Below are 144,179 nucleotides of genomic sequence, written 5' to 3' on the forward strand. Positions count from 1 at the left end.
CTGGAGTACAGAACATAGCCATGCAGTACCAGATAGCTACCCTATGAAGCTGTGAGATAATGAAGAGGCATTGTGTTAAACTCCTAAGTATGATGGACTTTTTTTTTTAGCAATAGAAAATCAATACAAGATACAAAGGTGGAAATAGTTTGAACTGCAGATTTACAATCACATATGAATTCATCCTGAACATTTCTTATATGCTGGTTGATTTGGGGCTTAATTATAGATGTTTATTTCCTCATCTGTAAAGGGATAGAATAATACCCATTTAACTCCTAGGATTATTATCACAATTAAATGAGACACAACTTACACAATACCTGGCACAAAATAAACATTATTTCCTACTCCCTAGTATGACTGTCCAGGTCAACCTATTTAAAGAAGATAGAAAAAGCCTGTACTAGATACTGTGATTTGCAGGAATTGTAGCTATATATGTCTTTGAAAGGGGAGGAGAATGGAGCTCGGAAGAGTAACATTTAAGTACAAGGTAGGGAAGCAGATCAGGCTTCTGATCCTTGGAAGCAGAATAGAACCCAAGAGTAGGGTGACTCAAAGCCAGAATCTATAGAGTCCCACACATTCTAGACAGGATGGAAAAATCTAAAGTCTGGAAGTGGTGTCAACCCATATACCTAGGAAAAAAATATTTCCAGTCATTTTTTATTTATTCATTCACCAAATTTTAATTGAACACTTGTAAGCATGGTATGGGAAATAGATGGGGAAACAGTGGAAACAGTGTCAGACTTAATTTTTTGGGGTTCCAAAATCACTGCAGATGGTGATTGCAGCCATGAAATTAAAAGATGCTTACTCCTTAGAAGAAAAGTTATGACCAACCTAGATAGCATATTCAAAAGCAGAGACATTACTTTGCCAACAAAGGTCTGTCTAGTCAAGGCTATGGTTTTTCCAGTGGTCATATATGGATGTGAGAGTTGGACTGTGAAGAAAGCTGAGTGCCAAAGAATTGATGCTTTTGAAGTGTGGTGTTGAAGCAGACTCTTGAGAGTCCCTTGGACTGCAAGGAGATGGAACCAGTCCAGTCTAAAGGAGATCACTCCTTGGTGTTCATTGGAAGGACTGATACTCATGGGGAGGGAGGTGGGGTGGTTCAGGATGGGAAGCACATGTGCACCCATGGCAGATTCATGTTGATGTATGGCAAAACCAATACAATATTATAAAGTAGCCTCCAATTAAATAAATTTATATTAAAAAATAAAAATTAAAAAAATTAAAGTGGAAACTCCAATACTATGGCCACCTCATGTGAAGAGTTGACTCATTGGAAAAGACCCTGATGCTGGGAGGGATTGGGGGCAGGAGGAGAAGGGGACGACCGAGGATGAGATGGCTGGATGGCATCACAGACTCGATGGACATGAGTTTGAGTGAACTCCAGGAGTTGGTGATGGACAGAGAGGCCTGGCGTGCTGCGATTCATGGGGTCGCAAAGAGTTGGACACGCCTGAGCGACTGAACTGAACTGAACTGAACTGATGCATGGTAATTGTGCAGGATACTATTATAGCAGTGAATGAAATATGAAAATTTCTGCCCTCCTGGACTTACATTTTAGTAGGGAGATGCAGGCAATAAATAAGATGATTTTTCAGGTGGTGATAAGCATTGAGGAGAAAAATAAGTCCAAAAAAGAAGATAAAACATGCAAGTAAAGTGGCCCTCCAGATCGCAGTTTGAAGTAGGGTAGTTAATGTATGTCTCTTGAAGGAGAGACCATGAAGCAAAGATCCAGGGAGTGAGGAAGATGAATATCTGGGGAAAGGACACTCCAAGAAGAGGTGGTGTGGCTGAAAAAGTTCTCCATTATCTGCTCCAACTAAACAAAACAATGGCATTGGATTCCATTTATGCAAGATACCTAGAACAGTCAAATTCATAGAGTCAGAAGTACACTAGCAGATGCTGAGGGATGGTGGGAGGGGAGGGAGAATGGAGAGCTAGTGTTTAATAGGGACAGAGTTTCAGTTTAGGAAGGTGAAAAGGGAGATGGATGATGGTGTGAGTTGCACAACAATGTAAATTCACTTAGTGCCACCGAATTGTACTGCTAAACATGGTTAAAATAGTATGTTTTATATTATGTGACTTTTATCACAGTAAGAAAACGTTAAAAAACTAATAGCTATTCTCACAATGCCCAGACAATATTTACTAATCCAGTCAAGAAGGTGTTTAAACAACAATATTTGATTTCCAGTGTTTAAATGCTGCTGCTGCTGCTAAGTCACATCAGTTGTGTCTGACTCTGTGTGACCCCATGGACAGCAGCCTGCTAGGCTCCTCTGTCCACAGGATTCTTCAGGCAAGAATACTGCAGTGGGTTGCCATTTCCTTCTCCAAGTATTTAAATAATGCCCAGTAAAATGTCTGATAACTTCTCAAAAACTCATTTAGCTAAATATCTTTATTCAGTTCAGTTCAATTCAGTTCTGTCACTCAATTGTGTCCGACTCTTTGAGACCCCATGAATTGGAGCACTCCAGGCCTCCCTGTCTATCACCAACTCCTGGAGTTCACTCAGACTCATGTCCATCGAGTCAATGATGCCATCCAGCCATCTCATCCTCTGTCATCCCTTTTCCTCCTGCCCCCAATCCCTCCCAGCATCAGAGTCTTTTCCAATGAGTCAGCTCTTTGCATGAGGTGGCCAAAGTACTGGAGTTCAGCTTTAGCATCATTCCTTCCAAAGAAATCCCAGGGCTGATCTCCTTCAGAATGGACTGGTTGTATCTCCTTGTAGTCCAAGGGACTCTCAAGAGTCTTCTCCAGCACCACAGTTCAAAAGCATCAATTCTTCGGTGCTCAGCTTTCTTCACAGTCCAACTCTCACATCCATACATGACCACAGGAAAAACTATAGCCTTGACTAGACGTACCTTTGTTGGCAAAGTAATGTCTCTGCTTTTGAATATGCTATCTAGATTGGTCATAACTTTTCTTCTAAGGAGTAAGCATCTTTTAATTTCATGGCTGCAATCACCATCTGCAGTGACTAGGTGTTATTTAAACCCGTGCTATGTGGCAGACAGTGCCATTAGTGCTGAGAACAACTCCTTGGTAAATAAGTAGATAGGGTCTCTTATCCATAAGGAGTTGACTTTCCTTAGAGAGTAGAGGAGACAGATATTAAACACAGTTGACAACCACATCATAAATTGTGATAAATATGAGGAAAGAAGGAGACAAGCAAGAGCCTGAGATGGAGGCTGGCAAGGTGAGTAGCTGGCTTATATTGGGTAAAAGAAGAGGGACTGGGAGAAGATGAAACTGAAATGACAGCCGTGTGGCAATGGAGATGGCAGCCTGTGCAAAGGAGCGGGCTCTAGAGCACTTGGGAAACAAGTGGAGTTACTGCTGCTTTCTTCAATATTTGCCAAATAGAGTTGGATGCATCTAAAATGATTTCCTATCAGCACTGTTCAGCAATAGCCAAAAGGTAGAAACAGTCCAAATGTTCATCAGCTGGCGAATGGACAGATGAAATGTAGACTGTCCATACAATGGAGTATTATTCAGCCATATAAAGGAATGAAGTACTGACTCATGATATAATGTATGTGAATGTTAAAAACACGAAGCTTAGCGAAAGAAGATGCCAAGTATTGAAAGAACACAAATTGTATGATTCTGTTTACATAAAATCTTCAGAATAGGCAAATCCGTAGGGACAGAGAGGGATTAGTAGTTGCAAAGAGGTGCAAGTGGGAAATTGGAAGTGATTACTAACAGATATAGGGTTTCCATTTATGGTGAAGAAAAAGTTGTGGAACTAGATAGTGGTAATGGTCACACAACATTGTGAATATACTTAATGCCACCAGACTGTATGCTGCTGATGCTGCTAAATCACTTCAGTCGTGTCCGACTCTGTGCAACCCCATAGATGGCAGCCCACCAGGCTCCCCCGTCCCTGGGATTCTCCAGGCAAGAACACTGGAGTGGGTTGCAATTTCCTTCTCCAATGCATGAAAATGAAACATGAAAGTGAAGTCGCTCAGTCGTGTCCGACTCTTAGCAATCCCATGGACTGCAGCCCACCAGGCTCCTCTGTCCGTGGGATTTTCCAGGCAAGATGTACAATTTGTACAAATTGTTAAAATGGTACATTTTAGGTTGTTTATATATTTCCTCAATAAAAAATTATAGTAAAGAAATGATATCAAAAGCAGATCTGTCTGTAGCAACTGTTTAACTTTCCAGTTTACCAGACTTTTTACATGCTTGGGGGAAGTATGGGAGCAGGTGTCATGGTTTGGGGAAAGAGAAAAAGGTGTAGAAGAGTCACATAAGAGAGTAGGAACATGAATGAAATTAGCATGATTATCAAGCAGTCCTAAAGTTCTGCTTGAGTTTAATGATCACGAATTTAAAATAAAACCAATCAGCAGGGTTTTGTTTTTTCTCCACTCAGTTCTGTTGTGAGGATGATGAAGAGTAGGTAGAGAATTTTATTTAACCAGGGTTGATATTAAAAGTAAATTTGAAGCATTCTTATTTTATATTTAATTATATTTTTGCGAGTTATTTTTACTGCATTAGTTACATTACAGTCAGAGAATATGGTTTGTATGATGACGATTCTTTGAAAGTAGTTAAGATTGCTTTATGGCCTGGGACAGTTTTTCGTAAAGAGTCTACATGTGTTTAAATAAGATGTGTATTCTCTGACATTGATGCAAGACAGGTAGATAGATATTCATTAGATCAACTTTGGAAATTGTGTTGTTCCAGTTTTCTAGATCTTTATTGACCTCAGTGCTTAATTTTTCACAGATAATTGTGTTATGTAATATTCTAACAGATCATAGGTTTACCTGTTTCCATCTGAAATTTCACCTTATTTTATGCTTTATATTATTCTGAGGTTATCTTAAACACATATAGATATAGAATCACTAAAATTACCAGAGAATTAAAACTTTCACTATTTTGTAGTAACCTTTTTCTTTTTAATCTTTTAATTTTGTATTGGGGTATATCCTATTAACAATATTGTGATAGTTTCATGTGAACAGCAAAGGGACTCAGCCATACATATACATGTATCCATTCTCTTCCAAACTCTCCTCCCATCCAGGCCACCACAAAACATTGAGCAGAGTTCCATGTGTTATGCTGTAGGTCTTTGTTGGTTATCCTTTTTAAATAGAGCAGTGTGTACATGTCCACCCCAAAGCTCCTAACTATCCATTCCTCCGTTCTTCCCCTTTGGCAACCATAAGTTTGTTCTTTAAGTCTGTGAGCCTCTTTCTGTTTTGTAAGTTCATTTGTATCATTCTTTTTTTTTTTTTTTTCAGGTCAGTTCAGTGTCTGACTCTCTGTGACCCCATGAATCGCAGCACACCAGGCCTCCCTGTCCATCACCAACTCCCGGAGTTCAATCAAACTCACGTCCGTTGAGTCCGTGTTGCCATCCAGCCATCTCTCTGTCGTCCCCTTTTCCTCCTGCCCCCAATGCCTCCCAGCATCAGGGTCTTTTCCAATGAGTCAGCTCTTCGCATGAGGTGGCCAAAGTACTGGAGTTTTAGCTTTAGCATCATTCCTTCCAAAGAACATCCAGGGCTGATCTCCTTTAGAATGGACTGGTTGGATCTCCTTGCAGTCCAAGGGACTCTCAAGAGTTTTTTTTTTTTTTTTTTAAGAATCCATATATAAGGGGATGCTATTTGATATTGCTATTTCTCCTCTGACTTACTTCACTCAGTATGACACTCTCTCAGCCCATCCATGTTGCTGAAAATGGCATTATTTCATTCTTTTTAATGGCTGACTAATATTCCATTGTATATAAATACCGCATCTTTATCCTTTCCTCTGTCAATGGACATTTAGATTGCTTCCATGTCTGGGCTATTGTAAATAGTGTTTCAATGAACATTGGGATGTGCATATCCTTTTGAATCATGTTTTCCTCCAGATACATGCCCAGGAGTGAGATTGTAGGGTCATCTTGTAGCTCTGTTTTTAGTTTTGTAAGGAACATCCGTGCTGTTCTCCATAGTGGCTGAACTAATTTATATTGCCACCAACAGTGTAGGAGGGTTTCTTTCTCTATATACCCTCTCCAGCATTTATTGTTTGTGGATTTTTTGATGATAGCCATTCTGACTGGTGTGAGGTGGTATCTCATTGTAGGTTTGATTTGCATTTCTCCAATAATTAGTGATGTTGAACTTCTTTTCATGTGCCTCTTGGCTATCTTTATGTCTTTGAAAAAATGTATGTTTAGGTCTGCCCATTTTTTGATTGGGTTGTTTACTTTATGCTATTAAGCCTCATGAGTTATTTGTCAGTTTTGGAGACTAATCCCTTGTCAGTCACATCATTTGCAAATATTTTCTCCCAATCTGTGGGTTGTCTTTTAGTTTTATTTATTGCTTCCTTTGCTATGCAAAGGCTTTTGAGTTTAAGTAGGTCCTGTTTATTTATTTTTGCTTTTGTTTCCATTATTCTGGGAGATGAGTTGAAAAAGATATTGCTGTGATTTATGTAGGAGAGTGTTCTGCTTATATTTTCCTTGTTTTAAAGGTCTCACATTTAGGTCTTTCTCTGTAATGAGGTTATTTTTGTATATGATGTCAAAGAATGATCTAACTTCATTTTTTTTTCACATGTAGCTGTCCAGTTTTCCCAGCACCATTTGTTGAAGAGACTATCTTTCCAACATTGCATAGTAACATTTTCTATTTTAAAGAATGCTTTGGATTTTCACAGTTTTATTTAACTTTGACATAATTGATATGAATTTCTTTTGGATAGTGTTTTCCTAAGAAATCTCATTCTTTCCATTTCAACTTATCAGTGGCCGTATGTTTCTACCACTCATAAATAACAAGTATGGGTATTTTAAAAAATCCAATCAGACAAATTTTGCTTTTACTTAGAGATTTTAATTCATTTATAGTTATTGTAATTATTGATGTATTTGCATATTTATCATTTTGTGCTTCTTATTTTACTTCTGTGTAATTTCATTCTTTTTCCTTCTTTCTTTTGGACAGACTTCTAAAAAAAATCTCATACCATTTTTCTCCTGATTTTGAAGTGATATACTTAGTTTATATTATTTTTGTGGTCAACCTTGAAGTTTAAATGTTTATGCTTAAGGAAGTTTGAATTATATTAATGCCTCTATCCTGCTCCTGAATAATATAGATATCTTAAAATATACTCACAGTTTACTTCTTGGCTTGCATGGTGTCTTTTATAATGTTTTAGTTTCAACTAGTCTTACTTCTGAGAATGGCACCCCACTCCAGTACTCTTGCCTGGAAAATCCCATGGATGGAGGAGCCTGGTAGGCTGCAGTCCATGGGGTTGCTAAGAGCTGGACATGACTGAGCGACTTCACTTTTCACTTTCATGCATTGGAGAAGGAAATGGCAACCCACTCCAGTGTTCTTGCCTGGAGAATTCCAGGGATAGGGAAGCCTGGTAGGCTGCCATCTATGGGGTCACACAGAGTCGAACACAACTGAAGTGACTTAGCAGCAGCAGCAGTCTTATTTTAAATCTACAAGTTGAAAATGATTATTTATGCTCTTTAGAGGCTATATGTGCTTTTATTTCCCACATGTTAGCCTTGTTATTTGCTCACTGTCCCTTCTATCTACAACTTTTTTTTTGTGAAACTGGTCTTTTATTTTTCTTCCCTGAAATACATCTTTATAGGACTCTTTATTAAGTATTTGTTGGTAGTAACCTACTCAGTTTTATTTACCTGAAAGCTATTTACCATTGATCTTGTAAAATAGTTTCACTGGGCATACTAATCTTTAAGTTTTCAGTTATTTTCTCTTAGCCTTTGATACTACATTTTATTGTCATGATTTTTAGCTTCTGTTATGGTTTTTGAGAAGCTAATTGTCAGTCTAATCACTGTTCCCTTGAAGGTAAGTTAATTCTTTATTTGCTTTTAAGACTTATTCACTTTGCTATATAGCAGAAACTAACACAAGATTGTAAATCAACTATACTCTAATAAAGATTAAAAAAATAATTTGTCTTCCTCTTTGGTAATTTTTTTGTTTTACTATGAGATGCATAGGTGTAAATTTATTTATCCAGCATGGGATTCATTGGTCTGCTATCATAGGTTGAAAAGAATTCTTAGTGATTATCTCTTCAAATATTTTCTCTCCTCCAATTTTTAAATAATATTTTGGGAGAACTATAATTTGAAATACATTTGACCTCTTTATTTTATTCTCCAGATTTCATAAACTCTTTTACTTTGTCTATATCTCAGTATGTATTGCATTGTGGGTAATTTCATTAGGTGCTTCTTTCATCCATTCAGTTATTCTTGTGTTATCTTACCTGATTCCTAATGTACTGTTTACATTTTAAATTTCAATTATTACTTACCAAACATTTAGAAACCCACTCCAATATTCTTGCCTGGAGAATCCCATGGACAGAGGAGCCTGGTAGGCTACAGTCTATGAGGTCACAAGAGTCAGACTTGACTTAGCGACTAAACTGCCGCAACATCTAGAATTTCTTTTTGACTTTTTCAGCCTTCTGATTCATTCTTAATAGTTAGGTTGTGGCTGTGGAAAGAAAAGAAAGTTAGTCGCTTAGTCCTGTCTGACTCTTTGTGACCCCATGGACAGTAGCCACCCAGGCTCCTGTCCATTTAGTAGGACAGTATATATATATACCATGTATCTCGTGGACTCAGATTTTCCACTTTTAGCACAGGCATTTTGGCATCCGATAGATATAAAGTATCAGCTCAGTCATTTCCGACTCTTTGCAGTCCTATGGACTGTAGCCCACCAGGCTCCTCTGTCCTTGGAGTTCTCTAGGAAAGAATACTGGAGTGGGTTGCCATTCCCCTTTCCAGGGGCTCTTCCTAACCCAAGGATCGATCCCGGTTTTCCTGCCTTGTAGGCAGATTCTTTACCATCTGAGCCACCAGGGAAACTGGTTGTGGCTTCAGAACTGATGATACTGTTGATACGGGCAACAATTCATATGGGAAATATTTTTTTCTCCAATGCTAAAATAATTGATTTTCCATGTGGGATGTTTTCTTTTCTCCCTTTTTTAAATTTCACCATTTATTAATAACATAATGATCTAGGAATCTCAGCTATTTGCAGTGTCTTTCTTTTTATTTTCCACTTTTTACTGGCCCTGCTGCTGCTGCTGTTAAGTCGCGTCAGTCGTCTCTGACTCTGTGCAACCCCACAGACGGCAGCCCACCAGGCTCCTCTGTGCCTGGTCTTCTCCAGGCAAGAACCCTGGAGTGGGTTGCCATTTCCTTCTCCAAGCATGAAAGTGAAAAGTTTGTGTTGTTAATTAGTTGCTGAGTTGTGCCTGACTCTTTGTGACTCCAAGGACTGTAGCCTGCAGGCTCCTCTGTCCATGAGATTTCCCAAGAATCCAGAAATGAGCGCCATTTCCTTCCTCAGGAGTTCTTCCTGACCCACTGATCAAAATCCGAGTCTCTTGATCTGCATTGGCAGGCAGATTCTTTACCACTGAACCACTTGGGAAGCCCATGGACAGATAGTAGGTTGCAATAAATATTTGGGTCTATAAATATACAAAGGAGAATTACTGTTTAAACTGTTTGCTTTCCTCTCTAAATTCATGCTTACTTTCATATCTCATCATTAAGAATTTTGCTTATGGTCTTGTAATCTCAATTCTACATTTACAAATACCTTTGAAAAATTTTGTTCTTATTTGTAGGTATTTCACAGTGAGATGATTGGATTTCCAGTGTGCTATATTTGCAGAACAGAATCACACATTTTGGTTCTTGAATCTACTTATAAACATAGAAAACAATCACTTTCATCCAGAATTTCAAAACTTATTGCAGTAGATTATACAAACATTATTTATAGTAATTTTCCCTGTAACTTTTAGACATTCATCTCTGTTTCATTTCTAAATTTATATGTTTTGTTTTCCCCCATTTATATTTTTTTACAACAACTGATGGCTGATTTATTTCATTTATTTCTTCAAGAGAACTCCTCTTGGATTTATTTAGGAATTATACTGTTTATTTTAAAAGTCTTATTTAGGTATATATTTAATATATTTTAATTAAATTTTGTGAATTTTCTTCTTAGTACATCTTTGGCAAAATTAATATATTTTGATATTAGTGTTCTCATTTTGTGATTATGACAGATAATTCTAAGTATTGATACTTTCTAGATATCTTCCTTTATGGCATACAAGTTAAGAGACCATGTCTGCATTTATAAATGAATTTTACATGTCTTTCTGTTATTAATTTTTAGTATTATTGCACCTCTGCCGGAAAATATCAGTTCAGTTCAGTTGCTCAGTCGTGTCCAACTCTTTGCTACCCCATGAACTGCAGCACGCCAGGCCTCCCTGTCCATCACCAACTCCTGGAGTGCACCCAAACCCATGTCCATTGAGTTGGTGATGCCATCCATCCATCTCATACTCTGTCATCCCCTTCTCTTCCTGCCCCCAGCATCAGGTCTTTTCAAATGAGTCAGCTCTTCACATCAGATGGCCAAAGTATTGAAGTTTCAGCTTCAGCATCAGGCCTGCCAGTGAATATTCAGGAGACTGATTTCCATTAGGGTGGACTGGCTGGATCTCCTTGCAGTCCAAGGGATTCTCAAAAGTCTTCTCCCACACCACAGTTCAAAAGCATCAATTCTTCAGTGCTCACCTTTCTTTATAGTCCAACTCTCACATCCATACATGACTACTGGAAAAACCATAGCCTTGACTAGACAGACCTTTGTTGACAAAATAATGTCTCTGCTTTTTAATATGCTATCTAGGCTGGTCATAACTGTCCTTCCAAGGAGTAAGTGTCTTTTAATTTCATGGCTGCAATCACCATCTGCAGTAATCTTGGAGGCCAGAAAACTAAAGTCAGCCACTGCTTCCACTGTTTCCCCCTCTATTTGCCAAGAAGTGATGGGACCGGATGCCATGATCTTAGTTTTCTGAATGTTGAGCTTTAAGCCCACTTTTTCACTCTCCTCTTTCACTTTCTTTAAGAGGCTCTTTAGTTCCTCTTCACTTTCTACCATAAGGGTGGTGTCATCTGCATGTCTGAGGTTATTGATATTTCTCCCAGCAATCTTGATTCCAGCTTGTGTTTCTTCCAGCCCAGTGTTTCTCATGATGTACTCTACATATAAGTTAAATAAGCAAGATGACAATATACAGCCTTGACGTACTCCTTTTCATATTTGGAACCAGTCTGTTGTTCCATGTCCAGTTCTAACTGTTGCTTCCTGACCTGCATGCAGATTTCTCAAGAGGCAGGTCAGGTGGTCTGGTATTCCCATCTCTTTCAGAATTTTCCACAGTTGATTGTGATCCACACAGTCAAAGGCTTTGGCATAGTCAAAAAAGCAGAAATAGATGTTTTTCTGGAACTCTCTTGCTTTTTCGATGATCCAGTGGATGTTAGCACTTTGATCTCCTTTTCCTCTGTTTTTTCTAAAACCAGCTTGAACATCTGGAATTTCACAGTTCATGTATTGCTGAAGCCTGGCTTGGAGAATTTTAAGCATTACTTTACTAGCATGTGAGATAAATGCCAGAAAATATAGTATGTGATAATTTTATTTTCTAAATTTCACTGAGTTTAAAAAAATTTTCTAATGTATGATGATTATTAAAACTATTCTATGGGTCCTCTATGATCATTTTCAGATGATAAGGTTTGATTTAGCACAGGCATTCTCTCTTTATATAGAAATATATATATACATATATATATATATAGAGAGAGAGAGAGAGAGAGCTTTGCTAATATCAACTTATTATTTCAAATTACTTACTGCATTGAGTGCTCTATACCTGACAAACTTTTCACTATTTAGCTTGCAATTGCATGAATCTTTCTTCAGACACTTTGGTTCTATTTATGTCAATACTTTAAAAGTTATTACAGTCATCATCTCATTACATGTTGTATTTTTAGTAAGCTTCAGTTGATTTGAAGTCTATCTGATAATAATAATAAGAATCTATTTCTTTTTTTTAATTGTCTGGCTTCTCTGCATCATCCTTTTTTTTTTAATCAGTTTTTTGAGGATGTTTTGTTTCATGCATATCAGTTCTTATTTTGATTTATCTAAACATTTAAAAAGGATTTTAATGATCAGTCTTATTGTAATTATTAATTATTGCTTTAACAGTGCTACTATGATCTTATATCTGACTTTTACATTTTCTGCTATTTTTAAAAGTATATCTTTGCTTTTTCTTTCTCTTTTGTAGTATCTTTAGCTATAGTTTGAGAATTTTGTCTTTGTTCTTTCTATCAAATCTAGAGATTTGAAAAGTGTCTGGTTTACTTTTATCTACGTTCTTAGCTGTGTTTAGTTTTAAGTAACTTGGTCAGACTTACATTTAATAATATAGCATCCTTGACAACAGAATTCTCTTTGTTGTCTCCACTGCAAAAAAATAAAATAGTTTCATTTTCATCAACTGCTCTTTTACTATATATATATATATATATATATATATATATATATATATATATATACACACACACACATACACATATAATTTTATTTTTATAACCTGGACATTTTATACCTTTCTATTATGGTTTATTTCTTGTCATTTGCATATTTATATATTTGTAATTTTCAAGATACAATTTTGCAATTGTAAATGTAATTACTTAGATTTAATTGTAGGTTGCATGGGTTAGTATTCATGGCCAGTCTCTTCATATTGAACTTTACTCTCAACTATTGACTTCTTACATCTTTCCCCTTTGGATGAAGTATATCCTTACGTGAGTTTTTAAGGAAACGTATGTAAGAAATATATCTCCAAAGACTTTATTAATGGAGATGTTAAGCTTCTTTCGATTATGATAAAAAAATTCACAAAATAACAGTGGCTTGAATAAGATAGAAGTTTATTTATCTTTTGTGTAAATCATTAACAGTCATATAATATAATATACTAAAATAAACTAGCATATTTTAAGGACTGCCTGCAGCCATGCTTTGCACTTATTATCTCATTAAATCTTCAGAAAAGCTCCTGAGGTGAAATTGAGCATTCTCTCTTCTGCAGCAGGAAAACTGTGGCTCAAAGGGCAAAAGCATCTGTCTTAATGCTAGTAAGTGACAGACCTGGGAGTTGAAGTCAGCATTTTCTAGTTCTCATGTTATCCTCACTTCAGCTTACTGTCTCTGAGGAATCAAGTGACGAAGCAGAGCTAAGGATAAAGTGCTGTAGGGACAGAGCTGAGCAATTGGCAACTGATAAATTCTTCTTGGGAAGAATCTTCAAGGAAGCATCAGACAGCAGGTGATACTGGAGAACAGACTTGAATAATTAAAACAAGTTTTCCAGGTGAGTAAGGAAGGAAAAAGCATTTTAGGCTAAGAAGGCAAGGGTTTTGTGTATGTGAGGTATGTAAGCTTTTGTTCCTTAAAGGAATTAATCTTTCTATTTCATTTCCACACATGAAATAGGTGCTTAGTAAGAGCTTATTGACTCAATTTTATTTAGTCATTCTTTTTGTTCTATGTAGCAAACATGCTACTTGCCTCCGTAATATTGTCCTACCCTATCTTAGTAAGATAACCCTAGATACTATGGAGAGAGCAATGTGCCCAGATGAAAACTATGTGTAATTCCCAGTCTTCCTTACAGCTTGAGGATATAAATGGAATCTCCTGGGAGGGCTTCTGGGAAACTCCCCAAAGTGCCCTTTACTATATGTTTGATTCCTGATTAGAATCATATATTTACAGTCATGAGTCTAGTGGCTTAGACCATGGGCATGGAAGCGACATGGTAGTGACAATAAAGGACCCTGGGTCCCTGAGGACATTGTGAGGTCACCATACCAATTCTAAATGCCTGTTTTAAAAATATATTTTATGTGAAAAAAAATTCTTCTTGTTTATGCTACTATTATCTCTATTATCTGCTACGAGCAACCAAGTACAATTTTCAACTGATATATCCCCAATTCAGCATCCTTTCTAGGAATGTAAGTGACTGGAACACTTAAAAATAATTGTGGCTAGAAATTACTATTTGGAAAATGCACAGAAATACCAAGAGAATTTCCCAGCTGGACCCCATTCCCAAGGTGGATCTCAAAGACAGTTTTATGCCAACCGTGTAACCTGGAGGAATTCCAGAAGACTTTCAGCAAGAGAAAGTGGATGCTGATACTGCTATACTTTAGTGGAAGCTGAAAGGCTGGAATGATGACCTTTCAAGAAGAACAAATGTTATTAAATAATGGATTTTGTCCCACCTCCTACAACAGTCAAAAGCAAAAGGATGAAAAGGGAATCCTACTCTTCTATTAATAACTCCTCATTCAGGCTCATGCTGATGAAGCAGAAAGCATCTGTAAAATTAGCAGTTTTGCCTGCAAATTAGCCCCTTGCAAAGCCATAAAAAGAATTAAGGAAAATTCTATTAATGGAGTCAAGGATGAAAAATCAAGAGTGATAGAGCATAAATACCCAGACAACTGATACTTTTTTTTTAGAAGAAGATATTACCCAGGTTTTAAATAGCTGCTTAGAGTTGTGTATGAAGAAAATGTTAATTTATAGCCCTTGATCAGTGTCTTTTCTTAATGGCTCCTTGGAGCAAATCAATCAGAACTTGAAGAACACAAGGTTTAGGTTGATGTTAATAAAAACCACCCCATCTACCCTAGTTGAGATATTACTGTTCCACTTTAGAAAGGCAATGCAATAAGTGAAAAGAGATTTAACTTCAGAGGCAAAGTTGGGTTTGAATCTGGCTCTGTTCCTTCACTAGCCTGGGGAAAGTCTTCTACCACTCTGTGCCTCTATTTTACCTTCTATCAAAGAAGCTGATGATTATGCTTCATTGTGTTAAGAGCATTAAATTAAGTACCATATAAAGAATTTGGTCCCTAGTAGGTTGTTAACAAATGTTAGTCCTTTTCTATTTTTCCTTCCTCATCAGAGGGCCAGGGACATCAAACCTCCCTGCAAACCTATGCAAAGCAGTTAAATTTAGTTCTGGGAAATTCTCCCCATAAGATCAGTCCCTATTGAGGAGCTGAACACATTTTCATAATTTATGACTGGTCTTGAGCAATGGGCTCCCATTTGCAATTTTATGAAAATGATAAATCACTATCCAATAGTGGGGGATAATCTCAAGAAAGATTCTGAGACTCTCTTTAACAATAAAAGGGGAGGGATTCCTGTCTCCAGCAAGGAGCATAGATAGGAGATCTTTGAAACTGATACAATTTATTTTTAGGCTTAGTAGTTTTCACGGTCATAGGTATCTATACTGAAATTCTAAGAGAAAGTAAAGAGTTTGAGGGCTCTGTTGAGGGGCTTGGGTGTCTTAAATCACTCCTGCTTTCTTAGTTCAAGGCAGTATTTCACATCTGAAACACACATTTTCACTCCAAGATCTGAAAAATGGCAAGATATAGACAAAGCAATTAAATCCACAATGCACCTGGAGGACGAACACAGTTTGAAAGTGGATGAATCATTAAGAAAGACCTGAACAGCACTTTAAAGTCTTTGTCTCTAATTGATGGCTGTAGCTTATAAGATTGGGCAAACAAATATAGAAAAATCTAACTGTACTAGCAACACTCATCAGGGTAAACCTTCAAAGGTTATAATGTAATCCCTGAATCATTCCCCTCCAAGCTCCAATATCATCCTCTAAGCGAAGAGGATTTAAAGAGCCTCTTGATGAAAGTGAAGAGGAGAGTGAAAAAGCTGGCTTAAAACATCAACATTCAGAAAACAAAGATCATGGCATCTGGTCCCATCATTTCATGGCAAATAGATGGGGAAACAAAGGAAACAGTGACAGACTTTATTTTCTTGGTCTCCATAATCACTGCAGTGGTGATTGCAGCCATGAAATTAAAAGACTCCTGCTCTTTGGAAGAAAAGCTATGACCAAACTAGACAGCATACTAAAGAGCAGAGACATTATTTTGCCAACAAAGGTCTGTATAGTCGAAGCCATGGTTTTTCCAGTAGTCATATATGGATGTGAGAATTGGACCATAAAGAAAGCTGAGTGCCAAAGAATTGATGCTTTTGAAGTGTGGTGTTGGAGAAGACTCTTGACAATCCCTTGGACTGCCAAAGATCCAACCAGTCCATCCTAAAGGAAATCAGTCCTGAATATTCATTGGAAGGACTGATGCTGAAGCTGAAACTTCAATACTTTGGCCACCTGATGTGAAGAACTGACTCATTGGAAAAGACCCTGATCCTGAGAAGGATTGAAGGCAGGAGGAGAAGGGGATGACAGAAGATGAGATGGTTGGATGGCATCACCAACTTGATGGACATGAGTTTGAGCAAGCTCTGGGAGTTGGTGATGGACAGGGAAGCTTGGTGTGCTGCAGTCCACGGGGTCACAAAGAGTCAGACATGACTGACTGATTGAATTGAACTGAAGCTCTTCATGTCTTAAGATCATAGAATCTGGGCTAGGTGGGGCTCTTAAAGTGGTAATTTAAATTCCTCAACATCACCACTGAGTAGTCTTCCTACTTGTATTTGAGCACCTCCAACAACAGAGAGGAACATCCTTTTGAGATAAGCTATAGCATACTAGGCAATCATTTGTGTAGAGAATATATATTCATTTCCAGTGCTGCCATCACAAAGTACCACAAATTAGGTGGCTTAAAACCACTTAAGTTTATTGTGTCACAGTTCTGAAGGCCAGAAGCTTGAAATCCAGTCACTTGGCAGAGCCATGATCCTTCTGAAACTTGTAGGGCAGAATTTTTCCTTGCCCCTAACTTCTTATTTCTGCATTGATACAACCCCCTACAAGTTTTCTTTGTATATGTAATATTTCATACATATATTTGTGTACCATACATATGTTTGTGTTGACTTTATCCTTAGGAGAATTTTTCATTCTAAGTAAAGCAAGTCTCCTCGAAAATAAATAAAAGGAGGACTGAATTGCAGCTGAGGGCGCTGGCAGCAGGGTCATGTTTATGACTCTGAAGTGAATTCCTTCCAAGATTGGCCAGTAGTGGAGAGAGACTTTGAAACAATGTATGGAAAATTCCAGCAACTGGAAGAGCAGACCAGGAGGCTGCAAAAGGACATGAAGAGAAGCCCCCGTGCTGACTTGGCTATCAAATCAGCTGTGAAGGTGTCCTTAGACTTACTCTCTAATCCCCTCTCCAGTCGGACCAGGGCTTTCTGAATGTGGTGGCCATCCTGGACATAGTCATGGAGTGGATGGATCCCTTTAGCCAGGGAAAGTTGAATCAGATCCAAAAGACCATGGTTGACTCCTGAAAAAGTTTGACAGCGTCTCCCAGAACCTCAACATGGTGGTGAGAAGAAGACTTCCTATAGAGTAGGACTATAGGTGATTGTAGGACAAGGTGGGGAAGGAGAAGACAAGACCAGTGCTCCCCAAACTCCACCAGGCCCCAGAAGAGCTGCAGCCTGTATGGGATGACCTTGAAACCAAGATCAAACAGCTCCTGGATGAGCTACTGAGGTTCTACAACAGCTGATTCCACTCCTTCTAGCCCAGCTTTGAGTCCCTGATCCAAGAGCAGACCAGGAAATGCATAAGACCTTTGGAGACTTGACCTAACATCTTGACCAGCCTGGCCACCTGGATGAAGTTTGGGCAGCAGGAGTGGGAGACTGAGACCAAACTGAGGGAACCCAGTTGCACTCTGTCTCTGTTGTGGCTGATAACTAAATCCCTGTTTCCTTCAGAAGAGTCCTGAGACACAAGTCAGTCTCTTGAGCTTTTTACCTTTTCAAGTTTAGCCTCAGATGTCAGCATAGCGGAAGGCTCTGCCCTTGGCCCTCTAACCCATATGCCAGGTTGGAGATAGAGGCGGCTTCCACTCTGCCTCACCAGCCCTTTGGAACAAAAACTTGGCACCAGGAAACTCAAGCAGACTGCTGTCTCCCCACCCAATAGCAAGATCCAGGAGACGTGGGTAAGCAGTGTAGCAAACCTCCAGAGGCTTTCTTATTTCCAAACTGTTCAGAGTACATCCTGGCCTAGAGCCAGAGCAAGCTTCCAGCTTTCGGAGAGCGTAGGCATTGTCATCTCACTTGAGTGGTTGAGATCACATTTGCCTCCAAAAGAACCATCCTGGAAGTCCACCTATCCTTGCCTCCTTTCCACTTCAGATTCTTTTTCTCCACTGGGGGAGTTCTATTCTCCAAGAATGTATGTATCTGGGAATTCAGCCTTCCTTCTCAGAGCTGTGGTCCTCCAGCTTTAACAAGCGCCTCCCTCCAACCTCCTAACATGACAAAGCCTGGCTTAGCTCACTCCCATGCCTTAAGTCAAGTGTTAGAAAGTGCCCCAAGTCTTGTAGTTTCCCTGGGTAACCGGGATTCACCTCATGAAAGTATCCTACCATGCAAAATATCTTGGATGGATTCACAGCCTCAGAGTAAGAAGAGTAGGTTTTGAGCTGCCTTTACACTGGGCCAGAAAGAGAAGGCAGGGTCCTGAGGCTGATCTTCAGGGGAAAGGCACAAGGAACAGGCAGCCACAATCTTTTGGGATAAAGTCTAGACACCTCACAGCTGCCAGGAAGAAAAACTGTCTGAGGATGTTCAAGGAAAGATGAATTTGGTTAGTGCAGCTGAGGACCACAGCAGACATGGAACCGGGTCCCCAGGGTTCCTGCCAGAAGCTAATGTATCTGCTCTGGAGCACTGTGTTCTGTGTGGAGTTGGCTGAAGACAACAAAGGAGGGGTTCAGTTCAGAAAGACAAACTACACCTTTGCAGCAGTTGGCTCCAAGTAGTCAGAACTGAAATGAAAGCATGCCATTTTTGCCCACAACTCCCACTTAGGACTAATGGGGAAAAACCAAATATACTCCTGCTCAGCAATTCATAGGATGCCCATATCCTCATCAATTTGCCTCCAGCTTCCCTACTCCCATAACCTCCCATCAGGATGGACCTTCCCCCTTTGCCACCATAAAGCTTTTTAACTTCTTTGCCTACCTTTGGTTTTGGTCTCTGCCAAATACAAGCTATGGCAGTGGCAGCCTCTCTTGCTGTCAATAAGCAGTGTTTTTTCTCCTAACAGGCAAATTTGGCCTTGGAATACAGAATGAAGCATGGCAAAAGCTAATAGAGTTTTGCCAGGAGAACTCATTGGTCATAGCAAACACCCTCTTCCAACAACACAAGAGAAGACTCTACACATGGACATCACCAGATGGTCAATACCAGAATCAGATTGATTATATTTGCAGCTAAAGATAGAGAAGCTCTATACAGTCAGCAAAAACAAGACCAGGAGCTGACTGTGGCCTCAGGTCACAAACTCCTTATTGCCAAATTCAGACTTTAATTGAATAAAGTAGGGAAAGCCACTAGACCATTCAGGTATGACCTAAGTCAAATCCCTTACAATTATACAATGGAAGTGAGAATAGATTCAAGGGATTAGATCTCATAGACAGAGTGTCTGATAAACTATGGATGGAGGTTTGTGACATTGTACAGGAGAAAGGGATCAAGACCATCCCCAAGAAAAATAAATGCAAAAAAGCAAAATGGTTGTCTGAGGAGGCCTTACAAATAGCTGTGAAAGTAAGAGAAGCAAAAGGTAAGGGAGAAAAGAAAGATATACCCATTTGATTGCAGAGTTCCAAAGAACAGCAAGGAGAGATAAAGCTTTCCTCAGTGATAAGTGCAAAGAAGTAGAGGGAAAAAATAGAGTGGGAAAGACTAGAGATCACTTCAAGAAAATTAGCAATATCAAGGAACATTTCATGCAAAGATGGGCACAATAAAGGACAGAAATGGTATGGACATAATAGAAGCAGAAGATATTATAAGAGGTGGCAAGAATACACAAAAGAACTCTACAAAAAATATTTTTATGACCCAGATAATCATGCTGGTATGATTACTCACCTAGAGCCAGACATCCTGGAATGCGAAGTCAAGTAGGCCTTAGGAAGCTTCACTATGAACAACGCTAGTGGAGGTGATGGAATTCTGGCTGAGCTATTTCAAATCCTGAAAGATAATGCTGTGAAAGTGCTGCACTCAATATGACAGCAAATTTGGAAAACTCAGCAGTGGCCACAGGACTGAAAAAGGTCAGTTTTCACTCCAATCCCAAAGAAAGGCAATACCAAAGAATGCTCAAACTATCGCACAATTACAGTCATCTCACATGCTAGTGAAGTAATGCTCAAAATTCTCTAAGCCAGGCTTCAACAGTACATGAACGGCGAACTTCCAGATATTCAAATTGGCTTCAGAAAGGACAGAGGAACTGGAGACCAAATTGCCAACATCCATTGGATCATTGAAAAAGCAAGAGTGTCACAGAAAAACATCTATTTCTGCTTTATTTACTATGCCAAAGCCTTTGACTGCATGGATCACCAAAAACTGTGAAAAGTTCTGAAAGAGATGGGAATACCAGACCACCGACCTGCCTCTTGAGAAATCTGTGTGCACATCAGGAAGCAACAGTTAGAACCGGCATTGGAACAACAGACTGGTTCCAAATAGGGAAAGGAGTACATCAAGGCTGTATATTGTCACCCTGCTTATTTAACTTCTATGCAGAGTACATCATGAGAAACGCTGGGCTGGAAGAAGCACAAGCTGGAATCAAGATTGCTGAGAGAAATATCAATAACCTCAGATATGCAGATGATACCACCCTTACGGCAGAAAGCAAAGAAGAACTAAAGAGCCTCTTGATGAAAGTGAAAGAGGAGAGTGAAAAAGTTGGCTTAAAGCTCAACATTCAGAAAATGAAGATCATGGCATCCGGTCCCATCATTTCATGGCAAATAGATGGGGAAACAGTGGAAACAGCAAGAGACTTGATTTTTTTGGCTCCAAAATCACTGCAGATGGTGACTGCAGCCATGAAATTAAAAGATGCTTACTCCTTGGCAGGAAAGATATGACCAACCTAGATAGCAGAGACTTTACTTTGCCAGCAAAGGTCATTCTAGTCAAGTCTATGGTTTTTCCAGTAGTCATGTATGGATGTGAGAGTTGGACTATAAAGAAAGCTGAGCACTGAAGAATAGATGCTTTTGAACTGTGGTGTTGGAGAAGACTCTTGAGTGTCCCTTGGACTGCAAAAAGATCCAACCAGTCCATCATAAAGAAAATCAATCTTGAATATTCATTGGCAGGACTGATGCTGAAGCTGGAACTCCAATACTTTGGCCCCTTGATGCGAAGAACTGACACATTTGAAAAGACCCTGATTTGGGGAAAGATTGAAGGCAGGAGGAGAAGGGGATGACAGAGAATGAGATGGTTGGATGGCATCACCGACTCAGTAGACATGAGTTTGAGTAAACTCTGGGAGTTAGTGATGGACAGGGAGGCCTGGATGTGCTGCAGTCCATGGGGTCACAAAGAGTGGGACACTACTGAGCGACTGAACTGAACTGAACTGTTCTCATTTGGGTGGTCTACCTCTACAGAGACTGTTAATTTGAGGATCAAATAAAACACTCAGGATAACATGTACCCCCTAAAAATATCTAGACAGGTTTTCAATATACTTTGCCTATTGATGGACTAGTTCCATTTAAGAAGTTTTATGCATCAAAAAGCTTTGAATTTGATCAGGTTGTTGATTGATTCACCTCTGAGAAAGTGGCATTCAATTTTAGCTACTCAGGTGGTGCTAGTGGTAAAGAACCTGCCTGCCAGTGCAGGATACGCAGGAGACTTGGGTTTGATCCCTTGGTTAGGAAGATCCCCTGAAGGAGGGCACAGCAACACACTCCAGTATTCTTGCCTGGAGAATCCCATGGACAGAGGAGCCTGGTGGGCATAGTGCCGGGAGCCAGCGTGAGGAATCCCACCCACGACAAGGTCATGTGGCAGAGGCCTGATGGGTAAGGCGAGTCAAGCCTCAGGCATTTCCCCCTGGCATTTCCTGAGCATGTACCCCAAAAATAAGAATCTGCCTGCCTTGTACTTTTCCACTCTTCTGACACACTCTGGAAAAAGTTAACTCAGGGCTTTAGTCTTTTGCATTTGAAAGGTTGTTTCAATCCAAAAACCCCTCTGATGACTTTTTAGCCTGCCTGCAGGACTCGTACAGCTGCACATGTGATTGTTTGCGGCCTCCTGACCGCAGGAGGCACAGGAAGCTTAAAACATCCTAGGAATGTAGGGGCCTCTGAGGAGTCAAAATCATTAGAATAGGACTGATTAAAGGTTTCATTTGTTGAGCCAATACTTGCTGCCAAATTTTCATATCTTTTATTTGTAGATATAGTTGGTATATAGAAAAACAGGTAGCAGACCAGGTATTAGCAACATTAGATCTTTGAGTTAAGTACTTTCTTTGTTATAACCCACTGAACCTTTGTTCTACAGGAATGTAACTTTATTTAGTACTTTGAGGGTGATGCAGAGTAAAGAAAAAACACTTCTAGGGAAAAGGAGTTTTCTAGTTGATAGACAATTATCCAGGAAGAGAGCCATAAAAATGTTAACAGGCCTCTTGGCCAGAAGATAATGTAAACCACCTGAGAACTTTTGTATACGGGAAGATATGCAAAAAGAAAGCCTGGTCTCAATGAGGGTCAGGACTGCTGCCCCTGCATAACTCTGCATATTCCATTATTTCTTTATGTACAACTTGGGGTATATAAGCTCATTTTGAAAATAAAGTCTTGAGTCTTGCACCGATGCTGGGCTCCCCATGTCGTTCTTTTCTCCCCTTTTTCCGGCTGAATTCCCATCTGGAGCGGGGAGGCTCACCACATCTACTTACTTGCCCTGGCTTCTAAGACCCAAGCGAATGGGAGCCTAAGGCGGGGTACCCTTCGATATTCAAGTGGGCGCTGTTGGCCTAACGTAGATGGTGCAAACCTCTTGTCTCGAGGTTTTATTGGTTTTCCCCGTAAACCAAGTTATTCAGCATCTTTTTCTCCACCTAAATTTCCTACTATACTATTTCTTCCTAATCTAATCTTATATTTCTAAATAAATAAGTTTTCCTTGCCTATCCGTCTCCACTTCGAATCACCCTGGATCCTCTGGGGCTGGACCTTGGCAGCACAGTACATAGGGTCTCAATGAGTTGGACATGACAGAAGCGACTTAGCATGCACACATACTACATTTTGCAACATTTAATAGCGTATGCAATAGGTGGCTTATCCAGAGATTATTCTCTCAATGGCATTTAGCAGATAAAACAAAGTGTATCATCTTGCCCAAAAAACACAGACAAGTCTCACTGGAGAGCTGTATGCTAAATAACTGGTACTGATGACAAAAGTACTCCCAACCCCAATTTCCTGTCACTAACATGGATTTCTTACTCTGAGAGCCTGTCTTCTTGGCCACATTTTATGATGCCAATGAAGACATGCCAGAGATTACCTCCTGTGTAACTTGGCATTGAGCAACATGTGTGTCCAATGATGGTGGCAGGCACTATTACTATATCAAGGTAAATAAAAGTCCACTTTTTAAAAATGCCAATTCAAGATACAAATCATGTGTACAGCATACTCAGAACAGAGTTTTGAGCAGTCTAGTATCCTGAAGACTTTCAAGCTTCAGTTCCAAGGGTTTGCCAGCCATCCTTGGCAATCCTGGGATCATAGAGATTCCGGTCTCTGCATTTATCATCACATGGCCATATTCTTCCTGCATGAATTTCCTCTCTTCTTATAAGGACATCAGTCACATTGGCTTAAGGTCCCACCCTACTGCTGTGTGACCTTATCTAAACTAATTAAATCTACAATGACTCTATTTCCAAATAAGTTCACATTCTGTACTAGGGGTTAAGACTCTGAAGTTCAGCCAAACCCACTTAGTAATAAAGTGACCTTAGCCAAGTTACTTAAGCCATGGTTTCATCTTCCAAAAATAGGACTAAAATTTGAGAAAATGAAATGAATGGCTAGAGAGTGTATATCAAAAGATGATTAGCACAGGGTAGGTGCTAAAGAATGCTACTTTTTTCTTTCTTAATAATTAAACTTTACTGTCTGATCAATTAATTTTTTTATATGTTCTAGTCCTCCAGCAAAGATTTATTGAACACTTAATATATGCCATGTACTAAGGTATCATTCATATAGCATAAAAAGAGATGTGTTCCTTTTCCTTATGGAGGTTAATCCAACTCTATCCTGGATTTTAACTGAAGAGTTTATTTAGCAAAATGACCTTCAAGAGAAGAATGTTTGCTAGCCCACAGTCTGACTATTGAAGAGTAATAAAGGGAAACAGAATCAACATTTATTGTTTATCATGTAGTAGATGCTATGCAAGATGAGTTGCATAATATCTTGTTAAATTCCCCCAGATCTGAGAATGTATATTCAATTAATTAAACTGTGACTCAGAGAAGTGAAGAAAGCTGCCTGTAAGCTCTCAGCTAGTAACTACTGGAGCCACTTTCCTCTCTGCTACACTTAAGAGTCTGTGTTATTGGTCAGGCATTTAAGTCATCAAACTAAAGACACAGGATGAAGAGATGCATGAGGAAGAGTAATGGCTCAATCCTCCTTTGGTAAAACCCTTGACTGTATGCATTGGGTGGTGGTTTATTTTGAAAACTGCTAGGCCACTTTTCTACCCAGTTATGGCTTTTTTTTAATACTCATATGACACCAATTCAAGTGAAACTTACCTTATGCCAAATTCTGCTTACTTTATGATGAATGAGTGGAGAGATCTAGTAGCACCCTGTAGCCATGGTCTTTGGAAATCAGAATGGTAAGGGATGCAATCAGTGGCCACATATGTAGACTTGTTACAATATTTTGACCCCCTTAATTCTCTGATCTAAGAAACTAGATAACTATGCATTAGCTGAAAGGTATTCCTTTACCATGTTTCTTATTGACTGCCAGGTCTTCCCAAGATCCTGTATGACTACCCAAGGACTCAAAAACACAGTGCCAGGTAACAAGCTCTCTATATGGTTTGTTTCTTCAGAGAACTCCTAGGAGATTAGCAGCTTGGAAGTCCTTATAGCTATGGAGTTGATGTCTGTTTCCATGTTCTTTCCCTTCATTTTATGGTCTGTGTGGATCATATATTCTGTTGGACACCAGCAGGAATCCTAAAAGCCTCTCAGAATGATATATTTCTTCTTTTTGGGGTGGAGGGATAACTACTTCAGAACTCTTTAAGTATCTTATCATGAATTTGCTGAGGCTTACTAAGTAGGTTACACTTGATTCATCTGTCCACGTATAGTTGTGAATCAAAGTCCATTCAATACTGAAAAGGTTCTTCTTCCTGTCACTGTTGTCAGTGAGGATCTTAGGGTAGCGGTTCTCAACTGAGAGCAATTTTGCCAGCCCCTTCCCAGGAACATTTGTCTGCAGATAGTTTTGCTTTTTGTAGCTGGTATATACGTGGAAGTGTCATTGGCATTTATCTGGTAGAGACAAAGTGAAAGTGAAAGAAAGAAGTGAAGACGCTCAGTCGTGTCCGACTCTTTGCTACCCCATGGACGGTAACCTACCAGGCTCCACGGTCCATGGGATTTTCCAGGCAAGAATACTGGAGTGGGCTGCCCTTTCTTTCTCCAGGGGATCTTCCCAACCCAGGGATCAAACCTGGGTCTCCTGCATTGCAGACAGATGCTTTACCATCTGAGCCGGTAGAGACAAAGGATGCTGTTAAACTTCCTACAATCACAGGAAGCTCTTCCACAAGAAAGAATTATCTGGCCCAAATATTGATAGTATCATCAATAGGTTGAAAAACCCTAACCTAGAAGAATATTTTTCTCTTACAGCCTTCAGGCATCTCTTCGGAAACCATATGAACCTGTGTTCCAGGGTCAGATCAACTACTTATTAATTATTTTAACATAGTCAAACAGTTCAATGCTTTTGGACATGGGCTTCACTGCTTGTACGTAAAAATGAGGGAAGTGGTTTTGGGGAAATTGAAACATATTGAGCCACTAGTTAAATTTTATGGTCAAAGGAAAAGGGGGAAAACCTTTAATATTCAAAGAATTTTTTGAAGAGATATTTATAATAGAGAATAGTATAAGACAATTTTATATAAATCTCCCCATTCTGGCTCCTGTGGTAAGGAATGTTCCTGCAAGGCAGCAGACCTAGATTTGATCCTCTGGCTCAGGAAGATCCCCTGGGGAAGGGAATGGCTACCCATTCCAATATTCTTGCCTGGAGAATTCCATGGAGAGAGGATCATGGCAGGCTACAACCCACAGGGTTGCAAAGAGTTGGACACAACTGAGCAACTAATACTACTTTCTGTTTAAATAAATGATAGTTTATTTCATAAAACATTATGAGGATCTAGTTTAAAAATCAGTTCTTATACATGGAAAATGCCTTTATTCTAATGCTAGGAATGAGAGTAATGGGATTCAAATTTGAATCTAAAGTCAGCAAGAGGGAAACTGGTTACTTTGTTTTCTGAGCAGCCTCTATCCTTATTTCTTACTGTTACACTCATTACAGTGCCCAAGCCTCACTTGTTTATGTTTATATCTTTATGACCAAACTGTGTACTCCGAGTGGATATTAGTGGGTTTTAGTCACCTCTGTATCCCCAGTGTCTTGTGCATGACTAACTGCATGTCTCTCAGGAGATAGGTTAGTGCTACCTGCTTTGGCTTCCTCATCTGAAAAATGCAGGCAAAACTGTGAAGTTGTTGAGAGCAATAAATAAAGCAATGCTTGTAAGTATCATAACACTCTATCTGACAGATAATAACCATTCAGTAAACTGAGTTATTGTTATTACTTACATTCCAACTCTGTCAGTAACAAGGGGTGTAATATTGAGAAAGTAAATCAGGTCTTCTTTTCTTTTCTTTTTTCTGCTTTTCCTTCTTTAAATGAAAGCTTGTATTAGACTATCTAAATTCTACTTCCCAGATTCTAGATTTTATATCCTTTGATTCTGAGGATTAAAGTCTTCAGGAGCCTTGCTGGAGGTCTAATCCTGTGCAAGCTCTTAGAGTTGAAAAGGGGTCCATTGATTGTGGTCTAATGTGACTTTGAGGCTGAGGACAGTCATCAGGCAGGAGAAGAAGAATTTAGTGGGTAGGCAAGAGATGATGTAGTGTCAGGGAAAGAGCAGATAAGGCATCAAAGAACTGGGAGACCTCACTCATGTGTTGTATGGCTGCACATATTATTCCTCCATGACAGCTTCCAGCTTCTCACCAGTAATGTAAGAAAGAAATAGCTAGCAAGTTGAAGGGCTCTACTGCTCCTACCTTGTACGATTTTGGCCCTTTCTCGTCCTGTCGGGCATGCTCTGCTGAATTCACTGTTATGTGCAGTGGTTGTTCGCCTACTCACCATGTGGGTACTCTCCTCCCTCTGTCTTTCTGTGACTCTAGATTTTGAAGACAACTCATGTCATCTTCCCATTTAGATACTACTTTGTTAAGCACTCTTGTTTGCTAGATAGAAATCCCAAAATAATACAAGTAGTTTGGATTAGGGTTCTTTTTGCATCAGAATAACCATAATGAGTCTCCTGGGACTAACTGAAGGTTACAGAAAAGCTATCTAGTACTGAGAACCCAAAGGCAATGGAAAAATCCTTCCCAGGAAACAGAGAGGTTCAAGAAATAACAAGATTAGAAGCCACCTGGAAACAGATGCATAATGATGAATAATTCATTAAATCTTAGTTTTATCCTGTCTTGCTCCAGAAAGGACAACAGATTAAATGAAGGCAGATTTAAATTCAGTATTTGAGTCAAGTTTGTAACTAAGAACTGTAACCTATCAAACAATGAAACTAACTTCCTTTCAAGGAAGGGAGCCTTCAGCTGGAGAGTGGGAAGTTTTAAAGCTGGAGAAGATTCTTGTTTCTGAAGAAAGAGAGAGAAAGAACTTAATAACCTTCAAATTTCTTTTCAGCTCTGACATGATTATTCTATCCAGGAAGGTAACACTTAGTGAGAAATAATACTGTGGATTGGCCAATATATCAGGTACCAGACACTAAGCACTACCTGCTCACAATGACCCTGAAAAGAAGGCCTTAATAATCTCATCTTGCAGATAAGAAAATTGTGTCCCAGAAAGGGAAACTAGGTGTTTTTCACATGCTTGAAAGAGGAGCAGTGGGGTCTGACTTTCTATCTGGTGAAGGAGCTTTAAGAAGTCAGAAATCACCTGGTTCTTGCTGCTTTGACGACACCAGCTTGGGTCCATGAGCTCCTCCATAGGGGAAACAATGAAAAGGCAGATTGTTGACTGCTTTGCACATAGAAGGGGAGAGGAGAAACAAATGACTCTACTCCTTGACCAAGAAGAGGAAGGAGGATGCCTGTGAGGAGAGCTTGTCTGGGAGTTCCTGCCACCTGGCGTTTCCACCTCCTAGAAGCCAGATAGACACCCCCATGGCAGCCTGTCAGTAGAGAAACTGGCAAGGAGAGAACTCACTCACAGGCTGTTGGGCACAAGAGCCTGCCCACAGGGTATTCTGTGAAAGGGAGGACCCTAGGAGCAGGGAGTAGTGGCCAATCCCTGTGGTCAGCAGGGAAAGGAAAGGAAGAGAGGGCTGAAATGTATTGTATGTCTTAAGCACTGTGTTGTACTCAGTACTTCAAAAATATTTATTCTTTTAATTCCTCTCAACAGTCCTATTAAGAAGGTATTATTTTCTTCATTTTTCTAAACAAAGACACTAAGGCTTTTAGTGAAATTGTGTTACATTATTCAGTGTGCATTGGATATTAAGCCAATCTTGTCTGACTCTGAATTCCACATTTTTCTATCTAATTATGGCTTTCTAACTTCTATTCACTGGTGTCCCTTCTTGCATTTTCACCATAACTGCATAGCCCTATACTTTTATATGACATTTTTCTATAAATCAACTGCCTTCCTTCTTAAATTTTAGTTAGATCAATGCATTTTAAAAGGGAGATGCATAATACCAACATAAATGGAAAGCAATTTCACTCACCCTAAATAGATGGTAATAACAAAAATGAATAAATGAAAACAAAACAGTGTTATTAAATTCCTGCTGTAAAGTCTTAGGTCTAGAAGGCTCTGCACCTAAGGCATACTTTCTTTGTAAAAATGAAGATTAGTGAAGTGTTAGATTCTAAAGGTGCAGAGCAACAAAGTGATGCTTTCCTCATCAGTATCACTGAATGGATTGAAAGAGAATTGAAATTCTTGTCATGTGTTTCAAGGCTATTTAATGCCATTTCTCTGACCCACCACATACCATTTCCTGGGCCATCAGTATCCCATGTCTGTACTTTGGCAAGTTCATCATGATCATGGCAATCTTATAAGGTCCTGTCCTGAAATCAAGCAAGTGCTCACTTTGAATATCATTTCCCCAAATGAAACAACACAAGTTACTAGATAAGAAACAGAGAAGGATGCAGAAAATATCTAGATCCTCCCAAGCAGTTTTCCTACCTTGAGTTAGTCATCTAATATGTCATGAAGACCATGACAATTTTCTGCTAAGGAAAATGAAGAGATTTCTGGTTTCAGATATAAGTAATTCTCAATTTCTTATCTTGGAATTCAAGATCTTTAAAAATCTGTTAGGCCCCACCACTAGCATTGTACTCAGCCCAAAGTAAGTCAAAATGAAGCACTCATCATATCTGTTATATGTCTTCAAAATGTCCTGCCACCATACTATTGCTAATCTGTTCTTCTCTCAGTTCTCATAGTGTATCTACATGGGTAATTGTAGGGGTGGGGGCAGGCAGAGAGAGACAGCCCTGGAAAGATAAGAGTAAGAGAAGGTCATTTTTAATTTGGTTGTTTGCTTTTTTGTTATTGTTGTTCAATTGTTGGATAGAATCCTTAGTATTAATGAATTCATCCCAAGCTGTTCTGTTATTTCACCTAAATCTGATGAAAAAGAAAAAGTTGTGCTAAATGGGATCAGAAGTGCTCATTGGGAGGAAAAGAAAAAATAGCTGCCACTTTCAGGAACAGAAAATGGACACGGTTGAAGACCAATTATCAGTGATTTAAAAAAAAATATGTATTTATTTTTGGCTCTGCTGGGCTTTCATTGCTGCATGTGGGCATTTTTTAGTTGCAGCAAGTGGGGGCTACCCTCTAGTTGTGGTGCACTGGCTTCTCACTGTGGTGGCTTTTCTAGTTGCAGAGCATGGGCTCCAGGGGAACATGGGCTCAGTGGTTGCAGCTCATGGGCTCTAGAGTGTGGGCTCACTAGTTGTGGCGCACAGGCTTAGTTGCTCCGGGGCATCCCTGGAATCTTTCCAGACCAGGGATGAACTCACGTTCCCTGCATTGACAGGTGGATTCATATATATATACATATATATATATATGTATATATATATATATGTGTGTGTGTGTGTATATGTATATTTATTTGTTTTATTTTTGGCTTCATGGTCTTCGTTGTTGCACATGGGCTTTCTCTAGTTGTGGCAAGCAGGGGCTACTCTCCGGTTTTGCTGCATGAGTTTTGCATGACAGTCACGTCTCTTTTTGCAGAGGACAGGCTCTAGAGCAGAGGCGTTAGTAGTTGTACTGCACGGGCTTTGTTGCCCCATGGCATGTGGAATCTTTCCAGATGAGGTATCAAACCAGTGTTTTCCCTTGCATTGGAAGATGGATTCTTAACCACTGAACCACCTGGGAAGTCCAGTGATTTTGTGTGCAATAACCCAAACATCAAAGGAACATGTGGCTATGAAGAAAGTTTTAATATTCAGAACCTCAGGACTACTCCAGCTATAAGCTCCTGGAACGCTCATGGAAATTTTGAGGTTAACTAAAGAAATCATGTGACTGTCACATGATAAGTTTATAACTGTCTTATGAGGAGGACAAAATGATACATTTTGAAAAAGAAAAAAACACAGTTGAATATTACAGAGATTTCCAAATATACACCATTATATACTTTTTTCCTTTTCTGTTTGATTTATTTGAAAACATAATTGCAAAAGATTGTGAATATAAATAAACTTTGGAAGGATTTTTAAAAAGTAAGAGGAGAGTATGCAAAGGTTTGAAAGATGTCTGTTGGGGTTGGTGATAGAAAAGCTCTGAAAAAACTGCTGGAATTGTTTCAGTTCTGGGTAGGGGGTGTTGATTGAGGAGTAAGTGGGGGTTGAGTACCCAGAGACAGCAAGAACACCTTATCAACTGAGATAAAAGGTGAAAAATGAAGTGTTAGATAGAGAGGAACATAGAAAATCTCAGAGCATATTTTCAGGTTGAGATTTGGCTCCTTTTTGCAGGACACAAAAGATTTGAGAGGAAGAGGCTTAAGAGCTACACTGAGAGCCTATGGGGGAGAACAGAATCAAGAAGAAATGTGAAGGGCTTGGCCTTGTACCTGAGGAAGGACGCAGTAAAGTGATGACTTTCTATAAATGGAATGGAATTAGCAGAATGAATTTGTAGCACACATTTACCACTGAATAGCTGGAGAGACAAGATCTCTCTGGATTTTTGCCATTCCATATATAATATTAGAAGAGTCAGCATGCTAATCATCACGTAGAGTCACAGAACTTTTAAGGTGGAAGGAGGTCCTGTTCTCTGCCTTATATTCAGATCCATGTCAGACCAAGGGTAGGTCTACTTGTTTAACTGGATTGGCAGATTAATTTCTTCATGAAAGAGAAAATTCTACTTTCAGAAGTCCTTGAATATCAGGAGGTGATAGTTTGAATAGAAGTGGTATCAACCTCCCCACCAGATGGTTCTAGTTTTGCTCTTAAAAATCCCTCAGGACTTGAATCCCTCTTCAAATATGTGGACAGTAATGGACTCTTCCCCCTTAAACCAAGATAATAGGCTATTCAACCATTTTTCATATGAAATGGTTTTAAAACCTTTCATTGCCTCAGGGATCATTTTTTTGTATATACAAATATCCGTTTAAAGTGTGATGTACTAAAACAAAAATATCACCTGAGCAATGGTTTTACAGGGAAAAGTTTTGAAGAGTCCCTTCTAGGTACTCAGTTTCATTAAGTCCAGCCAAATTGCTGATTGAGATTTATGGAGTACTTATTATATGCAGGAAATTTCTTAAGAGTTTTAATGCATCAACTTATTTAATCTTTTCAATAACCCTATGAGGTAGGAACTATTAATATTCCATTTTACAAACTGATGTTTGGAAGCCAAGGTGGGCTAAGTAATTTTCCCAAAGTACCACCCTTATGGCAGAAACTGAAGAGGAACTAAAAAGCCTCTTGATGAAAGTGAAAGAGGAGAGTGAAAAAGTTGGCTTAAAGCTCAACATTCAGAAAATGAAGATCATGGCATCTGGTTCCATCACTTCATGGGAAATAGATGGGGAAACAGTGGAAACAGTGTCAGACTTTATTTTGGGGGGCTCCAAAATCACTGCAGATGGTGATTGCAGCCATGAAGTTAAAAGACGCTTACTCCTTGGAAGGAAAGTTATGAGCAACCTAGATAGCATATTCAAAAGCAGAGACATTACTTTGCCGACTAAGGTCTGTCTAGTCAAGGCTATGGTTTTTCCAGTAGTCATGTATGGATGTGAGAGTTGGACTGTGAAGAAGGCTGAGCGCTGAAGAATTGATGCTTTTGAACTGTGGTGTTGGAGAAGACTCTTGAGAGTCCCTTGGACTGCAAGGAGATCCAACCAGTCCATTCTGAAGGAGATCAACCCTGGGATTTCTTTGGAAGGAATGATGCTAAAGCTGAAACTCCAGTACTTTGGCCACCTCATGAGAAGAGTTGACTCATTGGAAAAGACTCTGATGCTGGTAGGGATTGGGGGCAGGAGGAAAAGGGACAACAGAGGATGAGATGGCTGGATGGCATCACCGAGTCGATGGATGTGAGTCTGAGTGAACTCCAGGAGATGGTGATGGACAGGGAGGCCTGGCATGCTGTGATTCATGGGGTCACAAAGAGTTGGACATGTCTGAGTGACTGAACTGAACTGAACTGAACTGAACTAAGCTAGCAGGTGGCTGAGTTGGGATTTGAATGCAGATTTGTTTGATTTTGTTATGTTATGACCTTCTTACATGGTGGTGTGTTTTTTATTCATTTCCTTTCCATCCTGTTCTTGTACAAGTAGGTTTCTTTAACCAAATGCTGAGCAAAGAATATGGCATACAGAAGCTCTTGTTAAATATGGGGTGAATCCTTGTGGTATAGATATTGCTAGTTCCCATTTTGCAGGTGGGAAAATTGAGGCTCAGGTAAACAATAAATATTTATTAAGAGCTCACAAAGCACCAGACACAGCACTGTAGCCAATAGTGGGACAAAAGTAAGCACAGAGTTATACAAAAAGAATATATATATTACACACACACAAAAAGAATCCTATATCTGGACTCAAAGATGAATTCTATTTCCATAACATCACAGCTTTTTATTTCAGCAAACTCCTGAGAATCAATCTAGAAGAACAGAGCTTGCCCACTCTGACAAAACAAAAAAAACAATCAACCAACAAACAGAAAAACTTGTTCAGAAAAGCAAAGATGTCCTTAGAGACAAAGAAAGGATTCTGGAGAGGAAAAACAATACTGTACGTGTCAAGGAATAGAGGGTCTCTCCCCATCTTCCCACAAATCTAAAACAGTTTTTATGAATACCCCCCACCAGCAAATATGGCATTTTTAAAAATTTCCCTTAAAAGTGTAAATCAGAGCAAAGACTATATTTCATGCCAAGAGGCTTGTATATCCATCAGGTATTTATGGTGCTGCTGTTAGCCAACTCTCCCATCTGGGATGTCTTTAGTCATCTTTCATCTGGTACACCTATTAGAGAAACTCCAGAGCCATCCATAACAAAAGGACTCATCTTTTAGAACTCCTTTGGCAGGGGGGAGAAATCCAAAGCTTTCCCATAAAGCCTGTATTCCGCATTGCGTTTAAAGTGGTTGTTTGATATGATAATGTCTTTGGGGGGAAACTTGGCCCTGCCTCCCAGGGATAATAGAGGATGATTATTTTATTCTGTTGTGCCCTCTAACGAGGAACTATTTATTAAAAAGCAGAAGGGTGTGTGTAATCTACAAATTATGAAGGGAAGAGATTGAAGATCCTCTCTGCATCCCCCCTCCCCAAAACTAAAAGCTTCAGCCAAAAAAAGTTTTTTATCCTTTCTAAACTGGGTAGTGAGTACCTGCAATAATATAAAACCAATTTAAAAAAACACAGAAGAGGAAAGATTTAATAGACTCTTCCATTAATATGATCAAATATTCCTGGAACCAAGTTGTTTCCTATATACTTTCCAGTTTGACTCTGTTCAAGCAGAGGTGAAATCTAAAATCTAAACATGAGCTATTTTTTGTTAATAATCATTTTGAAAGAGATGAATGCATCGCTGAGAAAAAACAACGGCTTTAATTGTCACTTTGAACACTGCAAAGCTATCTCATTAATCCCTCAGCAGAATGCCTCATTATTAAAATAATATGTGGGGAGGTTGCAGTCCAAAAAAGCCAGGAAACAAATTCATTGGTAAAATGTTCCAGAATGTCTCAGAAAGAAATAAAACTACCAGAACTTTCATCCTATTCCAATCATAGACACCATGTTCATGAGGAATTGTAATTTGTCTTGACGTGACTGCTTAAATGGTTCCAAACACACAAACCCATGCTGGAGACCACGCTGACTGCTTCTATCCTTGGCCTGGATGCAGAGACACAGGCCTGCAAGTGTCTCCTATCCATTAGATGGTCAGATCAGAGAGGGGCTGGCTAAATGCATGGGGGTGAGGAAGCTGCAGGGTTTTACGCCTTATTAATTGGACATCGCTATTTAAACTCTCCAGGACTCCAAATGGCTTTGGCATATGGTCAGACCCATAAAATAAATGGACTCAAGAAGTGAAAAGGAATACTCTGAGTTAGGCCATTTCCTGTTCCTCCCTAGAATCCCAAACTGTATCAGGTACCAGAAATTCAAGCTCAAATCTCAGCTGAATACTCAGCCAGTCTCTAAATACTACTATAACAATAATCAAGGCCTTTGTTTTTCTCCTTGTTGATGTAACCTCTTCAAGAGGTGATGGCATAAATAAATAACCACCTTTATTTTTAATTGGCCAATAGGTATCAGTCGAAATAATTCGCTCAGCAAAATAAAAAGTCACTGGAGTTTTTTTTTTTGTTGTTGTTGTTGTTGTTTTTTGGTAGCTGGTATTTTGTCAAGCAGTAGTGCCTCTTCGGCGTTTCATATCAGTCTTTCTGAGTGAATTGTCCTGAAAAGGTTACCTCTGGCACTAAACCTAGGAAAGCTTCTACTTCTAGGAGAGAAGGTAGTGGGAAAGATCAGTACAGGTTTCTTTCTGTCTTTGCTTCCTTGAAAAGCAAGTTTTCTGAGACCTGCTGCTAAGTCACTTCAGTCGTGTCCGACTCTGTGTGACCCCATAGACAGCAGCCCACCAGGCGACCCCACAGACGGCAGCCCACCAGGCTCCCCTGTCCCTGGGATTCTCCAGGCAAGAACACTAGAGTGGGTTGCCATTTCCTTCTCCAATGCATGAAAGTGAAAAGTGAAAGTGAAAAGTCAAAGTGAAGTCGTTCAGTCGTGTCCAACCCTCAGCGACCCCATGGACTACAGCCTACCAGGCTCCTCCGTCCATGGGACTTTCCAGGCAGGAGTACTGGAGCGGGGTGCCATTGCCCTCTCCTTTTCTGAGACCAGATGGCTTTATCTCTTGAAAATAAGCAGAGTCAGGCAACAAACTGGACACCTCTGTCATAAGGATCACTCCATCACCAGCCCTACTCATTCTTGTGAGGATTGTTTGCAGATTAGCCTTCCATAACACGGTCACTGAGTCATGGGCAAAGGGTAGTAGGCTTCCTTGAGGGTAGAGGGGTGAAGCCAGATTACAGGTTGATGGCATGATATAAAAAAAAAAATGTATTTGGCGGCACCAGGGCTTAGCCTACAGGATCTAGTTCCCTGTTGTTCAGTCTCTCTGTCTTGTCCAACTCTTCACGACCCTGAGGTCTGCAGCACTCCAGGCTTCCCAGCACACCAGTCCTTCACCATCTCCCAGAGCTTGCTCAAAGTAATGTCCATTGAGTTGATGATGCCATCCAACCATCTTGTCCTCTGTCATTTCCTTTTCCTCCTGCCTTCTATCTTTCCCAGCAATGAGTCGTTTCTCACATAAGGTGGCTGCACCATTGTAGCTTCAGCTTCAGCATCAGTCCTTGCAATGAATATTCAGGACTGATTTCCTTTAGGATTGTCTGGTTTGATCTTGCAGCCGAGGGACTCTCAAGAGTCTTCTCCAACACCACAGTTTAAAAGCATCAGTTGTTCAGCACTCAGCCTTCTTTATGGTCCAACTCTTACATCCATACATGACTACTGGAAAAACCATAGCTTTGACTAGATGGACCTTCGTAGACAAACTAATGTCTCTGCTTTTTAATACACTGTATAGGTTTGTCATAGTTTCCACCACCATCCCCCGCCCGCCCCGACCATAGAGCAAGCGTTTTTTAATTTCATGGCTGCAGTCACCATCTGCAATGATTTTGGAGCCCCAAAAATAAAGCCTGTCACTGTTTCCATTGTTTCCCCATCTATTTGCCATGAAGTGATGTGATCAGATGCCATGATCTTTACTTTTTGAATGCTGAGTTTTAAGCCACTTTTCCATTCTCCTCTTTCAGTTTCATCAAGAGGCTCTTTAGTTCTTCTTCACTTTCTGCCATAAGGGTGGTGTCTGCATATCTGAGGTTATTGATATTTCTCCCAGAAATCTTGATTCCAGCTTGTGCTTCATCCAGCCTGGCATTTCGCATGATGTCCTCTGCATATAAGTTAAATAAGCAGGGTGACAATATACAGCCTTGATGTACTCCTTCCCCAATTTGGAACCAGTCCATTGTTCCATGTCTTGTTCTAACTGTTGCTTCTTGACCTGAACACAGGTTTTGCAGGAAGCAGGTAAGATGGTCTGGTATTCCCATCTCTTTCAGAATTTTCCACAGTTTGTTGTGATCCACACAGTCAAAGGCTTTAGTGTAGTCAATGAAGCAGAAGTAGATGTTTTTCTAGAATTCTCTTGCTTTGCCTATGATCCAGCAGATGTTGGCAATTTGATCTCTGGTCCCTCTGTCTTTTCTAAATCCAGCTTGTACATCTGGAAGTTCTCAGTTCACATATTGTTTAAGCCTAGCTTAGAGGATTTTGAGTATTACCTTGCTAGTATGTGAAATGAATGCCTACTATTATGTGGTAGTTTCAACATTCTTTGGCATTGCCTTTCTTTGGGATTGGAATAAAAATGACTTTTTCTAATCCTGTGGCCACGGCTGAGTTCTCCAAATTTGCTGGCCTATTGAGTGCAGCACTTTCACAACATCATCTTTTAGGATTTGAAATAGCTCAGCTGGAATTCCATCACCTCCACTGTGTTCCTAGTGATGCTTCCTAAGGCCCACTTGACTTTGCACCCCAAGATGTCTGACTCTGTGAGTGATCACAGCATTGTGGTTATCCAGGTCATTAAAATCTTTTTTTTTTGTTTAGTTCTTCTGTATATTCTTGCCAACTCTTCTTAATATCCTCTGATTCTCTTAGGTCCATTCCATTTCTGTCCTTTATTGTGTCCATCTTTGCATGAAATGTTCTCTTGGTATCTCTAGTTTTGTTGGAGAGATCTCTAATCTTTCTCATTCTATTGTTTTCCTCTATTTCTTTGCATTGATCTCACAGGAAAACTCTCTTATCTCCCCTTGCTGTTCTTTGGAACTCTGTATTCAGATGGGTATATCTTTCCTTTTCTCCTTTGCCTTTAGCTTCTCTTCCTTTCTCAGCTGTGTAAGGCCTCCTCAGACAACCATTTTACCTTTTGCATTTCTTTTTCTTAGGGATATTTTTGATCACTGCTTCCTGTACAATGTCATGAACCTGTCCGTAGTTCTTCAGGCACTTGTCTATCAGATATAATCCTTTGAAACTATCTGTCACTTCCACTGTGTAATCATAAGAGATTTGATTCAGGTCATACCCAAATGGCCTAGTGGTTCCTACTTTCTTCAATTTAAGTCTGAATTTTGCAATAATGAGTTCATGATCTTAGCCATAGTCAGCTCCTGGTCTTGTTTTTGCTGACTGTATAGAACTTCTCCATCTTCAGCTACAAAGAATATAATCAATCTGATATTGGTGTTGACCATCTGGTGATGTCCACTCGTGCAGTCATCTCTTGGGTTGCTGGGAGAGGGTGTTTGCTATAACTAGTGTATTCTCTTGGCAAAACTCTGTTAGCTTTGCCCTGCTTCAGTTTGTACTCCAAGGCCAAATTTGCCTGTTAACCCAGGTATCCCTTGACTTCCTACTTTTGCATTCTAATCCCCTATGATGAAAAGGACATCTTTTTTTTTTTTTTTTTTTAGTGTTAGTTCTATAATATCTTGTAGGTCATAGAATTGCTCAACTTCAGCTTTTTTTTGCATTAGTGGTTGGGGCATAGACTTAGATCACTGTGATTTTGAATGGTTTGCCTTGGAAATGAACTGAGATCATTCTGTCATTTTTGAGAGTGTATCCAAGTCTGCATTTTGGACTCTTTTGTTGACTACGAAGGCTAGTCAGTTTCTTCTAATGGAAGTAGATACAGTAGTAGATATGATGGTCACAATATTAGATAAAATGGTCAATAGTAGATGTAGTAGATATAACTGTCCTCTGAATTAAATTCATCCATTTCTGTCCATTTTACTTCACTGATTGCTAAAATGTCAATATTCACTCTTGCCATCTCCTGTTTGACCAGTTCCTGTTTGACTTCCAATTTACCTTGATTCACGGACCTAACATTCCAGGATCCTATTATTGTTCTTTATAGCATCGGACTTTACTTTCACCATCAGTCACTAGATCCCTGAGCAGGCATCAGAGGCCCCCTGCATTGGGAGCATGTAGTCTTAGCCACTGGACCACCAGGGCCGTCCCTACTACTTAGAGCATAAAGAGATAAAATGACTAAAACTATTGGAAGGGGCTGGGAGAAAAGCACTGTGCTGCTAAATCCAGTCCATAGGTTCCTTATAGAGGCTAGGCTGCGGGAGGTTAAGGGAAGGGGGATAGTGGAATCCTTTTCTACCCACTTATTTGCTACCAGGTGGACTCTTTAGGACTTCACAGATACATCACATTTAAACCTCATGACAATGCTTATGATGGAAGTCTGACTGTTCCATTTTATAGCTGAGGAAACTGAGGCTTAGAGATTTCAAGGTGCATGCTCGTGGTGCATGATGTAAACTTAAAGGTTGGAAACGATGTCTGTATACTCCGCCCCACGTCTCCCCACCCCCAGTCATGGTGGTAACTGCCCAAGGCTCTTTGTAGCACTCTGAGTGGACAGCTGTGCCCTGCCCTCCTGCAGCACCTCCTCCCTTCCCTGGTGGTTGTCTCTAGCAGCTTTCATCCTGGTGCGCCACACTGGGGTCTGCTGGGTACCTCAATACTTCACCTGGACCTCTGCTCATAGTCTTGCCATTGGTAACCAATACTATTTCCTCCAAATAAAACCTGCCTTGGCACCAACATTCCATCTCCCCATACCTTTGTTGATACACTCTCAGGCAGACAAGGAGCCCAAGCAATATGTAGAAAAATATGGTGTAGCTTCCATCCTGCCTTGATATTCTTTGTTAAGTTAAGTTGTGATTGAGTGCCAAGAGCACAGACTTTGGGTTTACTTAGAACTGGGTTCAAATCCTGGTGTCGCTTCTCATTAAGTGGGTCACTTGGAGCAAGGATCTGTGTCTATTAGCCTCAGTTTTCATGTCCACAAATGGAGGATAGGAATGCCTTTCTCACATTTACTTAGGATTGTGTGACATAATGCAGACAAGCCTTCAGCGTAGTGTGGAGTGCCTAGTGAGTCCTTAATAAATGGAAGCTATTATTTAGGGTAGACGTTTGAGATGAAATGGTTTCCACATTCATTTTAGAGTTGATAAATGAAGCTACGATCCCAAGGAAGGAATGAGGCAGGACTATCAGAGTACTGACCCACCTTCCCCTAGGATGCCGAAGTCTCTTCCTACCCCTCGGTGGAAACATTCCTTGCACTGCAATTTTTCATGTCTTGCAACGTCCAATCAATACCATTGATTTAATGATTAATTTATTGTGTTCTCAGTAAAAGCCCTGCATTGACTTCTTAAAATGGAATCTTATTGCATTTTAGACAAACAAAGCTAATTGGCAGCAATCATTTAAAGGGGAAGCACAAAGCATTCTAAACACACATACACGATCAAACCCAATAATGAAAAACAAAAGTCTTATGCTATTTTAAGGATGCAAAAGTGGAGGGATGAGTGAGAGAGTCAGTGTTTTCTGAGTTGCTGAGCCACAGAAAAGATCATGTGGCCCAGTAATGCTCATCTGTGGACCGACCTTTTTCATGCCCTTTGCTTATTGCCCTCTCTGTAAGGATATCAGGAGAGTTGTCTTTTTTTTCCCTTGCAGTCTGTTTTAGGAATAAATAGTTGTGTCTTTGACTTATGGTCTGTTTTTATCTCATAGACTATAACCAGTGAGGCCTTCATCCTTCCACTGATTTTCAGAAGACCCTGATGATATGGTCAATTCATACCCCACAACTGCATTTTTTTTTTTAACGCATGTTGTATAGCTTTCATTTCTAGACCTGCATTTTTGTTTTTCTCATTGTTTACCTTTGCTTCATCTATGCTCACCGAATTATAAAATGGATTACCTAAGTAAATGTGAATGCATCTTTTTAAGTTGCCTCTATTTGGAACACAGGTAAGGGATATATAAACAGTTAAATGGTGAAATACAGAAAGTAGGTGGGAAAAGTCCAATTTTCTATTCTCCCATGCCACAAACTAGCTTCGCAGTTGGTTACCTGCAGCAGTTTATGCCTTCTGATGAGAGCAAAAACGGGCTCTACTGGCAGCTGTCCTAACCCAGAGGTTGGTTCTTGCTCCACCATTCTGTTCTCCATGGCACCCCCTTCCAGAGTTGTGAGAGAGCTAGCGGACCTCCCCCCAGGGGCAGAGGGAGGGGATTCAGGGAGGGCCTGGGCAGGGCTGACTTGGCCACTGGGTGTCAGTGTTGCTGCACTGGAGGGAGGCCTCTGGACCTTGTCTTTGGCAGCAAGAAATGCCTCCTGTTTTCCTCACATAACTCAGGTGGACAGGAAAGAAGTGACATTCGTTAGATCTTTTTCTTCTGCTCCAAACAGAAGGAATGAGAACTCTCTTTGCTATAAACTTTCCCAACTGCCGGGAGTGTGAAGTTTAAGGCAATGGAGGATCCCTGGTGTTTCTGATGGTAAAGAATCCACCTGCAATGCAGGAGACCTGGTTTTGATCCTTGGGCTGGGAAGATCCCTGGAGAAGGGAATGGCAACCCACTCCAGTATTCATGCCTGGAAAATTCCACGGATAGAGGAGCCTGGCGGGCCAGAGTCCATGGGGTCATGAAGAGTCAGACATGACTGAACAACTAATACTTTAATGAGCCATCAGTAATTTTTTAAAATTACCTTTCTTCACCAGAAAGCTGTCTTGATAGAATTGCCTACCCAGCACCACACCAGCAGAGCCCACAGAGACAGCCAATCACCTTGACCAGATCCTAGGCTTTGCAGCCCGAAGACCTGGACTTGCATCTGGGAGTACTCTTCCCTCCAGCCCTTTATCCTAACTAGCTGTGCGACCACCAACAATTTTGAAACTTGCTGTGCTGCAGTTTCCTCATCTCCAAAATGCAATTTATAAACATGTTTCAGAGGAGGTTTGTGACAGTTACATTTGATTGGGCGTGCAGAGCAGAAAATCATGATAGGTGTTCAATAAATGAGAGCAAATGTGGATAAAATGTAAGCTAAGCTGAGCTGTGTGGTTGCTCAAAATATATTTAGCAAAGATTTTCCAGTGTCCCCAGAAAGCAAGCAGAAGGTGTGTGTTTCAGTGCATGCATGAGAGATATAGACAGAGAGGGAGGGAGAGAGAAGGGAGGGAGAAAGAAGGGAGGGGGAGAGTGAGACAGGGCAGGAGGTGGGATGAGCTGTGTGTGTGAGAGAGAGATAAATAGAGAGGCTCTCGCGTGACATGCATAGGAAGCACAGTGTTCACAATATATCTCATGAAAGAGTTGAGAAACCCATATCCTAACATCGTTTTCCTGCCTGACAGTTTATAACTTCCTTCCAATAGTAGTCAGCACTTCTGAGATGCTCACTTGTGACAGAGAGCACAACGCAGAACAAGGAGCAGCCTCTCACCAGGACCAGAGCTTAACATCCTGGGCTCTAGTGTCATCTGTAGCAGCTCTCTGATGTCCTCGGACTGGAGACATCTTAGTCAAAGGAACATGGCTTTGGAGTCAAGTATAGGCAAGAAGTCCAACTCCTGGACTCATGATGTCTGTGACCTCGCGTAATTATTGACCCCTTCAGAGTTTCACATTTTCATCATTTGTAAGAATGGAGATGTGGGTGCATGCATGCATGCTAAGTCACTTCAGTTATGTCCTACCCTTTGCAACCCTATGGACTGTAGCCCACCAGGCTCCTCTGTCCATGGGATTCTCCAGGCAAGAATACTGGAGTGGGCTGCCATGCCCTCCTTCAGGAGACCTTCCCAACCCAGGGAGTGAACCCACATCTTATATCTCCTGCACTGACCTGCTAGGTCTGTACCACTAGTGCCACCTGGGAAGCCTTTGCTTTCTGTCAAGAAGCCTTCACCTAGACCGAATCCTATTCTCTTTTCTCTTGGCACATTCATTCTTTCTGGGAACCATTATGTTACTGACCAGGTATCATTGAGTGTGGAATCTACCTGGAAGTATGGAATTCTGTTCAATAAGCCATGGCTTTCTTCCTTACCAAGTTTAGCAGTTTGGGACTGAGTATTCTCTAGGTTGATATAAGATATGATACCATTGTAGAATCTCAGGGAAGGACTGCTATCATATGTTATATCAACCTAGAGAATACTCAGTCTGGTCAGTAAGATAACATTTTGTTTTCCAGCATTGGAAATGGGCCCAGAGAATCAAAGTGATCTTCCTCATCACTGTAGAGCTCAGAATTACCATATCAGGCTGCCTTCTTGTTATAAAGAAATAGGCTATCATTCAGATGGTAGTTCAAATACTTAAGAGACCAAAGATTAAAGTCCAGCTCTTCTCACAAACCAGCTGTACTCAGGCTGAAACTCTTCAATGCCTTTACTCACACAGAACCCCTCATTACTATGGGTCATTGTGACACAGACTTTGGCTTGTCATAGGATTAAAAGATTCTGGCTTTCAAATAAAGTGATGAACTAATGAAACACAGTTTCCCTAAAGGTAGGATGAATTGAAGCAGTGCAGGGCATCCTGTGTGTTCTGCAAGTCTTGGCCAGTATTTCCCAGTGTGATTATGATAAAAAAAAAAAAAAAAACTTTTGGAAAAGCTTTTGGAGTGTATTTTCCCATTTTCTTAAAGGTTCACAATGAAAACTAGCATATTAAAGCCTCCAGTTCTAAAGAAATCTTCTGTAAGTTTGTACTTAGTCCACTCTGTGTTTCCAAATCATAACTGACTATGGAACTTAACAGAAAACTATTAACATCCCATAGAAGAATTGTTTTATGAATTATCTTTCTTTGAATTTCTGACATGAACAGTGTTCTGAGTACTTTATTGGTTTTCATTTTAATCTTTGCAACCAGCTAGAGACAGAGACTGGAGAGGGAAATGGCAACCCGCTCCAGTATTCTTGCCTAGAGATTCCTGCGGACAGAGGAGCCTGGTGGGCTGCTGTCCATAGGGTCGCACAGTCAGACATGACTGAAGCGACATAGCATGCATGCCTGCATTGGAGAAGGAAATGGCAGTCCACTCCAGTATTATTGCCTGGAGAATCCCAGGGACAGAGGAGCCTGGTGGGCCGTCATCTATGGGATCGCATAGAGTCGGACACAACTGAAGCAACTTAGCAGCAGCAGCAGTGACAGAGACATTGTTAATAATCTTTTTTATGATGAGAAAACTGGAGCTCAGAAAGGTGAAGGAATTTGCCAGTTTTGCACAGTCAATATGCCCTGCTTTTCACTTTATTTTGTTTATAATTTTTAATACACGTTGCCTTCCTGTGTCTTCACTCATAATGTAATCAATGCCTAGATTTGGACTCTCACCATTTCTGGCTGGGATATCTTCTTTATCTTTTAAGACCTAGGTTAGGCATCATTTCAGCTGTGCTAAGTGTTTCTCCCTTGTGTTCTTCCCACAGTTTTCTCTTTCCCTTGATCTTAATATTGTCCACTTTATTTTGAAAGTGTCCGCTTATGTGACTCTTCTTCCCAGTAACTTGTAAGCTTCTTAAGGGCAGGTGCTATGTCTTCCCTCTTTATTGTATACCTACTGCCAAGCTCAGTGCTTAAAGTCATACACATTTATGAAAACTATGGTAGAGATTCAGCATCTCTCTATTGCACTGAATTGAACTGAGCTGAACCAAAGCCAGTTCTCTCTAACTTCAAAGCCCCAAACATTTCCCATTATACTTCACTGCCTCCCATTCCAACTATAAAAGTTCTATTGCATTTTGGACCAAATAAGCAATGGACCTATTTTTGTTCCCATAGTATTTGGTAATGCTGTGGAGAATTATAGGGAGCAAATTTGGAAGGAGAATAGGTACCTTAAATGAAATTTATGTTACATCACAGGTCACATTAGCATTCTGTGTATAAATCCCTTCGTACAGAGCAAAGAACACAGAAAGCTCTAAGCAAATATAAGCTATGATTTAAACTATTACAGTTTCAGAGAATAGGTTCAGTCATTATCAATAATACTTTTATTTCATGCTTTGAGTTACAAATTATATTTCTGCATTTTTCTTGATAACTGTCTTGGCTGTATAGATTCAGTCTGAAAGTTAAGATTCTGGTGTTCAGAGCAGTGATATATATAAGTCAAAAGCCTCTAGTGGGAAATTCTGTGTAGATCAGTTCAGTTCAGTTGCTCAGTCATGTCCGACTCTTTGCGACCCCATGAACCGCAGCATGCCAGGCCTCCCTGTCCATCGCCAACTCCCAGAATCCACCCAAACCCATGTCCATTGAGCGGGTGATGCCATCCAACCATCTCATCCTCTGTTGTCCCCTTCTCCTCCTGCCCTCTATCTTTCCCAGCATCAGGGTCTTTTCAAATGAGTCAGCTCTTCATATCAGGTGACCAATGTATTGGAGTTTCGGCTGTGTAGATAGGTGGGTTGCAAACCAATAATGAACACTATACCTGCAGTGGGGGCTATCATTAGGACTCGGACAGAGAGCTATGCCTGGAAGTCAAGTTAAATTTCCCTATTTTCCAGCCTTACTACCTGTGACTATCACTATCTACCCATCAGGAGAACAGGAGAATGAAGCTTAAGGTTACTCATTTATTTGGCAAGTTTGCGACCACAATGCTTTAAAAATAGAGTTATGGAGTTTTAGTGTTTGTGTCTCTGTGTCTCTTTCCCTTGTGTTAAAGGCTTTGAGGCGTGCTCTTCAACCCCCACATCCTCTCTCCCTATATCTGACATAAGCCTTGAATGTTACTATTTGAATAGCCCCCACACTCATCTCTGGCTTCTTCATAAACCCACAATTTCTGAAAAATTGAAATAGGCTCTTGACTTGTCTTTCTAACCCTGGTCTTATTAAAGAAATCACACCAGTTCCATGTTTCAAGATCTCCCATGAGACATGAGACCTACTTGACTCAGTAGGCTAAATTCCTTATCTATTCCAGTGACTTCTCAAGTCATCTCTCTTATCATTTGCCTCCTTCTCCCTGTTCAGGTGCCCAGTTGCACATTGGATTTCTTAACCATTCCCATCCTGAGCCTCCATGCATTTCTACTCTTAGGAATTCTCTTTTATCCCATGTGTCTGGCATGTGTCCTAGTGTCCATGTGTCCTAGTCATGCCCCAAACATACCCTCCTCTCTGAAGCTGCTCTTTCTCCTCAAACAAGTGTGCGTACTGTTCCTCTGAGATTCTACTGCACTTTGCCAGCAGTCTGTTGTGTGTTTTTTTAAAAAAATTTATTTATTTTTGGCTGTGCTGGGTCTTTGCTGCACAGGCTTTCTCTAGTAGAGGCGAGTGGGGGCTATTCTCTCATTGTGGTGTGCGGGCTTCTAATTACTATGGATTCTCTTGTTGGAGAGCGTAAGCTCTAGGCACACAGTCTTCGGTAGCTACGCTGCATAGACTCGGTAGTTGTGATTCCTGGTCTCGAGAGCACAGGCTCAATAATTGCGGCATATGGGCTTAGTTGCTCTGTGGCATGTGGGATCTTCCAGGACCAGAGGCTGAACTCATGTCTCCTCCTTTGGCAGGCAGATTCTTTACCACCGAGCTACCAGGGAACCCCTTCTATGTTGTATTGACACCGAGTTTTCGTCCTTTCTAAAGCCAGAAGGAGAGTTTGGTCATGTGCGAAGGACCTTCTGTTGGAGGAACAAAGGGATCAAAATAATTACTTGCCTGGTGACACTCTCTCCTGCTCTGTGAAAGTAGCTCAGTCATGTCTGAGTCTTTGCAATTCCATGCGCTTAAACAGTCCATGGAATTCTCCAGGCCAGAATACTGGAGTGGGTAGCCTTTCCCTTCTCCAGGGGATCTTCCCAACCAAGGGATTGAATCTCCCACACTGAAACTCCCATTCTTTACCAGCTGAGCCACAAGGGAAGCCTCCTCTGTGGCTGGAATGTAAAATTTAGGCTGGATAGACCTTTTCCTAGGGAGTTTCCAAGAGGTCTAGGAGGGACCAGGTGACTACCGTGAGAGACTGAAAATGGGAAGCTGAATTCTAATTACTTGGCTTTATCTGGGCTCTGTCTTAGAGTTCCTCCCTGAAATTTACATTTGATTCCCTTATCCCATATGGAACCTATTCCAGCTCTCTAGAGTAGGTGGGGATTCAGATGAAAGCCATGGCAAGGAATAACCAGGATGCATATGGTTGGCATCTTTTATGTTGTATTTTCTCAGGAGCTTGAAGTGACTAAGCAGGCATTTGGGATCCTGGCTCCATCACAAGCACACAGTATAACACCTAGTACATTGAATGGTATTTTTTTCTGTCTTTCTTCAGTGTTAGACTGTGAGCTTTTCATGTGCAGGGTCTAAGCACATGCCCTTGTTCCAGTCCTGTACTGGGCCTTGTAGCTATCTCAGCAAAACAAGAGTGGAGCTGGCCTGGAGGCTATTGGGGTGGACTTCGGAGAGTCAGCTTTGCTTCAGATCTCACTTGTACCGCTTAATGGCGCGTGACTTCAGGCAGGTTATACAGGCATTCTATGCCTTCGTTTCTTCCTGCATCTAGTGAGGATAAGAAGTATCTTTCCTACAGTTTTGTCAAGACGATCCAATGAGCTGTGTATGGAAAATGTGTGCCTGCCGTCTAGCAGGCAATGACTAGAGGCTAGTTATTCATAATTTTCTTTCTCAGGACATGACATTTTATCAGCATGTAGTAGGCATTTAATAAATGTAAGTAAACAGTGAAGCACTGGATAAAAGTTTTTCAAGGCACCGTACATTTTGACTTGAGACAGGGTGGAGTTCTACAAAGAGCATGGGTTAGGAGTCAGAATGATGAGTGTGATCTACGGTGCTGCTACTTCCTACTTTCATTAACATGGACAAGCCATTAATCTGTCTCAGCCTCAGTAATATTTAACCCCAGAAGTAGGTGGTATTTTCACCTTCTATTTTATCTGTGTCTCTGCATGTTCTGAGGCCCTGTTCTCCAGATAGAGAGCCACTTTCTTATGAATTGAAGCTTTGAGACAGGGAATTCTAAAGCAGGGAACAGAAGTGAGGGCTCTGAGAAGTCTCAAATAACCAGGACCCCACCCCTGAGGACCCCTGAATTCTACCTTCTAAGTGGATATGCTTTGTGTGATTATGACTCATGTTTTTGATTTGGTCATTGGTTTTTACTAAAATAGTAAATAAGACTTGTGTTTCTTACTTGTCTCTATCATTTCAGGTATTTGGGATGCCATTTACAAAAATTAATTGCAATATATTTTGATAAAGGCATTTTGATTTAGTGAATAATCTGAATTTTGAGAATTAAAGAAATTAATGTAGCTATTTTAATTTTCACCATATTCACAATCCCAGGTAGAGGCTATTATGGGATCTATTTTGATGAAGGCTTGAAATAGTTAACACTAACTGGGGCCTGGTCGTAAGAGGTGGGCCATGGTTGGATGTTAAAATTTATTGAGTGCTTATTTTATGCCAGTCCTTTTCATTATCTGTCATGCTAATAACCACCCTATTAAGCATTATTGACCCATTTTATAGATCAGGAAAGCGGCACAATATCACAGCCATGAAGAATAACAGTTCCTGAATTTGAAACCTGATTCATACTCTTTGGGCTATCACGCTGCTTCTGAAGCAGTAACAATGACCCCCAGACAAGACCTAATACATAGGGCAGGCTCAGTAAGCATTTCTGGAATGTTGGATGGATGGGCTTATAGACGGATGCATCATGCATGAATGGATGGAGGAGCTGATGGATGGCTGAATGAACTAATGGATGGATAGATGACTGGACTGATGGATGGATATGCCCAAAATGAACAGCAAGGGAAAATGTGTTAAAATCACTGGAAGTCTGAAAAGGTTTAGGTAGGTTAGGGAGGCGAAAATTGTTTCAGTCACTATGCTAACTGTCAAGTGACTGAGAGGAGGATGGTATCAAATTCAACAAGTGCTGAATGAACCCGCACACATCTGTAGGAAAAGGAACAAGTGTTTCAGATGCCTCCAGCCCCATTTGCTGAGTTGACAAGTTAATTACTCAGCGATCAGGAGATAACTTGGTAGCAGTAACACATGTAACTGTAATTATCAGGGGTTCCAGTAGTCGCTGTGTAATTATCAAGTAGTTTTCATGAAACAACATGTGTTTGCTTGTAAATATACAATTAAGCGGTGTTGCCACTGTTAACTATAAAACAAAACCAGCATCTGGTACTTAAGGTACCAGCTGCGGGTCGCCACAATTAAACTTTTCTTTAAATAGGATTAACTTTTTAAAAGGCATCAAATAGCAAAAACTCACAGTAGCACATCTGATCATTCTCTTCTGCTTAAAATGAGGCTTGCCTCTTTTCTCATCACACCTTTAAATTTTTGATCTGTTTTTTAAGGTCACGCTCAATGCCAGTTCTTTTCCTTGTATTATGCAGATTCCTTTAAACAAGATATAAATTATTTTTCCTTAAATTCTCTAAACCTCTTTGTATCTCTTATGCCTTTTAATACATCCTACTTAGCTGGGAATTTGAGGCCTATCCATCTCTCAATAGTGCCACAAATATTTATTGGGGCCCTAATTATGTAGCAGGCCCTGGGCTAGGTAATGAGAATAGATTTCAGTGAAATAGATAAGGCCTCTGCCACCACAAACTTTATAGAATAGGAAGCTGCTGCTGCTGCTAAGTCGCTTCAGTCTTGTCTGACTCTGTGCAATCCCATAGACAGCAGCCCACCAGGCTCCTCTGTCCCTGGGATTCTCCAGGCAAGAATACTGGAGTGGGTTGCCATTTTCTTCTCCAATGCATGAAAGTGAATATTGAAAGTGAAGTCGCTCAGTTATATCCGACTCTTGGCGACCCCATGGACTGTAGCCTACCAGGCTCCTCCATCCATGGGATTTTCCAGGCAAGCGTAGTGGAGTGGGTTGTCATTTCCTTCTCCATAGAATAGGAAGAAAGGCATGCATAAACAAGTAATTGTCAGTGTGATATATTTTGTAAAAAAGAAACAAAGTTTGGTGGTATGCATTTTAATTCTCATTTAATCTAAATTAAGGGTCCCCAAACTCCAGGATCTAATGCCTCATGGTCTGAGGTAGAGCTGATATAATAATAATCAAAATAAAGAACACAATAAACATATTGTGCTTGAATCATCCCCAAACCATCCTCACCCCCAATCTGTGAAAAAATTGTCTTCCATGAAGCTAGTCCCTGGTGCTAAAAAGATTGAGGACTGCTGGTCTAAGTTACTTGAAGGTGGTAGCCCCAAGTCCTTTTTCCTCGTGTATTCAATAATTATCTATTTAGCACACACTTTGTGCAACTTGCTGTGTGTCTTCTAGATGTTTCACAGTAAATAAGATGGGCATTATCCCTGCCTATACTTTATTTTATTTTTTTTCCTCTAAAATTTTTTTTTAATTTTTTTGTTAATTTTTACTCTATTTTAGTTTACAATACTGTATTGGTTTTGCCATACGTTGACCTGAATCCGCCACGGGTGTACATGAGTTCCCAATCCTGAACCCCCCTCCCGCCTCCTACCCCATATCATCTCTCTGGATCATCCCCATGCACCAGCCCCAAGCATCCTGTATCCTGTATCGAACATAGAGTTCCCAAGGTATCTACCTTAGGACCTGGAGCCTATCAAGTACTCTGTGTGTATTTGTTCTTTCCAGGGACATTAGCTAACCATCTTAGTACAAAATTATTGTCATCCTTGTCTTCATGTTGTCCAGGAGAATCTATTTTTATAGATTTTTTATAGAATATTTTTATAGAATATATGATCATATAAGATATTGCCCCAGAAGTGAAAACTTAGATCTATAATTTATTTGCTACTATATTTTCTTAAAGTTCATGTACTTATTATAGAAGTCTTTGACAAAAACTAGGAAAGTATACAAAATAATCACCCAAATGCTGTCATTCAGAGGGACCTGAATTTTCTCCCTGATATTTTTAACTTATAATTTTTTCCAAAGGTAAAAATTTTGTGTCCTGCTTTTTTCCACTTAACGTTATAGCCTGAACATGTCTGTATATTATTAAAAATCATCTCGGTTTTGACTAGTTTATATTCCATAATAAATATACTATAGTTCTTAAACAGTTCCTTAATGTCTGAATAGCATTCATTTGTTCAGTCTTTATTTAAAAACTACTTCTTTCAGCATGGTTCTGGGCACTGGAAATATGGTAAAAATTAAAACTGAGAGGGACCCATAAGGAGTTTAGATTCTGAAAGATAGATAATAAATAAATAACTACATGTTAAGGCTGGGGATATGAAGTAAAAGAAGGGGAAGAGGATAGAGATATGGGAGAGATGTTAATTTCCATAGAGCATTCAGAGAGAGTGTCACTGATAAGGGAATATTTGAGTAACAGCTGGAGGAAATAGAATTCACATGAATGAATCTGGAGCAACAGAGGGAAAGCAGGTGCAAAGGCCCTGAGCTGGGAACGTGCTTGACTTGTTCATATAATGGCAAGGAGGACATTATGACTGAAGGAGAGTTAGCAAAGGGGAAGAGCAGCAGTGAAATCAGAACCGTGAAAAGTGACAGAGGTTTATTGATCACCTAGGGCCTTGCAGGCTGCTGAAGGTCTTTGGGTCAAACAGGAAGTTAAAATGCCAACATTTTAAAAGATCACCCTGGTTGTCGTCTTGAGAATAGATTGTAGGAAAGAAGGTTAGAAAAAGAAGCCCACTTAGAAGATTGTTACCAATAATGCAGAACTGTTTTTGGTCTTTGAATTAGAAATAACTTTAAAAAATCTTTATTATAACATTTTTATAGAGTAAAAAAAGTAATATGATGAGGTCTTATACTCCAGCTTCAACATGAAAAACACATGAATAATTTTTGTTCACCTATACCCATACCTATTACCAACCCCTATACCTTGTTGGATATTAACAACAACAACAACAAAAAAAAACTTTCCAGAATACACTATCTGTGTAAGTAAGGGAATACTAAGTAAACTTAAAAAAAAAAAAAAGTGAAGAAATCCCAAAGGAAAATAGTATAGCATTTCTGTAGTCTAGAATTAAATGTTCTGGACATAAAATAATATAGTTGGGAAAGTATTAACATGAAATATATAAAGCTCAAATATATAAAGTTTATATTGTCATATGTAGAAAATTCATAGAAATTGATAAGAAAATTTACTAATACAACAACATACATTTGGGCAAAGGAAATAAAAAGCTTTTTAAAAGAGAGGTAAAAAGATGACACTAAAAATTCTAATCACAGAAGAAATCTAATACAAATAAGCTAAAACAGTAGAATGGGAAAGACTAGAGATCTCTTCAAGAAAATTAGAGATACCAAAGGAACATTTTATGCAAAGATTGGTTCAATAAAGGACAGAAATGGTATGGACCTAACAGAAACAGAAGATATTAAGAAGAGGTGGCAAAAATACACAGAAGAACTGTACAGAAAGATCTTCATGACCCAGATAATCACATTTAGATTGCTTCCCACGTTCTGGGTGTTGTAAATAGCGCCACAATGAACACTAGGGCAAAATATTTATTGATTTGACATGCTGGGCCTTAGTTGTGGCATGCAGGATCTTTAGTTGCAGTATGCAAACTCTTGGTTGTGCATGTGAGGTCTAGTTTCCTGACCAGGGATCAAACCCCCAGGTCTCCTGCATAGGGAGCTCGGAATCTAAGCCACTGGACTACAACAGAAATCCTGCATGTAATCTTCTTGAATTATGATTTTCTTCAGGTATATGCACAGGAGTGGGATTTCTGGGTCATATGATAGTTCTAGTTTTAGCTTTCTAAGGAACCCCCATACTTTATCCTTAGTGGCCTTACCAATTTACATTCCCATCAACAGTGTAGGAGGGCTCTCTTTTTGCTCTTCGTCACCCCTGTGAGGCATGTAGACTTCCTGTTGAATCACATATATGAACAGTAATTATATTCTATAAATGTTGTTCTGACTCTTTCCTCTATGCTAGGTATTTCTTCTAGTCAGTCCCATCTCATTCATAGGACTGCGCCTTCTCTGGAGAAAGTTGGCTAATATTTGGCTAGGTCTATGAAATTTCTGTTTGAAAATTGATCTATGACTGTCGTTTCTCTCCTTGTTTCCAAGATATTACCTAGAAAGCCAATCATCTCTTGTGAGAATTAGATGATAAATAGGTGATAGTTCTCCTCCTGTGAGTAACATGTATCTTTCTCACTTTTGAGCCTTGAGACCTAGCATTCCAGTGTTCACAATTCCACGTGAATGAAACCACCATTTGTCTGGTCAGGCAAGCCACAATCTTGATACTTCTCAGGGCTCCCCTCTCATCCAATCCATTAGCAATTTCTAGTGGTTTTAGCTCCTAAAATTTTCCTAAATATGCTTACTTCTCTTTACCATTATCCAATCCACTTCATCATTTCTTTTCTAAGTAACCTTCTAACTAGGTCCTCCTTCCTGCATGCATGCATCTCTTAAATCCATTCTTTATATTCTTTCTGGAAGAAGCCTTCCAAATGCAAATCCGAGTGTGCTGCTCCCCTGCTCAAAACTGAATATTCAGTGTCTGCCCATTGCTCATGGATGAAATTCAGGGCCTTAACCCAACCTGTGACCTGCCTTCACCTGCCTCTCCAGCCCAATGCAAGGGCTCTATAGTCTTGGCTGGCTCTAACCATTCTGCATATTTTTCAGGCCCTCATCCTGGCAAAGCTTTGGTCCATGTAGGAGCTATGCATATATTGACATACTTGGCCTTCGTTTAGTGTAAAGGACAATACTAGTACTTCCCTATCTCCTAACAGCCATTTTTATCAATTCTTTGCAACTTTTTCTTCTGTGCAACTCCTTTGCAAATGGTTCCCCTCTGTCTACTAGAGCCACATTGCTGGCAGAAAACTGCCTGTGTGTTTAAACTCCCCTCTTGCAGGGGCCTTTAACTAATGGCTCTAAATGAGAGTTTGAAAAACCAGCAAACTTGCACAGATCAAGACAATACTGAGGCCAGGCTTATAATCCAGAGCCCCCATGCAGCATCTGGCTGAGACTAGTCTCTGCACAGCTATAGCTGAGATCACATTGTTGCTTGGCCTCCTCTCTGTCTCTGTCTTACTTCCCCAGCCCTTACGCATATCTCTGTGATAAATCTCTAGAACTGGAGATAAATGGATAAGAAAACTGTGGTACATATACACAATGGAGTATTACTCAGCCATTAAAAAGAACACATTTGAATCAGTTTTAATGAGGTGGATGAAACTGGAGCCTATTATACAGAGTGAAGTAAGTCAGAAAGAAAAACACCAATACAGTATACTAACACATATATCCGGAGAAGGCAATGGCACCCCACTCCAGTGTTCTTGCCTGGAGAATCCCAGGGATGGGGGAGCCTGGTGGGCTGCCGTGTATGGGGTCACACAGAGTCGGACACGACTGAAGCGACTTAGCAGCAGCAGCAGTAGCAACACATATATATGGGATTTAGAAATATGGTAACAATGACACTATATGCGAGACAGCAGGGGAGACACAGATGTATAGAACAGTCTTTTGTGGGAGAAGGTGAGGGTGGGATGATTTGAGAGAGGAACATTGAAACATATATATTATCATATGTGAAACAGATTGCTAGTCCAGGTTTGATGCATGAGGCAGGGTGCTCAAGGCTGGTGCACTGGGATGACCAGGAGGGATGGGATGGGGAGGGAGGTAGGAGGGGGTTCAAGATGGGGAATGCATATACACCCATGGCTGATTCATGTCAATGGATCAAAAAACCCACTACAATATTTTAAAGTAATTAGCCTTCAATTAAATTAAAAAAATTAAAAGCTACTGCAACTAATTTTAAAAAAATCTCTAGTGCTGGAACCTGTGCATTGGAACTACCTTTAGGGAACCCCACCTAAAACACCTAGAAAAGCATGTACTCACTCTTTAGATCTCAGGACAAATGTCACTTCTTAAGGATTTCTGACTACCTGAAGTCCTTTACCATGCCAACTGATGAGCATTTCTTCTTCATAGTACATCCCAATAGAACTTTGATACATGGTGAGAATCTCTGCCCATAAGCCTCGTAAGGCAAGACCGTCTATGTTTGGTTTATCACTGTGTCCTCATTGCTTGGCGCAGTAGCTCAAGAAAAATAAGTCTTTATTAAATGAATGAATACAAGTTGACAAGCTGTAAGTGTGATGAACATGAGTACAATGACAGATGAAATTTTATTACTCAAACCATTTTTACTGAGCAGCTATATGCCAGCCAATGTAGTAACTGTTAAGTTTTCATAGGCACTCAATAAGTGTTTGTGAAGTAAACAAATTACATGATATATGAATTAATTGTACAAGGACAGTTATAATCTAGTTGGAGAAAATAAAAACACTGGAATATTTAAAAGTCATGATTTGTTGACATACCCCAGAGGGTGTCTAGTTGGTTTCAAAGTTACCTTAACAAAGAAATAAAAAGAGTTTATTCCTTTTGAATTTCAGCCAGATGGGCTATTTCCAAAGTTATGTGACTATATTTGGCTGAAACTAAGGCACTACAAGAAGCTAAAGCTCATTATACCCCACCTATTTTCTGTGCCTGTACCTGACTTCTGAGGTTTTACTTGGCACGATCTCCTTTTACAAGAGCTTAGAATTGAAAACAGTTGAAGTTTCATGACTTTATAGTCAGTTTATTTTTAAAGGGTGTTGGGGAGGTCCTCAGTTTGACAAACCTTAAATTGTTAAGATCTCATAACCCATATTTTAGGGTGTTCTGATTGCTGAGAGTTCATAAACAAAAATCAGTATGTTAAGGTTGGAGATACTGTTTTCAAATAGAAACTAGGTTTGCATTTAGAGATTCTTACTCCAATTTCTGCCTCTCCCCCCAAAGTTACAGGAATGAGCTATTGCCTTATAATAACATCAGTATTACAGAGTGAACTCTCCTTCTAAAAGCCCCTATTCTAGGCAATGTTGGTTGGTTTTTGGATGAAGGGTTTAGCACATTTACTGTCCTAAGATCAAACTGCACAACTGAAGGTGCTGAGGATAAATTCCAAGCCAACTCTTGCTGAAACACTTATTCTGGAATATCACATATTGCATTAAGAAAAGGTGGCATTTGGCCAGCTGAATCATTAGCAATTGCTTTGATCTATGCTCTATTTTGAATTTTTTGATATGACTCAGATTATGTTTCACAATGTATATTTCAATCATAACATCAGTAAGAATTATTGGGCATATTCTAAATGTAGCACATCATGTGTTAGCCTAGGCATAAAAATAGAAAAAGAAATTCCGTAAGAGGCATATATAAGTCAATCCTACCATGTTCCAGTTTTAGCTATTTCCTCACCAACTCCACTGATTTCATCCAAAGGAGGCTCAACAGCACTTGGTATTTACTCTAGAATCATGTCAGGTTTCTAAGAAGTGCTAGAATGTCATGGCTAAGTGCCACTGAACTCTATGGGTTCGAATCCTGCTTCTCCACTATGCTCCATCAGAATTCAGAGGCAAATTGCTTAATCCCTAATTTCTGTGGGAAAATCATTAACCTTATGTGGTCTCAAGTTTATTCATCTGAAAGCTGATGATAATAACAGTTACCACCTCAAAACCTTTTTTTGGTAAGGACTAAGTGAATTCAGTATGTGTAAAGTACTTAGAATAGTACCTGAAATAATAAGCACTATGTTAAACAGAAAACTTTTATATACACAAAAAACAAAACCATGTATTTGCTCACATTTTCACTGACATTAGTGTGACCCTAGAGAATTCCTTAATGTTTTCAAATTCCTTTTCTTTAACTGTAATGTGGGTCCACTGATCTCCCCACATTGTTTTATAAGGATTAAATGAGCTAATCTAGCAGAATATTGCCTTGCCAGCCAAAGCATGTGGCCTTGTACATATCAAGCATTTAGCAATATTTATTATATGAATGATTGAGGGAGTTGAGTGAAAGAACAATTAATTTCTATGCCACCCCCATGTCATATTCACTGATTCATTTCAAGAAAGTTATTGAGGATCTTCTAGGTGTCAGGTACTTTATTAGATCCTAGGGGATGCCACAATGAACAAGGCTGTCTCTTGTGGACATTTAGAATCTAATATGAGAGACAGCTATTAATCAAATAAGCAAGCACTTCATTATAATTGTGACATGTGCTAAAAACCCTGTAAAAGTAGGATGTGTGATGATCACATTTATTCAGTACATTTCTCTCACTTTACAGATAAAGAAAGATAGGGTGGACTATCAGTTGAGAGTGAATCAAGGTCACAGTGTTAAGGTCTATAGGGCTTCCCCTGTGGCTCAGTGGTAAAGACTCTGCCTAAAACGTGGGAGCCGCAGGAGACATGAGTTCCAACCCTGCATGGGGAAGATCCCCTGGAGGAGGGTATGGCAACCCACTCCAGTATTCTTGTCTGGAGAATCCCCATGGACAGAGGAGGCTGACAGGCTACAGCCCATAGGGTTGCAAAGAGTTGGGCACAACTGAAGCGACTTAACACAGCACAGCATAAGGTTTATAGCAAAATTAAGGGTAAGGTACAGAGAACTTTCCTTAAACCGCCTTCCCTTACACATTCATAGTGTCGCCTTTATCAACATTGCCCATCAGAGCAGCACATTGCAATTCTTACAATTATGATTGCACATTGACACATCATACTCACCCAAAGCCCATAGTTTTCAATAAACTTTATTCTTAATGTTGTACATTCTATGAGTTTGGAAAAATGCATACAAAAATGTATCCATCATTATGGTATCATGCAGAGTGTGATACCTTACAGATTCTATGTGCCTTACCTACTCATCTCTTCCCCATCCTCCAGCTCCTGCAATCATATTATCTTTTTACTGTCTCCATAGTTTTGCCTTTTTCAGATGCCGTATAGTTGGAATCATACAGTATATAGCCTTTTCAGATTGGTTTCTTTCACTTAGTAGTATACTTTTAAGTTTCCTCCATGTCTTTTCATGGCTTGATAGCTCATTTCTTTTTAGCATTAAATAATATTCCATTGTTTGATGTACCACAGTTTATCTATTCACTGACTAAAGGACATCTGGGTGAGTGTATCTTTTTTCTTTTGAACTCCATGTTGGGTGAAATTGACAAATGGCACTTATTGTGCCTTAAAAGACAATTAAATTCTGTTTTCAGATCAAAGTCTGGGACTTAGTAATGAGTGAAAGGATTGGGGCAAAACACCTCAAATAAAAACAATCATGGTTTCCAAGAGTTGACTACCTTTTACATACTAAGCACTTTATCTCCATCATTTGACTCAATCTGCATAACCTATGAATAAATATTATTGCAAACTAAGACTTAAAGGGTCTCTGAGCAAGATTGCTTCAGGATCACATGGCCAGAAAGTGCAGCAAGCCCTGTTGGTGTGATAATAAAATTCACGCTCTTCTAAGGTAGCAAACTGTTTCTACTTTGGAACAATTTGGGCTCAGATAGCCTAGAGTGTGCAATCTTTAGGTTTCAGAATCAGTTCCTGAACTTCTAGTTGATGAAGACTGAATACTTAAATATACATCTTTTTGCTTTCTTCTCTTGGTACATTACTTACTTTTTTCCCTCATGTGAAACTCATGCTTGATATGATGGGATAAGGAGAAAAAGAAGAAAAGAGAATTAGGATATCAGAGAGCATCATAGAGAAATTGGGAAGTAACTACAGAATGTTTTTTGGTGTTCTAAAATTCCTTTATTTTTCCAGGTACCTCTGAATTAGCAGACAGTAAGACAATACTTCATGGAAATTCCCAGTATAATCATTATTAACCAGTATTATTAACCATTATTGGGGGGAGGGAAAGATGGCGGAGGAATAGAACGGGAAGATCACTGTCTCCCTCACAAATTCCTCAAAAGAACATTTCAACGCCGAGCAAACTCCACAAAACAACTTCTGTGTCTTTTGAAAAGGCCATTCTATTCTACTTTTCAGAAACTCTACTTCCACTGCATGCTCAGTCACTCAATTGTACACAACCCTTTGTGACCCTATGGACTGTAGCCTGCCAGGTCCTCTGTCCATTCTTTCCAGGCAAGAATACTGAAGTGGGTTGCCATTTCCTTCTCCAGAGGGGTACTTGATAATACGGGTGACTATGTGTCAGGAAGAGGGTTGTGTTTGTCACTCACTGTTGAGGACTCTCAAAAAAAACGTACAAGAACTTTTACTCTGTAGAGAGCCAAAGCTCAACTATGTAGAAGGAGCAGAGTCACGGGCTAAGGGTTATGCTAAGCCTTTACCTGTATATTACGTGGATAACTCATATTTTCAATAACTCCTTATATCCCGATTTTACAGATGAGGAAACAGAAGCACAATGAAGGTAAATAAATAGTCCAAACAAGGTGACTCAGGTGGGACTGAGAATCAAACCTAGATCTGAGACACTCCAAATCTAGCCTTTTTGTTCCGCATGAGAACACATTCAATTAATATTACTTAGGAAGGAAGACAAATCTGACCCACTGGCTTGGTTGTTTTATTTGTTAAGTCTGGTTTCATTTTGCCCTACACATTGATCAGCTGCTCCACTAACAAACACAAATTTTAAAAGCTCCTAGAACATCTCACTTCTTCAGTGACTGTTAAAAGGACACCGGGGAGGAAGGCAAGAGTGGAGTTTTACAAGGTCCACAAACTGCTCTCTTTCACATCTCTCTTGAAATATCATCACCCATTAAGTTTCATGCTATTACAGTAACAATAAAGCAGCTCTCTTTAAGATACATGGAAAATTCATCATTCTCTGCTAGGGTAGGGGACTTTAAGTGCCAAGGCCGAAAGGAAGAGAGATCACTGTTGTGACTTTAAGTTCAGAGAATAAATACATATATGGTAGTGATATTAACACACATTTTATGCTTAAACTTTTAAAAAGATCCTGCCAGTTTTTAAATAGAAGAACATGGTAGGATTTAGTCTCCCTGTTAACCAGATTTGTTTGAGCCTGGAAAAGAAGAAACAAAAACAAACCTAGAAGCAATACTCATGGTAATTATTTTAAATAATAATAGACACTCAGATTCTGAGACAAGTACACATACGGGAGAAAGATTTAAGGCTGAAATTAAGTAATTTAAAGTGTCTACAATCATGTGCACGATTATTATCATGTATTATAGTAATGAGGCATACATGGGAAGTCGTTTGCAATAAGAAAATAACGAGTATTATTTGTACTCTGTCACTTCTAGCCTTCCTGGAGTCAGCTGGGGAAAGAAGCAGTCAGGGAAAAGAGCCAGGCAAGGGAGAGGAGGCAGTAGCTCCTTTCTTTTTGTTGCTTTATTTTGATGTTAAGTGGAGACAATCAGTGTTAGCTTGTCTCCTGCCAGATCTGATGTGCTCCACCTGAAGCTGAATCTGAGTGCCAGTGCATGTCCTGTGCCATTTCCTAGGAAGAGTCACATGGGATCCCTGTGATACCAAGACAGAAAGTTTCCATTCGGTGCCTTAGAGATGACTATTTCTCTTTCAGTGGGTAGATATAGGAGAGGTTGGTAGTTCTCAAATGTTAGCATGTGTCTAAATCACCTGAAGAACTTATGAAAACACTGGATGATGGGTTTAATCCCCAGAATTTCTGATTATGTCTGGTGTTAGGCACATGACTTTATGTTTTGAATAAGTGCCCACATGGTTCTGACACTGATGGTCTGAGGACTACACTTTGAGAAGCTCTGATGTGGAGGTTAAATAAAACCACAGGTTCTACTGTTAGACAGGCCTGGGTTCCTATCCCAGCTCTTCCACTTGCATGATCCTGGGAAGAGTACTATACCCTTTCAAAGAATCATTTCTTTTGCTCCAGTTCAGTTCAGTTCAATCACTCAGTCATGTCCGACTCTGTGACCCCATGAGTTACAGCACACCAGGCCTCCCTGTCCATCACCGACTCCCGGAGTTCACTCAAACTCATGTCCATCTAATCAGTGATGCCATCCAGCCATCTCATCCTCTGTCGTCCTCTTCTCCTCCTGCCCCCAATCCCTCCCAGCATCAGAGTCTTTTCCAATGAGTCAACTCTTCGCATGAGGTGGCCAAAGTACTGGAGTGTCAACTTCAGCATCAGTCCTTCCAATGAACACCCGAGACTGATCTCCTTTAGGATGGACTGGTTGGATCTCCTTGCAGTCCAAGGGACTCTCAAGAGTCTTCTCCAACACCACAGTTCAAAAGCATGAATTCTTTGGTGTTTAGCTTTCTTCACAGTCCAACTCTCACATCCATACATGACCACTCGGAAAACCATAGCCTTGACTAGACGGACCTTAGTCGGCAAAGTAATATCTCTGCTTTTGAATATGCTGTCTAGGTTGGTCATAACTTTCCTTCCAAGGAGTAAGCGTCTTTTAATTTCATGGCTGCAATCACCATCTGCAGTGATTTTGGAGCCCAAAAAGACAAAGTCTGACACTGTTTCCACTGTTTCCCTATCTATTTCCCATGAAGTGATGGGACCAGATGCCATGATCTTCGTTTTCTGAATGTTGACTTTAAGCCAACTTTTTCACTCTCCTCTTTCACTTTCATCAAGAGGCTTTTTAGTTCCTCTTCAGTTTCTGCCATAAGGGTGGTGTCATCTGCATATCTGAGGTTATAGATATTTCTCCCAGCAATCTTGATTCCAGCTTGTGCTTCTTCCAGCCCAGCATTTCTCATGATGTACTCTGCATATAAGTTAAATAAGCAGGGTGACAGTATACAGCCTTGATGTACTCATTTTCCTGATTTGGAACCAGTCTATTGTTCCATGTCCAGTTCTAACTGTTGTTTCCTGACCTGCATATAAGTTTTTCAAGAGGCAGGTCAGGTGGTCTGGTATTCCCATCTCTTTCAGAATTTTCCACAGTTTATTGTGATCCACACAGTCAAAGGCTTTGGCATAGTCAATAAAGCAGATAGATGTTTTTCTGGAACTCTCTTGCTTTTTCGATGATCCAGCAGATGTTGGCAATTTGATTTCTGGTTCCTCTTCCTTTTCTAAAACCAGCCTCTGATGCTGGGAGGGATTGGGGGCAGGAGGAAAAGGGGATGTCAAAGGATGAGATGGCTGAATGGTATCATTGACTCAACGGACGTGAGCTTGAGTGAACTCCGGGAGTTGGTGGTGGACAGGGAGGTCTGCCGTGCTGTGATTCATGGGGTCACAAAGAGTCAAACATTACTGAATGACTGAACTGAACTGAAATGAAGCAATTTAAAGTCCTACCTTGTGTTCTTTTTTACCCTGTGCCTCTGAGCCACCAATATTAATAAAAAGCTTCAGCTATCTGAAAAACAAAAAACAAACAAACAAACAAACAAACAAACAAACAAACAAAACAAAAAAAAAAACCCAGCTTGAACATCTGGAAGTTCACGGTTCACATACTGCTGAAGCTTGGCTTGGAGAATTTTGAGCATTACTTGACCAGCGTATGAGATGAGTGCAATTGTGTGGTAGTTTGAGCATTCTTCGGCATTGCCTTTCTTTGGGACTGGAGTGAAAACTGACCTTTCTCAGTCTACAATGGCCTAAATATTGTGCTTAGTATTTCTATGTATGTAATGTCATTAGCACCTCAGATCATCAGTATGAAATAGATACCATCCTCCCCATTTTACAGATGAAATATGAACTCAAACAGGAGGATAACTTGTCCACTACCTGTCACACATATAACAGATGTATCACCAGTAACAAATTCTTTAAAATGAACTAAAGTTTTCTTCCTCAAATTTCTCTTAAATATTTGAAACATGTTTTCCATTGGGTTGGGATTAAAGCTGAATGTCAAGAGAAGAGAGGATAGGACTTAATCTTGATCAGAGTCAGGAAACTGAGTCTCCTCTTTATCTAGGAAAGGACTAAGATGCATCAGTGTCCTTTGGTAGCTCTGCTCGCTGTGTGTCTGAGAAATAGTTCTGAAAAGAATACAGCTTTTATTAAATTGTTTTGCTTAATTCCTTGACATTTGATTTGCCTCAAAGTCTTCCATCATCTTCTCACCATTTACAATATTGGACATAAAAATAAAAAATTTTATTGAACCATAAAAATGCTCTAATAAAGTAGAGGTGGTAAATCCTTCTAAGTGTCAGCATGGAAGGCAATTCCATGAGAGCCAAGAGAATGGGCCTGCATCAGGAAATGAAATCCTAGTTACGGATAATATTGAAACTTTTTTTTTTAATAAAACAAATAGAAATGCTTACATATTTAGACTTACATAAGAGATATAAAGTACTGTCTGTGAGAGATTAACCAAGACCCTGGAAAGTACAGACAAGCCTCAGTGTTTCCACTTGTATGTGTCCTGCATTGATGCTTGGCATTCAAAACTACCTAAAGTCACTTTGTTGAAGAAATTTATGATTGGGTGGCAGGCTGATTGAAATGCATCTTTGCAAATATACTTGGTGTAAACTTACCTGTCATAGAAAATGGCACTGTTTTAGGAGGGTTTTCAGATTCATCACAGTCTCTACGGTATTTTCCTTTAATAATGCATCTTGAAAAATAAGACATTTAGCTAAGGCTGCTAATTCTATGAAACGCTAATCATTTAAGCTGTCTAACCTTGTTCAGGGTAATTATTTCTATCCATTATCCATCATGCTAAGAAATGACAGCTCAGGGACAAGGAGACTTTTCAAGCAAATGCTTTAAGACAGTGTTTTAGTTTGCAGGCACTGGCCAATGTTAATTAAATTATATAAACAATGACTCATGGTATAAATAGAGTATGGAGAAGCTTGCAAGAAAAAAATGCAGTTCAATAACTTTAAAACTACTTATTCTTTCTCAAAGAAAGTAAAAGGAAGCTTTTATTCTCTGGACTTTGTTTACCTTTCTAAAATTCAGTGATTCATTGTTGTCAGAATACATTGTCTCTGAAAGTTCCGCTTTAGCAGGGGAATCTTTCTGGATTCTATTTTAGGAATCTATTCTGTATTGGGGACACTTTTTTTTTCCTAAAGGGAAAAAAGTAAGCTTCTTTGGAACCACAGGACCATGAGTTAAGCCCCTAGACATTTGCAAATAGGAAAACAAATCCCAGTGGATGGGAGATGTAATTAATATTAGCATATACTACTGTAACTGCCAATATTTCTCTAATACACATCATCATTAAGTATAACTGCTAGCATTTCTCTAATATGTGCATTCCTTTCTGTCAGTAGAAGGTTATCAGTTTTTGAAATTTTGGCCACCAAGTTGGATAATAGTCTCAGAATCAATGGCATATATAAAAATGTGGAAATATCAGCAGTAGCTACTGATCACGTTCTTTACCATAAGGGGAAAAATATATGATAATATTCCATGTCCTTTACTGTATTATAAAATCCACAGCTCATCAACCTTATGGAAATTCAGAACTTTGAATTCAGAGTGTTGAATCTACACCTTTAAAAAGAAAGAAGCTGCTGAGGTACCCTTAATTTCTATTATCTCCTTTTATCCCACTTCCCTGGTAGCTCAGCTGGTAAAGAATCCACCTGCAGTGCTGGAGACCCTGGTTTGATTTCTGGATTGGGAAGATCCCCTGGAGAAGAAATCAGCTACGCACTCCAGTATGCATGGGCTTCCCTGGTGGCTCAGATGGTAAATAATCTGCCTGCAATGCAGGGGACCTGGGTTTGATCCATGGTTTGGGAAGATCCCCTGGAGGAGGGCATGGCAACTCACTCCAGTATTCTTGCCTGGAGAATCCCATGGACAGAGGAGAGGAGCCTGGCAGGCTACAGTACATGAGGTTGCAAAGAGTCAGATACAGCTGAGTGACTAAGCACACACAACACATCCTTTTGCCCTTCCTAGTAGAGCCATGGGAAGAAGTGATGCGTCATAAACACACTAGTGACCTTTATTTATATGAACATATCCTGCTAATTTAGGGGATTTAGCTAAAGAAGCTTGCAAGGTATGGTCACAATACCTCAGGGACTTCTCTTCACTATTCTGTCAGTAGTGGTAGCTCATTCGTGTTAGACTCTGCGACCCCATGGACTGTAGCCCACCAGGCTCCTCTGTCCATGGGATTTCCCAGGCAAGAATACTGGAGTGGATATAGCCATTTTGTGGATTCAAGTATGCCTAGAAGTATTAAGAAGGATTGCCCACAAGATTGTACAGTTTGAGGGCTCAATAAACTTAAAAATAACATTCTAAAGGAAGAGAAATTAAAGATCACAAGTTGGGTTAAAATAGTTTTGAAATAGAAAAGTAAGTATTATTTCACTTCTCTCATTCAGATTTTCTATTCACACAATTCCAATCAGTTCATGGTTGAATCCCATCTTTCACTAAACAATGAATAATAAATAAACAGACAAAAAAGTGAACAAATAGGTGTAAATTATAGTATGAACAGAAACTTCTGCAATGAGAGGAAGTGATAGCAGTGGCTATGGCAATAATGAAAAATTGGGCTTTTGATACACAACTTGGAACTTCCCTGGTGGCTCAGACAGTAAAGCGTCTGCCTGCAATGTGGGAGACCTGGATTCAATCCCTGGGTCAGGAGGATCCCCTGGAGAAGGAAATGGCAACCCACTCCAGTACTCTTGCCTGGAAAATCCCATGGACGGAGGAGCCTGGTAGGCTACAGTCCATGGGGTTGCAAAGAGTTGGACACGACTGAGTGACTTCACTTTCTTTCTTTGATACTCAACTCAGCACCCTCAGTATCAACCTTGGCACAGATCTCAATGGGCTGAGCCAGCAGTGGGTAGGGGGATGTAGTCAGACTGCACGTTGGTGTGATCAACATCAAACACCAAACTTGGGCAGTGTTCTTGATGACTATTAAATGCAGTGTTGGCCAGGTCACCAAGGACAAAACGTAAAATACTAGAGCCATTTCCTTTCTCTTCCCTCATCAGCTTCTTTTCTGCCTTAAAGAGAAGAGCATCTGAAAGGTGAGCCATATCAACTTTTCTACTCATGATAGCATTATTAAATGAAGGAAGTGCTATGGGCTGGTATATCTGTATTTTAGCTAGGAATTTCAAGTTCATCTTACAGGCAACATGATGATGGTAAAATGTTTGAACTCAAAGTAAAAGGCCTCTAGCGTCACAATTATTTCCATAACAGATTGAGGAAATTTATGGGAAGGAATCCCCCAAGATAAGAGGGTCATGGTGTACTAAACTGTTTTAATGGCAGAAAATATGGTTTTTCCTGTGGTCATATATGGATGTGAGAGTTGGACTGTGAAGAAGGCTGAGCACCGAAGAATGGATGCTTTGGAACTGTGGTGTTGGAGAAGACTCTTGAGAGTCCCCTGGACTGCAAGGAGATCCAACCAGTCCATTCTGAAGGAGATCAGCCCTGGGGTTTCTTTGGAAGGAATGATGCTAAAGCTGAAGCTCTAGCACTTTGGCCACCTCATGCGAAGAGCTGACTCATTGGAAAAGACTCTGATGCTGGGAGGGATTGGGGGCAGGAGGAGAAGGGGATGACAGAGGATGAGATGGCTGGATGGCATCACTGACTTGATGGACGTGAGTCTGAGTGAACTCCTGGAGTTGGTGATGGACAGGGAGGCCTGGCATGCTGCGATTCATGGGGTCGCAAAAAGTAGGTCACAACTGAGTGACTGAACTGAACTGAACTGAACTGAAGCAGAATCAAAGAGTGAATGATATCTGAAAGATGTTTATCCAATAGGGAGGCAGCTGAGAGTAGAAAACGACAATCAAATCAGATACAAAAAGTTTACATTGCCCAGGACCTTTGGGCTGAATTTAACATAATGAGTGAGGTATAAGTAGAATGCCTTTTGTTTTTCTAAATATGAAGGATGGGATACTGAGAATTATATATGTTCAAATAGAATAAAGCAAGTTACATTGCATTTTTTATTATATTCTTAACATTAAATCAAAGCTATTTCTCAGATAAATTGCAGATTATGTTCAGTTTGCTTTTAATTCTTAAGAGATGAGTATTTTCTGAGATAATAATGTAAAAGGATGAATAATTTTTGTTTTCTATAACAATCAGCTGTTGCATAGTGAGTCACACTGGTGAAGAAGGATAATTCTCAATTGGGAGTTACCAGCTTATTTATTGTGAAATTAACACAAACTATAAGGCAATGGCACCCCACTCCAGTACTCTTGACTGGAAAATCTCATGGATGGAGGAGCGTGGTGGGCTACAGTCCATGGGATCGGGAAGAGTCGGACACGACTGAGCAACTTCACTTTGACTTTTCACTTTCATGCACTGGAGAAGGAAATGGCAACCCACTCCAGTGTTCTTGCCTGGAGAATCCCAGGGACAGGGGAGCCCGGAGGGCTGCCGTGTATGGGGTCGCACAGAGTCAGATGTGACTGAAGCGACTTAGCAGCAGCATCCCCTATACTGACTTCCCTGGTGGCTCAGGGGATTTTCACAGGGATTTGCCTCATGAAAATTTCCAAATGTTTGTGGATTTTTAAGATACTGTTCCAATACTGACTTCCAGTTTAATTATATTGTGGTCAGGGAAGATACTTTATGTGATTTTAGTCTGTTGAAATGGATTGTGACTTATTTTATTGCCCAGTTGGTTAATAGTGTTGTTCCACACTTCTAGATCCTTATTGACTTTCTGTCTACTTGTTCTATCAATTATTGAGAAAAGGTGTGTTAAAATTTCCAACTATAGTTGTATATATATATATTTATCTCTTTAGATTTCAGTTTTTGTTTCATGTATTTTGAAGCTCTGTTGTTAGGCACAAACGTTTTAAGACTGTACATCTTGATGAGCTGGTGGTCCATTTATAATTATGAATGCCTCCTTTCTATCTCTGGTACATTCTTTGTCTGGAAATCTACTTTGTTTCATAGTAATATAGCCATTGGACTTCCCTTGGGGCTCAGTGGGTAAAGAATCTGCCTACAATGCAGGAGACCTGGGTTCAATCCCTGGGTTGGGAAGATCCCAATAGCTATAATATAGTCATTATAGTTTTCTAATTATCCTTGCATAATATATCTTTATCTCTTTTTACATTTTATTTGATTTTTTAAATATTTAACATATGTTGTTTTGTTTTGTTGACAACATAGAGTCTTGCTTTTCAATCCAGCTTTTAACTGGAGTTTTGATCATTTTCATTTAATGCATTTATTTAAGTCTAATATCTTGTTGTTTTCTACTTTTTTTTTTTTTACAGTTTTCCTTGTTACATTTTATTCTTTTCTGAAGAACAGTTACAAGATGCTATATTTGTTCTCCAGTATGCAGTATGTCTTCTGATCAAACCCTTTCCTGGCTTCTTTTAAGATTTTTCTCATTCCTTGATTTTTAACATTTTGATTATGGCATGCATTGGTGTGGTTTTGTTCGTCTTTCTTGGGGTTTTGATTTTGTTTTTGTTTCTTTAGCTTTTTGGATGTATGGTTTTATAAAACTGATAAAAATTGAATCATTATTGTTTCAAATCATTTTTATGACAATCCATTCTCATTTTTCTGGGACTTTAATTAAATATACATTACTGTGCTTAACAGTGTCCCTTTGTCACTGTGGCTTTAATTTTTTGTGTGTTTTTTCCTTGTGTTTCAGTCATGATACATTCTATTGTTATGTCTCCAGTGCTCTTTTCTTTCACAGTGTCTCCTTGACTGTTGACCTCATCTAATGATTTTAAAAATGTTTCAGATATTATATATTTTTAACTCTAGAGATTCTCTCCTATATATTAAATTTCTCCTTATTATGTTCACATTTTCCTTTAAGTCCTTAGTCACATTTATAATAGCTGTTTCAAAGTTCCTATCTGCTAATTTTATCAGCTCTTGAATTTCTGAGCCTGTTTCTGTTGACAGTTTTTCTCTTGGTTATGAATCAAATTTTTCTGTACTTCTTATACACATTGTAACTTTTAATTAGATACTTAATTTGTGGATATAACATTGTTGAGGGTATGGGTTTTGTTGTCATCCTTTAAAGATATTTCAATTTGCTTTCCATACGTCATGAGTCTTTTGCAGGTCAGCTTAATTCTTTTGAACTTTATCTTTAAGATTTTTAAAAAGTGACCCAAAGTATACTTTACTCTAGGTCTAACATAGACTTGCTACACAGTCATGATCCTTCTAAGATCCTACTGAGTGCCCTAGGTTCAACAAGGTTTTTGCACTCTGGGTGGTTAGAACTTGAAAGTCTTCCAGCTCTGTTTAAGCCCTGGGAATTATTTAGCTACAACCTTGTAGTAATTGCAAGGGATGTGTGCAGGAGATGTGGGTTTAACCTCTGGGTCAAGAAGATCCCTTGGAGGAAGAAATGGTAGCCCATTCCAGTGTTCTTGCCTAGGAAATCCCATGGACAGAGGAGCCTTCCAGGCTACAATCCATGGGGTTGCAAAAGAGTCAGACATGACTTAGTGACTAAACAACAACAACAACAATTCTCTTGTTATGTATGTGTTCCTCATGTTCGGCCAAATTCAGAGAGGTACGTGCAAATTTATTGGGCTTTTTCTCTACCAAACTCCTTCTTTTCCATTATTTTGCTTTAGACACTACATGGGCATCGGTCTCTGATTTCTGTCCCCTTTCAGAGAGACCAGTGTTCTGTTTGGATTACTCCTTCCTGTACAGAAAATGCCTCCAGCCAGAAAATTGGAAAACTGCAGGACTTGCCTTGTTTGTTCTCCTTTATCAAGGATCACTGTCCTGTGTTGCTAGCTCATCAGTGACAGAAATCAACTATTCACATAGTTTGTCCAGTTTTCCAGTAGTGTGCTATAAGAAATTAGCTATACTACAAGTTGCTCCGTTATGATTGAAGCAAAGTTGACATTACAGTTTTTAATCCCTATCTTGATGTAAGTTTTTCCATTTTCCCATTCTCCCAGAACAAACATATTTTAAAAAATGCCTAGGCAGTTTATTCCATGTACTTTTGACAGTTCTGTTAGGTATACCACACTTGCAAGTTTTGTGAATTTCAGTACTTAAATATATCCAAAACTCAGTATTCTTAAACATGAGAATAATATTACTAAGCTCATGAAAATATAAGTAATAAGATATATAAAGCTTGGATTTTAAAGGAAGATTAATAAATGGTTTTCTCACATCATTAGCAGTCATAAAAACTGTCTTAAAAAGAGGCAGAATTTTATGGTTACTTGTATTTGTCTCGAGTCAATTGTAAAATAATCCTTATCTCTCCTATAAATTAAACAACCAACTAGATGCAAGTTAAAAACAGTGATCTCATATTACTGTATTTTAATTATTCCCCTGTATCACCAAAGAATAAACTGGTTTCCCTCTGTGCCAAAATTTAATTGACTACTCAGGTCAATAATAGTTTTATATAGCACCTTTCAGAAACCACAAGGAATTAAAAACTACACATATAGGATCACTTCAATTTTTTTTTTTTTTTTTATCCTTGGCTTTTGGCCACCACTGTATAGCTTGATCCCACACAGGATTCTAAAATGATATTCCGATTTCAAAGCCAAGAAACACATGCCAGTCTTTTTCTTCATTAGTAGGATAGAATACAGACCTCAATAAACCAGTCAACAAACATTCTAAATGCCAAAACAAAGCTAATGGACTTGCAGAATAACTTGACATCCTTACTCTGTTAGGCTTACAAAAATAAAACCCAGTGAAGATGGAGATGTACCCCAGGGCCTGGGAAAAGGGTACATCAGTAAGGAAGAGTTCAGTTCAATTTAATACATAAATAACTCAAGAATGTTTGAGATGACTAGAATGTTACAGATCACCTACTTCTGTGCTTTTCAAACTGTACTTGAAGTTTGGAGCAGATAGGGATGGGGCAATGGGAAAGGAGAAGTTAAATTGGCAGGGCCCTAGGTAGTCTCATTTTATCATGTAGAATACTCCAGTGTTTTATTTGGGCTTTGCAGTGTGGTTTAGTTGGAAAAAAAAATAGTGATGTTGCTAATCAAAATTGTTGACCAATCGTGATTTAGTCAATTAACCTCATTTTGTAGATGGAGAATGACAACCAAAACTGACTTTATGCAAGTTTACGAAGTTAGTTAGTGGCATTGCTATGACTGTAATTCAACTTTCTGAACTCCCAGGCTACTGTTTCTCACAGAGAAAAAGGAGGTGTCTAGAGGGTAGGTTTTCCAAATGTTTCTTATTTGTTTTTCTCACTGTATTCCAATTCACGTGCTAGGTTCTAGGGAAACAAAAATAAGAGTAATTTCAAATAGGAAAAAAAGCATACCAGGAAATGGCAACCCACTCCAGTATTCTTGCCTGGAGAATCCCATGGACAGAGGAGCCTGGTGGGCTACAGTCTAAGGGGTTGCAAGAGTTGGACACAACTGAGCGACTAAGCACACTAACAATAGTTAAAATACAATGTTGTGAGTGCATTTTGAATGTAAAACAGGGTGCTACCAGAAGACAGAGGAGGGACATATACATCTTACTGTGGGGGGAGAGGGTAGGAAATATCAGAGAAGCATCTTGAAGGATATTTAGATATTGGCAGTAAAAGCTGAGAGACTTTTCTTCCCAACTGAGGGAACAATATGTGCAAAAGCACTTAGATGAGAGAAAGGTTTGGTGTTCCAGAGTGGTGATGTCAGTAAGAGGGAAGAATGGGAAGCTCTAGACCCTCCTTCACCCCTCAGATACACTGATTGAACAATCAACCCAGCACAGTTCACTTTGCTGCAAATACAGAAGCAGCTGAGAGGCTACTGCACCCAGGGTGAGTAGGAAACCAACCACATCAAAGCTGGTAGGAAAAGTTGAGATGCTCCCTCACAATAATCCCCCCTACTCCCAGCACAGTATTGCATGATTGAGGGAATTGCCCAACTCCCACACTCTCCCTGGAAGGGGAAGACTGGACCAGATACCAATGTTCTGATTTTTGTGGAGGATTTCCAGGAGTCCGGTTTCTGTCTTGTGTGAATCTGAGCACTAACAGGAAAGGATCCCAGATTGAGAATCTCTGAGAATATAGATGGTGGCATGAGTAGCATATAAGCACTTGCCATGGCCCCTCCCCCTAGTTCAGCACACAGCAAGAGGGTACGAAAGTCCAGATTCCATCTTCTCTCTAGGGAGGAAGAGAGTTGGACCATGTGTCTCATGTTCCAGCTTTCCCAGGGACTGTCCAAGGGCATGGCTCTGTCTCAGCACGCTGATAGAACCTGGTATATTCTAGATGACTGGCAGCAGCTGAGAACCACACAACAGTTTGGATACCCTGAGAACACTCGTGATAGTCCATCCCACAGTCTCAGCACTGAGCAAGAGAATTAAAAACCACAGGTTACAGATTCTTCTAAGGAAGAGCATGAGTTGGACTGTGCATCCAGTGTCCTAACATTTCAGGCACCTGCCAGAATATCTGACGTCTGTCTCCCCAGTCTCAGAGAACTAACTGCACCTGGTATGCTCTAGATGACTGAGGAGCTCTGAGAACCAAGCGGAAGGTTTGGACTAGTACCCAGTCACCTGCCAGAGTTCCCCTTTGGCAGGAGAGGAATGTATTTAGCAAGACTCGCAGCCTCTGGCTTATTCCTGGGAAGGGCAATCAAAGATTGAAATATATGATCGATGTTTAGACTTTTCAGTTGGCTTACCAAGGAACTCACTTCAGTCTCTCTACTGTCAGAGCATGGACAGACTCAGCATACTCCAGATGTCTAAGAGCAACTGAAAACAGAAAAGGAGCTGGAGGCATGCTTCCAGTTCCAAAAGACTCATGGTATAGCAGACAGACATCAGTTGTTTAGTTTCAAAGTCGTGTCTGACTCTTTTGTGACCCTGTGGACTGTAGCCCTCCAGGCTCTTCTGTCCATAGGATTTCCCGAGCAAGAATACTGGAGTGGGTTGCCATTTCCTTCTCCAGGGGATCTTCCTAACCTAGGGATCGAACCCTGATCACCTGCATTGGCAGGCAGACTCTTTACCACTGAGCCACCAGGGAAGCCCACATTCACTGGAGGGACCAAGAAATTACAAACAACTCCGAACTGAACTGAACTGAACTGAACTGAAAAGAAACCAGGGAATTTCTTCAATTGGTAATTTATATACAAGTGACCAGAGAACATACATATATAGGGAAGGTTTGAATGGCCCCCAGAATCTTGGGCCAAACTGATTGATGAGGGTCTATTCCTGGACGAACTCAGTCTGTGAAGACTGAGTGAGGTAGCTATTCCTTCCTAATGTACAGATAGCAACACAAAGCATGGAATGAAGGAGTGAAGGAGTGAATTAATAAATGAATGAATTAAAGAAATGAAGGAAGAGACAAAAATAAAAATGGACCCTTATTTTATACCATATTTGCAGACCATGCATCTGATAAGGAGTTAATACTTAAAATATATATATCAAATTCTTACAACTCCATTACAAAAAAATAATTTTTAAAATGGGCAAAGGACTTGAATCAACATTTTCCCAAAGAAGACAAATCACAAACAGGTATATGAAAAGATGCTCAACACCACAATTTATAAGGGAAATTCAAATTAAAACTGCAATGAAATATCATCTCTCATCTGTTAGTATGATTATTACTAAATTAAAAAAAAGAGATAGGTTTTTGGCAAGGATGTCCACTATTCATCGGAATGAAAAACAGTCCAGCAATTATGGAAAACAGTTTTGAGGTTTCCATAAAAGAAGGATAGAGCTATCATATTACCTGACAATTCTACTACTCGGTATTAGTCCAAAGTAATTGAAATTACGATCTTGAAAAAATATTTACATGTTCATTATAAATATTCACAATAGCCAGGCTGTAAATACAATAAAAGTGTCCATGATGTTCATTGCAGCACTGTTTATAATAGCCGGGACATGGAAACAACCTAGATGTCCATCAGCAGATGAATGGATAAGAAAGCTGTGGTACATATACACAATGGAGTATTACTCAGCCGTTAAAAAGAATTCATTTGAATCAGTTCTGATGAGATGGATGAAACTGGAGCCGATTATACGGAGTGAAGTAAGCCAGAAAGAAAAACACCAATACAGTATACTAACACATATATATGGAATTTAGAAAGATGGCAATGACGACCCTGTATGCAAGACAGCAAAAAAGACACAGATGTGTATAACGGACTTTTGGACTCAGAGGGAGAGGGAGAGGGTGGGATGATCTGGGAGAATGGCATTCTAACATGTATACTATCATGTAAGAATCAAATCGCCAGTCTATGTCTGACGCAGGATACAGCATGCTTGGGGCTGGTGCATGGGGATGACCCAGAGAGATGTTATGGGGAGGGAGGTGGGTTCATGTTTGGGAATGCATGTAAGAATTAAAGATTTTAAAATTAAAAAATAAATAAATAAATAACATTTTTTAAAAAAAGTGTCCATGGAGGGGCTGATGAGTGTATAAAGAAAATGAGGCATGTGCACACAACAGAATATTATTTGAACTTAAAAAAAGAAGAAACCCTGCCTTATGGAATAACATGGATGCACCTTGAGGACATCATGTTCAGTAGAATAAGCCTGGGACAAATACTGCATGATTCCACTTAGATGAGATATTTAAAATAGTCAAACCCAGAGAAGCAGAGATTGGAACAGTGGTTGGCAGGGGCCATGAGGAGGAAAAAGTGGAAAGTAGCTGTTCAAGGGATGTTATTTCAATTATGCAACATGAATAAATTCTATAGAACTGCTGTACAACATTGTACCAATAATTGAAAATATTGTTTTCTTCACTGAAAGTGTAAGAGGAAGGTAGATCTCATGTTAAGGGTCCTTACAAAACACACATGCACACAAACAAATTTTATTCCAGGAATGGCAAAAAAAAAAGATTAGTGTAGCATAAAAGCAGGCTACAGGGGAGGCAGTTGCATGACAGATGAGAAACAAACAGGTTAGGTCACACAGACCTTGTATCTCTCAACAAAGGAGCTGAGAAAGGAGCCACAGTCACCAGCGGTGTCCCACTCACCCTCTCTGGACTCCAGAGTGATGGCCCAGCCCTTGCTGCCCTCACACATTTTGATCAGCTGCCTCATAAGAGATCCACCCTATTTCCAGGTCACTGCCTAATTACCTAATACACTGCCTCTGCTCTATTGGTCTTTTTTTATTATTATTTTATTTTACTTTACAATATTGGATTGGTTTTGCCACACATCAGTATTGTTCTTAAAGGGTCTTTCTTTAGCTGTCATCGTGAAATAGCTGCTCAGTCAACTCTGGAAAGAGGTTTAAGAAATGTGGAACTCAGATACTGGACTGGTTTCCATTGATCATTTCTCTGCTTGATCTGTAAAAATATTTCAAGGAAGTGGAAAAAAAACAGTGAAGACATGTGTATTTGTGGTCAGCTGAGTTCATGTCTTCAGCTATACAGGCAATGAAGGAACTATTCTGAATCAGGGCTCTGATTCTACACTGCTCTTGAGGTGCCAAACAACAGCAGCAGCAAAAACACAGGTGCTGAGGATAAGGTTATTAATAGAATCAGAGAACCTCTTATAATAACATGTATATCACAGCAATGACGTTATTGCTCCCAGTAGAAAAACATGTACGTACTTATCTACACACACAGATGTTGTTTGACTTTATTGCCAAAGGCAAATCACTGAGTTGAAAAGTTTTGTTTCTCTTTTATTCTGGCTTTACCATAATTCTGGAACACCATGATCTCCAGGGTGAAATGTGCTTTGGGTTACAGCTTTGCTTCTTGCTAACAATGATCACTGACTTGATGGACGTGAGTCTGAGTGAACTCCAGGAGTTGATGATGGACAGGGAGGCCTGGTGTGCTGCGATTCATGGGGTCGCAAAGAGTCGGACACGACTGAAAGACTGAACTGAACTGAACTGAACTGAACAATGTGTTGAGAGGTTACGTAACATTTTAAATTTCAAAGTTATGTATGGATGATTCACTTTGCTGGGCATTAGAAACTAACACAACATTGCAAATCATCTATACTCAATAAAAATAAAATAAATTTCAGTGTTCATATCTGTAAAGTTGAAATAACAATTAATACCCTTTTTCCTGAGAAGTAAATTAAATCCAAGGTGGCTCAGTGGTAAAGAATACGCCTGCCAATGCATGAACCACAGGAGATGCAGGTTTGATCCCTGAGTCAGGAAGATCCTCTGGAGGAAGAAATGGCAACCTACTCCAATATTATTGTCTGAGAAATCCCATGGATAGAGGATCCTGGCAGGCTACAATCCATGGGGTGACAAAGAGACAGACGCAACTAAGTATGCGTGCAGTACCATTGCATAATCTTGAGCTGTATTTAAATTGACATTACACATCAGAAAGTATGGGATTAAGACTTGACTATGTTTGTCGTGGGACGTGTAATTTGTACCTTGAACAGTGAAAGAAAGTGAAAGTGAAGTTGCTCAGTCGTGTTCGACTCTTTGCTACCCCATGGACTGTAGCCTACCAGGGTCCTCAGTCCATGGAATTTTCCAGGCAAGAGTACTGGAGTGGGTTGCCATTTCCTTCTCCAGGGGATCTTCCCGACCCTGACCCAGGGATCAGACCCGTGCCTCCTGCACTGGCAGGCAGGCGTTGCAGGCGGATGCTTTACCATCTGAGCCATCAGGGAAGCCCTGCTTGTAACTTGAGAGCTGGTCATAACTAATCTTTCTACAAAGCTGACTCTTGAATCAGTATCCACATCCCTCTGTCTGGTGCTTGTGACACTGATTTCACTGACACATTAAACCTGGTAGTTTGGACAGGGCAGCTGAAGGAATACTACAACAATCAGTACCATTAAAAGTGGAGCTGCAATTTAAATGAGAATCCCCTGAATGGCCTGGCACCGGAGGTCAATGATGAATATATTACAGAATCTGAATCCTTTGCAAGAACATAAAAAGAGTACTTGGTCATTCACTACCTTATAAACCTTAGGTAATTACAGATCCCAGAATTCTGGAAAATTAAAATAAACATTATTAAAAATGGGAGAAAGTAATGAGAGTTATTTGTAAGGCTGCTGGAAGTGCTTTTCAACAGCCCCATATAGAAGGACTGTAGAGATCAGATCTCAAATCTTGTTAATGTGAACATTTATCACTCAAACCTCAGGTCTTTTAGCTAATCGAAACCATTTAAACAACAGTACAGTTAAAGCTAGAGTTTGTGTGTGTGTGTGTGTGTGTGTGCATGCACACGTGCTCAGTTGTGTTGGACTTTTTGTGACTTCATGGACTGTAGCCCACCAGGCTTGTCTGTCCATGAGACTTCTCAGGCAAGAATACAAGAATGGGTTGCCATTTTCTCCTCCAGGGGATCTTCCCAACCCAGGGATTGGACCCATGTCTCCTGCATTGGCAGGCAGATTCTTTTCCGTTTGTGCCACCTAGGAAGCCCCTAGGGTATAAGATTTATCAATGAAGTTCAAAGTAACACATCTGGCTCCTTGCTTCCTGAAGATTATAGAATCTTTGTTTTGAAAGGGGTATGAAAGGGTCAGATAGCTCAGTCACTCACAAACACACCCCACTATAATATCCATTTCTGTGCTTTGTGACCTTTTTTTTTTTTGGTATAATTTTACAGATACAAAGTTCACTAACTTATAAGACATTTTTGCCAGTACAAATTGTTAGAAAATTTTTTCTGTATTTTATATGACATCTCTCTCTCTCTCTTTTTTTTTTTTTTTTACTTCCATTCATTTGTTTTAGTTTGGCTCTGGACCACAAAACACCTCTGCCTGCTTCAATGCAAATACCTTTGAGCTGTCTGAAGACATTTCTCAAGTCTTCCTTGATCCTCTCTTTTCCCAGCTAAAGATGCCAGTTTCTTGGATGTACTTCGAGAGATGTGTGTGTGTGTGTGTGCTCGGTCGTTAAATCTCTTTGCAACCCCACCAGTCTCCTCAGTCCATAGGATTTTCCAGGCAATAATACTGGAGTAGTTTTCCATTTCCTTCTTCAGGGGACCTTCCCTACCCAGGGATCAAACTGGTGTCTCTTGTGTCACCTGCATTGGCAGGCAGATTCTTTACCACTGCGCCACCTGGAAAGCCCCATTTTGTGAGATAAAGTTCTCATATTATGTTCCTAGCTGTCCTCTGTAATTCAACTTTTCAATGTAATAATTTCTCAAAAATGATCTTAAATAATGCAACATAACTTTTTGACATGTGACCTCATCTATACACACTTTTTGTTTGTTTATTTGTCTTTAGTTTTTATATCTACCTGTTGATTATTCAAATTTCTGGAAAAACAAAAGTCAGCTCTTGGTTAAGTGAGCAATTATGTTACAAATCCTAGATACATGCCCTTTCAAAACCATTATAAAATTTTTCTGAGTTAACAGTCTAGAAGACAAATGAATACCAGAAGAGATAGTTTAATATAGTTGATTTTTAAAATATTGAACCAGCTTTGATTCCCTGGAATACATCTCACTTGGTTAAGTGTATAATTCTTTTTTAAGTTGTTCATTTCTATTTGATAGTGTTTTGTTAAGCATTTTTATAACTCTATTCATGTGGGATATTATTTTGTATATTTCTTCATGTTGTCTTTGCCTAGTTTCAATATCAAGGAAATATGAGTTTTATGGAATAAAATGGGGAGTGTCTTCTTTTGCATTTTATGAAAGAAGTTGTATAGACTTGGAACTGTTCTTCTTTAAAGTTTTTGCGGATTTCTCTGGTGAAACCATTTGATCCTTTCCTCACACTATATTCATAAATTAAATCAAAATAAATCATACACCTAAATTTAAGAGTTAAAACTTTAAACCGTCTGAAAGAAGATATAAGAGAAAATCTTTGTGACTTTAGGGCAGGCAAAAATTCCTCCAGTAGTACACAAAAGGTGCAAATTTGCTTGTCTCAGAGCAATCACTAATGGCAGATTGAACCAATTAATATTGGAACATTTGCTTGATAAACAGAGTAGTTACCTGATCCACTTATATTTAAATAAACGTCATACTTTTGATGAGGTTTTAGTTAAGTTCAGTTTCTCAGTCTTGTCCGACTCTTTGTGACCCCATGGACATGCCAGGCTTCCCTGTCCATCACCAACGGCCGAAGCCTACTCAACATGTCCATTGAGTCTGTGATGCCATCCAACCATCTCATGCTCTGTCGTTCCCTTCTCCTCCTGCCTTCAATCTTTCCCAGCATCAGGGTTTTTTTTCCCAATTAATCAGTTCTTTGTATCAGGTGGCCAAAGTATTGGACTTTCCAGCTTCAGCATTAGAACTTCCAATGAATATTCAGGACTGATTTCCTTTAGGATGGACTGGTTGGATCTTCTTGCAGTCCAAGGGACTCTCAAGAGACTTCTCCAACACCACAGTTCAAAAGCATCAATTCTTCATCACTCAGCTTTCTTTACAGTCCAACTCTTGTATCCATACATGACTACTGAAAAAATCATAGTTTTGTCGACATTTTAGGAATCAGCGAACTAAAATGGACTGGAATGGGTGAATTTAACTCAGATGACTGTGAGCCAGAATCCCTTAGAAGAAATGGAGTAGCCCTCATAGTCAACAAAAGAGTCTGAAATGCAGTACTTAGATACAGTCTCAAAAAAGACAAAATGATCTCTGTTCATTTCCAAGGCAAACCATTCAATATCACAGTAATCCAAGTCTATGCCCTGACCAGTAATGCTGAAGAGGCTGAAGTAGAATGGTTCTATGAAGACTTATAAGACCTTCTAGAAAGAACAACCGCCCCCCCCCCCCCCAAATGTCCTTTTTATTATAGGGGACGGAATGCAAAAGTAGGAAATCAAGAAACACCTGGAGTAACAGGCAAATTTGGCCTTGGAGTACAGAATGAAGCAGGGCAAAGACTAATAGGGTTTTGCCAAGAGAATGCACTGGTCATAGTTATCCTCTTCCAACAACATAAGAGAAGACTCTACACATGGACATCACCAGATGGTCAATACTGAAATCAGATTGATTATATTATTTGCAGCCAAAGATGGAAAAGCTCTATACAGTTGGCAAAAACAAGACTTGGAGGTTACTGTGGCTTAGATCATGAACTTCTTATTGCCAAATTCCGCCTTAAATTGAAGAAAGTAGGGAAAACCACTAGACCATTCAGGTATGACCTACATCAAATCCCTTACGATTATACAGTGGAAGTGAGAAATATACTAGAGAAGCAAAAGGCAAAGGAGAAAAGGAAAGATATACCCATCTGAATGCAGAGTTCCAAAGAATAGCAAGGAGAGATAAGAAAGCCTTCCTCAGTGATTAATGCAAAGAATAGAGGAAAGAAAGTCTTGTAGGTCTTCATAGAACCGTTCAGCTTCTTCAGCATTACTGGTCAAGGCATAGACTTGGATTACTGTGATATTGAGTGGTTTGCCTTGGAAACGAACAGAGATCATTCTGTCATTTTTGAGATTTCACCAAAGTACTGCATTTTGGACTCTTTCGTTGACTCTGATGGCTACTCCATTTCTTCTAAGGCCCACAGTAGTAGGTGTAATGGTCATCTGAGTTAAATTCACCCATTCCAGTCCATTTTAGTTCACTGATTCCTAAAATGTCTATTTTCACTCTTGCCATTCCTATTTGACCACTCCCAATTTTCCATGATTCATGGACCTAACATTCCAGGTTCCTATGCGATATTGCTCTTTATGGCATCGGACTTTACTTCAAACACCAGTCCCATCCGCAACTGGTGTTATTGTTGCTTTGGCTCCATCCCTTCATTCTTTCTGGAGTTATTTCTCCACTGGTCTCCAGTAGCTTATTGGGCACCTACCAACCTGGGGAGTTCATCTTTCAGTGTCATATCTTTTTACCTTTTCATAGTGTTTATGGGGTTCTCAAGGCAAGAACACTGAAGTAGTTTGCTATTTTCTTCTCCAGTGGACCACGTTTTGTCAGAACTCTCTACCATGACCCATCTATCTTGTGTGGCCCTACACAGGATGGGTCATAGTTTCATTGAGTTAGACAAGACTGTGGTCCATGTGATCTGATTGGTTAGTTTTCTGTGATTGTGGTTTTCATTCTGTCTGCCCTCTGATGGAGAAGGATGAGAGGCTTATGGGAGCTTCCTGATGGGAGAGACTGGCTGAGGGGAAAACTGGGTCTTTTTCTGATGGGCAGGGCCATGCTCAATAAATCTTTAATCCAATTTTATATTGATGGGTGGGGCTGTGTTCCCTCCCTGTTATTTGACCTGAGGCCAAACTATGGTGGAGGTAATGAAGATAATGGCAACCTCCTTCAGAAGGTCCCATGCACACTCAATGCCCCCAACCCTGTAGCAGGCCACCACCAACCCATGCCTCCTCCGGAGACTCTGGACACTCACAGGCAAGTCTTGGTCAGTCTCTTGTGGGGTCAGTGCTTCTTTCTCCTGGTTCCTGGTGCACACAAGGTTTTGTTTGATGAAGTTTGATGGTTTAGTTGCTAAGTCGTGTCTGACTCTTGAGACCCCATGGACTATAGCCCAGGAGGCTCCTCTGTCCATGGGATTTTCCAGGAAAGAATACTGGAGTGGCTTGCCATTTCCTTCTCCAGGGGATCTTCCCAACCCAGGAATAGAACCCAGGTCTCCTGCATTGCAGGCAGTTTCTTTACAGACTGAGCTACAATGAGGTTTAGCTCTGATTTAAAGACTTATTTTAGAAAAATCAAGGAACTAAAATTCAATTAACTATCAACTCCAAAATAATAATTTATACAATATAAGATATGTAATTTTAATATTTTGAGTGGCTCAGTTAATAACTATGATTGTATGCTCATGTAAACACAGACTATTCACTTAAACAAAACTGTTGGTAGCTATGCATCTTAGAAGAGTGAAAATAGAGAAAATATAGGCTTAGTAGGGCAGATTGTAAAACATTAAAATGTAATTTTCAGTAGTAGAAAGTCAATAAATAATGTCTAAAGTTGAAAAAAAAAAAACAACAAAAAAGCAATAGAGCCATGTTATTAGAAGTAAGAATCTAATTGCCTAAGTGGGAAATGAGATTGCTAAATAAATTCAAAGTTAGGTGGAGAGTTAATCTAGGAGGTAGATGATGATGCATGTGGCATGAGAGGGAATGTGGAAGAGCAGAGAGGAAGGAAGCATGGGATTTCTACTTTAAAAAATCTGTTAGTAATATTTACCTTTAGCTATGGACTTCCGTGGTGGCGCAGATGAGAAAGAATCTGCCTGCAATGTGGGAGACCCATGTTTGATCCTTGGGTTGGGAAGATTCCCTGGAGAAGGGAATGGCAACCCACTCCAGTATTCTTGCCTGAAGAATTCCATGGACAGAGGAGCCTGGTGGGCTATAGGCCATGTGGTCGCAAAGAGTCGGACACGACTGAGTGACTAAAACACACATATACAATAAATAGTTCTTTCTTTGATAAAAAGAAATATTTCATCAAATGAAAAGGAAGTAGGGAAAGGAGAAAGGTAGAGAAGAAAGAACACTGTAGTTAAGTTGCTTCATTGCACAGATAATGAAAGTAACCTTGCAGGGTAAATGAACTAAAACTAGCTGAATGTATGCAAATAGGTATTTATTACCTGGAGTGAAAATTATAGTGACAGCATATTATGGTTATAAAACAGTCTCACATAACTTAGGCAAAAATGAAATTGCTGTTAGATGATTTCACATTATAACCAAAATATTAGTCATTATTGATAGCCAAGGTATTAGTGTGTAGAATGCATATATAGAATCTAATAGTAACAGTGAACATTTATTTATTTATTTGGCACTTATCATATGCCATGTAATTTTCCTAAATACTTATTTTCAAAATTAAATCTCCATGTAACTTTGGAAATAGTAATTATTATTATCACTATTTTACCAATTAGGTGATGAAATGTTCACATTAAAAATTATGACAAGGTGACAGGGCCAAGACTCAGTCCCAGGTAGGCTGACTTGGTATTCCATGAATATCAAGTGGAACAAAGCAGTACTTCTAATGTAGTTTATTACTTTGCATAATGCACTATAATGTATACAATTAAATAAATTAATACATGAAATATTAAAAGAAAAAATTTCATTATTTCATCTCCATTCTCTATTTTTTTATTAAAATTTTACTTATTCAAATAAGTTAAAAGCATGGTTAATGGAGGGTAGGAAATATTACCAGAAAATTCAGATCATTTTTATTCATCATCACTATTTTTATGGCATATTTGGTAATATAGGAAGTTTTCCTTGACCAACAGCATAGGTTATATGTTTACTATTATGAGCTTTCATAGCATTCCATACTTTTCCTTTTATGACAGATAACTATAACTCAAATTTTAAAATTAAATTGTAAATGTCTGTCTTATTTTCTAAACTATAAGTTTCAGTATCCTGTACAAAGATAAGGTATACTAGAATACTATTGCCTAGTATCCATCACTATGGGTGTTACATGGCATATACTTAACATCTGCTAAATAAATAAAGAAATACCCATGTGAATGCAGTGACATTTTAGCTAATTCTCTATGAAACTAAATTAACTTGCTTTTATCTTTGCTATTATATTATAAATAATGCCTAAATGAATATCCTTATACATACATCATTTACATTTATTTGATTATTTCCTTATGATCAATATCTAAATGTGAAATTCTTGGGTCAGGAATAGTGTGCATATTGCCATATCTCCCTTTTTATTTATTATTAATTTGTATTCCCATCTGTAACATATCCATTTGTTAAGGGCAATGTTAGCTGTTTAAACTGATAAACACAAATCTTAGTGGCTTAACAAAAAGGAAAATGTGTTTCTTGTTTACATAAAGTTTACTTCATGGTGGATTTCATAGTGAGAGATCACGTAGTTACTGAGACCCAGGTTGATGGCATCTGTCAATTTTCATATATGGCTACTGAAATCTCCATAGCCTTCTAAATCCAGTCCATAGTTAGAGAAAGAAGAGAGTGTATGTACATGTGCTGGGAGTAGGAGTGAAAAGGATAGGGGCAGTTGTGAGCCTGGCCTAGAAGTGGCATATATTACTTTTGCTATATATCATTATTCAATACTTTGTCAAATGGCACCTATGTGCAAAAAACAAATGTAACGTAGCTGTTCACATCAGAGGAAAGAATCACCTGCACTGACTAGCTAGTTGCTATCTGCTGGAGTATGCCGCACCTTGTCAAAACATTATAGAAGTGATCTTTAAAGCCTTTGTCAATATGAGAGGCTAAAAGATGACCTGTCTTATTTTCATTTGTGGTTTCAAAAAATCTCTCAAGAGATTGAGCCTATTTTATTATGTATTTTATGTCTTCTTTGGAAATTACTGATTCTCTCCCCACATCCAGTCAGTTCAGTTCAGTTCAGTCGGTCATGTCCGACTCTTTGCAACCCCATGAATCGCAGCACGCCAGGCCTTCCTGTCCATCACCATCTCCCGGAGTTCACTCAAACTCATATCCATGGAGTCAGTGATGCCATCCAGCCATCTCATCCTCTGTCGTCCCCTTTTCCTCCTGCCCCCAATCCCTCCCAGCATAAGGGTCTTTTCCAGTGAGTCTACTCTTCGCATGAAGTGGCTAAACTACTGGAGTTTCAGCTTTAGCATCATTCCTTCCAAAGAACACCCAGGGCTGATCTCCTTTAGAATGGACTGGTTGGATCTCCTTGCAGTCCAAGGGACTCTCAAGAGTCTTCTCCAACAACACAATTCAAAAGCATCAATTCTTTGGTGCTCAGCTTTCTTCACAGTGCAACTCTCGCATCCATACATGACCACTGGGAAAACCATAGCCTTGACTAGATGGACCTTTGTTGGCAAAGTAATGTCTCTGCTTTTCAATATGTTATCTAGGTTGGTCATAACTTTTCTTCCAAGGAGTAAGCGTCTTTTAATTTCATGGCTACAGTCACCATATGCAGTTATTTTGGAGCCCCCCAAAATAAAGTCTGACACTGTTTCCGCTGTTTCCCCATCTATTTCCAATGAAGTGATGGGACCAGATGCCATGATCTTCGTTTTCTGAATGTTGAGCTTCAAGCCAACTTTTTCACTCTCCTCTTTCACTTTCATCAAGAGGCTTTTGAGTTCCTCTGCACTTTCTGCCATAAGGGTGGTGTCATCTGTATATCTGAGGTTATTGATATTTCTCCCAGCAATCTTGATTCCAGCTTGTGCTTCTTCCAGCCCAGCGTTTCTCATGATGTACTCTGCATATAAGTTAAATAAGCAGGGTGATAATATATAGTCTTGTACTCATTTTCCTATTTGGAACCAGTCTATTGTTCCATGTCCAGTTCTAACTGTTGCTTCCTGACCTGCATACAGATTTCTCAAGAGGCAGGTCAGGTGATCTGGTATTCCCATCTCTTTCAGAATTTTCCACAGTTTATTGTGATCCATACAGTCAAAGGCTTTGGCATAGTCAATAAAGCAGAAATAGATGTTTTTCTGGAACTCTCTTGCTTTTTCGATGATCCAGTGGATGTTGGCAATTTGATCTCTGGTTCCTCTGCCTTTTCTAAAACCAGCTTGAACATCGGAAAGTCCATGGTTCATGTATTGCTGAAGCCTGGCTTGGAGAATTTTGAGCATTAGTATTATTTTACCAGCGTGTGAGATGAGTGCAATTGTGCAGTAGTTTGAGCATTCTTTGGCATTGCCTTTCTTTGGGACTGGAATGAAAACTGACCTTTTCCAGTCCTGTGGCCACCGCTGAGTTTTCCAAATCTGCTTTCATATTGAGTGCAGCACTTTCACAGGATCATCTTTGAGGATTTGAAATAGCTCAGTCATGCTTTCTAAGGCCCACTTGACTTCACATTCCACTTGACTTCATCTCCCCACATTGGACACCCTTTATTATTACTTCTTTACTTTTGCCTTATGTCCACCTTTGGGTTCAAAGGTGGTGATTGTGATTGTAAACCCTATTCCTTTCAGCAGCATTATGACCCAAAATAAACTGAATACTTATTTCCAAATCCTGTAACTTTGAATATTGTTGACGGAGAGCTTGAATTCTAGAATCAAATTGAAATAGTAGATTTCTACCAACTAGTCAGGGCTAGATCATCCATAGACCTGACTGCTAACCTGATTCTTCAGAGGGTGAAGAGTAAATACAAAAGATAGCAGATTAACCAAGAGGGTCAAAGATAAGTCAAAATCAGGTCATGGATGGTAATGGAAAATTAATAGTTTAGAAGAGAAATGAGGATGTACTTGGTCTATAAAAACAAATGGGGCATCTATAAAGCAATTATCTTTCAATAAAAAAATAATTAACTAAAAAAAGAAAAAAAACAAATGGGGGGATACTGACTTTCTTTAGTGTGTTTTTACTGGCAGCATAACACATTTAATTTATGAATTTAATTACACATGCATTTTGAATTATATAGTATATAAAATAATGGCACAACTTAAATATATTGCTTTTTCCATGTTTATATTTCATAAAATAATTTTATTAGAACTCTTCACATGCGTATTTGACCGAAACGTTTTTATAAATACTAGTGCCATTTTTTTTCCTTTTCTTCATTTTTCTTTAACCATATTTTAATACTCTAAGCAACCCCCCAACATTTTTATATCGATTCCACTGGTATAGAAGTTTTGCATGCTATTTCTACTATATCAGTGGTTCCCTTGTAAGCAGGTATGTTTAAAACTCTGAAGTTTATCTCCCTCCTCTGTTGATAATATCAAATTTTATATGTCGAAGACCTAATCTCTAATGTTGCTATTTGGTGGCAGAGCTTTAAAAGGTGAAGTGAGGTGAAGTGAAAGTCGCTCAGTCTTGTCTGACTCTTTGCGACCCCACAGACTATAGAGTCTATGGAATTCTCCAGGCCAGAATACTGGAGTGGGTATCCTTTCCCTTCTCCAGGGGATCTTTCCAATGCAGGGATTGAACCCAGGCAGATTACCAAGGTAATTAAGGTTAAATAAGATCATAAGGGTAGGACCCTAATCCAGTATGCCTAGTTTCCTTATAAGAAAAGGAAGAGACAAGAATGCACATGTGCAGAGGCAAAGCCGAATGAAGACACGACAAGAAGGCGGCAAACTAAAGAGAGAGGCCTCGGGAGCAACCAAATCCCATGACATCTTGAGCTTGGACTTTCAGCTCCCGTAACTGTGAAGAGATAAAGCCATTCATTCACTCATTCATTTTTAATACTATTTTTAATTGAATGGTTTTAGATTTACGCATAATTTGCAAAGGTAGTGCAAAGAGTAGCTCTCTACCTCTCACCCAGTTTCCTCTACTGTTAACATCATTCTTTCTTTATATAGTTGAATGTAACTAAAATATTTACTTTCAGCTGTCTCTTAATAGTTTATTATTTTCAGTTAATTAGTTTAGAATTCTTTCCACTTATTGTATTTGCTGATTCTCCCTTTTGGTGGTATATTTCCTTCTTATGTTCATTCACTTTTAAAGCATTTAAATTATTCTTCAGTGAAAATTGTATTGCTTGGATTTTCACCTGTGCTTGGATTATAGAAGTAAAGCTGTGTGATAGATTTTCACTTGCTTACTTAGTCTCATAGGTTTTCCAGGTTTTATATTCCTCTGTCCCCATTATTTCTCAGATGGGATTTCTCCTACTAGGAGCTGTGCAAAAGTCAAGCTTTCTCACCCACATAGTGCATAAGCTTGGGGTTCTGAAATTTAATAGGTAATTCTTTTTTTGCTCACTAATCAAAGCAGATGATGTTTCCAGGACACCTGGAATAGGTAAGCAGGGAGCTTGAGTTCCAGCTTTGTACTGTTTGAGGTCCCTTAAACTCATGAAGAAATTAAAATTCCAGCTTCTAATTTGACATCCCCCAGCTCATCCATATGTTTTAAATTTATTATTTACAGTTTACCTATCCTTTCTGCTTTTTACATTGGGAATTTGGAAGGTAGTTGAAGTTGGTTAGTGCACTGCTATCTATTCAGTTCATTATTTTAACTGGATTTTGAATCTGCTTGTTGGTTTAAAGATAATTCCTCAGCTGCATAGGAATATAACTTGGACCACATGATAAAAGAGAAGAGCTCATCTTTCTCTCAATATACTGAACATACAAGTGAAGATAAATGAAGTATGGTTCAACATGGCACATTCAGGCCTTGGAGTGGGTGATTAGCATGTCACTAAAGTAATCTGAAGATTAACTAAATTTAATTAGTAATTACTAAATTATTAGTAATTAGTAAATCTAATTAGTTTAATCTAAAATAAACTAAAGAACTTAGTGATAAATGAAATTATTATGACTAAAATGTACATTAATTAATAGACTGTTAACCCATCAAAAGCAGAGACATTACTTTGCCAACAAAGGTCCGTCTAGTCAAGGCTATGGTTTTTCCAGTGGTCATGTATAGATGTGAGAGTTGGACTGTGAAGAAAGCTGAGCACCAAAGAATTGATGCTTTTGAACCGTGGTGTTGGAGAAGACTCTTGAGAGTCCCTTGGACTGCAAGTAGATCCAACCAGTCCATTCTGAAGGAGATCAGCCCTGGGATTTCTTTGGAGGGAATGATGCTGAAGCTGAAACTCCAGTACTTTGGCCACCTCATGTGAAGACTTAAAAGACCCTAATGCTGGGAGGGATTGTGGGCAGGAGGAGAAGGGGACGACAGAGGATGAGATGGCTGGATGGCATCACTGATTCGATGGACGTGAGTCTGAGTGAACTCTGGGAGTTGGTGATGGACAGGGAGGCCTGGCGTGCTGCGATTCATGGGGTCGCAAAGAGTCGGACACGACTGAGCGACTCAACTGAACTGAACCCATGAGACCAATGACTGAATTTGCATTTTTTACTGCTTTATCCCCACCCAGCACCTAGAACATTGTTCATAGCCCATTACTGACTCCAAAATAATATCACCTTCACTGCAATTTGGATATCAGGAAGCTGCTACCAGAACAGTTGGCCCTTTGGTCAAATGAGCCTACTGGTAGTACATCTTGGAGTTAGATAGACCCAAGTTTAAATTCTTTTTCTCTTATATCTTAGACATGTAAACAGGGAAATACATTTTACATCTTGGAATCTCAGTTTCTTCCTCTGCAAAATAATATTGTAATAATTCATAAGTTTGTCATAAAAATTAATATGTTCCTAGGAATAATATCTGATATGTAATTGATATACAAAACACAATAATTACCTTCCTAATGTTGCCTATGTCTTAAGCTTGCTCTGAGTGAGTCTTTCTGTGCTTATATTGACTTCCCCAGTCAGAAAATACAATTTATGATATTTTTCTTCTTCATCCTACAGGTTTATTGTAAGAGTCTAGTGAGAGGGTATATATGAAAAATGAAAGACTCAACTGTTAGGCAATATTATTTCTCTTATAGGCTGATTGGACTGCTATAATTGATATGTTTTCTCATTGATTTTTTTTATTTTTCTTTTTAATTGGAGGATAATTGCTTTACAATTTTGTGTTGGTTTCTGCCTTACAACAGTGTGAATCAGTCATAAGTATATATATGTCCTCTCCATTTTGAGCTTCCCTTCCACCCTCCACCCCATCCCACCCCCGCTACCCCCACTCCATCCCACCCCTCTAGGTTATCACACCACACCGGGCTGAGCTCCCTGTGTTAAATAGCAACTTCCAACTAGCTCTCTATTTTACATATGGTAATGGTTTCAATGCTACTCTCTGAATCTGTCCCACCCTCGCCTTCCCCTGCCGTGCCCACAAGTCTATTCTCTATACCTGCTTCTCTATTCTTGCCCTGCAAATAGGTTTATTACCATTTTCTAGATTCCATATATATGCATTAATATATGATGTTTTTCTTTTTCTGACTTACTTCACTCTGTGTAACAGATTCTAGGTTTATCTATTGCTATAATTGATTTGACCAACCAGGTCAGTCTGAGGAAATAGTCCAGTTCTTCATAAAATAATTTCCTGTATTGCTTTTCTTTCACTGACAATAAATCAAGTCAGTCAAAATTGTTAATATTGACAAATGTATATACATATATATGGGTTTGTCTCTAGAAAAACAGATAGTAAAATCATAAGAAAATTATATCTATGAAGCAGGCTTAAAAGAACAGATTGTTCAGCCTACAAAGATGATTTATAATGAATCTTTAAGCATAGAGACAGGTCTTGTTTCAAGAAAACCCAGTATCTGAACACTGATGTTTACAAAACCCAAATGAGAGGATAATCAATCACTCCACAAGAGGACTCTTCACCTCCCAAACAGATTCTCTTTCACACTGGGGATATCCCAAATAGAAATCAATTCATTTTATAAAATTTAATTTGCCCAAAATGTTTCAGAAAAAGGAGGTCCATCTGTCTAAATGCCTCTTACACTAAGGATGGTCACCATCTGTTTTCTAATCCCCACAGGATAGCAAATAAGAGATCGAATTCTAAAATGTGAAATCTAAATTGATCTAGGAAAGAATTTCACGTCTTGTTGTTAATCATAAGTGCAGGTTAGTGAAGGCAAGGTATGGACTTTACCATGTCTTCAAAAACAAAATGACCTTCTCTGTTTTCTTTAGGAAACTGACTTAGAAATGGACCTGTCTAAAGACTGAGGGAGATGAGATGACCTTTAAGGTTCCACAGGCCCTAGGAGGCCATGCCTTCTCACAGTGCAGAGTATTCAGAGGTATTTGTGAGAAGCATTAGGGGAGATTGTGCCATATGGAAGAAATTCACAATTTGAGACGGCATGTAGAAGACAGTGTAAATATGAAGGCAGTTGAAGGGCTGGAAGACATCACTTTAGCAATATGCTTTCTGAAAGCCAAGACACCTGTTTTGCCAAAATGGGTAGGAAACCTGGAGAGAACATACTTTCTTTTAAAGATTTTCCTAAAGATTTTCACTTCTTCACGTCTTCCTATTTAGCACAACTTAGTGTACACACAGGTACAGAGATTTCAGAGCAGAGTAGAAAAGCTTAAAGAACATTATATGAATGCCTAATGTCAGCAACTGAATTCAGATTTGACTTTATTTATTTTTCTATTTGATGATTGGTTTAATCTGATGAGATTAGAGTTTAAGATTATTGATCTTTTCCTCCTGAAAAATCTGCTCTTATCACTGCTTACCTCTGGTGGTATGCTGGTAAATAAATATGTAATGACTGGCTCTCTGAGGGAAAACAAACAAAAAATTTTAAAAGCCCTTTTAAATTTTAAATTGAAATTTTTAGTGTTGGTCAATTTCCTTGGTATAAATTGTTGTGCCATGGACAATTTCAGACTACTAACAAGATGGCCATAAATGCAGAGCTGTGTAGAGTGGCTTAGAATCAGTTCTCCTGAATCAACTACAGATACCCTGTATCTTTGCAGGTGTTTGCTATGCTCATCATTGCCCTGTAGCCTCAGTTCAGTTCAGTTCAGTTGAGTCGCACAGTCATGTCCGACTCTTTGCGACCCCATGAATCGCAGCACGCCAGGCCTCCCTGTCCAGCAACAACTCTGGGAGTTCACTCAGACTCACGTCCATCGAGTCAGTGATGCCATCCAGCCATCTCATCCTCAGTCATCCCCTTCTTCTCCTGCCCCCAATCCCTCCCAGCATCAAAGTCTTTTCCAATGAGTCAACTCTTCACATGAGGTGGCCAAAGTACTGGAGTTTCAGCTTTAGCATCGTTCCTTCCAAAGAAATCCCAGCCCTGTAGCCTCATGCATGCCTTATCTTGACTGTTCCATTGTAAATGTATCTCTGGCTCTTCTATTTAAGTGCTTTTATCTTTTTCTGATTCATCTCTGTCTTCCACTCCTCCTACCACAATGCCTGGCAATCTGACTGCTGGAAAAGTATCTTTTGAGAGAATGGCTGAATGGATGATCTTTTAAATTCTAAATTAAACCAAAGTTCAATGATGAGGAATCAAATCTTATTAGTGTTTTCCTGAATCCCCAAAGACACCACTTTACCAACTCTACTCGTGGTATCTAAACCCTCCTTTTGTCCCTATACCAGGCAGTAGTTTAATCAAGAAATAGGTACAGCCCCAGAACCAATATGTTATTAATAATAACACTTCTGAGATAATTGTTTACAGATGGTATGTGATCCAGTTCTGTCAACAGTATACAGATGTGAATTGGCTAGGAGACTTTTGACAAAGGTCTCCTCTAAAGTAAACAGAGTTGCACTAAAGAAGACTCCCTAATCTTGTCTTTTCATAGCACATGGGCATGTGATGTTCAGATCTGAGGAGATCCTTGGTGTTTTTTAGTGAAATCCAAGAGAATCATGGAGAAACTAATCTAGAACCTTACCACTATTGGCTTGTTGAATTCATAAACCCCAGACTGCCTGCCCCTTGACTTCTTGTTAGACAAGCTAGTAAATCTATACTGTTTAAGCTACTTTTTATTGGGTATTCCATTATATACAATCTGAAAGCCTCCTAAGTAATGCGCTGCTGCTGCTGCTGCTAAGTCACTTCAATTGTGTCTGACTCTGTGTGACCCCATAGACGGCAGTCCACCAGGCTCTGCCAGTCCTGGGATTCTCCAGGCAAGAACACTGGAGTGGGTTGCCATTGCCTTCTCCACCTAACTAATGTACTCCCTTATAAAATCTATAGACTCTGCTACTTTTCTTATGATATGCAAGTTCTCCATTTTTCTGGTTTCTGCCTACCTGTGCCTCCCTTCTCTTCATCACAGTCCAAGCCACTTAAGGTTTTCCTAAATGTCTCATCTGGCTTCTTGTCTTTGCTCAAGTCTTTTCTTCTTTTCAGGACACACAGCCTAAAAAAGAGAGTCTTAGAGTCAAGGAAAATCATGCACTGAAAATGTTCATAGAGGAATGATAATAATACTTATTTTCAAAAAATGATGCAAATGACATTAGTTTTAAGACCTGAGACATTTCTCACTTCTTTTCAATAACATTAAATTTGATTTGTGTATTAGTCTGTGAGGGTTTCTGTAACAAATAACGTGTGCTGGGTGGCTTAAACAATGCAAATTAATGCCTTATAGTTCTGTAGGCTCAAAGTCCAATGTTGTAGGCTTTGAGGGAAAGACGTGGTCCAGGCCTTTCTCCTTGGCTTGTAAAGATGGCTGTCTGCTCTCTATGTCTCTTCACATCATCTTCCCTCTATGCATGTCTGTCTAGAGACTTCCTCTTTTCATAAGGATATCATTCTCATTGGATTAGGACCAACTCTAGATGACCTCGTTGAAGCTTGATTATCTCTATAAAGATTCTATCTCCAAATAAGGTCACATTCTGAGATACTGAGGTTAGGACTCGGGCATATGAATTTTAGAATTCAACAATTCAACCCTTATCAGTTTGTTAAATGTTTGTACTTAAAAACATTTTTTTCCTACTGTGTCAGAAATGCTTTTTCATGGAAATATTTAAACATATTAAATGATGCTAATGTCATGAAGAGGGTCCCTGGCAATCTAGAAAAAAATTAGTTGAGGACTAGCCTCCAGATTCGGAGAAGGCAATGGCAACCCACTCCAGTACTCTTGCCTGGAAAATCCCATGGATGGAGGAGCCTGGTAGGCTGCAGTCCATGGGGTCGCTAAGAGTTGGACATGACTGAGCGACTTCACTTTCACTTTTCACTTTCATGCATTGGAGAAGGAAATGGAAACCCACTCCAGTGTTCTTTCCTGGAGAATCCCAAGGATGGGGGAGCCTGGTGGGACAACTGAAGTGACTTAGCAGCAGCAGCAGCAGCCTCCAGATTATGGAAATCACTTGTTACTGATAGGGGAAAGAACTGTAAACTGACTGGAAGCTCACATTCTATGGCTTGCCTTCCAAATTTTCTTTAGAATGACACATAAGAAAGAAATACAAATGACATAATGTTATTTAAAATGATAGGGAGGGGGGTTCATGTTTGGGAATGCATGTAAGAATTAAAGATTTTAAAATTTAAAAAATAAAAAACTAAAATTAAAAAAAAATCAAGCAAATCAAAACAAAAATTCTCTCAGTAGATGAGTTTAGAAGCAGATTAGATACAGCTAAAGAAGATATCCATAAATTTGTCCAGAGAATTAAAAATGGGGAAATATGAATAAAAGAATATAAAATATATAGGAGACATTATAAGTTCAGTTGGAATTACTTGTACATGAAGCTAATAGAGAAAATATTTTTTAAAATTTCTCTGGAATTATTGAAAGACACAATTCAGGTCTCAGACACAGTAGTCTTAAAGAATTCTACAAAAGAGAAATCATGGTAATTCAAAGCAATATCTTTCTTTTACATTAATGTGTTTTTTACTTTTTAAATAAAAAGTATTTTAGTTTACTTTAAAAAAAAATAAAATGATATCAGAATGCACCATAATTTAATTGCATATACTGCTGAATTGAGTATACATTAGCACAATTTTTCTGCAGGCAAAATTTAGAAAAATCTTCAAGGATTTAGAAAAATTTCTAAAAATCTTTAGAAATCCCACTTCTGATTTTTCTAAAGAAAAATTAGAGATGTGCACACATGTACATATACAGAATGTTTATTACAGTGCTTTTTATAATCACAAAAATGCTAACCATAAAACAAAATGAAGTCAACTAAAATGCCTAAAAAAGGGGACTGGTTAAGTGTATATCTATACAACTGACCACTATGCAATCTTTAAAAATCATGTTGTAAAAGTATTTAATGTCATATATTGATATATACGTGAAAAATAGCTGAAAATATTATATAAAATGTCATTCTATTTTGGTTAAAAAATAAGAGTAACTATTTCCAAAAGAGTGATGAATTAAATCATCGCTACACAGTGTTTATACCTGACTGTTGGATTGGGAGTGATTATTTTTCTTGAGCTTTTTGTTTTGCTTAAGGCATCTATTATTCTTTTAATTTAAATAAAAATATTGTTTTACATAATAGGTGACCATTTAGAATGATTAATCCTATCCTTTTACAATCATCCGGTTTGCCCCCCAGATCACATTGTTTTGGGGGAATGACTTGTGTTTTCAAAGCTATTTCTACTTCCTAAAATATACATTTGAGTCCATTTTGTCTAAAATTTCCATGACATGTGATATTATGGCAATAATGAAAAGGTTGTAGAGAACGGAAACATAGAATAACCATTTCACAGACATCTGTGGAGACAATATACCTCTTAAAGAGAATGTCAGACCACTCTCATTTATGAAAACATTTTTCCTCTAATTTCCATTTCCCATATTCAAAAAGGAACTAATTAGAACCATTCCTCTTTCCCCAAATTTTATAGCCTGTTGTTGCAAATGGTATGATGATAGTCTTCACAATTCTAAAAATTCTAAGTATATTGTCATCACTTTCTAATCTCAGTGGCGGTGTAATACTATCAAATGATATAACTGCTTATATACTTCACTATAAGGCTTCCCAGATGGTTCCATGTTAAATAATCCACCTGCCAATGAAGGAAATGTGGGTTTGATCCCTGGGTCAGCAAGATCGCCTGGAGAAGGAAATGGCAACCCACTGCAGTATTTTTGCCTGGGAAATCCCATAGACAGAGGAGCCTGGTGGGCTACTGTCCATGGGGTTACAAAGAGTTACACACAACTTAGTTGAGTGTACATACTGCATTATAATGGTAATATCTGTAAAGATAGTTCATATATTTGTTCATTCTACAAATTAGAAATATTTTTACATTTATTTCATTTTCTCTTTCATGCAGCCCCCAAGGAGCTGCAAGTTCCATGCTAGACTGTGTTCTGTATGGTACCTGTGTCCATGTTGGGTGAGAGGCTTGACACTGAAGAGTCAAACATGCAAACATGTTATGGCATTGTCAGCCCAGGGAGGAGGCAGCCACCACTGTGCCCTTCCAATGATGCCACAGGGAGCACAACCAGGCCTTTCCTCCTCTGTATCCAGATCACAGTGGAGACAGGAAGTGACTTGGGGGTAAGGGCAGGAAGGGAGAAGACAGGCCAGATCCAGTGTGCCAAAGGGTTGGTAACATGTGGTCAAGAACCCATCTTAGGGAGGTAGTTGGAGATGGAGCTGCATGAGATTTGATGTTCTAAATCCAGGGCATATGCCCCTTTATACCATCAGACTTCAATTTGACACAAATTCAAAGATAAATTATAAGGATTTCAAGAAGGCAAACACAGAGCATTCATCCCTAAGCCCAAGAACTTCCCTGACTATCCAGTAGTTAGGACTCCATGCTTCCACTACAGGGGTTGAGGGGTTGCTCCCTGGTCAGGGAACTAAGATCCCACATGGTACGTGGCACTGCCAAAAACAAACAAATAACCCTCAAGAACAGAGCCCTCTTGAGTGTGGGCACTGTATGATTGTGTTGTTCACATGCCCACAAAGCAGGTTCTGCTGGAAGTGGCAGGGCAGGATATACAACTTGGGTCTTTCGAGTCATCATCAATGCTAGCTAGCTAGATGGTTGAGTCTTAACATGTGCCAAGCACATTGAGCATATTAACTCATTTAATTCTCACAACCAGTTTATTCATGGAAATACTATTTATCACATCCATTTTCCAAATAAGGAAACTTCCAAATGTTACACAATTTAAAAGTGGCTTAACTTGAACTTGGAGAAGAATCTCTATTCTTAGCCGATAGTATATATTGCCCAAGAAATCTAAAATTACTTTATTCAACTGCTGAGGAATTTTATAACTGAGCATCCATATTCTTGATTTAAAAAAAATTCATCAGGATTTGTATCTTATTCCATTTAGTGACATTTAAAAGTTCATCTTTACAAGATATATGGCTTCTCCCAAATCCTTATTGCTGTTCATATGGAACTAGATAATTATTGAACTTTGTGTTTTTGGTTTCTTCTTCTTTCTGTGGAAGAATCAGAAAGACTAAGCACTGTCTCATCACCATTCCTCCAAGTATTGGTCAACATGGTTTTGATTCCTGGAGAGCCAGTCCTCTCTGGTTTTGGTTTTGATTACCAGTCATAGTTTTGGTTACCAGTCCTCAGAACAGAATTAAGACACAGCATTGTTACTGTTATTTTTAATTAAGGACTAGGATCCTGAGTTTAAAAACTTAGGTGCAATGAGGAAGAGCTTTGGAATTCCAAAATCCAAAGCTGCTGGGTGAAAGCATTTAGTTTTGAGAAAAAGGATCCAGGATTTGCATTCCTTTTTCATGGCACCCTATAGATATGCAGAAACCTAGAAGGCAATGGATTTCTTGGTACTCAAATTTAGCTGAGAATTCCCTATGACCAACTTTGGGCAGACAGTAATAGAGAATTCTGTAATTGTAGAAAAAATGATGTAGTCTTTGACACTGAGCATTCAAGCTGACTAGTGTGGACTGAAGACCAGGATGTTTGTCCTGAATGTTCCAGATGGTGTTAGGCTTTCAGGGGACCACCTTGGGTGAGGGAGACAGCCCCAACCTGAGACTGAGGTGGGATGTAGGTTCAGAGGAGATTAAATGATTGTATAGAAATTAAAAGTATACTATTGCTTTATACCCCAAGTTCCTTAGTATACCAGAGTTATAGGAGGAAGCAAATCAAGTCAGTTGCAGTCTATGCAAGCTCATATTGCCTTTTTGCTTCAAGTTGGCTCAACTTACTGTTGTGACTGTAGACCTGAGAGGATATATCTCACAGGTAGTGATTCCCATCTGGAAGAACTGAAGGATGAATTCCCTTTTTCATTCCAAGTTTTCCATTTTTTTTCTATACTTTTTTATTCACAAGGAGAAGCAAACACAAAAGCACAGAATTTGTAAAAGCATCAGTAAAATGAAAGAAGGACATGAAATTTGTATTTATGGTGCAATAACTATAAGCAGACACCTGAAGTGCCCTATCTTATTTAATTCTCAAAAGGTATCCAAAATGTAGCTATTTGTTTTTGTACCCATTTAAAACCTGAGGCTCAGGAAGATATTAGACTTCGACAGAGGTCATTCACCCTGGAGGTGGAAGTGATGCATTCCTATCAGAGGCTGGCGGAGTTAAAAAACTAAGTTATTTTTTCTGTTACAAAAAGAAAGACAAAATGAAAATAAAGAGAAGAAAAATCTTTTTGGTGGTAGAGACTGAAAGTCAGAGAAAGACCTGTGTGAAGGACTTATTAGGATGCTTTTAGGAAGGGAAGCTGAAGTTTGTTGATTGACTCAGCATTTCTAGCCTCTTACACTGTCCCCAAGATGCCATCTCTGACTGATTCACCTTATACATGTCAACCTATCCTCCACCTCTATTGTGTGCAGATCCTTCAAAAAGTCTATTTCTAATTTCTTTTTTTTAATATAAATTCATTTACTTTAATTGGAGGCTAATTACTTTACAACATTGTATTGGTTTTTCCATACATCAACATGAATCCACCACGGGTGTATACTTGTTCCCCATCATGAACAAGTGTACATCCTCCCACCTCCCTCCCCATACCATCCCTTTGGGTCATCCCAGTGCACCAGCCCCAAGCATCCTGTATCATGCATCAAACCTGGACTGGTGATTCATTTCACATATGATATTATACATGTTCCAATGCCATTCTCCCAAATCATCCCACCATCACCCTCTCCCAGAGTCCAAAAGACTGTTCTATACATCTGTGTCTATTTCTAATTTCTTACACTGAAAAATATGAATGCATGTACTTCTTACATGTAATGTTAACAAAGGAATAAGCAGAAACTCAGCTTGCCCCAGCCATTTAATCCTGATCCAATTCAGCCTAGTTGCAACCCAATCTAAGTGCCTAAATGATGCCCTTACAGGCACAAGGCAAAACTTACTTGAAAACAACTTGAAAAATTATGGAAACCTTACATGTCGGATAGTAATAACTTCCTTCCTCAAGTCATTTCAATAATTCTTAAAGAGCAGATAACCCGCAACTCAAAAGGCCCATATATAAAATAGTAAGCCCTTCCCAAGTGGCGAAGAAATGTGCATGTAAAAGAACCTTATGCAATTATGTTCAGGGAATATTAAACCTTAATTAATGTATCGGTGATTTCAATAATAAAATGCCCAATGTTTTCTAAGAACACGTGGGAAGCATTAAACCAATGGTTAGATTTATGGCTGAATAAATCAAGCATGTTGTCAAATTCATCAGGGAAATCTCTCCAGCTACATGTGTCCTTGGCTCTATAGTACTCCCTCCCAGAACGCCAGAAAATTCTGTCAGTGATGCTCTGCATTCATGAATTGTGACTATTGCAATACATTTAAATTATAGATGGGACATTTTCTGGTGAGCTGTGAGCCTGGAAAGTGACCCGAGGTACAGAATCCCTGGGTTTGCCTAATCTAGTCACTTGTGTATATCTGTGCATGTGCCTCAGGGTATAAGACTAGAGATGCAGTGGGTATATGGAGGCTGGGGTGCTGGGTTTAGAGGAGGAGAGAAGCAGCTGCATCGAAACATATAAAAAACAAAGAGCCAAAAAAAAAGATTTTTTTCTTATGAATATATTTAACGTGTTAAGCAGATTCTGGCAATTTCCTGATGATTCCAAAAGAAGCCTGAGCTGAGATTTTCACAGAGAGTGTTCCAGGCTCTGAATCGTGTACCTCGTGTATTGAATCACATCTGCTACAGAGAGGAAGCAATGAATAATTAACTCGGCCTCCACATCACCGCCATAGATTACAGTCATCTTGACTGCTGGACTGCCTTGCACAACATAAACCATTTAGAAAACTCAGTTACTCTCTTTCCTTTTAAATTTGTCTTGCTATCACTTACCATTGTAGAGGGTAAATCTTCCTCTAGTTTTAATTAAAGCATTTAAAATAATTTACATTGAAATCATATGTGCTTGGGTCTGTCAGAATTGATGCTTTAATAACATGCCATCCCTTTCTCCATTGCCCTGAAATCTGTTAAAATTACCACTAATCTAATTGGGAACAAAGTTGTCAAATGCATGCAGCTCTGACAGTTTGTCTTTCTGCAAACTGCCGACAGATTGCAAGTTACGCATGTGTTGAGCAGATGGGTAAGTTAAAAGGAACACCACAAAAAAAAAAAGCAATTTATTAAATCACCTGGAACCAGCAGCTCCAGTCCAAAAATAGTGAGAATGAAATATAGCAGGAGCCGGGAGAGCTGGCACTAGAATATACCAGAAGGTACCGGTTACAAAACAAGATAAACATTTGGAGATGCCTCAGCTGTGTTACAGAATAATGAGGAGTTATTTAACCCGATATAGATTACCAGCCAAAATTAATTTAGGGTGCAGCTTTTTTGGAAAATGGTTTCCAAAGTGATTGCCTTAACCCTTTCATGTCTTCTCATTATCATGGGAAGACAGGCACATTTTCCTTCTCTCATTCTTGTAGGCATCAATTCACAGCCACATGCATAAATGCACCCACACTTTGGTATACACCACACACTGGCATACATATACACATACATCCAAACATATACATATGTACATCTATACAACCATATACTAACGTGTAAGTGCATATGCATGCATACATGTGATCTTGTGTGTGTGTATGTGTACATGCCTATGAGATATATGTGTACATGTACATCAGACTCAACCCTGCCATCTGTGTATCATATGTCTGTCTATGTCTACTCCATCAATCTATCCACTCTATCTATCTATTTACTCTATCTATCTACCGTCTATATTATGTCCACGCTAGACTGCCTGTGTTACATTTTCTGAAGCAAGGTTCTGAGTAAGCCATGCATGCCTGGGTTATCCAGCCTATAGCTACTCTTACCATAATTGCTTTCATGTGTTCTATGGGGAGACTATCCAGGCAGGAGATTGGGAAGCTCTTATGTAAGCATGGGGGAGGTTTTTATGAGGGGAGGGGAAGTGGAGCCTAATGTCCTCTTTTCAGTGGGGCTCCATACAACTACTCCATACAATAATTTGGCCACCTGATGTAAAGAACTGACTCATTGGAAAAGACCCTGATGCTGTGAAAGATTGAAGGCGGGAGAAGAAGGGGAAGGCAGATGATGAGATGGTTGGATGGCATCACCAACTCGATGGACATCAGTTTGAGTAAGCTCCGGGAGTTGGTGACGGCCGGGAAACCTAGTGTGATGCAGTCCATGGGGTCATAAAGTGTTGGACATGACTGAGCGACTGAACTGAACTGATACAGCTACTCGGTGTGATCAGAACTTTGGAGAAGTGTTTGTTGAAGATGTAGATGACTTAGTAACCATCACATAAAGAGGACACGTTTTAACAAATATTTGTCTCATTTAGGCAACTGGGGCCTGTACAAAAGCATTAGTTCAGTTTTTAAAAGGCAGAGAATCCAAAATAAAGATATATTCTGTCTTTCTATAGTTCTTGACAGACACAGAGACCTAGAAAATGAACTCTCTTTCTGTTCCTGGAACAGACCAACACAATTACTTTAAGAAGAGTCTCTTGCAGGAAATTTAGGTGATTTGTGATGAAGAGCCAAGAACTGTGAGTACGCCCAAGTCCCTGAGAGCAGAGAAGTGGAATTCCGAGATTAAATATTACTGTTCTGCTTGGCTTGCTCCTCTTATCCCTTGGCTTCCTAGGGATGTCTTCTACTTTCTTGCTTTGGGCAACCACATACTCTGATGCCTCGTCAATCTGTATGTCTAGTCTTGGTTTTTTCACTTGGAGTCAGAATCCTGTATTAAAATATCTGTGGCAAATCATTACATGAACATTTCTCAGTTCTCTCAAACTCCATTTAAACTTGAACTCCTCAATTTCCCCTCAAATTCACTTTTTTTTCCTACATTCACTTTGTTTGTTATTCACATCATTTTACTCTTTATCATCCAAGCTAGAAACCTAAGAGTAATGCTAAAGTCATCATTTTTGTTCACCAGCCATTGACAGTCACTAAGTCTCACAAATTTTGGACATCCTAATGTTCTTTAAATTTCTGCTTTCCACACTGGCACATCTATAACATCTCCATGTTGGACTCTCCTCATTTCTTACATGCATATGAGCATAGGTCTTCCTTTCTCCTCCAAATCATTTTCCACATAATTGCTATGGTGACATCTAAAATTCAAATCAGACCTTGTTACATTTCTCCTTGCTATGCTTGACATTCTGTTTGCCCCACCAGATCTGTTCCCTGCCCTTCTCCATATTGCTGGAGGTTGATGCAGAGATTGACTATTTCTCTCCCAAAGGCCACAGATCCTGTTGAGTATTCTCCTTTGCCTACGGCTTCAGCTGGAGCCCTCTTCAGGACCTGGGAAGGCCTTCCATCTCTGTCCTTTAAAACCTGGAGTGCTGTTGTTTCCTCTATTTCTGACTCCAGGATGCTTTCCCCAACCCCATTAATTCCTCTTTAACCCTACAAATAGTTGCCTCACTTTCCTCAATTTCATCTTTACAGGTGCCATCTAATTCCTCCTGGGGTCCCAACAGATACAATCACCCATTGCCAACAAAATAAAAATTTCAAGTTAATAACATGACCAACAAGCCACTTTAGAATCTAGTCCTTGACAACTTCTGCACTCTCGTGACCCTGTAGTTATATACCTCGGCTCCCTGAACACCCTGTACTGTTCCACACTTCTGTGCCTCTGTTCTTGCCCTTTCCCTTATGTGAAATGTCCACTCGGCCCCAAACACTGTCCCGCATCTATAATCTCTGTCTCTTGCTTCTTTTTCCTTAAAGATGCAACACAGGTATCATCTCCTCCAGAAAGTCTTCCATGGGCCTTAGCGTTCCCATCCCCTACTGTGGTCAAAAGGTTTTATGGACTCACAATGAATACTACATATAAAGGGCTCTGGGAAGTTGCTTGCTAAGGATATTTGTTAATCTATCTAACCTCATTTTTTCCAAAGTCACTTATCCCACTAAATTAACTTTCAGATCTTTTTTCTTCCTTACTGCTTTCCTTCTTTTCTTCTTCCCTCCCTTCCTCTCTATTTCTTCTTCCTCTCTCTCTCTGACTTATATTTTCCCCTTTCTTCCTTTCTTTTTTCTTTCCCTTCCTTTTTTCTTTCTCCCAATGGTTTATTAGATTATCTCATTTAATTTTGACAATGATTTTATAAGGTAAGTCCTATTATTATGACCTTTATTTAACTGAAGAAAATGAAAATAAAGGAAATTAAATGTTCTTCAATGGCAAATCAGCTAGCAAGTAAAGGAGTCAAGATGTCAATGTAAAATCTTCAAGCTCTATCCTTAATGATAATATTAAAAGCAGAATTTGGTTATGTATATCTTCCCAGGTGGCGCTAGTGGTAAACAACCTGCCTGCCTGCCGATGCAAGAGATTTAAGAGATGCAGGTTTGATCCCTGGGTGGGGAAGGTCCCCTGGAGCAGAAAATGGTAACCCACTCCAGTATTCTTGCCTGGAGAATCCCATGCGCAGAAGAGCCTGGTGGGCTACAGTCCATAGGGTTGCAAAGAGTCAGACACAATGGAAGCAACTTAGCATGCAGACATTTCTTAAAGCATACGCGTGAATAAGTGTATGTAATCCTCACATATAAATAGTAATAACTATATAAGAATTTCTCAAAAGTAAAGATCTAGGTAGAATGGTTTATTTATTAGACTAAACTTAGTATTCCGTTGCCAGCCAGGGTTATATTCTTGAGCCCTCAGTGTGATCTTTAAGATATAACAGATTAATAATACTTCCTCAGTAGTTCAGTTTTCAATATGACACTTTCTCACATACAACTTGGGAGTAAAAGAAATATTAAGGTCCCCAATATAAGTATAGAAAAATCCAGAAATAGTAACCACATATTTTTCAAGAAGACTCAACATATTTTGAACAGTGTAGTCCTAGGCAGGAAACTTCAGTTTCCAAGGAGAGAAAGGTGAATTCACAGGCAGGAAAATGTAGCTCCTCTAAGACCGTTTAAGGACAAAGATTACCCATTATCATGAAGATCATCATCATCGACTAAAGAGAAAATTTTCTAGCAAATGTAGAGGGTGGTAAAGAAGAAAGTGTCACCTAATCAGCAAGTCACGTTTATGGTTTAAATCTTCAGTACCTTGATAGGTGTTTTGTCCACATGTTATTATCTGCTCATGTTTTAACAACCAAGTAAGGTTAACAGGAAGAACTCCTTGAGTGAACTGAAATGCAACATGCAATCGTAAGACTTTATTATGTTATCCATTAGGGTAATATGCAGTTAAAAGTCTATATTGAAGCTATCTTGTCACCCACATACCCACTTAGACATGGAATTCCTATATTTCCTAAGCAAGAGTGTATATCAGAATCACAAAGGAAGCATTTTATATTTTTAAATATTTATTTAGTTGTTCGTTTGGGTGTGCCAGGTCGTAGCTGTGGCACATGGGATCTTTGGTCTTTGTTGTAGCATGGGAGATCTTTAGTTGTGGCATACAGGAGCTTTGGTTGTGGCATGCGGACTCTTAGTTGTAGTACGATAACTCCTAGTTACAGCACCTGGGATCTAGTTCCTTGGTTGGATTGAATCTGGGGTCCCCTGTACTGGGAGCATGAGGTCTTAGCCACTGGACCACCAGGTAAATCCCCCAGGAAAGTATTTTCAGTTCAGTTCGGTTCAGTTCAGTCACTCAGTCATGTCCAACTCTTTGTGACCCCATGGACTGCAGCATTCCAGGCTTCCCTGTCCATCACCAACTCCCAGAGAACACTCAAGCATTCTCTATGACATCATCAAGTCAGTGATGCCATCCAAACATCTTATCCTTTGTCATCCCCTTCTCCTCCCACCTTCAATCTTTCCCAATCAGGGTCTTTTCCAATAAGTCAGGTCTTTGTATCAGGTGACCGAAGTATTGGAGTTTCAACCTCAGCATCAGTCCTTCCAATGAATATTCAGGACTGATGTTTTTTAAGATTGACTGGTTGGATCTCCTTGCAGTCCAAGGGACTCTCAAGAGTCTTCTCCAACACCACAGTTCAAAAGCCTCAGTTCTTCATTGCTCAGCTTTCTTTATTGTCCAGCTCTCACATCCATTCATGACTACTAGAAAAACCACAGCTTTGACTAGATGGACTTTTTTTTTTTTTTTGTCAGCAAAATAATGTCTTGGATTTTTAATATGCTGTCTAGGTTGGTCATAGCTTTTCTTCCACGGAGCAAGGCAAGCATTTTTAAAAGACGCAAATCTCAAGTTAACAGCAGAAGATTCTGATTCAATAGTTCTGAAATGAGCACTAGCTTTTACTTACTGGAAAATCTACCTAGGTGAATCTTACCTACAGTAATCTATCTAAAAGGATGGGCTGGGTTATGCTGCAGTAACAGAAATTCCCACCAAAATCTCAGTGGCTTTACATTATTATGAAAGTGTATGGCTTGCTCATGCCACATGGAAAGTGTAGGTCAGCAGGGATGTTAATCACCCTAGTCATGCAGGGATCCACACTAACTGAAAGTTCATCTAGATAAGTCCTATTATGGACCATAAAAGAAGTGAAAAGGGAAGGGACAAATCATGCTCTTAAAGGTTCTGCATGAAAATAACGCTTCTCACGTTCCATGGCTGATGCAAGTCAAACATCTACATTTAACTTCAAAGTAGTGGAAGATTGTATTCTTCCATGTGCCTGAAATAGGAGAGACCTGGAAATATTTGTGAACAATGTTAATGGATGCCCAAATCTCTGATTAAGAATGATTGATTAAGTTCAGTCTCTTTAGTTTATAAGAAAAAAAAAAGGAGAAATTAAGTGAATTTCCAAAATTATGCAGTTGATAGGCCTTGAATTAACATAATGGTCTCCTTGTTGTAACTATTTTCTTGAAGTATCCCAACTAATGTAACCTACTTCTCTTGCCACACATTCTTTTCTTCTTCCCTTCCTTTTGTCAGAAATTTTCAAATTTGAAAAAAAAAAATTCTTCCCTTAACTTAGGGAAGAAAAATTCTTCCCTAACATAACTTCGGGGTTGTAATTTATTTGATGGCCATTTTAAATAAGATGTTTTTAACCCCACTTAGAAACAGTCCAATTTCATGATTTATTACAACTTTCTTTCTCTGGTTAATTAAACTCATTTCTTAGGAAATGACTCATGGCTAATCACGCTAAGAATAAAATTAGTTATATTGCCCTCTTTGTTATAAAATGAGTGTAAATAACCTTTAAGGCAATTTTTCTAAAATCAAAAAAGCATGTAATAGTTCCCAATTCAGCAACATTATGTAAAATAGCAGACTCTTGGGGAGCAGTAAATCCAGATGCTGTCCTATTATTTCATGAAACAGGGCAGAAACTTACATTCCTTTATTATTAAACCAAACTCTATCAGTTGACTCTCTTTGTGGAAATACTCTCTTTTAGAGGGTTAAAGTATCATTAAAACATTCCTAAACTAAAACCTGTTGTATGGTTTCTTTGCCCACTGGAGAGATATAAAACCATTATGTTTAAGTATCATAATAGCTAACATATGCTCATTCTTAGAAATGACACCACCATCTGGGTTAAGGTCCGCTGGTGATTTCAAATGATACTCCAGCTTTCTTCAGGTAGAGAAAGGCCAAATTGTTCCAACTTTAACTACCTTGTTGTACTAATGAAAAACAATAAAAGGTTATGTGAAAGAGGTACTTATGTTTGCCCTACTTACTGGAGATCAAATACTGATTTATTGATAAATTATATTATTATCATAGTAGCTGGAATGCAGAAGAAAAGCCAGATTTATGCTTGTGTTGAGAAACTGAGTTGGGCTCAAACTCATCTCTCAAAATTACTCATTTCTAGCAAGGCAGATCATGGGATTTTCTGGTTGGTAGAAGCACAGTTGTACAGTGAAAAACACCCCCCCCCCCAAAAAAAAAAATTGTGTTCAAATCCTGACTTATTTGTTAATTGTGGAATCTTGAACATGTTATTGAATCTCTCTGAACCTCAATTTTCTCAACTATAGCACAGGAATAATTTTATCAGTGGTAGTGGTAATTCTGTGACTGTGGAGTCTCTAGCAAAGTACCTCTTTCACACAGTAACCAATAAAGAAATTATTATTATTTTTTATCTTTGCCTGTATCTATTCATCTGTAATTCCTTTCATGTGGGCACAGAGAAGGGAATGGCAACCCACTCCAGTATTCTTGCTGGGAGAATTCAATGGACAGAGGAGTCTGGCGGGCTATAGTCCATCGAGTCACAAAGAGTTCAACTTAACACAGGGATACAGAGGCACAGAAAAGCAAAAAAGGTTAGGAACAAGGATGCTGTCAGTATGCAGAAGGAGAAGCCAAATTGAAAGGATGAGAAGCAACAATCATCTTACACACTATGTATCTATTCCTAGAATGGCTTTCTAATGTGGCAGAATCCCTGGACAATAGAAACATACCTCTGTAGATAAAGCAATAGCCATATCAGTTTATCTTCATGTAAACCACCTCATCTTTGGCTATCCTTCAGGGCATTTGGTGAACTCTTACTGATAAAACCAGTTTAATCCCTTTCACTCACCTAGGTCTAACTATATGAGTGAGTGAGTAAGGGTGGGGGTGGTGGTGAGGAGGATGGAAGAGTGGAGGAAGGGAACCCTCTCACCTGACTGCTTCCTCACTGGCCCCTTGCCTATTGTCATGCACACAACAAACCTTCTGGGCCAATCCATCTGACTGGCTGTGCAGGGAATGGGGCAGCCTGGATAATTGATGGACTCAATCTGACCAGGCACAGGTGGCACGGAGACGGCATACAGCAGCTTCTCGGGTTTGCCAGTGCCATCTGTTGCCATAAGAACATCTGTCGTCAAGGTCACCCTGTCACCCTCTGTTAAAGTTACAGGTTTGGTGAGTAGGATAATGTCACCTAAGAAGAAGGGGTATGGAGGTTGGGAGCTGGGAAGGAAGAGAAAGCGAGACCAAGATACACAAAGACAATAAGAAATCTTATGAAAAATGAATATTAATAATAGGGAGAATTACTGGATCAGAGGGTTGAAGGAAAATATGTAGGATTTTAAAGGAGAACTTCTTTGCAAAAGGTTTGCCAAAAGAGTATTGTCATTGCTCTCTCTAGATAAAACATGAGCTCATTTTAAAGAGTAAGAACATTTTAAACAGAGGCATGACACAAATTTGTAAGAGAAATATGACAAGTAATCATGGTAGGATTTACTTGTAAAGATAAGCACTTTTCTCTCTGCTTGGTAACTCTAAAAACCAATTTCTGATATGCACCTCCTGTATAAGTACATTTGATTAAGTGTCTGTGAGTGCATGTGTGTGAGCACACGTGTGCATATTCACAGTGTGTTCAGGGAGGGAAGAGTAGAAGGGGCATTACATTTATCAAAGTATTTAACTGGCATTTGAGCTTTGCTCTGCTGTCAGGGAGAATGACCCATTTGTTAATAAAGAACAATTAAGTTAATAGACTCAAATGAGCTGATGGACAAAGTACTGTAATGAAGCAAATGCAATATTGGATTTTTAAGCAGTGAGTATTACATGGAGCTGGACCTCCAGCAGCAATGGTTCAGCTCTCCCTCCCTATTTTTGTTGCTGATGCTTTTTAAAGCAATTTCACCCAGTGGCAAAGAAACAGCATTCCCATCTGTTTAGGAAGTGTGGCTTTACTTATTGGACCAATATTGCTGGCACTGTGGGCTTTCAGGGACTTAATGATGATCATTGAATAGTGAGATGAGAGCAGGGAGATAATCTGCTCGATTTTATGAAACGTATTCACATCTGCCCCCATCAAACCTAAAGGGCAGAAGATGGAAATTAAATAGTTTTTCAGCAAAAGGGAGGGTCAGGGAGAGAGTAGACAAAAGAGTAAATACCTGTACTTTTTAGCTGGGTCACCAAACACCATACAGAAGATTAAAATGGGGCTCTTGGAAAGAAGCAAAATCTTTATGGCCAACTGCAGTTCTGGTTGTTGGATGTGTGGAGGGCATGTCCAGTTCAGTGTGTTCCCTGAGTCAATTGTTTAATGTTTTGACGGTAGAAATGGGACAACTGTTTGATAGTGACTAAAAGCAGCTCTGCCTCTTCTCTCTCTTCTAGTTCAGACCAGCAGGAGAATGCCTCTCTTGTTATCTCTTCCTGAGCCTCTTCTCCTAGTCTTACAACAGGTAATGTTAAATATAGATGAGAATTCAATCATAAACACCGATTTCTATGGTCTGGATTTCCAAATTATTTAGTGATATACACTTGGACCTTTATTCCAAAGATAGCAAAGCATTATTTCAATTATTTGCCCTCATAAGATTCACAAAAATTAATTTTTTGTTATAAGTAAAGTCTTTTCAGTACCAAAGTTCTTCAAGAGCATAAAGAATTTGTGTGTGCTCAGTCATGTCCAACTCTATGTGACACTATAAGTCATATCAGTCCCCTCTGTCTCTAGAGTTTTTCAGGAAAGAATACTGGAGTGGGTTGCCATTTTCTCCTCCAGGGGATCCTTCCAACCCTGGGATCAAACTCACATCTCTTGCATCTCCTGCATTGGCAGGTGAGTGCTTTACCACTGTACTGTCTGGGAAGCCTAAAGTACTTTAACATTATTTCATTAATTTCAAGTGGACACTTTTCTAAATTATGATACAATGTAAAAGCAAATGGATCTGGACTGCTAAAGGGACATGTAACCCTACTAAAGTCACTTTGTTTTGGAACTGATGCCCCATGTGCTGTGCTTTGCTTAGTCACTCAGTTGTGTCCAACTCTTTGGGACACCATGGATTGTAGCCCACCAGGCTCCTCTGTCCATGGGGATTTTCCAGGCAGAAATACTGGAGTGGGTTGCCATGCCCTCCTCCAGGGGATCTTCCCAACCCAGTGATTGAACCCTGGTCTCCCACATTGCAGGTGGATTCTTTACCATCTGAGCCAATGGGGAAGCCCCATACTGCCCATCCAAATCCAGATTCTTCAATGCAGCTGATTTGCATGTGTATCTTGCTCCTTTTGTGCATATAGGCAAGTCATATTTTTAGTTTTCTCATTTGACCCCCAAAGTCCTAGCTCACTCTTGTCTTGTCAACTCTGGGCCCTAGTTCTGTACTCTGACAGTTGTCTCTGGTGCCTCCAGACCTATTAATCTTAGTATTTCACTTTCTAGGCCTTTATCCTTTGTTAATGGGGCATATTGGGGGAATAAATGAGTAATGTGTTTTGTGGCATAGATTTCAAAGTTACTCTGAGCATCTGACAACTTACCAGCTGAATGACCTCAGGAATGTTTCTTAACATTTCCAAGCCTTGGATTGCTGTCTGTAAAATGGGATTTAAAATGGTAATCAAGACAGAAATCCTCATCACCCTGATAGCAAAACCAGACAAGGACAACACAAAAAGAGAAAACTACAGGCCAATATCACTGATGAACATAGATACAAAAATCCTCAACAAAATTTTAGCCAACAGAATTCAGCAATACATCAAAAAGCTCATATACCATGATCAAGTTGGATTTATTCCAGGGATGCAAGGATTCTTCAATATACACAAATCAATCAATATGATACATCATATTAACAAATTGAAAGATAAAAACCATAGGATAATCTTAATAGATATAAGAAAAGCCTTTGAAAAAATTTAGCACCCATTTATGATTAAAATTCTTAAAAAATGGGCATAGAAAGAACCTACCTCAACATAGTAAAGGCCATATATGATGAGCCTACAGCAACCATTATTTTCAATGGTGAAAAACTGAAGGCATTCCCCCTAAGATCAGAAATAAGACAAGGGTGTCCACTTTTGCCACTATTATTCAACATATTTCTGAAAGTCCTAGCTACAGCAATCAGAGAAGAAAAGGAAATAAAAGGAATCCAGATTGGAAAAGAAGAAGTTAAGCTCTCACTGTTTGCAGATGACATGATACTGTACATAGAAAACCCTAAAGAGAGTATCAGAAAATTATTAGAGCTAATCATTGAATTTAGCGAAGCTGCAGGATACAAAATCAATACACAGAAATCACTTGCACTTCTATATACTAACAATGAAAAATCAGAAAGGGAAATTAAAGAATCAACTCCATTCACCATTGCATCAAAAAGAATTAAACATCTAGGAATAAACCTACATAAGGAGACAAGAGACCTGTACACAGAAAATTATAAGACACTAATGAAAGAAATAAAAGATGACATAAACAGATGGAGAGATATTCCATGTTCCTGGGTAGGAAGAATCAATATTGTGAAAATGATTATACCACCAAATGCAATCAACAGATTTAATGCAATCGCTATCAAATCACCAATGGTATTTTTCACAGAACTAGAACAAAAAATTTCACAATTCATGTGGAAACACAAAAGACTCTGAATAGCCAACACAGTCTTGAGAAAGAAGAATGGAGCTGGAGAAATCAACCTTCCTAACTTCAGATTATACTACAAAGCTACAGTCATCAAGACAGTATGGTACTGACACAAAAACAGAAATATAGACCAAAGGAGCAAGACAGAAAGTCTAGAAATAAGCCCATGCACCTATGGGTAACATTTTTGACAAAGGAGGCAAGAATATACAATGGGGCAAAGATAGTCTCTTCAATAAATGCTGCTGGGGAAACTGGACAGCTACATGTAAAAGCATGAAATTAGAACACTTCCTAACACCATACACAAAGATAAACTCAAAATGGATTAAAGACCTAAATGTAAGACCAGAAACTATAAAACTCTTAGAGGAAAACATAGGTAGAACACTCAGTGACATAAATCAAAGCAAGATCCTCTATGACCCACCTCCTAGAGAAATGGAAATAAAAACAAATGTAAAAAAGTGAGACCTCATTAAACTTAAAAGCTTTTGCATAGCAAAGGAAATTATAAGCAATGTGAAAAGACAACCCTCAGAATGGAAGAAAATAATAGCAAATGAAACAACTGACAAAGGATTAATTTCCAAAATATACAAGCAGCTCATACAAATCAATACCAGAAAAACAAACAACCCAATCAAAAAGTAGGAAAAAGACGTAAACAGACATTTCTCTAAAGAAGACATACAGATGGTTAACAAACACATGAAAAGATGCTCAACATCACTCATTATTAGAGAAATGCAAATCAAAACTACAATGAGATATCACCTCACACTGGTCAGAATGGCCTTCGTCAAAAAGTCCACAAAATAAATGCTGGACAAAGTGTGGAAAAAAGGGAACAGTCTTACACTGTTGGTGGGAATGTAAATTGATATAGCCACTATGGAGAACAGTATGGAGATTCCTTAAAAAACTAGGAATAAAACCACCATATGACCCAGCAATCCTACTCCTAGGTGCAAAATTGAAAGAGACACTTATACCCCATTGTTCATTGCAGCACTATTTACAGTAGCTACAACATGGAAGCAACCTAGATGTCCATCAACAGATGAATGGATAAAGAAGTTGTGGTATATATACACAATGGAATATTACTCAGCCATGAAAGGAACACATTTGAGTCAGTTCTAATGAAGTGGATGAACCTAGAACCTATTATACAAAGTGAGTCAGAAAGAGAAGGATAAATACTGTATTGTAACACATATACATGGTATCTAGAAAAATCATACTGACGAATTTATTTACGGGGTAACAACAGAGAAACAGACATAGAGAATAGATGCATGGACATGGGGAGAGGGGAGGAGAGGGTGAGATGTATGGAAAGAGTAACACGGAAACTTACATTACCATATGTAGAATAGATAGCTGACGGGAATTTGCTCTATGGTTCAGGAAACTCAAACAGGGGCTCTGTGTCAACCTAGAGGGGTGGGATAGGGTGGAAGATGGGAGGGGGGAGTTTCACAAGGAAGGGGTTATATGTATACCTATGGCTGATTCATGTTGAGGTTTGACAGAAAACAGCAAAATTCTGTAAAGCAATTATCCTTCAATAAAAAATAAAAAAAGACAGAAATCCTAAGGATTAAATGCTTGACATATTGTCTGACATATAGCAAGTGACAAATAAATGGTAGGTCTTAATATTAGCAATCTTTAGCTTAACCTGTTTTTAAAACCTCAATGATGTTATTTCTCGAATATAAATATTTTAAACTCCCAACTTCACCTCAGGAATCTCACGTCATCTAGTTCCTTCCCCAGAGCAAGTGTTGGGTCAAACTTCATTCCCTGATACATTGTGATTGATTTAGGTAAGCATATCTTTTCATCCATAAGCCTAGAAAATGAGGGGGGTGGTGGTGGTGGTGCTCTCTTTAGTGGTTCTCAGCCTGTACTCTGAAGTGTCCCAGCCTCCACAGAAGGGACATGCTGTTGGTCATACTTCATGGGAAAAGGGCAAGACTACAAAACATCCATGCTGTTTACAACTGTAGCTGCCCTCTCCCAGTTGTTTGGCTTATGTATAGAAGACCATCTAAAATGCTATTCTGTGGCTGAAAGGTTTGGTGGTACCCAAAATTGCAGGCAAAAGGAGAAGGGATGACAGAGGACAAGATGGTTAAATAGCATCACTGACTCACTGGACATGAATTTGAGCAAACTCTGGGAGATAGTGAAGGACAGGGAAGCCTGGTGTGCACAGTCCATGGAGTGACCGTCAGACAGTCCATGTCTGACTTAGTGACTGAACAACAACAACAGGATCTCGTTCAGCATTAACAGTCTGATTTCTCGTTCAGGGGTCCCCAACCTCAGGTATCTAATGCCTAACTATCTGAGGTGGAGCTGATGTAATAATAATAGAAATAAAGTACACAATAAATATAATGCACTTGAATCATCTCCAAACCATCCCTCCCTTCACCAGTTCATGGAAAAATTGTCTTCCACGAAACTGGTTCCTGGTACCAAAAATTTTGGAGACTACTATTCTGGACAATGACCAAATAGATTTCAACTAACCTATCAGAGGAAGCAAACATACTATAATAAAGATGTATATCTTATTATTTCCTTGGTAATTCAAAAGTCCTGAAATGTTGTGAGGAGAGGACTTTTGGCTACACCGGGCTCCTTTCCTATAGCAACCAGCCTCGGCATGTGTGTGTCTTCAAATGTTTGTGTCAGTCAGATGTTTGTCTGCTTCCTTTTTGCCATCTTCCTTCTGTCTTTTAATTTGCTTCTTCCAGTATGCTGTCAAATGAGACATTAATAATATGGATTGTTAGCTGTATGTGCAAACTGAGAGTAATGTCCTCCTATGAATGAGGACATCAAGATTTACCCTTAGCAAAACACTTGCATGAATTTTGCTAATTGACTGTATATTAGCTTTATTTAAAGGACTTATTTCTCTAAAGAGGGGGCAAGCTGACAAATATTTAGTTGGGACTGAGGGAGCCCTAATTTGTAGAATTTGTTGATTTCTGTGGTATAAATAATCTTACTGTATCTGTCATTTTGGTGTGAACATATACTTTGTTGCACATGGAGTTGGGATGAGATGGGCACAAACTATCCCCATCCAACCACATGATGGTGTTGAAGGGACTGTCACCTGAGAGCTTTGTGTAAAGTAACCTATTACTCTGATGGCATTAGCAGTCATTGGACTATTTAAAGCTGTTTGATGTGTGGGATCTCAGAAAGACCATAGCATTCTTATACAGAGATTTGCTCCTTTTTTAAAAAAAAAATGTATTTGTTTATGACTGTGCTGGATCTTCATTGCTGCACAGGGTTTTCTCTAGTTGTGGTGAGTGGGGGCTCTACTTTGCTGTACGTGTGGACTCAGTAGTTGTGGATCCTGGACTCTAGAGCAACAGCTCCATAACTGTGGCCCACAGGCTTAGCTACATCTCTGCATGCAGGATCTTCCCAGACCAAGGATTGAACCTGTGTTGCTTACATTGGCAGGTGGATTCTTTACCACTGAGCTACCAGGGAAACCTGAGATTTGTTTCTTTTTAAATTTATTGATAGCTTATACTTACTAGACACTATATTACACACTTTATGTGAATTAGCTCATCTAAACATGTAATAATCCTCTGAAATGGGAACTGGGATTAGCCGCATTTTGAAATTGGGGTTTAGAATGGTTGAGTAATTTACCCAATACCCCACAGCAAGTAAGAGATGGTTTAGAAATTGGGATCCAGATAGTCTGGCTTGAAACTCCATCCTTAACTTTGAAACAACAGAGCACACCCAACTAATATCTATTTTTTAACCAATAAACATGTGAATACCTAGTTGATGATTATCCAGCCATTACTAAACATAGTTTCAACATGTAACTTATAATGATCTCATTAGTCCAGGTCCACGAAAAAGGCTGTATATAAATATTATGATTTTGGCAAAGGAAAAGAAGAGAGATGTAAATATTTAAAACTTTCTAAATTTTATGTTGATCCTTTCAACTGTCTCCTCTTTATGTATTCCCTCTTCACTTTTTTATTGAATTTGCAGTCTCTATTACTATGCAAGTTACAAATTATGCCCAGTCCAAGTCAATAGATGTCACCATGTAGAAATGGAAATAGAAACAAAAGGGAAAATTAAAGTTTGATCATTTTCATCCATGTTTATTCATTCCAAAGCACCATCATAAGAATATTGGTCTGTAGATGTTATGCTGGTGACCCTCACACAGCCGCATAATTTAAGCAACCATGAATGCAGTGTCACATTATAGAGGGTTTCTAATTTAATTGAGTTTAAAGTAGGCCAAAGTCGGTCATTTATACTTCTCTGCATAGCATGTACTTACAATTAGTTCCCAGAAAATAAAAACAAAACATAATACTCAAAAGGATGAGCAGTCCCTTCTAAAGATGAAAATAACCCTCCAATGATGTATTTCAATACGAATCCACTGGAATGAAAAATTTATGGAACTAAATGTCATTTATATAATCAGAGGATAAGAATACATCTAAGTTAATAAAATCAATTCCTTTTATAGGTGGCTAAACAAAATGGTTGGCTTTTACATGATGCAATTTTTCTCCCTTGCCATGATTCTCAATAACCTGCTTTCCGCAAGTATCAAGGAAGCAAACAAAAACTAGGTTAGTATGGATCTTTCCCACATATACCACAACTATTTTTAAATATATGAGGGGTGTGTGTATGTGTGTGTACTGGCTTCACTTTTGCCAAAATTGTGGAACTCTAACCTCAGAAGTACATACCAGTTAGCAGGGTCAGAGAAAGTTCAGATGGTGAGGGACTACACATTTTCCCTCTTATCCTACCTCCTCCCAGCCCCAATTAAAAGCAGGTAACCCTATAATCTGCTCCTGGTAGTCTCAAGCTAATTAGACTTTGACAAGAATGCAGACAACGCTCAATTGCAAAAAATTAACATACACATTTCCCTACATGTACTTGGGGGAAAGGGAGAAATAAAGCCACATGCACAATCTTTCCAAAAACTCAGCCAGAACTCATTCATAGCCACATCATGTCACATTAACTCACCCAGCCTGACGCCTAGGGCAACACCCTCCAGCTGACTGGCAAGGTTAGGCTTTAGCTTTTTAATAACCTTCTTAAACATATAGACCTTTATATCCAGGATCTACAGAGCACACAGATGATTATTGAGGATTAATGGATCATCCAAAGTGCCAGTTGGCACGTTTTGAGTAAAAAGTGTAACAAATGCAGCTGTTTACTAATAAATAAAGCCTCAGCTGTAAGAGAAATAAATTAGATGTGTTTAATTGGTAGGCTGCAAACCTCCCCTCTTTATTACAATGCCGCTTCTTGTTATTTTATGATGTCAGGGTAGATGGCAGACTGACAGAGTGTTTATGAATCACAGTTTGCAGATGGCACTCTTGGTTCTCGGCAGCTATGAGCACAAGTAGCATGAGGCCTCAATAGTGGTTTTTGCCAAAGACGACCCCCTGAGAATTAGCTGTCTCCATTTCTCTCATGCCCATCTCTTTCCTGGCAGAGTGCTACTTTCACAAACCCACCTTCAATAAACTGTGACTGCCTGGCAGGGAATTGAAGAGCATTCATACCCAAGAATGCCCTCATCTCGAGACGATTTCTTTCTCATTGTGAAGGAGGCCTGGGCAATGGTTCTCAAATCAGGCTTCCTGCAGTTTCTTCCAGGGAAGATGACTGAGGATCCTGCAGGACACAAAACCCTCCCCCTTCCCACTTATTGGGCTTTCTACGCCCACCCTCCCCCAGCTGACAGGAGTGATTTCCCATCTCTCCAGCACAGCATAAGGTCCTTGCACTTGGGATTCTGAGCTCCCCTAACTAATGACAGCTTTGTCATTTCACAGCTGGGGATGGAGAGAGGAGGGGTCATCCCAGCCCACGGAGCAGAGGCTTCACAATTTCTGTACTCCCTGCATTCTCCCTGGTCCAGAGACTTCACAGCTTCTGTACTCCTTGCATTTGCCCTGGTCTCTAGTCACTTCTATGACTGGGGCACAGCACACAGGAGACAGGCAGTCATCATTGTCACCAGATTTGTACATTTTTGTCACCAGTTAAACTCATAATGGATTTTATTCTAACGGTTTCTTTCATTAGCAAATTGGGAATAATCAAGCCCTTTTGGAGAGAACAGACTGTAGTCTGTGCACATACTGATTGTAGTGCTAAGATTAATGATAACAGTAATAATATCAGGAGCTACCATTTATTGAGATGGGCTAAAACCACTGTCGTAAAAATACCTGATGATAGTTTAAAATGCATCAGCACTATTTCTGCTTTATCTTCTTGTTTCCTTTTCCTGCCTTGCAGTGTTCATTAATGTGAGCCCTGGCCAAGTGTCCACAAAGCCTTGTGAGAAATCCTGAGATCACTGCCATCTCCCTTCCTTTATTCCACTGTGTCTGGTGGGGACCTGATGAAGGGGATCTCAGTTCTCCAGCTGTCTCATGAAGCTTGAACTAACATGGCTTCTGGAGGTCAAGTTGGATTAGGTAGAGAAAGCACACAAACAAAAATACAATTTGTTCATTAGTTCAGTTCAGTCACTCAGTCATGCCTGATTCTGTGATCCCATGAACCACAGCACGCCAGGCCTCCCTGTCCATCACCAACTCCTGGGGTCTACCCAAACTCTTGTCCATTGAGTTCGTGATGCCATCCAACCATATCATCCTCTGTCATCCCCTTCTCCTCCTGCCCTCAATCTTTCCCAGCATCAAGGTCTTTTCAAACAAGTCAGCTCTTCACAACAGGTGGCCAAATATTGGAGTTTCAGCTTCAACATCAGTCTCTCCAATGAATACTCAGGACTGATCTCCTTTAGGATGGACTGGTTGGGTTTCCTTGGAGTCCAAGGGACTCTCAAGAGTTTTCTCCAACACCACACTTCAAAAGCAGCAACTCTTCAGCACTCAGCTTTCTTTATAGTCCAATTCTCAAATCCATACATGACTACTGAAAAACCATAGCCTTGACTAGATGGACCTTTGTTGGCAAAGTAATGTCTCTGCTTTTTAATATGCTGTCTAGGTTGGTCAGAACCTTCCTTCCAAGGAGTAAGCATCTTTTAATTTCATGGCTGCAACCACCATCTGCAGTGATGTTGGAGCCCAAAAAATAAAGTCAGCCACTGTTTCCCCATCTATTTCCCATGAAGTGATGGGACCAGATGCCATGATCTCACTCTCCTCTTTCACTTTCATCAAGAGACTCTTTGGTTCTTCTTCAGTTTCTGCCATAAGGGTGGTGTCATTTGCATATCTGAGGTTATAGATATTTCTCCCAGCAATCTTGATTCCAGCTTGTGCTTCTTCCAGCCCAGTGTTTCTCATGATATACTCTGTATATAAGTTAAATAAGCAGGGCGACAATATACATACAGCCTTGATGTACTCCTTTACTTGTGTGGAGCCAGTCTGTTGTTCCATGTCCAGTTCTAACTGTTGCTTCCTGACCTGTATACAGATTTCTCAAGAGGCAGGTCAGGTGGTCTGGGATTCCCATCTCTCTCAGAATTTTCCACAGTTTATTGTGATCCACACAGTTCATTGGTTGGTTGTTTTCAAAAACACTTTAGGAAACCTTACGTGGGAAAAGAATCAAACTTAGATTTTTCATTTTAGATAAGCCTCTTATTGTTTCCAAGGGATTTATTTAGAAGGACTTGTAAGTCTTCATAGAACTGTTCAACTTCAGTTTCTTCAGCATTACTGGTTGGGGCGTAGACTTGGATTACTGTGATATTGAATGGTTTGCCTTGGAAACAAACAGAAATCATTCTGTCATTTTTGAGATTGCTCCCAAATACCACATTTTGGACTCTTTTGTTAACTATGATGGCTACTCCATTTCTTCTAAGGGATTCTTGCCCACAGTAGTAGATATAATGGTCATCTGAGTTAAATTCACCCATTCCAGTCCATTTTAGTTCTCTGATTCCTAAAATGTAAATGTTCACTCTTGCCATCTCTTGTTTGATCACTTCCAATTTGCCTTGATTCATAGACCTAACAGTCCAAGTTCTTATGCAATATTGCTCTTTACAGCATTGGATCTTGATTTTATCACAGTCACATCCACAGCTGGGTGTTGTTTTTGCTTTGGCTCTGTCTCTTCATTCTTTCTGGATTTATTTCTCCACTGATCTCCAGTAGCATATTGGGCACCTACCGACTCGGGGAGTTCATCGTTCAGTGTCATCTTTTTGCCTTTTCATAGTGTTTATGGGGTTTTAAAGGCAAGAATACTGAAGTGGTTTGCTATTCCCTTCTCCAGTGGACCATATTTTGTCAGAACTCTCCACCATGAACTGTCCATCTTTGTGGCCCTTCACAGCATGGCTTAGTTTCATTGAGTTAGACAATGTTGCAGTCCATGTGATCCAATTGGTTAGTTTTCTATGATTTTGGTTTCCGGGTCTGTCTGCCCATTGATGCCCACTCTCAGTGCCTATCATCTTACTGGGGTTTCTCTTACCTTGGAAGTGGGTTATCTCTTTACATTGCTCCAGCAAAGCGCAGCCACTGCTCCTCACCTTGGACGTGGGTTATCTGCTCTCTGCTGCTTGCCGCTCCAGCTCCATGAAGCCACCACTCACTGCTATATGTAATTAAAAATATATTACCACTTGTCCCAGGAATTCTAAAACTAGTTTCTAAAGATAAATAAAAACATTTTGCTCACAAAACACCTGTACACAAATGTTCATAGTAGTTTTGCTCATAATAACTCCAAACTTAAAGCATTCTAAATATCTTCATCACATAATTGGGAGAAAAATGTTTTCTATTCATACATTAGAATATTACTCAACAATTAAAAGGAACAGACTACTAATTCATGCAGAAGCATGAATGATTCCCACCAAATTTATGCTGAACCAAAGAATCCAGGGTAGATACAGTGTGATTTCATTTATATGAAGTTCTAAAATGAGCAAATCTAATTTATAGTGACAGAAAACAGATATGTGATTATTTTCATGTAGGGGAACTGAGTACAAACTATCTTGAAAACACTTCTTGGGAAAATATTAATGTTTTGGATCTTGGAGAACAAGTAGTTACATGAGATTTTTCATTTGTCTATCTCATCAACCTGTACACTTAAAATGTTATAATTTATTATTTTAGAATTAAATATCAATAAGGGCTTCCCTTGTGGCCCAGCTGGTAAGGAATAGCAACAGTTAGAACTGGACATGGAACAACAGACTGGCTCCACATAAGTAAAGGAGTACATCAAGGCTGCATATTGTCATTCTGCTTATTTAACTTACATGCAGAGTATATCATGAGAAACACTGGGCAGGAAGAAGCACAGCTGGAATCAAGATTCCCTGAAGAAATATCAATAATCTCAGATATGCAAATGACACCACCCTTATGGCAGAAACTGAAGAAGAACCAAAGAGCCTCTTGATGAAAGTGAAAGAGGAGAGTGAAAAAGTTGGCTTAAAGCTCAACTTTCAGAAAACAAAGATCATGGCATCTGGTCCCATCACTTCATGGGAAATAGATGGGGAAACAGTGGCTGACTTTATTTTTTGGGCTCCAACATCACTGCAGATGGTGGTTGCAGCCATGAAATTAAAAGATGCTTGCTCCTTGGAAGGAAAGTTCTGACCAACCTAGACAGCATATTAAAAAGCAGAGACATTACTTTGCCAACAAAGGTCCATCTAGTCAAGGCTATGGTTTTTCAGTAGTCATGTATGGATTTGAGAATTGGACTATAAAGAAAGCTGAGTGCTGAAGAGTTGCTGCTTTTGAAGTGTGGTGTTGGAGAAAACTCTTGAGAGTCCCTTGGACTGTAAGAGATCCAACCAGTCCATCCTAAAGGAGATCAGTCCTGAGTATTCATTGGAAAGACTGATGTTGAAGCTGAAACTCCAATATTTGGCCACCTGATGTGAAGAACTGACTCATTGGAAAAGACCCTGATGCTAAGAAAGATTGAAGGCAGGAGAAGGGGATGACAGAGGATGATATGGTTGGATGGCATCACTGACTGAATGGATATGAATTTGAGTAAACTCCAGGAGTTGGTAATGAACAGGGAGGCCTGGCGTGCTGCAGACCATGGGGTGGCAAAGAGTCACACACAACTGAACTGATATCTCAACGAAACTGATCTAAAATTAAAATTTAAAATAACCAACCTGAAATACCGGAAATCTTGAAATAAACTTACTTCTAAAACAGACACTAAACATAAAAAATTTTATTACATCTCCTAAAAAGGTCAATGATTAAATATTTCCTATATTGCATTAAATTTCAAGATCAGATAAAAAGTTATAAAACTTACCAACTTATTTTATAAACCTAGTAAAATTCTGATATCAAAAATGAATAAAACTTGATAAAAGGAAAAAAATTAAATCAAACTTTTCATGAACATTCTGAGCCATCTAAAAGAATATCAAATCAAGCAGTTTAATGACAGTAACAATAACAGCAACAAGTAGGGTTTATCATCAAAATGTAAGTATTGTTCCCAGCCTAAAAATATTTTTAAATGTAATTTACTCCTTTAAACAATTTAAAAAGAAAAAACCAAATCATCATCTTAAAGGACAACTGGGAAGTATTCAGTAAAATTTAACACAGTCCTGATAAATTACTTTAGTAAGCTTCCTCCTTCATGCCTGAGACAAATTAATAAGACAAGAAAAAGTAAAAAGACGTTTGAGTAGGTATTACTTGCAGCAATATAGCTATTTTTATATACAAATTTAAGGAACTCCAGTAAAAATTTATTAGAAGTAATAAAAGAGTACAGTAAGTTAGTTTGACATGTGATTGATAAACAGAAGTCACAAATTTCCTATCAGTAATGCATTTTTTAAAGTTTAGTAAAAAGATACATTGCATTAAAAATTGAAAAGCTAAATATTACCTTGAATACTTAGGAATTAACCTAACCAAAAATATGTGAGACTCATATGAAAAAAATTATAAAATTTTCATAGGGGCTTTTCAAGCAGAACTGAATAAATGGAGAGGTACTTTCTCAATTTTGTAAAGCTATCAATTATAACTAAATTCATATCTGAGTTAAAAGTTTTCCTTGGAGAATTATTGCACAAAATAGCATAAAATTTTTTGAAAAGAATGCATATAATTAAAATTTTCTACCAGACTGAAACAACACACACACATACACACTTAGGCAAATTGGATTAGTTGCCTAATTAACACTGAATATTTTCTTAATTTTACTAAGGATAGCCTCTGCCTTACTCAAGGCAATGGGTTCATATAATAAAACACATTTACTAACCTCTCTTGCAGTTAGGAGTGGCCAGGTATCAATTACTATATATATTAATCTCATTAGACAGGGATTTGGGGAAAGCTCCTTAAAAGAAGGACCCATGTATGCCTTCTTAACTTTTTTTTTGTCTGGAATACAAATGTGATTTTGAGAGTGAAGCAACAATCTTGCAACCATGAAGTAATGAAACATGAAGATGAAAACTACACTCAGGATGGTCATGCAGAACGTGAGAAGGCTCTGTTCTTGATATGAACAAGGGCTGTATCAGTCCTGAACTCTCAAACTTTCGGCTTCTTTGTTTTTGAGCACAATAAATTTCTCATTTCATTAAGCTACTGTAGAAAGTTTTCTGTTAACCTGTGACATAAAGAAGAATGCAATCTCTAAGTGTAAAATGCTTCAAAGCTACAATAATTAAAATATTGTGAATTATGATATTAGTGTTAGAACAGACAAATATGTGACAGCTCATAATTTACACTTATAAATATAAATAATATATATGCTAGAATATATATATTATTCTTGGTTACATGTTATATATATATATATATATATATACACATGCATATATATACATATATATACAGTCTTAGGTGAAATAGGCATTGAAAATCTGTAACATGTGTGGGGCAGCTCATTAAGTGTAGCCAACAGATGAAAAAATATTTCACCAGGACAAATCTGACCATCTTTGGAAGCATTCCCCATATTCTGAGAGACTCCCCCCACTCCCCTTGTCTGAGCAGCAGCACAGTGATCTCCCTTTTTGGACCATGGTTGCTCTTTATATACTCTTCCCTTCATACTGTAGAGCATCCCCAGCTCATTGCCCTCTATTACCTAATTGGCTCACCCTTGTTTTTCATCACTATCTGCCCATGAAATTTTTGTCCTGCCTCGCCTCAAGCTGGCGTCAAATGATTCCTAACATTGGACCTTTCACAACTGGTAAATTCTTGCTGATTGACTCCTTAACTCAAAAGTCAGTTTTCCTGATAATGTTCAGGATTCCATCCTCTGCATTCCTTCCTGCCACCCATTTATGTTGATTGATTAGGTCAGAAAGCCCAAGTTTTCATTTAGTTCTTCTTAACACCCTTGTCATTTAAGTCCATTAGTATTTGAATAGTGGATTTTAAAATATTATATTAAGTTTTATTGCTTTTTGACAAAGGCAGTTCAAGAATAATTTCTGAATATCTTATAGAAACCATAAAATGTCAGAGTTATAAGGGCCCTTAGAGATCATCTGCTATTGCCTCTTAATTTACAGATGGAGTAACTGCAGCTCAGAGAAGGGAATGATTTGCCCATTGATGAACATCTCATTAGTGAAGGTGCTAAAGATAAAACCTTAGAACTTTCTTGATTTTCATATTAATTTCTAGTTGTCTGCATTTTCTTCCCTGCTAAGGGCCACCCTACTTCCTTTTTTTCCTTATTACCATTTAGGAATCACTCTTTTTCACTATCAGGAGAAGATAGGCTCATAGATAACAATCCCAGTTTCTTTTTCCATCCTCTCACTTGCTTTTCCCAGTACACAAGAATGATTTATCTAATTGGAGAAATGGCAAAAACCTGACCACCCTTCTAAGTAGGAGCTGAGTCTTTGAAATGGCATTTCAGCAGTGTTGGCACACCTCTTTCTCATTCTTTTGAACTACCTGGTTATACACCTAGTGAGCTGCCATGCTTCTGCTTGCTATAATATCAAAGGATTGAAAAGAGACTGGGCTCTGTTTCACCACTGCCAGCTAAAATACGTTTTAGTCAGCTTCCTGTGGGTCCTGACTTGTGTCTTTAGAATGGAGATAGGAGACCTTATCATAATTCTTCCATTTAACTTTATTAATAATAAAACTAAGTGTAATCCAATCCTTATTTTATTCTTTGTATCTGTTCATGAAAGACTAAAGCCTTAACGAGGAGGAGAAGTGATGTATTAAGCTTTCTCTAGTAGCTTCTATTTGTTTCTTTGTTTTGAGCACCTAGGCATCAGGTTATACATGGATTTTAGGGCTGGCTGTCAAAGAGGGGAAGTGTTTTGAGCACTACAATAGCTGAATTATCTGGTTAATTACAACAGCAGTCTAAAATGAAAATTTAAATATATTAATCTACTTAAAGTGATTCTACAGATTTCCATGCCAGAGTGTTTTACAAATGGATTTGAATGCCCTGGGGCTGTATGATATTGTACCAAGAGATAAGAATGCTATTAGAATATCTATTTCTGTTTATTTTTATAAGCTTCCTAGTTTCCTTTTGCATTTTTTATTTATTTAAAAGATTTTCTTTCTTTTAATTTTTATTTATTTATTTGTTTGTTTTTTGGCTGTACTTAGTCTTTGTTGCTGGAGAAGGCAATGGCACCCAACTCCAGTGCTCTTGCCTGGAAAATCCCATAGATGGAGGAGCCTGGTAGGCTGCAGTCCATGGGGTCGCTAAGAGTCGGGCACGGCTGAGTGACTTCACTTTCACTTTTCACTTTCATGCATTGGAGAAGGAAATGGCAACCCACTCCAGTATTCTTGCCTGGAAAATCCCAGGGACGGAGGAGCCTGGTGGGCTGCCGTCTATGGGGTCACACAGAGTCGGACACGACTGAAGCGACTTAGCAGCAGCAACAGCAGCAGCAGTCTTTGTTGCTGCACAGACTTTTTCTCCTAATGAGCAGGGCTACTCTCTAGTTGCACTGTGTGGGCTTCTCTTGCTGTGGAGCATGAGCTCTAGGGTACACTGGCTTCAGTAGTTGTGGCACATGGGCTCTAGAGCATAGGCGCAAGAGTTGTGATACACAGGCTCAGTTAAAGTTACTCTGCAACATGTGGGATCCTCCTGGATCAGGGAATGAACCCATGTCTCCTGCATTGGCAGCAAACTCCCCACCAGTGAGCCACCAGGGAAACCCTTTTTTATATGTTTTATAACATATGTAATCTATCAGAGCAATTCATGTTAAGTTTATACATTGAATATGCATATATTAGGAATGAAAGCCCAAAGCATTGACTCATAAGGGTAACTGATCACCCAAAAGTTTAGGAACCTCCACTCTTGTGTTTCAAATTCTTCATATGAAATAGCTTTTCTGCTATCAGTTTGACACTTTGGACTCATATATTTCCAATCCTCTTCTTTGAAATTGTTCTTTCAATAAAATTTATTTTTTAAATTTATATTATAGTTGATTGACAATGTTGTAAGAGTTGCAGTGTAAAGCAAAGTGATTCAGTTATATGTGTGTGTGTGTGTGTGTGTTTATCTATTCTCTTTCAAATTATTTTCCCATTTGGCACAGGGAACTCTGCTCAATCAGTATTTACTGAAGGCTTATTGTGTGCCAGGCACAGTGAGTGGCAATGGAGAACATTACTGACGAAGAGTAGCAGAATCCTTATGGAGTTTACTTTTTACCTGAGGCTTCAGGGAGAAAGGCTGATCTTGCCTTGGGGTCCAGGGAAAGCCTTCTTAAGAAAGTGGTTGAGTTCAGCGGGATAAGTTCTTTCTAGCCCCCATGGACCGTAGCCTGCCAGGCTCCTCTGCCCATAGAATTCTCCAGGCAAGAATACTGGAGTGGGTTGCCATTTCCTTCTCCAGGGGATCTTCCCAACCCAGGGATCAAACCTGGGTCTCCTGCATTGCAGCCAAATTCTTTACTGTCTGAGCCACCAGGGAAGCCCCATTCCTAGCCATAAGAAATTACTACTGGAAGTTCCCAGTACACATGTCTGCGTTGGTCCTGCTGTTTTGAAAGCTTTCTCCAACCCCACACCCACTCTTCCATATAAATTCTCATTCTCATCTAAGATTCTTGTAGAAACCCACTTCTCTGTGCTACTTACGTTATGGTACTTACTCCCTATGTCAAACATTTCTGTGCGTATATTGACTTTTGGCACTAGTCTTGTTTTCTCATTGGCAGCACATTTTTTGGAGTATATTATGTTAAATTGAATGCAAGCTCCCTAGTATTCAGTCATATCAAACTATTTTCTGTGTTATTGTACAAAATATTGTCTGTACATGGAAAGTTCTTTCCTATTTACTCATCTGCTTGAAGCTGAGTTACTCCACACTATTTAACCTTCTTAGGGAAGCCTCTTTTAGGCCACAGTAAGTGGTGCTCTTTGCTTTCTTTCCAGACTTTGCAGATGGCCAGAGTATTTGAATATTCTACAGAATAAGTAATTAGTAAATTGTAATTATGTGTTTACTGGTCTATTCCTACAACAAAATCATGAGCAAATTGATGGAACAAACAGATCTTACATTTTGTATTTTTTCCTAATACTCAGTTTGTACCTAGCACTTAACATGTCCTCAAAAATGATGATTTGACTGGAGGAATAAAAGAATGAACACTACTGTCATAACCTATAAGGTAGCTCTAACATCTAATTTCACGTACAAGGGATCAATTCTTGTTGCTTATTTCTACATGCTGGAGAGAAAGTTCTCTGTATGTATGTTTATATGTACATATGTAAACATGGGGTGCCTTCGTCTTAGTGTATGACTAAGGGTTAATGATGTACATAATCTGTATTGGTTTTTGCTTCCTTACTGCCTGTCTCCATTTCTATAATTTAAAGTACACTGTAGGAAAGGCCTTGTCTTATTTTACTACCATGTCTTAGCTCCCAATAATGGCTCATAGTAGGTGACAGGTTAACATTATGTTAAATGATAAATAATACTTATTTAAGACTTGATATGTGCAAATAGTTTGTCTGGCATCCTGCATATACCTCAACATTTGATATTTGCAATATCCTTGTGTTGCTAATGAGTCAGTTGAGGTTGGGGAAGTGAAGTGACAAAGCCCAAAGTCCCCTAGCTCTTAAGTGCTGAGGCAGGCACTCAAACCCAGGACTCTCTGGCTCCAAAGTCTACATTAAAAGTGAAGCCAAATTATCCTTACATTTAAAAAATTGCCCTTGGGTACATTTCTTAATTAATCCCACCTCTGTTTTTAAAGAAAAGAAAGCTGTGAACCAAGAATAAATTATATTGCCTTGTAAACTGTGAACTGCAAACTTGTGAAATAGGGTAGATTAATTGTGACCAGAGCATGGTTCCAGCCCAAGCATGGATAGCTCTCACAACAACTTGGAGACGACAGGGGAGGAGAAATGTGTCCACACTGAGCCCAGTCTTTCTCCGCTTCATTTCTGGAGGACTGACAGCAAAGCAGCCTTTCTTACGCAGCTGGCTAGGCTGGGAACTTGTCCAAAGGCTTGAAGGTGACTTTGATTCTTAGTGGTTTGGCTTCTAAGGGAGTAGGGGAAGGCCATGCAGTGCAGCATGTGGCCCAGCCTCTGTCTGACTTTGGCATTTTGTGCAAGAAACTTTTTTCTTTCCAAATAACACATCCTCCTTCAGACCTCACATCCAGAATCGGTTTTGTTCCAGAGAAATAACACGTTTCTCCATGCTCCCATGGCTGCTGACCGTAACCAAAGGCAAATGTGAAAGGCAACTGGATCCTGGGTGATGTGTCCTGTCACTTTTTTGGCCATAGACAGTGGATGGTGTAAGGTTATATGTTGTTTCCTTGGCAGCCTTGAGCCTGGTTAGTGGCAAGGGAACTTGCAGATGAATGGTTGTGAATGTTCACACAAGAGTGTACAAAGGGAGAAGAGCTCTTGAAGCAAAGAAAGGAACTCCAATTTTACCCACTCTTGATCACTACATACATTATCTGATTTGAATGCATTTAGTCTGTTCATTTATCATGCTTCAACTCTACTGTATGCATGTACACACAAGGAAATATAGTGTATAGTCTCTGAGAACATGTATGTAACAGAAACTTACATGGAATGAGCCATGTGAAAATTTGGAGAGTAGTTACCAGGCAGGGGCAGATGTCAAGGCTCTGAGGTGAGAGCATCTCTGTGTGTTCCAAGGATAGCCAGCAGTCTAGTGTGTCCAGAGATGAGAGAATGAAGGGAATGGTGGTAGGAGATGAGGTCCAACCAGAAACCAGGGGTTAGAGAACCTTTGTGCTTACCTCTTAGACTGTTTTCATCCATATAATGGAAAATCCATGGGAAGATTCTGATCAGGAAAGGGGCATGATTTGACTTTTGTGCTAAAAGGAGCACTCTAGTGGGGTGTGGAAAATTAACCTTGGGGAAGGTGAGAACAGAAGCTCATGGACAAGTGAAGAAGCTATCACATCACTACAACCCAGGGGAGACCAGTGCTATCTTAGGGAGTAGAGGTAGAAGTGGATGGCAAGAAGCCACAGGATTCAGGAAATGCATTGAATGTAGACCCTGAAGGATTTGCTGATATACTGGATAATGAATGGGATGGAAAAAGAGAAGCTACTGATGGCAAGATTTGGGTTTGAATTTTGTACATGAAGGTGGGGAATAGGGTAGGAATGGTGTGAATCTGGTCTGAAGTGGAAAATCAAGAGCTCTCTTTCGACATGTTAGATTGAAGATATCTATTAACCAGCCCAGGAAAATGTTAAGTAAGCAGTTACATATTTAAGTCCTGAATTTAGTTGGGGCTAGAAACAAAAATTTATAGTTAACATTATGTATTTAAAGTGATGGAATTGGATGACATAATCTAAGAATTAATTTCAGGTAAAGAAGAAAAATCTTAGAGAAAAAGGACTGATTCCTAGGTTGAATTATTCTTCAACCCTAAACAATTCAACCTATCTTTTGGTGGGCCATTTTCTTTGATCTAATAGGAAATTCAAAATGTATAAAAGACTTTGCCCTCAAAGAAGAGAAGCAGGTGAACTGCAAGGAACATTGCCAGTGAGCACTAAACCGCCCTGCCTCTTACCAGATGTGTGATGTTGAACAAACTGTGCTATATTCTTAGTTGCTCAGCTATATCTGACTCTTTGCAACCCCGTGGACTCTAGCCCACCATGATCCTCTATCTATGGGGATTCTCCAGGCAGAAATACTGGAGTGGGTTGCCATGTCCTCCTCCCTGGGATCTTCCCAACCCAGGGATCAAACTCAGGTCTCCCTCAGGATAATTTGTTACCATCTGAAGCCCAAGAGTACTGGAGTGGGTAGCCTATCCCTTCTCCAGGAGATCTTTCTGACCCAGGAACTGAACTGGGGTCTTCTGCATTGCTGGCACATTCTTTACCAGCTGAACTACTAAGGAAGCCCTTTGAACAGACTACTTAATCTTTTTGACTTTTACTATTTCTGTCTTAGATGAGACCCTAAGTATCTGTGTCAGCAGTTTTATGAGAATTAAGTCACATATCAAGTATATGGTAGTCTAGAAATTCCAAGTTCTTTCTCTTCAAGGAATGCTCATCTGGGGGCACTGTTCCCCCATACTTGTTTTCCCACCTAGTCCAGAACCTAAGTTGCATCAAGGTAGGGAACACTTTTATCTTGTTTTTGTTTCTACTGTGGTAGGTTCTTGATAATTATCTGAGGAATAAATTAAATGTGAAACCAGTAAATGCATTTGGATAGAATTTAAGTGCCTGGATTCTTAGGTGAATCAAAGTAAATTTAGTTCCCTCACCTCACAGAATTTCCATACAGCCCAGGCATTTCAACAGAGTGATATTCCAAGAGAAAAAAAAATGCAAGAAAAAGACTACATCATCCAAAATGAATGATATGGAACTTTTTTCCCAACACTGTGTTTACATGTGGTTCAAACATGCTGGACTACTTTTACATCATTTAGAGCGATGTAATGCACATAAATAAAACAAGTATCTAATTTTTAAAAAGCAGAACTTTTAAAATATTTAATTAACATCACAATTGCTACTAATAATGAATAATAATAACTAATATTTACTACTAATAACTAACAATTATGTATTATGTTTTCTTAAAAATTCAGTGGTGAGCAGTATATAGCAACAACACACAATGGCATTTCTGAGGGATGCTTATACATCTGTAGTACCCTAGTCTCAGGGTCTCAGAGACCATGGCAGTGACTCACTTTTTATCCTCTTTCTTTGCATTCTTCTCAGTCAAGCCTAAAACTGCGATGGACAAATGACTCCTGCCATCCCTGTATCTACATGCATTTTGTTTGATTGTTGTTTGTTTAAATGCAAATTGATTTAGCTTCCCTTCATTCTCTGAGCGTTCTGCCCTCAGATTCCGCCCCCACTCTGAGTCTTTATCTTTTTTAAAAAAAAATTTGTATTGGAGTAGAGTTGATTTACAATGTTGCATTAGTTTCAGGTATACAGCAAAATGAACCAGTTATACATATACATATATCCACTCTTTTTAGATTCTTTTCTCATATAGGTCATTACAGAGTAAAGAGAAGGGTTCCCTGTTCTATATAGTAGGTCCTTATTAGTTGTCTACTTTATATATAATGGTGTGTATGCCTACTGTCTCTCTTGATGGAGACCTTCTTTCTTAGAGTCACAGCAGGGGTGGAGTCCCGTGGCTTGAGCTTGCTCTTACAATCCTATAAGGAAAGTTAGAAAAATTGATTACAGAAGGAAATGCACACTTCTTAAAGAAATGGGATCTAGATCAAACCCAGGGACATGTCATGATCTCTAGGGGGAAGGTAAAAGGGCAGAGGATGTGTAAATGGCCTTTTCTCTTCATATTCTCACTGGCATTCATTTCCTCACTGTATCAGTCTGCTAGGGCTGCTGTGAGTACTGCAGAATGGCTGGCTTAAAAATCAGAAACTTATTTCTCACAGTTCTAGAGACCAGAAGTCCACAATCAAAGTGTTGGGCAGCTTGGTTTCTTCTGAGGTCTCTCTCCTCAGCTAGCAGCCGACTGTCTCCTCCCTGTGTCTTCACGTGGTCTTTCCTCTATGTGTGTGTCTGTGCCCTGATCTTTTCTTCTTTTTTTTTTTCTTTATTTTCAAACTTTGAAAACAATGTCCATATTTATTTTTTAAATTAATTAACTAATTTAGTTTTGACTGTACTGAGTCTTGGTTGCAGGCTTCTCTAGGTGTGGTGAGGGAAGGCTATGCTCTAGTTGTGGTGTGGATGCTTCTCATTGCAGTGGCTCTTGTTGAGGACCATGGGCTCCGCACATGCTGGCTCTCTAGTTGCGGCTAGTGGGCTTAGCTGCCCCATGGCATATGGAACTTGCCGGATCAGGGATCAAATCCATGTCCCCAGCATCTGCAGGCAAATTCTTTTTTTTTTATGGTTTTTTTTTTTAAATTTATACTTTATTTTACTTTACAATACTGTATTGGTTTTGCCATACATTGACTTGAATCCACCACGGGTGTACATGCATTCCCAAACATGAACCCCCCTTCCACCTCCCTCCCCATAACATCTCTCTGGGTCATCACCATGCACCAGCCCCAAGCATGCTGTGTCCTGCGTCGGACATGGACTGGCGATTCGATTCTTATAAGAACACCAGTCATATTGGATTAGAGGCCACTCCAGTGACATAATTTCAACTTAATTACCTCTTTAAATAGGCTTCCCTGGTGGTGCTAGTGGTAAAGAACCCACCTGCCCATGCAGAAGACTAAGAAATGTTTTTTGATTCCTGGGTCTTGAAGATCCGCTGAAAGAGGGCCTGAGAGCTCGCTCCAGTATTTTTACCTAGAGAATCCCATGGACAGAGAAGCCTGGTGGATTACAGTCCATTGGGTCACAAAAAGTCAGCCACAATTGAAGTAACTTAGCACACACATACCTCTTTAAATGGATACTAGTGCTTAGATCTTCAACATATAAATTTTTGGGAACACATATAAATTTTGTGTTCAGTTCACATGACCTGTATAGAAGGTTTTCCCCACTGCCATGTCTCTTTGCTTTTCTACCTTAGGAAGAAAAAGTAGGACAGTAAATTAAAAAATAAAAATTGAGTTAATGCATAGTATGACTATCAGTTGGGCACTGTAGTGGATGGAGGTTTGAAAGAATATTAACTATGCTTCTTACCAAACTTTAACCTCTAGAATTTACACTTCTTATTCACAGCTTATGAATGAATGAATGAATGAAGAAAAAAAGAACTTTCAACTGTCTTGGCATATACTTTCCAAAACAATTTATTTCTACCCCTAGATGTCAAGAATCTCTATTACTTTAAAGAGGCTGACAAAAATTTCTCTGTTGAATTGGGAAAATCTCAAAATTAGGCAGTCAGATGCTTCCTTTTGCTTTGAGAAGTTTTGAGGAAGAAAATAGGTCAGCATTAATGAAGGCAATATATTCATCTTGACAAATTGGTCTCTTTGTGTTCTTTGGCTGTACTCAATGACAGAAATTTAAGAACAGTGTTCAAATGAAGGAGGTAATAATCTGCCTGCCTCAAGTTTGGGGTTTGGCTTGCTTCTGCATCATCTTTAAAAAGTGACATTGGCATATCAAGACATCTTCAGAGGTTGATTGACTGCAATAGGAAAGGACTGTAAACTAGGAGACATTTAGAATGGCGGAAGAAATGAAACAATATTTCTTTTGTTACAAATGGTCAGGGGCAAAAAATAAAGCTGTCTCTTTTTACATATTTAAGAGAGTCACATAGAGGGAGATGGGGACTAAGATCATGTGTCTTCAGAAAGCAAATTTAGGACCAGTGCATGGAAATATCAGGGAGCAGATGTGGGTTGATAAAGAACAGTTTCCTAAATGAGCTGCTCAACAGTGCTTCTAAAGGTAGGAGGAGGGCTCTGGTTAATGTTCATTGTGCTGTCAATATTTTTCTGCATTTTCCAGTATTTTTCTTTGAAGAATTGTAATTCATATTATAACCAGAGAAGAAAAAAAATACATATTGTATTAATAATGTAAAGAGAAGACAGAACTAACATTTTTTTGAGGAGATATTATTTGCCCAGTATTTGACATATGTTACTGGATAAAGCTCACAATAAACTGTGGAAAATTCTGAAAGAGTTGGGAATACCAGACCACATGACCTGCCTCTTGAGAAACCTACATGCAGGTCAGGAAGCAACAGTTAGAACTAGACATGGAACAACAGATGGTTCCAAATAGAAAAAGGAGTACATCAAGGCTGTATATTGTCACCCTGCTTATTTAACTTATCTGCAGAGTACATCATGAGAAACAATGGGCTGGAAGAAGCACAGCTGGAATCAAGATTGCCGGGAGAAATATCAATAACCTCAGATATGCAGATGACACCACCCTATGGCAGAAAGTGAAGAGGAACTAAAAAGCCTCTTGATGAAAGTGAAAGAGGAGAGTGAAAAAGTTGGCTTAAAGCTCAACATTCAGAAAACGAAGATCATGGCATCTGGTCCCATCACTTCATGGGAAACAGATGGGGAAACAGTGGAAACAGTGTCAGACTTTATTTTTTTGGGCTCCAAAATCACTGCAGATGGTGATTGCAGCCATGAAATTAAAAGACGCTTCCTCCTTGGAAGGAAAGTTATGACCAACCAAGATAACATATTAAAAAGCAGAGACATTACTTTGCCTACTAAGGTCCATCTAGTCAAGGCTATGGTTTTCCCGGTGGTCATGTATGGATATGAGAGTTGGACTATGAAGAAAGCTGAGCACTGAAGAGTTGATGCTTTTGAACTGTGGTGTTGGAGAAGACTCTCGAGAGTCCCTTGGACTGCAAGGAGATCCAACCAGTCTATTCTAAAGGAGATCAGTCCTGGGTGCTCATTGGAAGGAATGATGCTGAAGCTGAAGCTCCAGTACTTTGGCCACCTCATGAGAACAGTTGACTCATTGGAAAAGATTCTGATGCTGGGAGGGATTGGGGGCAGGAGGAAAAGGGGACGACAGAGGATGAGATGGCTGGATGGCATCATCGACTTGATGGACATGAGTTTGAGTGAACTCCGGGAGATGGTGATGGACAGGGAGGCCTGGCGTGCTGTGATTCATGGGGTCACAAAGAGTCAGACACGACTGAGCGACTGAACTGAACTGAACTGAACTACTAGATAAAGCAGTAATAGTCTAAATTTAGTTGGGTATAGACATGAAAGATTTCTTTTCCCAGTCACTGCTCCCAGATGTGCCACTTTTATCATCCTCTATTAACTCTTGTGATGAGTGCTACGATTTTCCAATCACTTTAAATTATTAAAAATTTGGTCCAGTATAACATTACATTTCAAACTGATTAACCATCCCCTCCTCACCTTCTGGTTCAAGTTTGACGTATGGCTCTAGAGAACTACAGCTAGGTGGTATTTGTATATGTGTTGGGGGTGTGATCCATGCTTCCACATTGTCATTCCTCACCCTTCTCCCTCCTCTCCATCTTGCTCTGCCTCTGCAGGAGGAAGGGTTTAGAGGGAGTGGGGGACAGTACTCATATTTAACTAGGTCTGCAGTTGTGTTTTTGGTCACATGCAGTTATTCCTCCTCAGCAGATTGTTCTGTGTGGCAGGTGTCTAAACAAAGGCTTTCTTGTAGGACTTCTATGCATGTTCTTACACAGTTTTATAGTCTGTGTGTTCTATACCTACTCTGCTTTTGTGCCATGCAATACAACTGCATCAACACAATAGGAAATATACTTCACCCTCTTACAGCCAGGATGCCCATGTCTCTTATGCTGGTGTGGAGTTGCTCTCTAGTGGCACTGGCATTGTGACTCCAAATCACCTTCTCTGGAGTCTATGGACCTTCCGGAAAGTCAGCCACTTTTATCACATCAGGTGGCGGGTGTAAACCTGTTTGAAGTCTCCATTCTGCACCCTACCATCTTCCTACAACCCTCTTACTCCTTTCTCAAAGAGGCCCTGGGTGGATCAAAACTCCATCCCATAAGCTGTTGTCTAAGCAGGGAAGGGGTGCAAGTCTCTCCTCCTTGAAGGCAATCCTGTTCCTTGGCACTGATTCTCTTGGCACCTCTCTGATCAGCTTTGGGATGAAAAAGAAAAAGCAGCAGTATTCCCTCTACTAAATCAACTACTCAGAACTCTCATGATGCTCACTTCCCCTGCTTCACCCCATCATTTACCTTCTTAAATTTGAGGAAAGAGAGAACTGGATGATCGTATGTGATATCAGAGGTATTAGCCTACTTCTCATTGAGCACTGAGAAAGGCCCAGGTGTTGGCAGCTTTTTGGCTGTTCTTGCCCTATAATATTGGATACTTTTCTTCCCTCTGTTTGGAGTCCTACTTCCCCTTCCAACTCTAAGAGAATAGAAAAATTCCTGCTTATCTTCCTTGTTATATACCTGATAACATTTTGTTCAGTCGCTAAGTCACGTCTGACTCTTTGCAACTCCATGGACTGCAGCATGCCAGGCTTCCTGTCCTTCACTATCTCCTGGAATTTGCTCAAATTCATGTTCATTGAGTAGATGATGCTATCTAACCATCTCATCCTCTGCTGCCTCCTTCTCCTTTTGCCTTCAATTTGTCTCAGCACCATTCTTTTCCAATGGATCGGCTCTTTGGCTCAGGTGGCCCAAGTATTGAAGTTTCAGCTTCCACATCAGTCCTTCCAATATTTAGGGTTGATTTCCTTTAGGATTGGCTGGTTTGATCTCCTTACAATCCAAGGGACTCTCAAGAGTCTTCTCCAGCACCACAATTTGAAAGCATCAATTCTTCGGTGCTCAGCCTTCTTTATGGTCCAACTCTCAGATCCGTACATGTCTAATGGAAAAACCATAACTTTGAATACACAGACCTTTATTAGCAAAGTGATGTGTCTGCTTTTTAATATGCTGTCTAAGTTTGTCATAGCTTTCCTTCCAAGGAGCAAGCATCTTTTAATTTCCTGGCTGCAGTCACTGTCCACAGTGATCATTAAAAACTATAAAAAAAATACTATTACCATTTTATTGACAAGTACTTGAGATTCCAAGAAGCTAAGAAAGTACCTGCTGTTGCTCCCCATAAGGGAAAGAGTCAGGGTTTGAACCCAGTCCTGGTTGATTTTAAGATTTTCCTCTGTCTACTCCACCAGTGATGGCCATCTACCTACAGAGTTGTGGATGTGACTTTTGTCTAGAAGGCTCAGTTTTTACCATGACTAGTCATCTCTTCTTAGACTTTGGTTCCTCCTGTTCAAAAGAAACATAAGTATAGTGACTATCCTCAGAGGACAAGGTGGGGATAGTGGTAAAGAATCTGCCTGCCAGTGCAGATTGTATGTAGGAAATGCCAGCTTGATCCCTGGATCAGTAAGATCCCCTGGAGGAGGGCACAGGAACCCACTTCAGTATTCTTGCCTGGAGAATCCCACGGACAGGGGAGCCTGACAAGCTGCAGTCCATGGGGTCATACAGAGTCAGACATGACTGAAGTGTCTTAGCATGCATGCAAAGGTTATAATAAACCTAACATGCTTAGCCCTGAGTATATACACACAATGTTCTGGGCTCTCATTCTGCACAGAGTTGGCTCAGGCAGATAGTACTACTGGATGCATCAAAAAAAGGTCTTCCAATATACAGGATCTATCCCATAACCCTCTTCCTATGCAAATGGAGGAGCTGACTGACTTCTGCTTATAAGGGTAAGAGCTTCTAGATGCAGCCTCTGTTATCAGTCTGCTTCCATAGAGGTCAGCAATGGTGAGTTATCTTTCTGTAAAACTACTGACAAGCATAAGGAAATGAGCCTTCATAACCACCCCAGATTTGTCTTTCAGCAAAACAACAGACAAGAGTAAGGAAATGAGCCTTCATAACCATTCCAGATTTGTCTCTCCTTGGGAGTTACAACAATTCCTGTAAATTTGTTAAAAATAGTCCTGATCCACATGGTAATGATAGTGATAATATACATGGAGGATTATACATAGAGCTACACATGAATATGTGTTCCCTGTGCTTGGAAAAGTTTCAACTGATGGCTGGATGGCCATTTCCCAACCCATCTGACAAGGCGATTCCAGCACTGGGTCAAAGGTTGAAGAGAAGACCTATAGGCTTCTATTTAACTCTGGATTTCTCCCAGACTACTGTTGACTTGACTTGGTCTATGTGGACCCAAGCCTTCCTTCTGGGCTTAAACCACTCCATGCTGTTTCCATTTTGAGCCAGCAAATCTACCCCATCCCCAAGGGTGTCCAGTTCATCTGCATCACTGAATGTTAATTCTGACAAGAAAGAAAAACAGAGCTCATTCTTTGAGCCAAACATACCACATTTGTTTTTCCCTTCCCCAAATATGCAGACAGTTTATTTAGAGAACCAAATGGCTCAGCTCTTGTTATATATTATTCCTAATAGACATGTTTGCTCACATCCCTGCAACTGCACTGTGGGGGAGCTATGAGATGATTTCTTCCATTTTTCCAGATCATATTTAATACAGATGTAAACCAGATTTTTGGTAGTGTGGCAGAGTGTCAGAATGATCACTTCCTTCCACTCCAGAACCAATAGGCATTCAGCCTTGCCTAACAGATGTACTTATTGGATACTTTTGGATTCACCTATCATTATTTTTTACCAAAAGCAACACTGCTTTAGGGCCAGGTCAACACAGCCTCATTTCTTTGGGTTTACAAAGACTTTTCAGGTTGGTTTAGTGTGAACTGCTGGTGAAGAACTGCATCTGTGAAAGTTAATGTCCTGTACCTTAGCCCAGATGAATAAATCCATCTTTTATTGGCACCATGTAGACTTTCCTTTTTTTTTTTTTGAACATTTAAATTTATTTTTTATGCATTAGGAGAATTTTTCAGCCAAGGCCATCCGATTTCTGAAACAGTTTTTGTATGTTCCCAGTTGAGTAGAAAAGGCAAAGATGAAAAAATAATAAAAAGAAAGGGGGGAAAAAAAGGGAGAGAGAGAGAAAGCCAACCAACTACACTGAGAAACATTTAAATCCATTTCTCTATAGGCTAAATTTCCTCAAATACAGAAAAAGCCAAGATGTTAGAAGCTTGTTTTTTTATTTTATTTTTAAATATTAGTATTTTTTCAATTTATTTTTATATTGGTAGATGATGTGAGACTCATTACATTTTATAGGCCTGAACGAAATCTTACAATTTCTTACTAATATTATGCAATGACATAATGCCATTTGTAGAGGTGTCGCATAAAGCAATTGACTTTTACTGGCTTCTGATGGCAGGACTTGCCATTTTAAATTCTGTTTTATGTAAGCATTTTCCAAATTTATCGACCTCACAGGATTTCTCAAGTTGCTTAATTATGGTAGGAAGAAGGTATCTCTGTGGCCTGATACAAGAGCCTATTAAAGCCCCTTTTAAAAAAGGAATATAAGAAGTGAGGAGGTGAATGAAATTAACATTTAATAAATGCCTACTATGGACTTGTGCTAGTGGTAAAGAACCCACCTGCCAATGCAGGAGATGTAAGACACACGGGTTTGATCCCTGGGTCTGAAAGAAGGAGAAGGGAATGGCAAACCACTCTAGTATTCTTGCCTAGAGAATCCCATGGACAGAACAGCCTGGTGGGCTACAGTCCATCCGGTCGCAAAGAATCAGACATGACTGAAACAACTTAACACAGCACACATAGGTTGGATGTTAGAATGTATGGACAAAAGAAGCACCTACCAAGAGGTATGTACTGCTCTGATAATACTCTGGAAGGTGTATTTAGTTTCTTAATTTCACAGGCAAACTGAGGGTCAGTTTTTATACCCAATGTCACAGCAGCTATTAAGTGGAGGTGCTAGGATATCCACTTAAGTTTGACTTGAAGTCCATGCTATAAAATCACAAAAGGTAGCCTTGCTTACTTAATAGTGCCTTAGACTGTCGGGGGGAACCCTTTGAAAGTGGGTAGATTCTCCCTTTGAGAATTCCTACCCAGAGGATGAAAGTTTGCTGCTGCTGCTGCTAAGTCGCTTTAGTCATGTCCAACTCTGTGTGACCCCATAGACGCAGCCCACCAGGCTCATCTGTCCCTGGGATTCTCCAGGCAAGAACACTGGTGTGGGTTGCCATTTCCTTCTCCAATGCATGGAAGTGAAGATCGAAAGTGAAGACACTCAGTCATGTCTGACTCCTAGCGACCCCATGGACTGCAGCCCACCAGGCTCCTCTACCCATGGGATTTTCCAGGCAAGAGTACTGGAGTGGGTTGCTGTTGCCTTCTCCGAGGATGAAAGTTTAAGTGGACCTATACAGTGAATTAAAAATTGGAAATTTTTATTTATCACCATGATCCCCACTCATTTGTTTCCAAAGTTCAATTAAAGGAACTCTACATCACCCAAGGAAATGAGTCTACATTTTGAAGAATGTTATTAAAAAATTATGCAAGATATGAGAGGTCCCTAAATATTGATATTATCCATGTGTTGCTGAATTCCTTCCCTGGAGAGTCTGTCTTTTTCTTTGCAACTCATCCTGCAGCCTCCACACCTGGATTAACCAGCTTCTTAAGAGAGAGAGGTACAGCAGAGATATTGGTGTGAAAAGGAATCCAAGTCACACTGAATAATAGAATATTAATGCTCTACCAGAACCTAAGAGATTCCCTAATAAAGTTTTGATTTTTATACTGGAAGATTTTGTGGCCCTGAAAGGGAAAATAAAAACCTAACTTGAAGCTTTTGTTGATGATCTTCCATTTATCCATCCCCATCAGTTGGAAATAATGTTTTGCTGTTGGATAAAGCATACATGGTTGCAAACTGATGGTCACATTGCCAAGTTCAATTTCTTGGGAGGGGCCATGGTTCCTAGCTCTCTGAGTTTACCACTCTCATATCAATTATCACAAGGATGTCATGGATCTATCTTGCTAGCACTGACCTCATTTTTTCTTGGGTGTTTCCCTCACCTTCTGCTCTCACTTGTCCTCAGGACCATTTCTTTCTCCCAGTCCAAAAACAAAGCGAAATACAGATTTGGAGAATTTTTCTAATCCTGTGGTTGAGGTAGAGCCTCAAGTTTTTGCATGCATGCATACAGAGTCTCTGAGATTAGATAATTCTCAGACGTGGGGGAAGAAAAGTGAAACGAGAAAGCAGTGATTTAGATAGCAGACAGATACATGGGAGGAACTAGATAAGAATTCCTTTTCTGAAAGAGCAATTTTCATTGGGACCCAAGGGGGGCGAAATGACAGGAATACAGAACAAATTCTCCTTGAGCAGGGATATTTCACCTAATGGACAGCTTGCCCTTCAACGTTACTGGGCATGGTTAGTCCCAATCAGTGTGAATTGACTGAGAAGAGAGAGGGATGCTGGATGACATGATGAGGATAGAGGCATGGAGAAAGAAAATGGCCCCCTAGCCAATGTGAAAGTAAGCAGATGGAGTTGTAATTTCCCTGAGTGGTGCAACAGTGATACCAACATTATCACATAGGATATGGTGCTTGTGCTTCTTCCTTCCTATTGTGAGCAACTGGTGGGAGAGCTGTGCCATTCCCTATGTATTCCCAGCCAGCTGTTGTAGTTTCTCATGTACAGCAGGCCCTTGGGAAAAGTTCGTTGAATAAGCGAGACAATGTATAACGTAATTTGTCCAAATTAACACAGAGTTTAATGATCTGACTAGGATAGAACGCAAGCTCCAGACTCAAGTCCAGTAGTTCTTCCAAACATTTCTGGTCTTTTCAGTGGCACAAAAGGACAGATAAATAAAATAACATATAGAATTCCTCTGATAGAAGGAGGGGTTATGGAGAGCACAGTTTAAAATGCATTTTCTTGTTTTAAGTACTGATGATGCCCAAGGTTAACTTCTGTCAGTCAGTAACTCTGGCTCCCAGGAAGTGTAACTTCTTGAGCACAGAATATCTTTATTCAATTTACACTGAGTAAGAAAAAGTTGTGTTATGATATTGAAGTTAGATGGTATTTGTGTCTTTGAGACCTATGACTTGAGATTTTCTCTTTATAGGTTTTTTTCCCTTTCTTTTTAAACAAGCATGTGGTTGCAGAGCTGTGGTCAGACCTAAGGAATTCCAATATCTGTTAGAAGAAATGAGTGTTCCCTGAAGGTTACAACCACGTTGACTTGGCTGCTAGTTCAGTTCCTAAACATGGAAGAAACATTGAAGACCATCTGGTTCAGAGGTTCTCAACTGGGAGTAATTTTGCCCCCAGGAGCCATTTGATAATCTCTGTATACATTTTTGATTGACAGTTAGTGGGTGGTAGTCCTGGTATCGGAGAAGGCAATGGCACCCCACTCCAGTACTCTTGCCTGGAAAATCCCATGGATGGAGGAGCCTGGTGGGCTGCAGTCCATGGGGTCGCTAAGAGTCGGACACGACTGAGCGACTTCACTTTCATGCATTGGAGAAGGAAATGGCAACCCACTCCAGTATTCTTGCCTGGAGAATCCCAGGGATAGGGGAGCCTGGCAGGCTGCCGTCTATGGGGTCGCACAGAATCACACACAACTGAAGTGACTTAGCAGCAGTAGCAGTCCTGGCATCTACTGAGTATAGGCCAGGGACACGCAAGACAGCCCCTACAACAAAGAATTATCTCATTCAAAATGTCAGTAGTGTTGGTATCACAGAAATCTAATCTAGTCTGTATATCTTTCCAGAGTATAATCCATTTACGTGACTCGGATATGAATATTCTAGCCTCTGGTTAAATATGTCAAGGTCTACTGTTCACTGTTTCACCGGAGGCTTGTTCCACTCTAGGACAAATGTTAGTTTAATGGCTTGTTGATGGTGCCCTCAGAAACTGAATGCATATTACCTCACTGTTTTATAATTATCTGATTACTACATACATCCCAGGCTTCCCTGGTGGCTCAGCAGTAAAAAGCCCGCCTGCCAATGCAGCAAAATCAGGTTCGATCCCTGGGCACAGAAGATCCCCTGGAGAAGGAAATGGCAACCCACTCCAGTATTCTTGCCTGGAAAAATCCCATGGATGAAGGAGCCTGGTGGGCTACAATCCATGGTGTCACAAAAGTGTCAGATGGGACTTAGTGATGTGTATCTCACTCATTGGATGGTGAGCTCTTTGAGGGGCTAGGCCTAGTTCATATTTATCTTTACACTCCCAGATTCTGCATGATGCCTGATATCTCCCAGAATTGCTAGGTAAAGGTTCAGTGAGTATGTAAATGAATTAAAGAATTTGAGGTATATTCCAAGCTATACTTTTTCTCAGGAATGAAATTCTCATGTTTAGGTTATAGGCAGTGAAGCTCCAGACAATGATCAGGAGGTAGGAGGAAAAGACCAAATGCTGCTTCAGGTTCTCTCTTGCCGTTTGCCTCTAGGCAATCACTGTGAGTCTGGAAAACTATACATACATATTCTTACTTTGCACTTTTCTTTCACTGTAAGTAAGTCTATAACAAGTGCCAGCACTGGAGCAAATGGAAAATATTTTATAATCAACAAGTTTAATTTGCTGAGTGCTTTGCATTAAAATCGCAGAAGTAAGTTGGGCTGGCCAATTCCCAAATTCCATTGCCAAAATGAGAAGCACTTTCTCAATCTTGCTTTAAATGGCCATGAGCCATTGGACCACTGAGCTTGGACAGATTTTAGAAGAAAGGAAAGAGCATGGAAACCAAATCTCCCATGGGGTTGAGAAGACCAGAGTAATAGAACACACTTTTTCAATTTCACTTTAAAGTCGGTGAATAATAATGGTAACTCACATTTATAAAGAGCTTACATAGGACTTTTACATCTGTCCACCTTCCCAAACTATAATAAATGTCCACCTAGGAGGTAGGGGTTCCAGGAAATACGGGAAACCACAGGACCGTATGATGGATTTTTTCGTTTTTTTTTTAGAGAACCAAATGTTTTTTAAAGAAAATGTGGGGCAATTTGTTCTATTAAAACACTAACATATTGTGGAATAGAATCCACAATTGGCATGGTGTTTTTAGATATAATTATCTTCAAAGAAACTCTGCATTCATAGTGGGGGTGATTAGAGCTATATTTCCAGATAATTCTCTCAATTATGTTTGTAAGAATGCACGGGAAAAGTCGACACAACTTGATACACAATATCTCTTTTAATTTCACAGCTCATCCGTTTGCTTTTTTTGGTCTTTTCTTTCATTCTCTCGTGTTCAGTCTTCAAACACATTCTTACACATCCTCCAAGGCTCAACTCAAATATTTGCTATAGTTTTCTTGACTATAAGATTTCCTTGACTCCTGGCTGGGACTTCCTTCTCCATGCTCCACCTGCCTACATTGAGCCACTTCTTAAACTGTAGTGTAATTAGCTGTTTATATGTCCATCTTTCCTGATAGACAAGAATCTTCTTGTATGAGGAAACCATATCTAAACCTCCGCTCCCTGTATGGTGACATCCCTATAGAAATAATTTGCAATAAATTAACCTTATAATCAGACTATGATAAGCTGCTTTCCAAATATTTCTAAGAGACTCTGATCATAGTCTGCTTTCCATTAAAAAAAAAATTTACACACTTTTGGCAGGTTACTTTCTATTTATAGTAATTATAAAATATTGACTATTTTCCTCATGTAGTATGATACATCCTTCAGCCTATCTTGCACGCAAGAGTTTACATCTCCCACTACAACCTTTATATTGCCCCTTGCCACTGGTAACCACTAGTTTGTGTCTCTGAGTCTGCTTATTTTTTGTTATATTCACTAGTTTCTTGTATTTTTTTAGATTTCACATGTAAGTGAAATCATATAGTGTTTGCTTCTCCATCTGATCTCCATTTCACTTAACATAATACCCTGCAAGTTCATCCGTGTTGCTATAAATGCCAAAATTTCATTCTTTTTTTTTTTTTACAACTGAGTAGTATTCCATTGCATATAGATAGCATATTCAAAAGCAGAGACATTACTTTGCCAACAAAGGTCCGTCTAGTCAAGGCTATGGTTTTTCCAG

The 144,179-nt window shown here is 39.3% G+C and overlaps 1 pseudogene; it reads left to right on the plus strand.

Annotated features, from left to right (window-relative positions):
- The first annotated feature begins 15,489 nt into the window (after positions 1-15,489).
- Positions 15,490-17,745, plus strand: LOC138433721 (bridging integrator 3 pseudogene; annotated as a pseudogene).
- Positions 17,746-144,179: the final 126,434 nt, after the last annotated feature.

This window comes from Ovis canadensis, chromosome 1 (genome assembly GCF_042477335.2).
Source record: "Ovis canadensis isolate MfBH-ARS-UI-01 breed Bighorn chromosome 1, ARS-UI_OviCan_v2, whole genome shotgun sequence".
Lineage (NCBI taxonomy): Eukaryota > Metazoa > Chordata > Mammalia > Artiodactyla > Bovidae > Ovis > Ovis canadensis.